Genomic DNA, 144,179 nt, shown 5'->3' with positions numbered 1-144,179 from the left:
AATTCTAGAAAAGTCAAAGTAATTCAGACATAAGCAAATTCTACCATGCTTGATTCATGAGACTCATTTGTCCCATTTAAAGGACACTCAGAAGAACAATTCATTACACCTGCCTCCCCTAAGTAACCCGTTATTTGCAATATTCTGTTGGGGAAGCATGCATAATGTTATCCTCTGTTTTAGAAAACTAAATCCTGTACCCTGAACACACTTGAAATATTTTTTTTATTGAAGTACAGTTGATTTACAATATTGTAATTGTTTCAGGTGTACAGCAAAGTATCCAGCAAAGTGAGTTCTTTTCAATTATAGGTGATAACAAGATAGTGAATATAGTTCCCTGTGCTATACAGTAAATCCTTGTTGTTTATCTATTTTATTTTTGGTAGTGTGTATTTGTTAATACCATACTCCTAATTTATCCCTTCCCCTTTGGTAACCATGAGTTTGTTTCCTATGTCTGTTAGCCTGTTTCTATTTTGTATATAAGTTCATTTGTACTATTTTTTAAATTCCACATATGAGTGATATCATGTAATATTTGTCTTTCTCTGTCTGATTTCACTTAGTATGATAATCTCTAGGTTCACCCATGTTGCTGCAAATGTCATTATTTCATTCTTTTTTAGGCTCAGTAATATTCCATTGTATCTATATCTAGATATCTAGATATCTAGATATCTAGATATCTAGATATTTACCACATCTTCTTTATCCAATCATCTGTTGATGGACATTTAGGTTGCTTCCATGTCTTTGCTATCATAAATAGTGCTGCTATGAACATTGGGGTGCATATATCTTCTCGAATTAGTTTTTGTCTTTTCTGGATATATGCCCAGGAGCGGGATTGCTGGATCACACAGAAACCCTCTTTTTAGTTTTTTAAGAAACCTCCATATTGTTCTCCATAAAGGCTGTACCGATTTACATTCCCACCAACAGTGTAGGAGGGTTCCCTTTTCTCTACACCCTCTCCAGCATTTATTATTTGTAGACCTTTGGATGATGGCCATTCTGACCAGTGTGATGTGATACCTCATTGTAGTTTTGACTTGCATTTTCTAATACTTAGCAACGTGGAACATTTTTCATGTGCCTGTCGGCCATATATATGTCTTCTTTGGAGAAATGACTATTTAGGTTTTCTGCCCACTTTTTGATTGGGTTGTTTATTTTTTCTGTGTTACTGAGCTGTATGAGCTGTTTGTATATTTTGCACATTAAGCCCTTGTTGGTTGCAACATTTGCAACTATTTTCTCCCAGTCTGTAGGTTGTCTTTTCATTTTGTTCACGGTTTCCTTTGAAAAACTTATAAGTTTGATTAGGCCCCATTTGTTTATTTTTGCTTTAATATCTTATGCCTTGGGAGACTAACCTAAGGAAACATTGCTACAATTTATATCAAAGAGTCTTTTGCCTATGTTCTCTTCTAGGAGCTTTATGGTGTCATGTCTTATATTTAAGTCATTAAGCCATTTTGAATTTATTTTTGTTTATGGTGTTAGGGAGTGTTCTAACTTCATTGATTTACATACAGCTGTCCCACACTTGAAATATTTTATCTCTGAACTTCGGGTCGTAAGTTTTTAGTATTCTGCACTATGTCTGTTATCCTATTCTTGTCACTCTTCCTCCAAGAAACTTGCCAATCCACTTCTACTCAGCAGCCTCTCTCTTCCTTTTCTCATGTCATATCAGTTTTTGCAGACCCAGCTCATGTACCTAACTACAGTCTCCTTCCTACTTCAAATCTCTGCAAATGGGTTTCTGCTCCCACCACCCAACCAATGATCTAGATGACTTTCTTGCTAAGGCCAATAGAAAATATGGCTCATTACTACCTAAAGCTGGCCAGAGGTGAGACTATTATACTCTGTCTCTCATTCATTACTCTTTTTCTTTATATGGCTTCCAAAAAATTACATTTTGGCTTCTCCATTTCTTTTCTTTCAGTGATCTTATTCCCCAGCCAATTTCTCAATAGAAGCTACAAATAATCTCTTTTCCACATGTCCTTGCTCCCTTTGAAATATTTACATAAAAACTATAGCCTGACACAATATTGTAAAGCAACTTAAACTCCAATTAAAAATAAAAAATAATTTTCTAATTAAAAAAATAAAATAAATTTTAAAAACCTATAGCCTGAAGACTGTAAAATTTATATATTTAAACAAATAAACATACACATACTTTTATTAGCACTTAATCATTATTGTATCATGTGCATATCAAACTCAATGCACTTAAAATTGAGTTAATATTCAAAAAGCACATATAATAGATATTGGCCCATAGTAAGCAAATACTTCTTAAAAAATAAAATTTGCCAACAACTATAAGGCAATAAAGTGGACAACCTAGAAGAAATGGACAAATTCTTAGAAACATACAATCTGCTAAGAGTGAACCAGGAAAAAAGAGAAAATATTAACAGACATATTACCAGTAATGAAATTGAATCAGCAATTTAAAAACTTCCATGAAACTAAAATCCAGGACAGGACCAGATGGCTTCACAGGTGAATTCTACCAAACCAAACATTTAGAGAAGTGTTAACATCTTACCTTCTCAAACTATTCCAAAAAATTGTAGAGGAAGGAATGCTTCCAAACTCATTCTATGAGGCCAGCATCACCCTGATACCAAACCAGACAAAGATTATCACACACACACACACAAATTTACAGGCTAGTATCACAGACGAACATAAATGCAAACATCCTGAACAAAATGTTAGTAAACCAATCCAATGATACATTTAAAAGATCATACACCATGATCAAGTGGGTTTTACCCCAGAGATGCAAGGATTTTTCAGTATCTACAAAAATCAATGTGATACACTGCATTATCAAATAGAAGAATAAAAATCATATGATCATCTCAGTAGATGCAGAAAAACCTTTTGACAAAATTCAACATCCAATTACGATAAAACCTATCCACAAAATGGGCATATAGAGAACATACCTCAACATGATAAAGGACATACATCGCAAAACCACAGCTAAAATCATACTCAATAGTGAAAAGTTGAAAGCATTTCCTCTAAGATCAGGAATAAGACAAGGATGCCTACTCTCACCACTTTTATTAAACACAGTATTGGAAGTCCTAGCCACAGTAATCAGAGGAAAAAAAGAAATAAAATAAATCCAAATTGGAAAGGAAGAAGTAAAACAGTCACTGTCTGCAGATGACATGATACTGTACATAGAAAATCCTAAAGACACCAACAGAGAACTACTAGAGTTCATTAATGAATTTGGTAAAGTTGCAGGATATGAAATTAATATACAGAAATCTGTTGCATTTCTATACACTAACAATGAAGTATCAGAAAGAGAAATTAAGGAAACACTCCCATTTACCATTGAATCAAGAAGAATACCTACGAATAAACCTAAGTAAAGACATAAAAGACCTGTACTCAGAAAACTATAAGACATTAATGAAAGAAATTAAAGATGAAACAAACAGATGGAAAGATATATTGTGTTCATGAACTGGAAGAATTTATATTGTTAAAATGACCAGACTATCCAGGACAATCTACATATTCAATGCAATCCCTAACAAATTACCTATGGCATTTTTCACACAACTAGAACAAAAAAATTTTTAATTTGTATGGAAACACAAAAGATCCTGAATAGCCAAAACAACATTGAGAAAGAGGAACAGGGCTGAAGAAATCATTCTCCCTGTTTTCAGACTATAGTACAAAACTAAGTAATCAAAACAGTATGGTACTGGCACAAAAACAGACACAGAGATCAATGGAACAGAATAGACAGCCCAGAATAAACCAACATACTTATATGGTCAATTAATCTATGACAAAGGAGGCAAGAATACACGACAGAGAAAAAACAGTCTCCTCAATATGTGGTGCTGCTGAAACTAAAGAGCTACATGTGAAAGAATGGAAGTAGAACATCTTAGACCATATTCAAAAATAAACACCAAATGGATTAAATACCTAAATGTAAGATGAGAAAACATAAAACTCCTAGAAGAAAACATAGGCAAAACACTCTTTGACATGAATTGTAGCAAAAAGGGGTTAACATCCAAAATACATAAAGGCTTATACAACTCAACATCAAAAAAACAAACAACCTGACTATAAAAGGGCAGAAGATCTGAATAGACATTTTTCCAATGAAGACATACAGATGGCCAACAGGCACATGGAAAAATGTTCAACTATGTTAATCATCAGAAAAATGCAAATTAAAACAACACTGAGATATCACCTCACCCCTGTCAGAATGGCTATCATCAAAAAGACCACAAATATCTAATGTTGGCAAGGTTGTGAAGAAAAGGGAACCCTCATACACTATCGTTGGGAATGCATATTGGTACAGCCACTGTGGAAAACAGAATGGTGGTTTCTCAAAAATCTAAAAGTAGAACTACCATGTGATCCAGCAACTCCACTCCCGAGTATATATCTGAATAAAACAAAAACACTAATTCTAAAAGATACATGCACACCAATGTTTATAACATTACTTACAATTGTCAAGAACCTAAGTGTCCAGTAACAGATTAATGGATAAAGATGTGGTATATTCCACTGAGTGTGTGTGTGCGTGTGTGTGTGTGTGCGTGTGTGTATATATATATATGGAATACTACTCAGCCATAAAGAAGAATGGAATTTTACCATTTATAACAACATGGATGGACTTCGAGGGTATTATGCTAAGTGAAGTAAGTCAGATAGAGAAAGAAAACTATCGTATGACATCACTTACATGTGGAATCTAAAAAATAAAAAAACTAGTGAACATAACAAAAAGAAAACAGACTACAGATAAAGAGAACAACCTTGTGGTTTCCAGTGGGATAGGGAAAGGAGGAGGGGCAAGATAGGGGTAGGGGGTTAAGAGGTACAAACTGTTATGAATACAGTCAATAAGCTACAAGGACATATTGTACAACACAGGGAATATAGTCAACACAGGGAATATAGTCAACATATCTTGCTTGTATTGCTGAAATATCCTTCTAATAAGACCCTCACCTTTCAAGTTCAGTTTTCAAAAATTCCAAGAAAATATTCTAAAAGAACAAAATTATTCATAGCAGTTTATGTAAATTTATTCAAGGTTTTGCATATCTTTACTGAATACTTTTAAACCCCTGTGTAAAGCATTCAAGATTTTCTTCTACTTCTCCAGAGCTACCTCTCATCAGTACTACTCTTACATTCTATGCTACAACCATACCCAATTACTTTTAGTACCCCAATGGATCATGTTCACTGTTATATTTGGGCCCTTTGACGTGAAATACTTTCTGTCCTGCCTCAAGTTTATCTTGGTTTGCATAGCACATTATTTTCTTTCAAAATTCAGACAAGGAAACCCCTCAGTCTTTTTCTGATGCTTCAATCTGATTTGCTTAACCCCTTTTCTATGGTTCCATAGTATTCTGAGTATTCCTCTATCATAGCACATAGTAGTCTACATTTTAATCTTCAGTTCGCTTGTCAAAAGTACAGGGAATATGATTGGTTGCATTCTTCCTGCCCAGTCCAGTGTCTGGTTTACCATCTGGCAGTAAGACTTATGACAGAAAATGAGTGAAGTGATAGAGAATTCAAGTATCATCAATTTTAAAATAAGGTAAAAAATAACCTTTTAGATTTCCATGTATTCTTTTTGGCATATTAGTCAACAATAATTTATTAAAATTTGCAACTTTGCTATTTTTGAATCATTTATTTTTTATTTGTTTTTTTCCCATGGCAATGAGGTCTAGCAGGTTGCAACAATGATATACACCAGTGATGGCATCACAGGCTTAGGAAGTGGATTCAGGGAGAAAGGTCAGTTCATTTCTCTGAAGAATGCTATAATAATGCCTTACAATATTTGTCTTACTATCACTGATTCTCCCACCCACAAACAGTACCACACTGGGCAGAACCAAAGAAAGTTGCTAAAAGGAATAATTCCTGCTTGGGAACTAAGAAATTGACCAATAAGAATATTCACACATATAAATACCACATAAATTTCAGTAAGTTCTTTAAAATGTTTATTCTGATATCCTATCTAATTGATACATATCAGGTTTTAATTCTGGCACCAACAAGACTTAAAGGTATTAAAGAAAATATCCAAGATATTCTAAAAAGTTTCAATAAATTTTGTAAGTGTGTTTACCCAACTTGTCAGGAATTACGTGTCAGAAATCTCCTAAACCTTATCTTTACATGCCAGGAAAATACAGTTGAAAGAGAACAAACAAGGAAGGAAGCAGATAGGACAGTTTTTAGCAGTAGCATCACACAGGATCTGTCAGAAAGAGCAAGAAACTGCACAAAAAAACTAATTTAAAATTGTCAAGTGGCCTTTGTTCTTTAAAGGAAGCAATTTCCTTGTAATTGTCCAAAGGTCTCACGTATGGAATTAATATAGCTCAAATATGACCCTTTTTTCCTGCTCTCAAAGAACCTAAAATTATTTTGAAGGACATTTTAAGATAATATGTCCCTATATGAATTTAAACTTCCAAAATATTTACTATCTAAAGGGGCCACAAAAGTTATTCTGTCTACCATAAATATTCAAGACATTCTCTAGATTAAGTACCAGCAAACTATGACCCACAGGCCAAATGTGGTCCATCAGTTGTTTTCTATAAATAAAGTCTACTGGACTACAGCCATTCCCATTCCTTTGTATTATTTGTGGCTGTTTTCTCACTATAACAGAGGAGTTGAGTAGTCACAGAGATGATACAACCCTCAAAGCCTAAAATATTTACTACATGAAACTTAGAAAAATAGTTTGCTGACTCCTGCTGAAACTCTTATAATAATTTATATCTCATCAAATCATAAGAAAGTCTCCCCAAAGCACAACATACAGCTAATACAGATGTCCCAATATTTTGACACGGATACATGTACACACACGTATGTGCACACACACATAGACATACATGTATTTACTGTATTTTTAAATAATCTGCCCACAAACAACAGTTTTTACCATGACAAAGCAAATCTTCAGCATCTTTTAATAACACTGAAGAAGATTGCCACGTGAGATATCATAGACTGATCCATCGTTGGATGGATGACACAGCAGGGCTGCCTTAGCTTTTAAAATTATGAGGGTCATATTTGGTCAATGCAAGAAAGAATTAGGTAATTTATCCTACCTAATAAGGATAGGATACAATTTTTATGTTTTCAAAATAGACAGGGGTCAGGTTAATCTAGGATGGTAGGAAAAGGAAAAATGAAATAAGGGGGAATATCAGACCAAGATGGAGTACCAGAGCCTAAAACCTGAACAGAAACAATGCCTTTCAGCATGAAAAACATTTTTTAAAAAATGGACACGGTATATGCATTAATGGTCTCAAGTTTTATATCAGACAAGAAAGGACTATAATCCTTGAGAGGTTAAAAAAAACGCACACAAAAGAGATTAATGCAATAATTTTCACATCTTGCCTATAGAATGTTTTCTGATTATCGTACAGAAGGACAAACACAGGCAAGCTCAGCAGTCTGCATGAGTTGTGAAATAGAGCTGGGCTTTTATGAAGGCTAAAGCAGCTAGAAGTGGAGTATTGGCAGGGAGAGAACTGCAGAGAGAGAGAGCTCTGGATAGCTTTGAAGGTTCCCTTTTTAGTATTTAGCTGAATACTTGATCAGCTCATATATATATGTCAGGCAACGACTCAAGGCTAGGAGGAAAACAAACAAACAAACAGATAATTAGAGGGAAAACTAAAACTCCTTGAGTTGACCAAAGGAAGTTATTGCGTGCTCTTCCCACTAGCCAGAGTAGAAACCCTCCTCACAGTTTGTTAACTTTGGGTAAAGTATTCAGAAGAGTTTAGTTAAATAGTGGAGAAAAATTAGCCCTAGACCAAACACTGCTCTGGTCTAACCTAAAACTGTTTAAAAGCAAGACGGTAAAGGATCAGGGCATTTTCCATTTACTCAAACATGTCCCAGAACAAATCTCCAAAATATTTAAACAAATGCAATAAAAATCACAATCTAACAAAGTAAAATTCACAACCCCTGACAGCTAAAAAAAAAAAACCTAGAAAAACAAACAAAACTTACCAGACACCATAAAAGCAGGACAACAAACTCATAAAACAAAGTGAAAAAAATCCATTATTTTAAAATGACTCAGATGTGAACATATGAGAATTAGTAGACACTGACACTAAAGTAGTTGTTAAAACTGTTTCCATGTTGAAAAGTTAGAGGAAAGATTGCACATGTTAAACAGAGACATGGTAATTATGGATTAAGACTCAAGCTTTTAGAGATTAAAATTATAATGTCTGAGATTAAAAAATGCTCTAATTGGGGTTAATGCTGGTTAAATATTTCATAAGAAAATATCAGTGACTTGAAGGCAGTGGAATAGAAACTACCCAAAATGAAGCACAGAGGAAAAAAAACTGAAAAAAAGAGAACTGAAAGTTGGGCAGATGCAGAAAAGTGTTTAAATAAATGATGAATGACTAATTTTTTTCCCAAATTTTATGAAAAGTAAAAAGCTACAGACTGAAAAACTAAATGAATCACAAGCACACACACATACAAAAAAACCCCTAAAAGGCACATCATAATTCAATTAGTTAAAATCAGTGATGAAGAGAAAATCTGATAGTTTTCAATATTCAGTACTTTAACATCCTTGGTTAAATGTATATTTAGGACTGCTTTCTTAATTTCTCTTCCAGAGAGTTCATTAGTAGCATATGAATTTTACACACTGATTTTGTATCCTACACCTTTACTGAATTTATTAGTTATAATAGCATTTTGTGGAGTCTAGGGTTTTCTTTTTTTTTTTTTTTTAATTAATTAATTTATTTATTTATGGCTGTGTTGGGTCTTCATTTCTGTGCGAGGGCTTTCTCTAGTTGTGGCAAGTGGGGGCCACTCTTCATCGTGGTGCGCGGGCCTCTCATTATCTCGGCCTCTCTTGTTGCGGAGCACAGGCTCCAGATGTGCAGGCTCAGTAATTGTGGCTCACGGGCCTAGTTGCTCCGCAGCATGTGGGATCTTCCCAGACCACGGCTCGAACCCGTGTCCCCTGCATTAGCAGGCAGATTCTCAACCACTGCGCCACCAGGGAAGCCCAAGTCTAGGGTTTTCTATATATAATATGTCATCTGCAAATATTGACAGTTATACGTTTTCCTTGGCAATTTGGATGCCTTTTATTTCTTTTTCTGGCCTAATTGCTCTAACTAGACCTTCCAATATTATGTTGAATAAAAGTGTCAGGAGTGGGCATCCTTGTTTTGTTCCTGATCTTTGATGAAAAGTCTCAGTTTTTCACCTTGAGAATGATGTTAGCTGTGAGCTTGTCATATTTAGCCTTTATTATGTTGAGGTTATGTTCCCTCTATACCCACTTTGTATCGAGTTTTTATCATAAATGAATGTTGAATTTTGTCAAATGATTTTTCTGCAGCTATTCAGGTGATCATATGGTTTTTAAATATGTTGTTATCCCGGTGTATCACACCGATATGTGGATATGTTGAACTATCTTTGCATCCCTGAAATAAATCCCACTTGATCATGGTATATGATCCTTTTAACGTTTTGTTGAATTTGGTTTACTAATATTTTGCTGATGATATTTGCATATATGTTCATCAGGTGTGTACTTTTCTTGTGGCATCCTTGTCTGGTGTTGGTATCAGGGAAATGTTGGCCTCATAAAGTGAGTTTGGAAGTGTTCCCTCCAGTTCTATTTTTGGAAAAGTTTAAGAAGGATTGATATTAATTCTATGAATGTTTGGTAGAATTAATCAGTGAAGTTGTCTGGTTCTGGACTTCTGTTTGTTGGGAGAGTTTGATTACTGACTCAGTTTCCTATACTAGTAATAAGTCTGTTTAGATTTTCTTTTTTTTAAACTTTCATATTTTTTAGTGAAGTATAGTTGATTTACAATGTTGAGTTAGTTCTGGGTACACAGCAAAGTGATTCAGTTATACATATATATACACACATACACACACACACACACACACACATATATATATATATTTCTTTTTCATATTCTTTTCCATTATAGACTATTATAAGATACTGAACATAATTCTCTGTGCTATACAGTAGGATCTTGCTGTTCATCTATTTTATATATAGTAGTTTATATCTGCTAATCCCAACTCCTAACTTATCCCTCCACCTCCCCTTTCTCCTTTGGTAACCATAAGTTTGTTTTCTATGTCTGTGAGTCTATTTCTGTTTTGTATATAAGTTAATTTGTATCATATTTTAGATTCCACATACAAGTGATATCATATGATGTTTGTCTTTCTGTGTCTGACTTATTTCACCCGGTATGACAATCTCTAGGTCCATCCAAGTTGCTGCAAATGGCATTATTTCATTCTTTTTTATGGCTCAGTAATAGTCCATTGTGTGTGTGTGTGTGTGTGTGTGTGTGTGTGTGTGTGTGTGTATAGACACACCAGGTCTTCTTTATCCATTCGTCTGTTGATGGACATTTAGGTTGCTTCCATGTCTTGCCTATTGTAAATAGTGTTGCTATGAATATTGAGGTGCATATATCCTTTCAAATTATGAGTTTTCTCTGGATAGATGACCAGGAGTGGGATTGTTGGATCATATGGAAACTCTATTTTTAGTTTTTTAAGGAACCTGTATACTGTTTTCCATAGTGGCTGAACCAGTTTACATTGCCACCAACAGTTTATGAGGGTTTCCTTTTCTCCACACCTTCTCCAGCATTTATTTGTAGACTTTTTAATGATGGCCATTCTGACCGGTGTGATGTGATACTTCTTTGTAGTTTTGATCAGCATTTCTCTAAATTATCAGTGATGTTGAGCATATTTTCATGTGCCTCTTGTCCATCTGTATGTCTTCTTTGGAGAAATGTCTACTTAGGTCTTCTGCCATTTTGTGATTGGGTTATTTGTTTTTTGATTATTGAGTTGGATGAGCTGTTTGTATATATTGGAAATTAAGTCCTTATTGGTCGCATCATTTGCAAGTATTTTCTTCCAGCCCATAAGTTGTTTTTTCGTTTTGTTTAGGGTTTCATTTGCTGTGCAAAAGCTTATAAGTTTGATTAGGTCCCATTTGTTTATTTTTTCATTTATTTCTATTGCCTTGGGAGACTGAGCTAAGAAAACATGGCTACAATTTATGTCAGAGAATAAATCATATTGCCTATGTTCTCTTCTAGGAGTTTTGTGGTATCATGTCTTATATTTAAGTCATTAAGCCATTTTGAGTTTATTTCTGTGTATGGTGTGAGGGAGTGTTCTAAGTTCATTGATTTACATGTGGCTGTCTAGCTTTCTCATCACCACTTGTAGAAGAGACTGTCTTTTCTCCACTGTATATTCTCTCCTCCTTTGTCCAAGATTAATTGACCATAGGTGTGTGATTTATTTCTGGGCTCTCTATTCTGTTCCATTAATCCATATGTCTGTTTTTGTGCCAATACTATTATATTTTTATTATTGTAGTTTTGTAGTATTGTCTGAAGTCTAGGAAGGTTATGCTTCCAGCTTTATTCTTTTTCCTCAGGATTGCTTTGGAAATTCTGGTTCTTTTATGGTTGCATATAAATTTTAGGATTATTTGTTCTAGTTCTGTGAAAAATCTCATGGGTAATTTGATAGGGATCTCATTAAATCTGTAGGTTACTTTGGGAAGTATGGCCATTTTAATAATATTAATTCTTCTAATCCAAGAGCATGGGCTATCTTTCCATTTCTTCAAATCATCTTCAGTTTCACTTATCAATGTTTTATTGTTCTCAGCATAGAAGTCTTTCAATTCCTTGTTCAGGTTTATTCCTAATTATTTTATTATTTTATTCTTTTTGATGTGATTTTTAAAGGGATTTTTTTTTTTACTCTCCCTTTCTGATATTTCCTTGTTAGTATAAAAGTATGCAACAGATTTCTGTATGTTACATGTATCCTGCTATCTTGCTGAATTCATTTATAAGTTCTAGTAGTTTTTGTGTGGAGTCTTTAGCATTTTCTATATAGAGTATCATGTCACCTGCATATGATGACTATTTTACCTGTTCCCTTCTAATTTGGACACCTTTTATTTCTTTTTCTTGTTTGACTGCTGTGGCTAGGACATCCAATACTATGTTGAATAGAATTGGTTAGAGTGGGCAATCCTTGTCTTATTCCAGATTTTAGCAGGAAGGCTTTCAGCTTTTCACCATTGGGTATCATGTTGGCTGTGGGTTTGTCATAAATGGCTTTTACTATGTTGAGATGTGTTCCCTCTATACCCACTTTGGTAAGAGCTTTTATCATGAATAGATGTTGAATTCTATCAAATGCTTTTTCTGCATCTATTGAGATAATCATGAGTTGTTTTTTTTTTCTCATTTTTTTGTTGACATGGTATATCACATTGATTTGCATATGTTGAACCATCTTTGTGACCCTGGGATAAATTTAACTTGATTATGGTGTATGACATTTTTTTATGTGTTGTTGGATTCAGTTTGATAATATTTTGTTAAGAATTTTTGATTGGATTGTTTGTTTTTTTGATATTGAGCTGCATGAGCTGTTCATATATTTTGGAGATTAATCATTTGTCAGTTGCTTCATTTGCAAATATTTTCTCCCATTCTGAGCATTGTCTTTTTGTCTTGTTTATGGTTTCCTTTGCTCTGCAAAAGCTTGTAAGCTTAATTAGGTCCCATTTGCAGGGCAGGAAGAGAGGCAGATGCAGAGAATGGACACGTGGACACAGGGTGGGAAGGGGAGGGTGGGACAAACTGGGAGATTAGGATTGACATATATATACTACCATGTGTAAAATAGATAGCTAGTGGGAACATGCTGTATAGCATAGGGAGCTCAGCTTTGTGCTCTGTGTTGACCTAAATGGGTGGGATGGAGGGGGAGAGTGGGAGAGGGGTTCAAGAGGGAGGGGATATATGTATACATACTTGATTTACTTTGTTGTACAGCAGAAACTAACACAACATTGTAAAGCAACTATACTCCAATAAAAAGAAAATAATTACAGAGAAAAAAAGAATTTTTGCGTCTATATTTTTGGTATTGTTTTGTCTGGTTTTGATATTTGGATTATGGTGGCTTCATAGAATGACTCTGGGAGTGTTCCCTCCTCCTCTTCAATCTTTTGAAAGAGTTTGAGAAGGATCGGTATAATATCTTCTATGTATGTTTGGTAGAATTCCCCAGTGAAGTCTTTTGCTCCTGAAATTTGTTTACAGTCTTTTTTTTTTTTTTTTTTAATACATTCTATTTCACTGCTTGTGTTCAGTCTGTTCAAATTATCTATTTCTTCTTGATTCAGTTTTGGTGAGTTAGTTATATGTTTCTAGAGACTTGTCCATTTCTTTTAGGTTGTCCAATTTGTTGGCATCTAATTGTATTCTTGTTTGTTTGGTTGGTTTTTTTTGTATTTCTGCAGTATTGGTTATTTCTCCTTCTTTTATTTTTTATTTTATTTATGTTATCCCTCTTTTCTTCTTGGTGAGCCAGGCCAGAGGTTTGTCAATTTTATTTACCCTTTCAAAAAATCAGCTCTTGGTTTTATTGATTCTTTTCTATTGCTTTTTATCTACATTTTATTTATTTCCTCTCTGATATTATTTCCTTCCTTCTGCAGGCTTTAGGTGATGTTTGTTCTTCTTTTTCTAATTCTTTTAGGTGGTAGGTTAGGTTGTTTGAAATTTTTCTTGCTTTTTTGAGGAAGGCCTGTATCGCTATGAATTTCCCTCTTAAAACTTCTTTTGCTGTGTCTCAGCTTTTCTATGGTTGTGTTTTCATTGTCATTTATCTCAAGGTATTTTTTAATTTCCTCTTTGATTTCATCATTGACCCATTGGATTTTTAGTAGCATGTGGTTTAGTCTCCATGTAACCTTTTTAAATCTCATTTCCCTTTCTTTCATTTCTTTTGGTTGGCCTTTAGTTTCATTCCATTTTGTCCAGAAAAGATAGTTGAAATAATTTCTATCCTCTTAAATTTGTTGGGGCTTGTTTTGTGTCCTCATACTTGGTCTATCCTAGAAAATGTTCTGTGTGCACTTAAAAAGAATGTATATTCCGGGTTCTTTTGGTTGTAATATCCTGAAACTATCAATTAACTTTCTATTGTGTCATTTAGGATCTCTGTTGCCATATTGATTTTCTATCTGGAATATCTGTCCATTGATGTGAGTGGGGTGTCTAAGTCTCCTATTATTACTGTATTCCCACCAATTTCTCCATTTATGTCCATTAGTATTTTATTGTATTTAGGTGCTTCTATATTGGGTGCATATATGTTAATGAATATAATATCCTCTTCTTGTATTGGTCCTTTTATCATTATATAATGTCCTTTATCTTTCTTTATGTCTTTGTTCTAAAGTCTATTTTGTCTGATCTGAGTATTGCTACCCCCACTTTCTTGTCATTTCTGTTTGCATGTAACATTTTTTTCCATCCCCTCCCTTTTAATCTTTGTGTGTCCGTTAAGCTAAAGTGTGTCTCTTGTAGGCAGCATATTCTAGGCTCTTATTTTAACCATCCAATATGCTATTATGTCTTTAGATCACAGAATATAGTCCATTGGCATTTAAGGCAATTATTGCTAGACATGAATTTATTGCCATTTGAAATCTTATTTTCCAGATGATTTTGTATTCCTTCTTTGTTCCTTTCTTCTTTCCTTTTGTGGTTTGATGATTTTCTTTTGTACTATGCTTGAGTTCTCTTCTTTTTGGTTTTTGTGAATCTATTGTATGTTTTTGATTTGTGGTTACACTGTTTTTCAAGGATGTTAACTCATTACTACATCTGCTTGCTCTAGACTGGTAGTCATATAGGCTCAAACACTTTTTTTTTTAAATCTATATTTTTACACCCTCCCATTTTATGATTTTGATGTCCTCTTTTACATCTTCATGTTTATTCTTTTACTGTTTGTTGTAGTTATTATTGCTTTCACAATTTTTTTTAATCTATGTACTGCTTATTTAAGTGATTTTCTTTTCAATTGTGATTTTCTCTTTCCTATACATTATTGCTTTTTTTCTATTTAGAGAAGACCTTTCAATATCTCTTTTATGATAAGTTTAGTATTGCTGTATTCTTTTAGTTTTTGCTTGTCTGAGGGATTCTTTATCTCTCCTTCTAATCTAAATGATAATCTTGCTGGGTAGAGTATCCTAGGTTGCATATTTTATCTTTTTAGGACTTTGAATGCATATTGCCACTCCCTTCTGGCCTGCAACATTTCCGTAGAGATATCAGCTGATAGCCTATGGGGATGCCCTTGTAACTAACTCTTTGCTTTTCTCTTGCTGCTATTAGAACCTTCTCTTTAACTTTTGCCATTTTAATTATAAAAATGTCTTGGTGTAGTTCTGTTTGGGTTCATCTTATTTGGGACCCTCTGTGCTTCCTGTACCTGGATTTGGGCAATTTAAAGTCATAATTTCTTCAGATGCATTTTTGTTCCCCTTTTCTCTTTCTTCTCCTTCTGGGATCCCTATTACGCATAGATTGGCTCAATTCATATTATCCCATAGATCTCTTATATTGCTTTCTTTTTTTTTTTTTTAATTTGTCTTTCTGTCTGCTGTTCTGATTGGGTGATTTCTTTATTCTATCTTCCAGATCACTTATTTGTTCTGCATTATTTGTTTATTGCCTTTAGCTCAGCTTTCATCTCGGCAAATGAGTTTTCTAATTTTAACTGGCTCTTCTTTATAGTTTCTACTTCCGTGTTACACTGATCTGCCTTTGTATTGATAGTCTTTCTTTATTCCTTCAGTATTTTTATTACCTTCTTTTTGAACTCAGGATTGGGTAGACTGGGGAGGTCTGTTTCATTGTTTGTTCTCTCAGTAGATTTCTCTTGTTCTTTTAATTAGGAGTGGTTTCTCCTTCATTTTATTTATATTTCTCTGATTCTATGAATTTAGGAGAAACAGTCATCTACTGTGGTCTTGAAGGAGTGTTTTTATGTGGGAGCATCCTTGTGTAGCCTACGTTGAGTCCAATATTTTTGACTCGAGGGCTGTTTTTAGTATAGATACCTGCCATGTCTTAGCTTAGTGTGTGCTGATTGCTATCCCCTTGATAGGGTTTGTGATTACTGTGGTGACCAGAGCCTGCACTGGATGTTGAGTGTGACCTCCTCTTTGCTCTGTGGTTGTCACATCCCTGTTGAGGTCAGGGTCTGCTCCCCAGTTGTTGGAGTAGAAACCCCCAGATCAGTTCCTGAGCTGCAGTGTGAGTTAGGTGGGACTGGAGCACTTCTGTTGGGAGAAGAGCCACTGAGTATTCCTCCACAGGAGCTTTCCACTGGGAAGTGCACTCTGTGTTGTTGCCCATCACCCATTGTGTGTGCTCACAAAGTACACTATTATTGGCACTGTCCTCAGTTCTGCCTCAGCTGTGGGAATGCATGCAATCATCCTGGATGTCCATCCGTCACTGTGCTCCCAAAGCCACCACACAGATCTGCTGCTGAAGTCAGACATTGGGACCACTGTAGTCGCACACCTGGACCCACCATGGAAGCTATGGAGTCAGCCCAGACCCCAGCCCCGCCTCCACATGCAAGGTCCAGAGCTACTAATGCTGGACCTGTCCCAGTCCCAGCCAAAGGAGCACCAGTAATCTGCTCAGACATCACACAGGCATTGGGCTTACAAGGTGCCTGTGGCGTAAATCCTTCAAAGCCACCAGGACATGGCTTAGATTTCAGTCCTGTTTCCAAAATCCCATGGTCCCTGGGGATTGGCTCAGATTTCGGCCCCTTCTCTGCATGTGGGCAACCTGAGCTTGTAAGAGGTAGAGTTGGGCCTACTGTGAGCACTTTGAGAATGAGGCTACTATTGCAGGACCCTACTCCTCCCTTCATGCTTGTGTTCACAATGGGGCTTCCATGGTTGACCTGGGTTCTTCCCTGTTTGCAGCTCAGACCACACTCCAGCCCCTTCAGGCTATGTTCATGCAGCCAGCCCCAGTCCTGCCCCCAGATCTGTCTGTTGAAGCACACACACATGTCTCGAGCTGGGGACTGCAGTGAGGTGGCCAGTAGCATCTGTGCTGGTCTCTTTCTGTTCTGCCTGCCACAAGCCAGATGTTGCATTCTCCTCTGAGCCTCTGGAGCTCCCTATCTGTCCCAGCTGATCTTTCAGCCATTGAAGGAGGTTCTCAGGGTTAGGGAACATTTCCTCTTTTACAGCTCCCTCCTAGGAGCACAGGTCCCATCAGATTCCTTTTTATTTTTCTTTCATCCTACCTGATTATGTGGTGGACTTTCTTGCAGCTTTGGTTGTATGAGATCTTCTGCCAGTGTTCAGTAGGTATAGTGTGAGAATTATTCCACATGTGGATGTATTTTTGATGTATTTGTAGGAGGAGGTGAGTTCCATGTCCTTGTATTCTGCCATCTTGATTCACAGAAGAGGAATCTTGGAAGGTTGTATGTTTCTAAGTATTTATCCATTTCTTTTAGGTTGTCCAACTAGTTGGTGTATAATTGTTCACAGTAGACCCTTATGATCCTTTGTATTTCTGTGGTATAATGTGTAATGTCTCCTCTTTCATTTCTGATTTTATTTATTTGAGTCCTCTCTCTGTTTTTCTTGGTAAGTCTAGCTGAAGGTTTGTCGATTCTGTTTATCTTTTCAAAAAACCAGCTCTTGGTTTCATTGATCTTTTCTATTGTCTTTTTGGTTTCAGTTTATTTCTGCTCTGATCTTTGTTATTTCCTTCTTTTTACTAACTTGGGCCTCATTTGTTTTTCTTTTTCTAGTTCCTTGAGGTGTAAAGTCAGGATGTTTATTTGAGATTTTTCTTGCTTCCTGAGGTAGGCATATACCTCTATGAACATTCCTCTTAGAACTGCTTTTGCTGCATCCTATAAGTTTCAGTATGTTGTATTTAAGACTATAAGATATTGTTGAAAGAAACTGAAGAAGACAAAAATAAATGGAAAGATATTCTTTGCTCATGGATTAGAAAATTAATATCGTTAAAATGTCCATACTACCCAACACAATTTACAGAGTCAATGAAATCCCTATCAAAATTCCAATGGCATTTTTACAGAAATAAAACAAACAATTCAAGAATTTACATAGGACCATAAAAGACCCAGAATAGCCAGAGCAAACTTTGAAGAAACAAAGCTAGAGGCATCATCCTCCCTGACTTAAAACTGTATCACAAGATACAGTAATTAAAACAGTATGGTATTGGCATAAAAACAGACAAATAGACCAATGGAACAGAATAGAGTTCAGAAACAAACCCACACTTACATGGTCAATTAATTTACAACAAAGGAGCCAAGAATATGCAATGGGCTAAGTACGGTCCCTTCAATAAATGGTTCTGGGAAAAGTGGACAGCCACATTAAAAAAAAAAAACCAAAACTGGACTGCTATCTTATACAAAATTAACAAAAAATGTACAAAATTAACAATGCACAAAAATTAATTCAAAATGGATTAAAGAGTTGAACACAAGACCTGAAACTATAAAACTTCTAGAAGAAAAACAGGCAATAAGCAAATTGACATCACTCTCGGCAATGATTTTTTTGGAACTCACATCAAAAGCAAAGGCAACAAACGTAAAAATAAACAAGTGGAACTACAACCTACTAAAAATCCTCACAGCAAAGGAAACCATCAACAAAAATGAAAAGACATCATACTGAATGGGAGAAAATATTTGTAAATCATATATCTGATAAGGGGTTAATATCCAAAATATGAAAAAACTCATACAACTCAATAGCAAAAACAAACAAAAAAATAAAGAACAAAAAATCTCTCCAATTAAAAATGAGCAAAATATCTGAATAGTTACTTTTCCAAAGAAGACATACAGATGACCAAAAGGTACATGAATAGGTGCTCAGTATCACTAATCATCAGGAAAATGCAAATCAAAACCACAATGAGATATCACCTCACACATGTCAGAATGGCTATTATCAAAAAGACAGGAGATAACTGTTGGTGGGGATGTGGAGAAAAGGGAACCCTAGTGCACTGTTGGTGGCGATGTATATTGGTGCAGCTACAATGGGAAACAGTATAGAGGTTCCCCAAAAGTTAAAAATAGAACTACCATATGATCTAGCAATTCCATTTTGGGGTAGTTATCTGAAGAAAATAAAAACACTAACTTGAAAACATATATGCACTCCCATGTTCATTGCAGCATTATTTACAATATACAAGATATGGAAAAAACCTAAGTTTCCATTGATAGATAAAGGAATAAAAAAAATGTGCTGTACAATGGATTATCTAGCCATAAAAAAGAATGAAATCTTGCCATTTTTGACAAAATGGATGGACCTTGAGGACATTATGCTGAGCGAAAGAAGTCAGGCAGAACAATAAATAACATATGATCTCATGTATATGTAATATCTAAAACAAACAAAATAAAATGAGCTCATAGCAAGAGAAAACAGATTGGTGGTTTCCAGAAACAGGAGGGTGGGGAGTGGGCCAAATGGGTGAAGAAGTCAAAAGGTACAAACTTCCACTTATAATCTAAATAAGTCATGGGAATGTAATGTACAACATGGTGACTATAGTAAATAAAAGTTAACAGTAATACTGTGTTGTATATTTTAAAAAGAGAGAAAATCTTAAAATAAGCCCATAAACAAAAAGACAATTTAAATCTTCTCTATGTTAATGTAAGAAATACAGTGGGTTTTTCATTAGAAGATAGCAAAGCAATGCATTTAAACCCTAAAAATATGTCAACCTAGAGATCTTTATTAAGCAAGAAATATCTTTCAAAAATAATGGAAGGAGAAATAATCTTTTTAGACACACAAAATCTGACAATGTCCATCCTCAGCCATACTGCACTAAAAGAAATGATAAAGCTAGTCATTAAGCCAAAGGAAAATGATACCAAATAGAAATGTGGGACAAGGAAAAGGAATGAAGAACATCAAAAATACTGAGAAAATGTGGAGTTTTCCCCCATATTATTGAAATTTCTTTAAAAGATAATCAAAGATTTAATGGGAAAAAAGATAATGAACTGTATGATTTATTATATATGTAGAAATGTAATGAATGACTATAATAGCAAAAAGCCAGCAAGAAGTTTATTGTCCTATGGATGAAGTATATCATATGAAGGCAGACTGTGGTAAGTTGAAGATATATGGCAAACCCTGAAGCAACCACCAAAGTATCACAATAAAATATTAGACATAAATGCTAGTAAGTCAAAAAGGAAAGGAAATGAAAATATAGAAATTAAGCAATTTATAGAAAAGAAGTCAGAAGGAGAGGGAAAAGGAAAGAAAGATTTGACAAGTGAAAACCAAATAGCAAGAACATAGATTTAAATCCAACTATTTCAATGATAATATTAAATATAAAGGTTTAAAACACCCCATTTAAAGGCAAAGACTTTGATAATAAATATAAAAGCAAGATCATCTCTATACTCATTAAGAGAAACTCACATTAAAGTCATTGATAGATTTTTTTTTAATGGAAGAGGGTTTGTCATGCTAACACTAAATTAAAATCTAAGGTGGCTATATTAACATCAGACAAAATAGGTTTTAGAGCAAATACTATTACCAAGGATAAAATTTACTCATTGACTAAGGCAACAATTTATATGTGGGGATATATAAGTCTACAATTATTATGTACATAATAACTGAGCTTCAAAATAAATGAAACAGAACTGATATATCTGCAAAGAAAAATAGGTAATTCTACAAGTATACTCAGGGATTAAAAAAAAAATCTCAATAGTTGATAGACTAGAAAAAATATCAGTAAGGGATATATAGAAGTCTTGAACAACACTTGAAACCAACTTGGTGCAACTGACATTTATTGCACACTCCACCTCAAACCCAACACCAGCAGAAAATACGTCTTTATATATAAAAGGATTAAAATTATGCACATCCTATTGTCCACAATAAAATTAAACCTTAAGTAATCAATATCAGAAAACTATTTGGGATATTTCTAAATATTTGAAACCATAATACAATTCTAAGTGACATATGGATCATAGAAGAAGTTTAAAACAATAAAATATTACTCAGCCATAAAAAGGAACGAAATTGAGTTACTTGTAGTGAGGTGGATGGACCTAAAATCTGTCATACAGAGTGCAGTAAGTCAGAAAGAGAAAAACAAATACCATATGCTAAAGCATATATATGGAATCTAGAAAAATGGTACTGAGGAACCTAGTGGTAGGGCAGTAATAAAGATGCAGACGTTGAGAATGGACTTGAGGACACAGTGGGGGAAGGGGAGCCTGGGACGTAGTGAGAGAGTAGCACTGACATATATACACTACCAAAGGTAAAATAGCTAGTGGGAAGCTGCTGCAAAGCACAGGAGGATCAGCTCTGTGCTTTGTGACCTAGAGGGGTGGGTTAAGGGGGGTGGGAGGGAGGCTCAAGAGGAAGTGGATATGGGGATACATGTATGCATATAGCTGATTCACTTTGTGGTACAGCAAAAACTAACACAACATTGTAAAGCAATTATACTCCAATAAAGATGTATAAAAAAAAAAAAAAGAAACTGGAAATTATTTTTAAGTAGAATGAAACTAAAAACAGTATGTTGAAATGTGTGAAATGTTACTAAGGTAGTTATTAGAAGATAATTTGTAACAATAAGACCTGTTTCAGAAAGGAACAGTGATCTCAGCCTCTACCTTGAGAATTTAAAAAATAAGCAAAACAATATAAGCAGGAAAAAATGAAAGATCAGAGCAGAAATTGAAGAAAAAGAAAACAAAAAATTGATAAATTATATTATATAAATGTTTTTTTTCAGGAGATCAATTAAATCCATAATTCAAAAAAGGATATAAAGACACCAATTAGAAAGTCATGAACGAGACAAGTGACATCACTACAAACTCTCTATATATTAAAAGTATATTAAGAGGGTATAATACAAACTATTCAAATAAGTTTGACAATCTAGATAGATTTCTTAAAAGACACAAAGCATCAAAGCTCATTCAAGAAGAAATAGGAATTGCTCAGTACTATTGAATACATCATATTTCTTATAAACAGAACAAAATAAAGCTTCCAACAAAATAGTTTGAGGCCTTGATGGCTTCACTGGAGAATTTTTCTAAACATGTAAGGGAGAAACACTAATAAATCTACAGAGAATCTCCCTGAATATTAGAGGTAAGGAAATACTTCCTAGTTCATTCTATGAAGTTCACCTCACTTTTGTACTGATATCAGAGAAAGACATTAAAATAAAACTACAGACCAATGTCCCAAATTAACATGAACATATAAGTAAAAATTCTAAACAAAGTTTTACCAAACTGAAATCAACAATACATCATGTCTAAGTTTTGTTTCTCCCAGAAATATAAGGTTGAATTGACTTTCCAAATTGTCTAATGCATTTCACCATATTAACAAACTAGAAAAGAAACACATACTAATTGATGAAAAGGCATTTGGTGAAATTCCATATCCATTCCTGATAAAAATCAGAGAAAACACAAAGTAGAAGGGAACCCCATCAATGTGATAAAAGTACATTTACAAATAACCCTACAGCTGGCATCATATCTGATGGAGAAATACCAAAGGAATTCCCCTGATATCAGGTACAAGACAAGAATGTCCATGTTCATCACTTCTCTTCAACAATGTCTTGTAGGTTCCATTCAATGAAATGGGGAAAATTAAAGAAATAAAAATGTCCAGATTTGAAAGGAAGACATAAATGTTATTCCTAGAACACAAGATCATCTATGTAGAAAACATAACAGATCCTACAAGACTGCTACTATAAACAATAAATTTAGCAAGGTTGCACAATAAAAGATCAATATATACACCAATTATTTTCTATATAAAATAATTACAAAGGGAAAACTTAAAATGTCATCAAAATCTGAAATACTTAAGTATAAACTAAAGATGTATAAAGACTTGTATACTGAAAGCTACAAAAAAATTGCTAAGAGAAATTTTCATCAATCAAAAAATTCACTATCATTTACATGCCAATTCTTCCTAAATTTGTCTACAGGTTTATCTACACATTCAATGCAATTCCAGTCAAAATCCCAGCAGGCTTGTTTTTTTAACCAAATGACTAGTTGATTCTAAAATATATATGTGAGTGTGTGTGTGTACGTGTGTGTGTGTGTGTACGTGTGTGTGCGTGGACCTTGAACACTTTTTTTTTCACATAACAAAAAACACATTTATTGCTCTTATCACAGAAAATCCCAAGGGCTTTAGGAGTTCTGTACCAGAAAAGATGAAGACCAATATTTATTTCTTATCAAACGTCACAATACCACACATGTATTGATGATTTTTGCCTGAATCAGTCATTACTATGATGACTGAAAACTGATATTAATACATTTATTTTCATTGTCCTCAAGACCTGCTGAACTCTGGAGCCAGGCTCAGTCAGTAGGGTTGTGTGGTGTCTTTAATCTGCCTCTGCCTCCTGAAGTCCTTTTTACCATCTCCAGAAGGCTCTGCCTCTGGAGAAGCTGAAGGTATGTTTAGCAGGGTATGTTCCCAGGAAGACTGAAAAATTTGGATCCCAGGCTGATGACATAAAATACACTGAATCTGTCTCCCTTTTCACCCTGTTCTGACTCCAGGGAAATAAGATAGTTGTCTCTAATGAGATTGGTGCCATTCTACATACTTTCTATACCTTCAAGGCTCTCATCGCAGAGATCTTGTCCCTGGTTTTGTCTTTGTTCTAAGCCCTCATTAGCTTCTTTTTTTCTTTGGATACAGCAACTAGATCTGTGATTTTGAAACCAAACTTTAACTCTTGACTCTGAGACCCCAATTTCTTTTGCAAGTTTCTCTATGGAATCTCTCCCAGGATAATTGTTGCCTATAAATGCCTTGTTGAGGGTGTGTAATTGGGAGCAAGTGTACTTGATGCGAGGCTGTCTGTCATTTCTACTTTGAATCTTCTCTTCAGCGTGATCTCGGTTTTGGCTTGATTCTAAATGCTCCTCAGGTTCTGATTTTTTCTGGAATCCATGCCTAGTTCTTCGATTCTGAAAGCAATACTGGATTGTAAACTCTTTGGTGTTGGTTTCTAAAGCAAGTCTTTGTCTGGAAGCATAACCTATGTAAGGGGTTTTGTTGAATGTGTCAGTGAGGATTTTCAGATGATCTTCTGTGAAGCTGGTGCGTCTGCCTCTATGCTTTGTTGCTATGGTCTTGTTTGAAGCGTTATCTTGGGCCATGTTAGAAGAGAGTCATGGAGTCTAAGGATTTGTATAGGAGCCCAAATCAACTTTTAAAAGAAGAACAAAATTATATGACTATACTAGCTCACTTCGCATCATATTATAAAGCTATAAATCAAGATAGTTTGGTGGTAGCATCAAGATAGGCAAATAAATCAGTAGAAAGGAATATGAAGTTCAGAAGTGGATCGACACATCCATTTTTGTCAATATTTGACATGGCATAAAGGCTATTCAATGGAGAAAACAAGAAGGTTTTTTTCTTTTTAATACCAAATGGAGATAGAAAAATTGTAAATCAATTCTGAAAAAGAAATCTAAGTTTCAATCTATACAGAAAATAGGAATGTAAGTTTCAATCCACACCTTGAGCCAAATACAAAATGTAAATCAAAATAGATTTCAGGAATACATGTGAAAACTTAACCATAGATGTTCTAGAAGAAAAAATAAGGAGAAATCTTTATGACTTTGGGTAGCTTACATAATCTATTATCTAATAAATATCTATTATTTACCAGATATTTAATTATCTATAGATTATCTAGTATTAGATTTCTTACATAAAACATTACAGTATAATCCATCAATAAAATAAAATTGGATAAATTTAACTTTGTTAATTTGTTTTGTTTTGCTTGAGAAAGACACTGTTAAGAGAATAGAAAAGACTAGCACAGACTAGACTGCATTATTTATTTTTCTTCTACACAAGTAGTTTTAGATTTCCCTGAGTTGTTACTACAAACACATTTTCACATTTTCATCATTTATGGTTAAGTGTGAACATTCCTGACATTTCTACTCTTTTAAAGTCATATTGATTAAAACTCTGAGGCACATAACCATAGGATTTTATGACATCTCTAGAGTTTAAGCCTTATCATTCTTTATTTACACTTACTCACTATAGTTCAGCAGATTCCCTTGCTGGAAGTCTGGGTCTAAGATGTCTTTGGCAGTAATTGATTCCAGAATCAAATGCCAGATTTATATTGATTATTACCATGAAACCTCTTATGATATTTCCTATAATATGTTGGTTAATTTTGTATGGCATATCATGCTAACCAAGAATAATGAGAAGTGACAGCCTGTCTGGCTCAAAGTGATTGTTTCATCTCCAATATAGTGAAAAATAACAGCTGTCACTGCTGTAGTGAATTAGGTAATATGGTAGAACCAAGGAGTTTGGATTAAACCAAGGCTATAGGTCAAGCTTAGAAATGGCTGTGAGAATGGTGTATCATATGTTATGACTTATTAAACTGTAGTTAAAAAAATTAGCAAATAACTGTTTATTATTAATTTCAAATAAATCAAATGCTTATTGATACTGTTTTCAATATTGTTTCATGACCATATCAGATGTTTTGCAGGTAGTTGGAATGGTGATTATCAAACTAAGTATTTGCATTTATGTTCAACAAGAATCATGTACTAATCTTTAAGTGTAGGATGATTAATCTTAATAAAGATTAAAAACATTAGGCATGAAATAAACCATTAACCATTATCCAAATAAGTATATCTTGTATTCTAGACAGTGATTGTAGTATAAATTTAAAAATTTAAAGCTTTGGAATTCTAACCCTTGAGAGATGCTAGCATAACTGAGTTCAGGCATCATCTCTTCAGTCTAGGGCTCCCTTATGTCCTCAAACAGAAATAGGGCTCCTTAGTCCATGCCACTCTTTTAACATATGTTAAATTGTTTTGAAACGGTCTATCTCCTATACTTATTTGAGACCCCCTTGAGAAAAAGGATTTTGTGCTATTTTGTTAAATGTTCATAGCATTTAACACAATTCCTGGGACATTTTCTTTAAAATAAATAAACATACATCCAGAACCTGCCAAAGGGGGGATAAAGTAAAGAATTCTAAAGGGACTTGAAAATGTAATACTAAAATAATTATTCTATGAGTAATTGAGGACTTCTAGAAGAGATATACTGAGGGTATTTTCTAATTAGTACAAACTGATTGTATAAGTTAATACAATACATTGATTTTGGATATGATTAGGTGCAGAAACAAGGAAAATAAAAACAAACAGAGGTCAAAATACAGAAAAGTGTATTATTTAAATATAAATTCAGGAACACCTGTTCTCTCAGGGATAAAAAGCTGCAAGACAATGTCTTCCATTCTAGTAATAAAATAAGCTAGTCTATTAAATCGTTGGTTTTGAGCCCAACAGATATCTGAGGTCACAAGGTAAGCATGCTAACTGAATTCCAAAGGTTGATAAACATCTATGTGGAGATTAGGCATACAAACAGATTCACCTTTGTCAGAACATGAATAGGAGTCCATCATGGAAGATAGTAAGAAGAAACAGATGAATTTTTTTTTTTTTTAATCTTAGAGAGAACTAGTATTACATTTTAATGTCACTGGAAACCTTGACTACAAAGTTAATCTGCACCTTATTATTATTTTTCCCCAAGGTCTCATGAGAAACAATAATGTAGGGCTGGAGACTTGATAGACTACTGCCCCCCCATGGTGCAAGTCTGCAGGGCTTGCCAAGATTTGAAGGGGAAAAGGAAAATCTGAAGACCCCTAGAAGCACTAGAAGACTCTAAGTTAGTATAAGTTAACTGGTGAGTACCAGGGAGGAAAGTCATCAGCATACTGACCTTTCTCTGCTACAAAGCAAAGATGATCATGGTAACAATTCAAGAAAGATTCCCTTATGGCTCTGATACAGGAAGGGGACTAATAGTACTTGTGAAATATACTCCAAGCACCTTCTTCATAACAAAGGTGTAATCTCCAGAGCCTTATTCCACCTGGGGACACGGCATTTCTCCCATTCTAGCTCAGTGTAGTCTTGTGAGTGGAAAACTAAGAAACACTTGTTAAGGTTACAGCCAAGGACACATAGACTCATTAAAATAATGAAATTTAATCAAAATATTTTAGAACGCTTCCCTGCCCCCACACCTTACCACCAAACCAGCAAGACTCCAGTGTAATAACAGTGGACTACAGGCCAAAGAGCTATGAAACACAGATCCACTTGGAGGATAAGTATTTAGGGAAGTCCAAAGTTAACAGGGGAGACAAAAACCAAAAAAAACTAGATGAATTTGAAGTCTCTGGCTCTCATAGCTAACATTACAAAATAGCCCAACTCCTAACTAGATTTACATAAAGACCTAATTATACCTCAGTCTCTGTTACTCAGTAATCATGTCCAGCTTTGAACAAAAACAATTATAAGCCATCCTAAAAGGCAAGATGAGGCAAAGCAAACATGAGAACCAGACTGAAATATGACATAAAACTATTATCACAAATCTAATTTAAATATCATTTATGTTAAAAAATGTACACTGTACAATAATATATAGGTAATCTAAAAAGATAGAAACTCAAAAAAATCTAAAACACTTTAATTTTTTAAAAAACATTGTAAAAAGTTTGAAAAATGCCTTTGATGGATTTATAAATAAAGTAGACATGTCCAAGGAAAGAATCAGTGAGCTTGAAGATAGGTTAACAGAAACTTCCCAAACTGAAATACAAAAAGAAAAACTGAAAGAAAGACAACAGATAGAACATCCAGAAACTAAGGGGCCATTTCAAAAGCTTAACATAAACATGACTGTCCAGAAGAGAGAATAGAGCAGAACAAATACTAGAACTAATAATTGTAAAGAGTTATCTAAGGTTAGCAGACATTTGGTCCTTTCCAAAATGTCCATAAGATATTTGTCCACGTGAAAATGTCCTTGAAGTTTGATCCTATCTAAAATGTCTATGAGCATTTTTGGTTCATTCCAAATGGTTTTGGACAACAGAACCAAATATCAAGGACTTTTCACATAGACCAAATGTCTTATGGACATTTGGACAGGTCTAAATATGATTAAATGTTAAGTGTATGTAATGGATGTTTTGGACAGGACCAAATGTCCTGCAAGTATTTTCCAAAGTTAACAACAAGTATCAAACTACAGTTCTACAAAGAACATCAGGCAGAATAAGTACCAAAAAATTCTGCATTAGGCATATCATGATCAAAATGCAGAAAACCGAAGACAAAGGGAAAGTCTTGAAAGAAGTTGAACAGGTAACAAAAACCACCCTACCTATACAGAAAAAAGGGAAAAGAATTGCAACCAACTTTATGTCAAAACCACACAATCAAGAAGAAAGTAGAGTAAAATATTTAAAGTGTTGAAAGAAAAACATCCACCAATTTAGAACTCTATGTCCAGAAAAATTATTTTTCAAAAATGAAAGATAAATAAATCCTTTCTCAGGAAAAAACAAACAAAAAAGGATATTCAAGGCTAGCAGACCTGTCCAGAAAGAAATGGTTTCTTTTTAAAATTCCCATGGAGAAAGAAAATGATATAGATCAGAAATTTGTATCTACATAAAGAAAGAAATAGCACTGGAAAATTAATAAATGAAGATAAATATTTTATTTCTCTATTCTTATATTTATCTAAAATAACTATCTGTTTAGGTAGTAATACAAATATATTGGGTATTCATAACATGTGACTAAATGAAATGAATGATGCAATGTTACAAGGGACATGTGAAGTAGTATTGTGTTATTTTAAGACAGACTTAAAAATAGTTAAAATATATATTGCAAAATCTAAATCAACAGCTAAAAATACTATATAATTGATATGCTCAAAAAAGAAATAAATGAAATCATAAAATATTCAATTAAAAACCAAAGAAAGTAGAAATAAAAGAAACTAGGAGTAAGTTAACAAAGATAAAGCAGTTACAAGCATAGCAGACATTAATCCAACTACAGCAATTATCACTTTAAGTGTGAATGATCTAGATAAACTGATTAAATACAGAGATTGTCAGAGAATATGAAAATCAAGACCCAACTATATCTGTTGTCTAAAGAAACCCACTTCAATTTTAAGGACTCTATAAAGACTCACATATTAAAAGAATTGAGAAAGATGTACAATGCTAATACTAATCAAAGAAAAGCTGAAGTAGCTGTACTACATTCAGACAAATCTGACTTCAGAACAAGGACAATTATGGGGATTAACATGAAAATTACATAATGATAAAGGGGTTAATGCTCCAAGAAGCCACAACAATCCTAAATGCATATGCACCTAACAAAAGAACTTCAAAGTTCATGAGGCAAAACTGCTAGAACTACAGCAAGAAATAGACACATCCACTATTATGGTTGGAAATTTTAATACTCCAATTTCAATAATTGATAAATCAAGCAGTTATAAACTTACTTAGGATGTATTTGGCTGGAACAGCATTTTAAAAATGATTCAATAGATATTTACAGAATACTCCAAAAGGCTTGCAGAACACACATTCTTCTAAAGCCCATGTAACATTCATCAAGAGAGACCATATTTGGGCCACACAACACACTGCAACAAATTTAAAAGAATAGAAATTCTTTTAAAGAAATATTAAAGAAGAGAAAAGATTATCAAATCTTTTCTCAGGTCACAGTTGAATTCAACTAGAATCAAGAACAGATAGTTGGAAAATCCTCAAATATGTGGAAATTAGGCAATATACTTGTTATGATGTATGGTTTAAAGAAGAAATTTTAAGAAAAATAAAAATATTTTGAAGTATAATGAATATACAACTTATAAAAATTTGTGCAATGTAGTAAAAGCAATGCTTAGAGGGAAATTTATAGCATTGAATGAATATATTTTAAAAATATCTATCATCAATAATTAAGATTCTACTTTAGGAAACTAGGGAAATAATAGCAATTTAAATCTAAACAAGTAGAAGGAAATAAAAATTGGAGCAGAAACCAACGAAATTAAAAGCAAAAAAAAATTGGCATAATGAACAAAATCAAAGCTGTTTCTTTAAAAAGATCAATAAAATTGATAAACTCAGCCAGGTTAATTAAGAAAGAAATACAGGAAATACAAATAACCATTATCAGAAATAAAAGAAGGGTTATCAATAGTGATCCCATGGGCACTAAAAGTATAATAAAAACTTACTATTAACAACTCCATGCCCACATATTTGGTAACTTAAATCAAATTAACTTAATTTGGATCTGTTCATTGAAAGACACAAACTACCAGCACTCAAATTAGGAGAAATGCACAATAAGACTAGACCTTTATCAATTACATAAAGTCAATTATTAATAACCTTCAAAAATAAAGCCATTATTATCTTCCAGAACACAGAAGCAGAGGTAATAGTTTCCACTTCCAAGCTCATTTTGTGAGTTTAACATTACTCCAAATACCAAAACTTGATAAAGACATTGAAAAAAAGCATACTACAGACCAGTATCTCTCATAAACTTATACTCAAAAATCCTCACAAAGTATTAACAAATCCAATCCAATAATATATTAAAAAATTATACATCTCAATCAAGTGAGATTTCTTCCAGGTATGTAAGGGTGGTTCAATATTTAAAAATCAGTATAATTCACCACATTATGGGATAAGGAAGAAAAATCATATGATCCTATCAATTCAGGCATAAAAAGCATTTAACAAATTCCAACACTCATTCTTCATTAAAATTCTCAGCAAACTAGAAATAAAGAACTTCCTCAACTTGATAAAGTATGTCAACAAAAACCTACAGCTAACAGTATACTTAATGGTAAGAAACTGGACATTTTTATCTTAAGGTCAGAAAGTAGGCAATTATCTCTATTGAATAATCCTATTCAATAACACACTGGATTTTCTATTTGTGCAATAAAACAAGAACAGAAAATATAGCACATATGGATATGAAAAAAGATAAGTCTGTCTTCATTTGCACATGACATGATTATCTATGTAGGAAATCATGAAAACATTATGGTACTGGTGAAAGAATAGACCCATAGGTCAATGGAACAGAATAGAGATGTCAGAAAAAGACACACAAACATAGTGAACAGATCTTTGACAAAGGAACAAAGACAATACAAAGTAGAAATGATAGACTTTTCAATAAATGGTGCTGGAACAAGGATGTGCATATGCAACGAAATAAAACAAACAAACCAAAAAAAAACAGACACAAACCCAAAGGTACAAAAGGAAAAATAAAATGACATAGACACTGACCCTACACTTTTTATAAAAGTTAACTCAAAATGGTTCATAGACTCTAATATACAACAAAAACAAAAAATTCTGGAAGAAAACATAGGAGACAATCTGTGTGATTTTGTATCTAAGATTTCATTATTTAACTCAACACCAAACTACAAAACAGGAAAGAAAAAATGACAATTTGAGCTTAATTAAAATTAAAAACTTCTGCTCTGTGAAAACAGTATCAAGAAACTTGAAAGAGAAACCACTTATGTAGAGACAACATTTGCAAAATACATACAACTATACAGAGAATTCAAAACTCAACAATAAAAACAATCCAATTAAAATATGGACAAAGAATCTAAAAAAATAAGAGTGGTTATATGTACATATATAACTGATTCACTTTGCTATACACCTAAAACTAACACAACATTGTAAATCAACTATACTCCAATAAACATTTTTAAATAATTGCACAATAAAAAATACGGACCAATTATCAGAACAGATATCTCACCATAATGTATACAACATTTACAGCATATGCCAGAAAGCATATAAAATGATACTCAACAACATATGGCATAAGGAAATTTTAAATTAAAGCAACAGTGAAATATCACTACACATCTATTAGAATGGCTAAAATCCAAAATACTAATAATACCAACAGCTGGTATGGATGAGAAGCAACAAAAATTCTCATTCATTTCTGCTGAGAATGTAAAATGGTACAGGCACTTTGGAAAACAGTTTGGCAGTTTCTTAATAGGTAAATATAGTCTCCCATATGATAAAACAGTATCACTCCTAGGTATTTACCCAACTTATATGAAAACTTATGTCCATACAAAAACCTGCAAACAAATGTTTACAGCAACTTTGGAATCACCAAAAAACTAGAAGCAACGGAAGCAACTAAGAGGACCTCCAATAGGTGAAATGGATAAACTAACAATGTTTTAATCTATCCAATGGAATACTATTCAGCAATAAAAAGGAATGCCATGGAAATATCAAGCCATGCAAAGCCACTGATGAGTTAAAAATGCATACTGATGAGCAAAATAAGCCAGTCTAAAAAATCTACCTACTGTATGATCCCAATTATATAACATTCTGGAAACGGCACAGCTACAGCAACAACAAATGATCAATAGTTTCCAGGTGTATTGGGAGTGGGATGAATAGGATTGAATATGTAAAACACAGGACAATTTTTAGGGTGGTAAAACTATTCTGTATGATACTGTAATGGTTGATACATTACACTATGAATTCATCAAAATCCATAGAATTTACAACACAAAGACTGAACTTTATGTATGAAATAAACAAAAATCATTTAGGATGTTGGGAGGTCCCATGAAGGAATGTGAACTATTACAAAAACAATTTAACTATATTATAAATGTATGAAACACTCTCACTGAGGTGGGTGGGGGAGAAAATTGCATGTTCCATTCACTTTCAAAGTTACTTAGGTTAGCAAGAATAAAGGCAAAAGAAACTGTTCATAAGAGTTGAATTCTAGTTGATTACTTTTCTTGCCTATGGGGACATAGGTTAAAATTTTTGATACCACTGTATCACTTTTAGAATGGGAGTTCACACACAAACAAGGGGGAGAGGCTAGAATGATCCACACAGTAGGGAATTAGAATTGGAGATACCAGTATGAATCATCTCTAGCTTAGTATAGATAGAGAAATATTTTTAGATATATGTATATTTATGGGTTAGTACACACACATATATTTCTTTGCTCTATCAGCCAAGATGCCCTAGAAACAATGATACTACAGAAATGACAAGCTCATCTAGCACCCAGATCTTGGTTTCAAATATCATCCTCCAATAAAATGAAACTGAGCTCCTGGAGAAGTGGCTGATTCTAGGCCTGAATAGGAAGTCGACCAGATGTTCCTGAATCATCCTGTAGCACCAGAAAGTAAGAGAGTGCTAAAAAAAACAAAACAGCTCCTCCCAAAACACACACAATAATGGGAAGGGGTAAGTAAATAGGATTACAGAAGCCAACTGAAAGAGTTTCCAATGGCAAAAAACTGGAATATTTTGAACCATAAAATCAATAAAATAGTACTGGATACTAACCAAAGTATAAAATAAGTATCCATGAATCCATACTGATACAATTAGATGATTAAATTAATAAACGGGGCAGGGGTAAGAGACTTATGTCCCATGAATAAAGATTCCAAATAATTTATGTAGATAATCCAGTACCACAGAGGTAAAGCCTAACTCCCCACTGTTTAGGTATGGACTGTAGATAGTGAACTCCTTTCAGATAGTACAGTACTGAAAAATGGTGATAAAGAACAACTTTAAAGTAGAGGAAGCTGACAAACACTAACTCAGGCAGGTGATTACGATCAACATCAGCAGTCATTACTTACCTTGGTATTGTGTTCTCTTGATATGATGTGTTGAAAATGACACTTTTACCTCAGTGGTCTTTCTTGTATAACACCAGTCTAAAAATGAGAAAAATATTCAGTTATAATTGAGAGACTTTCTACAAAATATTTGACCAGTATTCTGAGACTTTCAAGTTCACTGAAAACAAGAAATGTCTGGGCAACTGTTACAGCCTGGAGTTGCCTAAGGATACATGATGATTAAATTCAGTATGCTATTTTGGATGAGATCCTGGAACCGAGAAAGGACATTAAGTGCATGTTAAGTAAATCTGAATAATACATAGACTTTACTTAATAATCAATACTGGTTTTTAATTCTAACAAGTGTATCATACAAATGTTACGATTTTAAATATAAGGGAAACTGGGTGCAGAGTTTATGGAATCTGCTTCTACTCTCCACATTACTTCTGCAAATTTAATTTTGTAGTAAAAGTTCTCAACAGTAAAGTTGAAGTATAGGTTTTTCACATGTAAGCAGAGATAATTTGTCTCTAGTACACATAAACCTTGGAGATATTGCAGGTTCGGTTCCAGACAACACCAAATTAAAGTGAGTATCTCAAAAAAAGAGTCACACGAAGTTTTTGGTTTCCCAGTGCATATAAAAGTTATGTTTACACTACACTGTAGTCTATTATGTAGACTATTACATGTGCAATAGCATTATGTCTAAAAAATTAATATACAAACCTTCATTTAAAAATACTTTATTGCTAAAAAATGTTAATGATCATCTGCGCCTTCAACAAGTCTCAATAGTTAATGTTAAAGATCAATGATCGTAGATAACTATAACAAATATGGTAATAATGAAAAAAGTTTGAAATATTATGGGAACTTTCAAAATATGACAAAGAAACATGAAGTCAGCAAATGCTGCTGGAAAAATGGCACCGATAGACGTGTTATATGCAGGCTTGTAAAAAGCACAATTTGTGAAGTGCAATTAAACAAGATATGCCAGACCTGCACTACATGAGATTTTAAGGGAATCTGTGAGGCTTTATAACAAGTATGTCTGTAAAATATTTGATATCAAGAAAAGAACTTTTTATTTCAAATGATTGTTGTAAGATTCATACATTATAAATAAAGTGGTAAGTATCAATTCAAGCTAAAGACTGATAAATTAAGATGGCCTATTTTTTTTCCCTAAAGAAATCCCTAAAAATAACAAAAAGCAAGATAGTTGAAATGTCAACAGAGGAGAGAGAATGGCATAACAACAAAATTTCTTTGATTTTAAAGAAGACAGAAAAGAAAGGAGAAAAAATGGAAAGTATGTAACATAATGGCAAACATAAAACCAAACGTACCAAGAATTATGTTAAATATAAGTGAAGTAAAACCTCAAATTACAAGCAAAGATAACCTAGCAGGATTAAAAGAGCAAGGTGAAACTGTAAACTCTTTAAAGGAAATGAATTTTAAGTATAAAGACACTAGCACATTGAAAGTAAAACATTGGAAGAAAAAGTATAGAAAGTTGGTTTGGCTTTATTAATTACAAGTTAGAAGTCAAATTGAGAAGTATTAACAGACAGAAAGAAGGTAATTTTATAATAAAAAAAAGGGTCAGTAAAGAAAATTAAATATCCTCAAATGTAAGTGTATCTAATTAAAAGCAATTCAAAAATACATCTACTTAATACCCTCATCCAGCATTGTGATTCAGTTTTCTTTCTTTTTTTTTTTTTAATAGATTGAACTGCATTACAAGTTACTACAAAATAATGGCTATAATTTACTATTTTGTAAAATATATCCTTATTGCTTATATATTTACATATAGTAGTTTATATCCCAGCATAATCTCTTTTGTTTTTAACCATCTTTACTGGAGTATAATTGCTTTACAATGGTGTGTTAGTTTTTGCTGTATAACAAAGTGAATCAGACATACATATACATATATCCCATATCTCTTCCCTCTTGCTTCTCCCTCCCACCCTCCCTATCCCACACCTCTGGGTGGACACAAAGCACAAAACGCAAGTGGGGTTTATCCCAGGAATGCATGGATTCTTCAATATATGCAAATGAATCAATGTGATAAACCATATTAAGAAATTGAAGGAGAAAAACCATATGATCATCTCAATAGATGCAGGAAAAGCTTTCGACAAAATTCAACACCATTCATGATAAAAACTCTCCAGAAGGTAGGCATAGAGGGAACTTAACTCAACATAATAAAGGCCGTATATGAAAAACTGACAGCCAACATCGTTTCCAATGGCGAAAAGCTGAAACCATTTCCACTAAGATCAGGAACAAGACAAGGTTGCCCACTCTCAGCACCATTATTCAACATAGTTTTGGAAGTTTTAGCCACAGAAATCAGAGAAGAAAAAGAAATAAAAGGAATCCAAATCAGAAAAGAAGAAGTAAAGCTGTCACTGTTTGCAGACGACATGATACTATACATAGAGAATCCTAAAGTTGCTACCAGAAAACTACTAGAGCTAATCAATGAATTTGGTAAAGTAGCAGGATACAAAATTAATGCACTGAAATCTCTGGCATTCCTATATACTAATTAAGAAAAATCTGAAAGAGAAAGTAAGGAAACATTCCCATTTACCATTGCAACAAAAAGAATAAAATACCTAGGAATAAACCTTCCTAAGGAGACAAAAGACCTGTATGCAGAAAACTATAAGACACTGATGAAAGAAATTCAAGATGATACAAACATGATGGAGAGATATATCATGTTCTTGGATTAGAAGAATCAACATTGTGAACATGACTATAGTACCCAAAACAATCTACAGATTCAATGCAATTCCTATCAAACTATGAAAGGCATTTATCACAGAACTAGAACAAAAAAAATTCACAATTTGTATGGAAACACAAAAGACCCTGAATAGCCAAAGCAATCTTGAGAAAGAAAAACGGAGCTGGAGGAATCAGCTTCCCGGACTTCAGACTATACTACAAAGCTACAGTAATCAAGACAGTATGGTACTGTCACAAAAACAGAAATATAGGTCAATGGAACAGGATAGAAAGCCCAGAGAAAAACCCACACACATATGGTCACCTTATTTTTGATAAAGGAAGCAACAATATACAATGGAGAAACAAAAGCCTCTTCAATAAGTGGTGCTGGGAAAACTTGACACCTACAGGTAAAAGAATGAAATTAGGACACTCCCTAACACCATACACAAAAATAAACTCAAAACGGATTAAAGACCTAAATGTAGGGCCAGACACTATAAAACTCTTAGAGGAAAACATAGGCAGAACACTCTAGGACATAAATCACAGCAAGATCCTTTTTGACCCACCTCCTAGAGAAATGGAAATATAAATAAAATTAAACAAACGGGACCTATTGAAACTTAAAAGCTTTTGCAAGACAAAGGAAACCATAAACAAGATGAAAAGACAACCCTCAGAATGGGAGAAAATATTTGTATATGAATCAGCTGACAAAGGATTAATCTCCAAAATTTACAAGCAGCTCAGGCAGCTCAATATCAAAAAAGCAAACAATGCAATTCAAAAATGGGCAGAAGACCTAAATAGACATTTCTCTAAAGAAGATATACAGATTGCTAACAAACACATGAAAGAATGCTCAACATCACTAATCATTAGAGAAATGCAAATGAAAACTACAATGAGGTATCACCTCACACCAGTCAGAATGGCCATCATCAAAAAATCTACAAACAATAAATGCTGGAGAGGGTGTGGAGAAAAGGGAATCCTCTTGCACTGCTGGTGGGAATGTAAATTGATACAGCCACTATGGAGAACAGTATGGAGGTTCCTTAAAAAACTAAAAATAGAACTACCATACGACCCAGCAATCCCACTACTGGGCATATACCCTGAGAAAACCATAATTCAAAAAGAGTCATGTACCACAGTGTTCATTGCAGCTCTTTACAATAGCTAGGACATGGAAGCAACCTAAGTGTCCATCAACAGATGAATGGATAAAGAAGGTGTGGCACATATATACAATGGAATACTAGTCATCCATAGAAAGAAATGAAATTGAGTTATTTGTAGTGAGGTGGATGGACCTAGAGACTGTCATACAGAACGAAGTAAGTCAGAAAGAGAAAAATAAAAATCGTATACTAACACATACATATGGATCTTAAAAATAAAATGGTTCTGAAGAACGTAGGGTCAGGACAGGAATAAAGACACAGATGTTGCGAATGGACATGGGGACATGGGGAGGGGGAATGGTAAGCTGGGACGAAGTGAGAGAGTGTCATGGACATATATACACTACCAAATGTAAAATAGGTAGCTAGTGGGAAGCAGCCACATAGCACAGGGAGATCAGCTTGGTGCTTTGTGACCACCTAGATTGGTGGGATAGGGAGGGTGGGAGGGAGACACAAGAGGGTGGAGTTGTGGGGATATATGTATACATAAACCTGATTCACTTTGTTATAAAAACAGAAACTAACACACCATTGTAAAGCAATTATACTCCAATAAAGATGTTAAAAAAAAAATGGAGAGCAACCAAATCAATAAACAAATCTACCAGTGACAATAAGTTCTAAATACTAAACTAACATAAACCTAAAACCAGAAATAAATTAGATGCAGAGAGAAAACCCCAAGTCTACAGTTGCTCCCAGCGTCCACCGACTCAATTTTGGGATGATTTGTTGTCTGTTCAGGTATTCCACAGATGCAGGGTACATCAAATTGATTGTGGAGATTTAATCCACTGCTCCTGAGGCTGCTGGGAGAAATTTTCCTTTCTCTTCTTTGTTCACACAAGTCCTGGGGTTCAGCTTTGGATTTGGCCCCACCTCTGCATGTAGGTCACCTGAGGGCGTCTGTTCCTGCCCAGACAGGACAGGGTTAAAGTAGCAGCTGATTAGGGGGCTCTGGCTCACTCAGTCTGTGGGGAGAGAGGGGTACGGAATGCAGGGTGAGCCTGCGGTGGCATGAGATTGCAACAGCCTGAGGCACTCCGTGTGTTCTCCGGGGGTAAGTTGTCCCTGGATCATGGGGCCCTGGCAATGGTGGGCTGCACAGGCTCCTGGGAGGGGAGACGTGTATAGTGACCTGTGCTTGCACACAGGCTTCTTGGTGGCTGCAGCAGCAGCCATACCATTTCATGCCCGTTTCTGGTGTCTGTGCTGATAGCCGTGGCTCACACCCATCGCTGGAGCTCCTTTAGGTGGTGCTCTGAATCCCGTCTCCTCACGCACCCTGAAGCATTGGTCTCTTGCCTCTTAGGCAGTTTCAGACTTTTTCCCAGACTCCCTCCCAGCCAGCTGTGGTGCACCAGCGTCTGTCAGGCTGTGTTCACGCAGCCAACCCCAGTCCTCTCCCTGGGATCCGACCTCCGAAGCCTGAGCCTCAGCTCCCAGCCCCCACCCGCCCCTGCCGGTGAGCAGACAATCCTCTCGGGCTGGTGAGTGCTGGTCGGCAGTGATCCTCTGTGTGGGACTCTCTCTGCTTTGTGCTCTGCACCCCTGTGGCTGTGCTTTCCTCCATGGCTCCAAAGCTTGCCCCCCCCAACCCCCCACCCCCACCCCCGTCTCCACCAGTGAAGGGGCTTCCTAGTGTGTGGAAACCTTTCCTCCTTCGCAGCTCCCTCCCACTGGTGCAGGTCCTGTCCCTATTCTTTTGTCTCTGTTTTTTCTTTTTTCTTTTGCCTTACCCAGGTACGTGGGAAATTTCTTGCCTTTTGGGAAGTCTGAGTTCTTCTGCCAGCGTTCAGTACGTGTTCTGTAGGAGTTGTTCCACATGTAGATGTATTTTTGATGTATTTGTTGGGAGAAAGGTGATCTCCACTTCTTACTCCTCCATCATCTTGAAGCTATCCCCCAGCATTATCTCTTGAAAATTATTTAAAAGTCTCAGATATTTGATATCTTTTTAAGATGAATGATATTGTATTACATATATTTGGTTAGAAACTTGATTATATCATCTATTTTATATGCATACATACGTACATTTATATGCATGGATAGATACATATCTACTTTGCTTCTTAGCATTGAATATATGTAGTTTCATAAAGGATGACACTGAAACTCTTATTTATGTCTTTTTTATGCTCCCATAGCCTGGAAACTTATATTCCCCTGTCTCTGTCTGCAACAAAACTCGTTTCGGTTAGTTTTAATTTCTATATACCAAGGGAGCACAATATGCTTAATTATAAAATGATAAATTTTTTTGTATTTGTCTTTTTACTTTCTAAATTATTCTATTTTCTATAATCTTCTTTTCAGGGAATATTTTATTATTCTTTATATTCCCCAAACCTGGAACTGTTGGCAAAATAAACACTTTTTAAATGAATGTTAACTAACATGTAAGAATAAGTTCTATTTGCTATGAAAAGAGACTGAACCTCATAGTTGAGAGGTACTAAAAATACGAGATTTACCATTCTTTGATTTCTAAAAGTAAGTACCACAGAGATACTCTTCGTCTCAAATAAATTAAGGAAGAATTTCAAATTAATTAATTCATATCTCTATTCCACAAATACATTTATGGAGTACCTCCAAGGTTTTAAAACATGAAAAAATTATAGGAGACAAAGGGTCTAATTTAGGTGGTTGGGAAGTATTAGCATATCATGGAATAATATATTATACAGAAGTTAAATTTAAATTGAGAAAAAGATAATTATGGGTGTCAGGAAAGACCTGAGGTGTGAAAGAGCCACTAGAGGAAGAAAGTTGAGTGGAGTTTAAAAAGGAAGAAAGAAGTGACAAGGATATTTCAAAAGCTGCACAGTGGAAAGGGAGAAAGTATATTTGTAAAGATAACAATACTGGGTAATTGATGCATCACTAAGGACCATAGTCTATACAAAAATAATTTTGGATATCATGAGAAACATAGTATGTGGAAAGATTAAAAGTTGATTCTTGGAAGTAACACAGGAATTTTGATATGACACCAGAGAAAGCTTCTTATGTTTTGAAGGGTAAGTGATTTCACCAGAGTTAAACATACAAAAATAAATACTGAGCACTGGAGAAACTATTAACTCTTAGCCAGCTTCAAACACTGCAATATTTACTCATATTAAAATTACTCTTTGTTTCTGAGAAAGGTCCATTGCAAATAGAGATTTGTAAGATTTAATCCTGTGTACTGAAGCTTTGGTAAGAGAAAAACTCTATTTAATAGATTGAACAAGATCATTATTAGTCAATGTAGTTGCAACTGGGTGGAAAAGATGACCCATTTGTAGTGAGAGAAGCAAGAATTAAACTTGTAAACAATCTAGAGCTAAGCACCAAATGGATAGGAAAAAAAGATAAATCTTTTTAACATATTTCTCTTCTTCAGCTGCAGAAATTTAGAATGAGTTTACAGTAAATGCTCTAGTTATACTGACAAAAGCAAAGTATGAGACAAGAAGATCAATTTGACATAAAATTTGCTGAAAGCACAGATTTGCTTCCACCTTGTAGTTCTGCAGTTCATTAAATTTAAACACTGAACAAATCTCAGATTTTAATATAAACATTACTTCTGCACATGGTCTTTTAACGTTATATCATACATTTAAAATGCTTTCAATTTGGCTGTAATTGGCTTACTTAAACATAGCTGAGCATATGAAGCTCTAAGTTTTTTCTCAATTAGTTGATGAAACTTCTGTTCCCAGTTCTCTGTATTATATAGCTGTTTTTCAATTTGACTTAAAACTTACATGTACAGGACATAATTAAAACATGAATAAGAGAAAATCTGTAATAATATGAATATAACCAGTTGCTTAGGTTTTCTTAAAATTTAGTATCAGGAATATTTAGAATTAGGGATGTTCACCCTGATGGCAAAATACCATCAGCCTGTAAAATATATTGTACAACAAACACAACTCTTTGGACTCCAAGTCAAGTAACTTTTAAATGAGAATATCTTATACAAGAAGATACTGAATACATTCTCAAGGATTTGATGAGATTTTAAAAAACAGGTAATTTGAACTCTCTTCCAAATTTCCCATTTTCCTAAAAATATGTATTAGTTCACTTTAAACTAAATCTTAAATAAGAAGTTGTTTGTAAAAATGAGAGCAGCTGCTGCCTTTCCAATGCTTACTACTAGCTGATCCAGTTATATATTAATAAGAACTTTGCTGTTCCTAAAATACATATTCCATATTATAAGATGAAACAATTATATTAAATGGTTAGTAAAATTTGAGAAACAAAAGTAATATATATCAAAATACAATAATAACCAATGCTTGAAAATATTTGTTTTATATGAAGATAAATGAAAACCACATTTTTTCCTAATTATCAACTCTAAACTTTAACATTATTTATACTATATATTCATTGATTTTTTTCCCACTTTTTAAAATTGTTTTGTTCATTAATATTCAGGTGAAAGCATAGACAATTTTATTTGCAAAAGAGTTTTGCAAAAAAGCACCTTTTGCCAGTTAAGAAAATGAAAAGACATTATTTACATTACAGATACTTGGAAAATAAAAGGCTCCCAGAATGTTCTGTGCTTATGCTCTGATTTCTGAGTTTACTTCTTTCATATGTTAAAGTCAATACCAATTATACTGATACAAATTTTAGTACTCCCTTCCCAGTTCATCTACTTCAACGCTCAGAATGACTGAATTACCATTTTCCCCATCACAGGTAACTATGCATTACTGAATCAAACAATTTCCTGATGAGGCTTTAATTTTTTTTTTTTTTTCTATTTGGCAATTTTACCCTCAGTTGCAGAAAAAAAGAACGATCTTAAAATGTTGCTTGAGAATAAGCTGAGGCATTTATTAATTCATTTTAGTAAAATTATAATTCTGGAAATGAGTGTGCTGATATCCCATCTCTATCATCTGGATCACTGATATCTCAAATTCTTTGCTAAATGAGTAACTCTCCCACTTACACTAATTACCATAATTTTGCTCTTCAGCATATCAATTTATTAAATTTCTCCAATTCTAATATGCTTTGCATGCACAAATGTGAATGTGGGACACATGTTCACCAGCCTGTGACAAATGTCCAGCATTGTATAACAGCTTGCATTTTGATGGTCAGGTTTGTATCCAAGGTGAACCACTGTTGATCTCTTTGACCGTGGCTCCTCTTAGTGACAGGAGATCAAGAACTTAGATGTGAAAGTGGAGAATCTGTTAAAAGTGGTGCCCATTTTGTTTTTCATTCATATTGTGTTAGTAAAACATGGAGTGAGAAATGTTCACACACTTGTGCTCATAATCCATCGGATTTCTAAATTATAAATCTCAGGGTAGAAAAGGCTAAAAAAATATTGTTTCATACTTGTACAACAGAGGTTATATGATTTGCTAACTGTTTCTCTAAATTATAATCCAATTAATCCAATTATGTTTAGTCTATTATGAAATAATCTCAAAATAATAAGCATAAGAAAATTACAATATCATTCTTACTGTGGAAGGTTTCCTTTTGTTGAAAATATGTCATCAAAATGTTAAATATAAACTTGTAATGGAGATGACTTGATTTTATAGTGCACTGGTTTAAAAGGTTATGATGCGTTCATACAACATAATAAAGTGGTTTTTTTAAAGCATGAGGTAAATATAATTATTTTGATATAGAAAATAATATCAGTAAGTGACAATATTGACATAAGCATTAAAATATTGACATAAGCACTAAAATATTTTTAAAGAATGAATACAGGAAACTTAACAGGCTTATATATGAGGAGAGGATGTTGGAGGGAAGAAGATTTTTTTTCTTTTCATTCTAAGCATGTCTCTTCTGCTTTGAATTTTAAAAGATGTGTATATATTACTTTGTATATTAAGAAAATCAAAAGATTACATCTGAGCATTGGGATACCAGAAATTTTTAGTTTTACCTTTCAAATTTTCTGAATTTAAATATCAATACATGCCCTATAATATATAGTAAATTATAAATTCAAAAATGTGATCTCACACCTCTTTTTATTTTATCATGGAAAAACTAAAATTTTAAACTTAACACTGCCACTAGCAATGTTATTTCAGTTTACTAAAGTCTTTGTTTGTTTTAATGAGGAAGCCTGCTTCTGGAAAAAAAATATAATAATGAATCATTTACTGTAAAATCTTTTGTAGATATAGCAAGCAAAACAATAATGTCTTAGTGGATTGTAGGTTTTTTGCCCTCTTCATAGTTTCCTCTACATACAGGAAATGGAAGGAGATCTTTTATATAAAAAATTGTATTAGAAAATGACTAAAGCTATTATCATATAAGAATTTTAATGTAAAGGTTATTTAAATTAGGGTATTGATTTTACTAGTGACATTTATTTTTAAATATAATGTTGAAAGCAAAACTTTTCAAAATCTAAAATAAAATCTTTAATTGTAGAATTTCAGGTACTATGACATAATATGGTCAAAATCCTACATTCAAATTGATGCTTTACTATTATTTTTTATAAAAACTTATGTTAAATGCTCAAATTGGTGGAGCATATTGGTGTGTGAGGTAATATGTTTATAAACTGACTTTCCCTCACATTAATTTTTTACTAATTCAGGATAAATTGAGAGAATAAAAATTAAATACAATTTTCTTTAATTCAATAATTTAATAACAACAATAATAATAATGTCATCTAACACTAAGTACTTCAATATGCCAACATCTATTCTAAGCGTTGTGAGTCGATTAATCCATTAAACTTTCACAAACTCAAGGTGAGTCTAGGAGTTAGATAGCATTTTTTATCATCGACCCTCTTGAGATTAGTTTTCTTATATATTTTTACTTTTTATAGCAGATAAAGAAATTAAGTTCTGGGCTTCCCTGGTGGCACAGTGGTTGAGAATCTGCCTGCTAATGCGGGGGACACGGGTTCGAGCCCTGGTCTGGGAAGATCCCACATGCCACGGAGCAACTAGGCCCGTGAGCCACAACTACTGAGCCTGCGCATCTGGAGCGTGTGCTCCACAACAAGACAGGCCACGATAGTGAGAGGCCCGCGCACCGCGATGAAGAGTGGCCCCCTCTTGCCGCAACTAGAGAAAGCCCTAGCACAGAAACGAAGACCCAACATAGCAATCAATCAATCAATCAATAAAAAAAAAGAAAGAAATTAAGTTCTAAGTAGTTAAAGTGATTTCTATGGTAACATAAGTTACAATCATAACAAATAGAGGTAGTATGGTTCCAAAATCCATGTCCTTTAACCAAACTCTGCTCTGAAATGCAAAAAAATATAAATCATGGTTCTTTTTCAAAATAGAGTCTATAAAGAAGTATAACTTAAATGTTGTATATTTTCCTACCCCCCCATTTCTGTTCTATTGACATTTTATATATTCTTTATAGTAGCACTCCCTAAAATTATTTTTAATATAAAACACCTTATCACCTGTATTATACGAAGAGCACAAATAATTGTTGTTTCTTTTTAAAATATCACTACTATTCTAATATCCACTTTATTAGATTGGCATTTTAAAAGTTCACTTTAACTCCTGTTTCAGGAATGTTTGCATTGGTCAAAACAGGGGAAGAAAGACCACTATTAAGGCTGGTATGGTAATTAGAAAGAGTTAATGTGACAGGAACTAAGTTAGTGCCAGTGACAGCACAAGTGATGTAACTATAAAGGATGGCATAGATGACTGGATTTTGGTGTCATTCATGGGGTCAGAGCACAATAGTGTAGACACAGGTGACAGAGCTATAGGTAGATGATAAATATTATTTTGTGTATTTGTGTGAAACATCCATGAACAGGTGACCACTCTGGAGATGATACAAGCTTGAAGGCTTAGGAGTGAGATTATGGAAAGACTTAGGTCTCATAAAGAAATGGGTGGCAAGTAATGCTATTCAGGTGGATTCTATTTGGCAAGAAAATGGACTCAAGAAGAAAAAGATGGCTTAGGAAAGACATGAGTAACAACAATATTTAAAGACCATAATGTAGAATTCTGTACACTGTGAAATTATCCTTCAAAAGTGAAGGAGAAATAAATACTTTCTCAAACAAAAATTGAGGGACTGTGTTGCTAGTTGACCTGCCTTGCAAGGGATGTTAAAAAAATATTCTTTAAAGAGAAGGACTATATTAGAGGTTAAAAATTTGGATCTACATAAAAAAGGAAGAATATTGAAGAAGGAATATGTAAAAAATTTTAAAAACTTTAATTTTTATTCTTAATTGATCTCACAGATAATAGCTTGTTCAATAACAGAAATAATGCATATGCTTATGTATGCTTATGTATATATTATATATATATTTATGTATACTTATAATAAGATAAATGAATAAGAGCAATGACACAAGGGAAAAAAGGAAGGAATTAGGAAAGTTCGTTATTATAAGTTGCTCACACTACATTTGAGGGTACAGTGCTATTTTGAAGTGTTCTTGGTTTAGTTATAAATGTATATTGCAAACTTAGGGCAACCACTAAGAAAAGTATATAAAGAAGTATAATTGGTATGCTAAGAAAGGAGAGAAAATGGAATCATATATAATACTAATTTAAAAAAAACAAAATATGGAAAAATAGTGGAAGACAAAAATAGAAACAAGTAACAAGTGTTAACAAACAAACAAAAAAAACCCCAAATAACAAATAGGGTAAATATTACTCCAACTATATCAATATTCTTTGAATGTCAATTGTCTAAGTGCACCAATTTAAAGACTAAGATTGTCAGAGTACATCAAAAAATGACCCAACTATATGTTGTCTAAAAGAAACTCACTTTAAATATAACGACAGTAAAAGATTAAAGTAAAAGGATGGAGAAGATATACCCTACTAATTAAAAAAAACAGCAGTAGTAGATATATAATTTTCAGAGGCAAAGAGGGGCATTACATAATGAAAAAGGAGTCAATTCTCCAAGAAATGGCAACCCTTAATGTGTATGTGCATAAGAACAGCAAAAAACTATGTGAGGCAAAAACTGATAGAATTACAAGGAGAAATAGGCAAATCAACTCTAGTAGTTGGAGAATTTAAAAGCCCTCTCTCATAAATGGTCAGATCCAGCAGGCAGAAAATCAATAAGGATATTGTTGAACAGCACCACCATCAATCAAATAGATATAATGAATATCTATAGACTGCTTCCTCCAACAACAGTAGAATACACATTCCTCAAGTCACATGCAGCATTAATCAACATAGACACACCTTAACACATTTGGATGAATAGAAATAATACATTGGTTGCACCATAAAACACACCTTAACACATTTGAAAGAATAGAAATAATACATTGCCTGCTCTCAGATAACCATGGAATTAAAGTAGAAAGCAATAACAGAAAGATAACTGGAAAATCCCCAAATACATGGAGAGTAAACAACACACTTCTAAATAACATGTGTCAAAGAAGAAATCTTAAGAGAAATTTTAAAATATATTGAACTAAAAGAAAATAAATATACAATTTATCAAAATTTATAGAATTCAGCAAAAACAGTGCTTACAGGAAAATTTATAGCACTGAGTGAATATATCAGAAAAAAAGAAAGATACAACATTAGTAATCAAAATTTTCACCTTAGAACTAGAAAGAGAAAAATAAATTAAATCCAAAGTAAGCACAAGAAAATTCATAATAGAAGTAGAACAGAAAGCAATAAAATTGAAAATGGGGACTCAAAAGAGAAATATCAATGAAGCAAATGCTTGTTCTTTAAAGAGATAAGTTAAATGAATAACCCTATAGACAGAGTAACTAAAAAATAAAAAATAAAAGACTCAAATTATTGTACTAAAATGAGAAATGAAAAAGGGGAAATGATTATAGGTACCATAATGAATAAAATGATAATCTATGAACAACTCTATGCTCACCAATTTGATAACCTAAATGAAATGGACCAAGTCCTTGAAAAACACAATCTGCTAAAACTCACAGAATAGGCAATCTGAACTGCAGTCTACTATCTGCTGAAGAAATTGAATCAAAAACAACTTTCCAAAACAGAAAGCACCAGGCCCAGATGGGTTCACTGGTGAATTCTAACAAAATTTTAAGGAAGAAATTATACAAATTCTCTACAATCTCTTTCAGAAGATAGAAGCAGGTAGAATACTTCCTATTTCATTCAATGAGGCCAGGATTATTCTAATACAAACACACACACACACACACACACACAAATATTACAGAAAATGTAACTATAGACCATTATCTCTCATGAACATAGATGGCAACAAAATATTAGCAGTTCAAATCTAAAAAAAGATAAAAAGTATTATACACCAAAACCAACTGGGATTTATCCCAGGTATGCAAGGCTGGTTCAACATTTGAAAATAAATTAATGTAATCCATCACACAACAGAATAGAAAAGTCACATGATTAAATTAGTAAATGTAGAAAAAGCATTTGACAAAAATCAAATAATAAAATTCATAATAAAAACTATCAGAGAAATAAAAATAGCATGGAATATTCACAACCTGATAAAGACTGTCCTCAAAAAACCTATAGCTAACATTACTTAATGGTGAGAAACCCAAAGCTTATCCACTAAGATCAGTTACAAGACAAGGGTCCCTTCTCTCATCACTCCTTTTCAACATCATACTGGAAGTCCTTTACAATACAATATGGCAAGAAAAGAAGAACAAAAAGTACATAGATTGAGAAGGAAGACATAAAACTGTCTTGTTCGTAGGTGACTTGATTGTCTATACAAAAAGCATGAAAGAATTGACAAAGAAACTCTCAGAATTAATGAGTGACTATAACAAGGTTGCAGAGTAGAAGCTTAATATACAAAAGTCAACTGCTTTCCTATAAACCAACAGTGAACAAGTAGAATTTGAAACTGCAAACAAACAAATCTTTTTACATCAACAACCAAAAATAACATACTTAGGGATAAAACTAACAAAATATGTACAAGTTCTATATGAAGGAAACTGTAAAACTGTGATGAATGAAATCAAAGAACAAATTGATGGAGAGATATTCTATGTTTATAAATACGAAGACCCAATATTGTCAAGATGTCATTTCTTTCCAAACTGATGTATAGATCATTGCAATCCCAATCAAAATTACTGCATGTTACTACATGGACATCAACAAACTGTTTCTAAAGTTTATATGGAGAGGCAAAAGACCCAGAATAGCTAACACAATACTGAAGGAATAGAACAAAATTGGAAGAATGACACTACCCAATGTTAAGACTTAGTAAAAAGTTAATCAAGACTGTACAGTATTGACAAATGAAAAGACAAATAGATCAATAAATGGAATAGATAGCCCGCAAATAGACTCACAAAAATATAGTCAGGTGATCTTTGACAAGTGAGTAAAGGCAATCCATAGCAGAAAAGATAGTCTCTTCAACAAATGGAACAACTGAATATCCACATGTGAAAAGAAATGAAGAAGAATTTAGACATAGACCTTCCACCTTTCAAAAATTAACTCATAATAGAACATAAATTTAAAACGTGAAACTACAGACTTCTAGATGATAACATAAGAGAAAATTATATGACTGAGTATGAGGACAGCGTTTTAGATATACCACCAAAGACATAATCCATGGAGGAAATACTGATAAGCTCAACTTCATTATAATTAAAGGCTTCTTCTCTGCAAAAGACAAAAGAATGAGAAGAAAAGACACAGAATGGGAGAAAATATTTGCAAAGACATATCTGATAAAGGACTATTATCCAAAATATACAAAGAACTCTTAAAGCTCTCAATAATAAGAAAGCAACCTGGGGCTTCCCTGGTGGCGCAGTGGTTGAGAATCTGCCTGCCAATGCAGGGGACACGGGTTCGAGCCCTGGTCTGGGAAGATCCCACATGCCACGGAGCAACTAGGCCCGTGAGCCACAGCTACTGAGCCTGCGCGTCTGGAGCCTGTGCTCTGCAACAGGAGAGGCCGCGATAGTGAGAGGCCCACCACCGCGATGAAGAGTGGCCCCCGCTCGCCACAACTAGAGAAAGCCCTTGCACAGAAACGAAGACCCAACACAGCCAAAAATAAATAAAAAAATAAATAATAAAAATAAAGGAATTCCTTTAAAAAAAAAAAAAAGAAAGCAACCTGACTAAAAAATGGGCCAAAGACCTAACAAACTACTCACCCAAGAATATATGCACTTGTCAAATAAAACAGGATAAGATGCTGCACCTATGACACCTGGAAATATAAATTAAGACAACCATGAGACACCATTATATAACAATTAGAATGACCAAAATCTGGAACAATGGCAACACCAAAGGCTGGTGAGGATGTGAAATAATTGGAACATTCATTCATTGCTGATGGGAATGCAAAATGGTACAGCCACTTTGCGAGACAGTTTTGGTGGTTTCCCACAAAACCACAAAAAACGCGTAAGTAAACATACATTTACCATATGATATAGCAGTGGTTCCCTTTGGTATTTACACAAAGGAGTTATGTCCATGCCTGCACAAGGATGTTTATAAACAGCTTTTTTGATAATTGCCAAAACTGTGAAGCAGCCAAGATGTGCTTCTCTAGGTGTATGGATAAACTGCGGTACATCTATACAATGGAATCTTATTCAGTGCTAAAAAGTAAGGGGCTATCGAGCCGTGAAAAGACATGGAGGAACCATAAATGCTTATTAATAAGTGAAAGAAACAAATCTTAAAAGGTTACATGTTATATGATTTCAACTACGTAACATTCTGGAAAAGGCAAAACTATAAAATGACCAGTGGTTACCAGGGATGGGGGAAGAGGAATAAATGATTTGGCAAAGCAGAGAAGATTAGAGTAGTAAAAATCCTCTATATGATATATAATGATGGATATATGCCATTGCACTTTTGTCCAAACTCATTGAATGTACCACAACAGTACACTTTTAGGTAAACTACGGACTTAGGGTGATTGTGATGTGTTAATATCAATTCATCCTTGGTGAAAAATGTGTCATTCTGGTGAGTGATTTTGATAACTGGAGTGTCTCTGCCAATGTGGAGGTAGAGAGTATATGGGAAATCTCTGTATGTTCCCTTTGTTTTATGGTAAACCTAAAACTGTTCTATAAAATAAAGTTTCAAAAAAGCTGGTTAATATATTAGATAATTTTGCTTGATGTGAGTGTTAAGAAATAACAGATCCAAATTGGCCACCAGAGCAGCAAACACAAACTTAATTGCAGTTTTCAGCCCCTCTCAGGAATGTGATCTTTGTGTTTTTTTTTAAGTAACTTTTATTGTAGTTGATTTACAATGCTGTGTTAGTTTCTGCTGTACAGCACAAAGAATCAGTTATACATATACATATATCCACTCTTTTTTAGATTCTATTCCCATATAGGTCACTACAGAGTATTGAGTAGAGTTCCCTGTGCTGTACAGTAAGTTCTTATTAGTTACCTATTATATATATAGTAGTGTGTATATGTCAGTCCCAATCTCCCAATTTATCCCACCCCCCACTTTCCCCCTTGCTAACCATAAGTTTGTTTTGTACATCTGTGACTATTTCTGTTTTGTAAATAGGTTCATTTGTACCAGTTTTTTAGATTCCACATATAAACGATATATTATTTGTCTCTCTCTGATTCACTTCACTTGTCAGGAATGTGATCTTTAAACAATCTGAAATTTCCTGAGTTGGACTAGTAAGGTAATCTGCCTGATAAAACCCATGCCAGTTCCTTTCTCCCTCAGAAGAAGTTGTCCTGACACAAAATAACCCTTTATTTTTTTTTTGCTAATAACTTCTTGCCCCACTTCCTTGCTATAAAAATCTTTTATTTAGTAAAGCCCCTCAGAGCACCCTTCTAGTTGCTAGATGGGATACTGCTGGATTCATGAATTGTCTAATAAAGCAAATTAGCTCTTCAAATTTACTCACTTAAATTTTGCTTTTTGAACATGAGCTACATCTAAAACATAAGAGATAAAACTGTAAGAGATATAAGCTCTAAATTTAACTATAAAAATTATATATACAAGAAATACACCTAAACATAAAAAACCTAAAAAAATTAAAAGATAAATGGTGTATAAAGACATACCATCCCAAAAAGCAACTAATACAAATCAGATACAATTATATTACTATCAGTCAAATATGCTTTAAGGCAAAAACAAAAACAAAAACAAAACTTTGAAAAAGATGATTACCATGTAATAAAAAAGTTTCTGTGAAATCAAAAGATTTGACCATTTCGGAGACCTTCAAGATGGCGGAAGAGTAAGACATGGAGATCACCTTCCTCCCCACAAATACATCAGAAATACATCTACTGGTGGAACAACTCCTAAAGAACACCTATTAAACACTGGCAGAAGACCTCAGACTTCCCGAAAGGCAAGAAACTCCCCACGTACCTGGGTAGGGCAAAAGAAAAGAGGAAAAACAGAGATAAAAGAATAGGGATGGAACCTGCACCACTGGGAGGGAGCTGTGAAGGAGGAAAAGTTTCCACACACTAGGAAGCCCCTTCACTGGCAGAGACGGGGAAGCTTCGGAGCCACAGAGGAGAATGCAGCAACAGGGGTGCAAAGGGCAAAGCACTCACACACTGAGCCAGGTGGGGGCTGGGAGCTGAGACTTGGGCTTCGGAGGTCAGATCCCAGGGAGAGGACTGGGGTTGGCTATGTGAACACAGCCTGAAGGGGGCTAGCGAGCCACAGCTAGCCAGGAGGGAGTTCTGGATAAAGTCTGGACCTGTCTAAGAGGAAAGAGACCATTGTTTCGGGGTGCATGAGGAGAGGGGATTCAGAGAACCACCTAAACAAGCTCCAGAGACGGGCACGAGCTGCAGCTATCAGTGCAGACACCAGAGACAGGCATGAAACGCTAAGGCTGCTGCTGCAGCCACCAAGAAGCCTGTGTGCAAGCATAGGTCACCATCCACACCTCCCCTCCCAGGAACCTGTGCAGCCCGCCACTGCCAGGGTCCCATGATCCAGGGATAACTTCCCTGGGAGAACACATGGCACACCTCAGACTGTTGCAACATCACGCCAGCCTCTGCCACCACAGGCTCACCTGACATTCTGTACCCCTCCCTCCCCCCTGCCTGAGTGAGCCAGAGCCCCCTAATCAGCTGCTCCTTTAACCCGTCCTGTCTGAGCAAAGAACAAGACGCCCTCAGGCGACCTACAGGCAGAGGTGGGGCCAAAACCAAAGCTGAATCCCAGGAGCTGTGTGAACAAAGAAGAGAAAGGGAAAACTCTCCCAGCAGCTGCAGGAGCAGCAGATTAAATCTCCACAATCAACTTGATATACAATCGAGAAAGAAAAACGGAGCTAGAGGAATCAGGCTCCCTGACTTCAGGCTATACAACAAAGCTATAGTAATCAAGACAGTATGGTATTGTCACAAAAATAGAAAATATAGATCAATGGAACAGGATAGAAAGCCCAGAGATAAACCCATGCACATATGGTCACCTTACCTTTGATAAAGGAGGCCAAAATATTCAATGGAGAAAAGACAGTCTCTTCAATAAGTGGTGCTGGGAAAACTGGACAGCTATATGTAAAAGAATGAAATTAGAACACTCCCTAACACCATACACAAAAATAAACTCAAAATGGATTAAAGACATAAATGTAAGGCCAGACACTATAAAACTCTTAGAGGAAAACATAGGCAGAACATTCTATGACAGAAATCACAGCAAGATCCTTTTTGACCCACCTCCTAGAGACATGGAAATAAAAACAAACATAAACAAATGGGACCTAATGAAACTTAAAAGCTTTTGCACAGCAAAGGAAACCATAAATAAGATGAAAAGAAAACCCTCAGAATGGGAGAAAATATTTGCAAATGTAGCAACTGACAAAGGATTTATCTTCAATATTTACAAGCAGCTAATGCAGTTCAATAGCAAAAAAGCAAACAACCCAATCCAAAATTTCTCCAAAGAAAATATACAGATTGCCAACAAACACATGAAAGGATGCTCAATATCACTAATCATTAGAGGAATGCAAATCAAAACTACAATGAGGTATCACCTCACACCAGTCAGAATGCCCATCATCAAAAAATCTACAAACAATAAATGCTGGAGAGGGTGTGGAGAAAAGGGAATCCTCTTGCACTGTTGGTGGGAATGTAAATTGATACAGCCACTATGGAGAACAGTATGGAAGTTCCTTAAAAAAGTAAAAATAGAACTACCATATGACCAGCAATCCCACTACTGGGTATATACCCTGAGAAAACCATAATTCAAAAAGAGTCATGTACCACAATGTTCACTGCAGCACTGTTTACAATAGCCAGGACATGGAAGCAACCTAAGTGTCCATCGACAGATGAATGGATAAAAAAGGTGTGGCACATATATACAATGGAATATTACTCAGCCATAAAAAGAAAAGAAACTGAGTTATTCGTAGTGAGGTGGATGGACCTAGAGTCTGTCATACAGAATGAAGTAAGTCAGAAAGAGAAAAACAAATATCATATGCTAACGCATATATATGGAATACAAAAAAATGGTACTGATGAACCTAGTGGCAGGGCAGGAATAAAGACACAGACATAGAGAATGGACTTGAAGACACAGGGGAAGCTGGGGTGAAGTGAGAGTAGCATTGACAATATATACACTACCAAATGTAAAATAGATTGCTCGTGGGAAGAAGCAGCATGGCACAGGAAGTCAGCCCGGTGCTATGCGTCAACCTAGAGAGTGGGATAGGGAGGGTGGGAGGGAGATGCAAAAGGGTAGAGATTTGGGGATATATGTATATGTATAGCTGATTCACAGATATTCCTTTATCTGTGCAAAGAGGTATACCATATGGCTCAGTTGTGCATATTATGGTTTCATTCATAATTATTTTAACAGGATGGCCGTTGTATATATATGTTGAGTTTTAGTTAATAAAGAGAGTTTTATTTTCATCTTTAGCAGTGGCAAGTGCCTAGATAATGCCTAAATCTAAAATATAGAGTAGTAAAGTTATAAACATGTTATCTAGTGATAAAGAGATATATACCAAAAGAAGTGGTTAAAAGTCAACCTTTGGGATATAGGTGTATATAGGAGGGAAGCAAGAGCAATGGTAAAACTTAACATGTCTCTATAATTTTGGCACAATAAAAGTTAAATTGAAGTAATGTGAGGAAACATAAATCTACATCAATTATGAGATGTACATCTTTGTTGCTTTGTGATAGTCAAACATTATCAATATTTCCTCATTACAATTATAAACAAGACACCATAACTTGTGAAGATCTCATCTTCTGTTACCTCAGCTTACCTCCATGGATATCCTAAGTTGTTTGATTTTTTCACAAGTTTGTATGCTTCCCCTTTTTTTTATGGTCAAGATAGTTAACAATGCTGTATTATATATTTGAAAGTTGCTAAGAAAGTAGATCTTAAATATTTGCCATCAAAAAATGATAATTATGTGAAGTGATGGAAGTGTTAACTAACCTTAATGTGGTAATAATTTTGCAACATGCATGTCTGTCAAATCATCAAGTTGTATATGTTAAACTTACACAATGTCGTATGTCAATTATATCTCAGTAAAGCTTGGGAAAGAAAAAAGTCATTAGACTGGAAAAAAAATGTCAGCAGTTGTTCTTGTATGTACACTGATGCTGATCAGATCATGGGAGACTTGCTTTTGTTAGCTAAAAAAGAAATTTGGTGAATTACACAGTTGACCCTTGAACAACACAAGTTTAAACTGCACGGGTCCACGTATAAGCAGATTTTTTTTTTCACTATTGAATACTACTTTATTACACAATCTGTGGTTGGTTGAGTTTAGGATGCAGAACCTCAAATGCGGAGGAACTATGTAGTCAAAGGGCCAACTATAAATTATATACAGATTTTCAACTTTGTGGAGGGTCAGTGCCCTTAACCCCCACATTGTTCAAGGGTTAACTGTATTTTTAATAGAAGCCAGTCAAGACAGCAGACAAGGCCATTACATAATACAGATAATCTGCCCCATATATGAGGTCTACTCTTCTCAAGTAGGGAAAATCTGTGCAATGGAGCTATAGATCCTGCAGAACTAGGGTCTGATGTTCTGTTTCTCCCAAGTTCTTTCTCTGATAAATTTTCTTTCTCTTTGTTTCAGTGATTATGATCAGTTCGGGACTATTTAAAAGTTTCCCCTTCTTATAAGGTAGCTTTGCATCTCTTTTGCAGGTTAACACTCAGAAAGCAAAAACTTCAAACACTTTTTAAAATATGGGAGTTTCCTTCCTGCCTTATAGAATCATCAGTAAGTTATCGCCACTTATTTTTCTCACTTGGCTATCAGCATTGATTCAGCTTTCATCATTTAAGCACAAATCTCAAGTTTTTTTCAATTTAAGATACAATATTAAAAAAAAAAACTCATGCCTGGCTTTATTTCAGTGGTTTTATTCTCTGTGAATTTAATTGTGCCTATGCATTTTCTCTATTTTTGTGTGAATATTTCTTAATGGCATTTTAAGTAATTTACAACAAAACTCAAGACAATATTGTTAGCTCAGGCCTCTCTGGCTCAGTGAAAAATACTCATTAATTTTGGGGGGAAGAAAACATAGGAACAGTTATACCACACTTTTGATGTAGCACTTGTTCTTAATTAACTCTAATAGACACGATATATTCATTTTCTACCTCCTTCTCTCATATTTCATCTTTCCTGTAACTTGAAAACTTTAAAAAATTTCTTGGGTATCATATGACTATGTGTGGACTATTTTTTGAATTTCCTCATCTTAAGTTATTTTAGTTTGATAAAGTCTATTGTGTTCATCATTTTTAACAATAAAATTCATCAGGTATAAAGAAACTTGTGAATAATAATTTTCATGTCAGTGACATACTATCATGAATATTTAGAATGAGAAATAGTTTACATGATTTTTTGTGGGACTGTAATGGTGACTTTAAGACTAAAAGCATCTCTGTTCTTCAACTGTGCTCTGAGACCATTTGAACTGTGACATAAAAGGGAAATATCACTTCAGGAATTTAAAAGAACACGAAATATCTGGAGATATATCTGAAGGCATATTTGACATTTCTTATATGCATCCTATTTAAAGGCAATCAGAATAAAGTGGAGACATAGTGTGTATTAAGACAAATACTGATTAACAGGTGTGTAAAATTAAAATTCCACTAGAAATACCAAGAAACTTGTAAGCAAAAAGGAGGAAGAAATATAAAACTCAAACTTAAGCGTAATTTTTAAATTAAATTGCTAAAATTGTTCTATTTAAGCCATAAATATCAACTTTGCATTGAAAAACACATGGAATGATATGCCATATCCTCCATATTATATTTAGATAAAAATCTAATTAAAACTAACAACTGCAATAAATATATATTTGACTATTTTCTTAAAAGATTAAAGCAAATTTGATGTATCATTTTCTTAGAGTCCTCCCAACTATAAATATCAGGTGTTCTGAAAAGTCACCTCTGGACCACTCAAAATTTTTGCTAATGAAACATGTATAATTAGTCTGGATACAATTAACAACTTTATTAATTTAAAAACCATGCAACCTCAAATGAAGAGGCACTGCTGAAAGCTCAGCTGGATGAGGCAGATTAAGCCTTTTACTTTGCCTAAGTCCTCAACATAAATCTTGCCTTTGAATTATCAAATTTGCCACCCCTTGCCTCTGAAATATTGATTAATAAAGACAGAGGAAAGTTATTTCTAGTCCAGGAGCAGAGAGCAAGATAGAGAGAATATTATACTTGAGTTAAGGAGGTGGAAAAAAGATGTCCTGGATCCTTCTTTGAAACTAATTAGTAAAAGATGATCACATTTTACTAAAGATCAATCAGGTTGAGGTTACACACCCTTCTCCTTTGGATGTGTTAAGAAGATGGAGTCTTAATAGAAAATTTCCTCTCTTGTTGTTTAAGCTTGAATATGGGGAAATATCAGTAGTCCTTCCAACTCTGAACACATTCTTCTAGTATCTTTTTCCTATTAGCCTATTTGCATAAAAATCTTAGTTGGTTTTAGAAGAGGAAAGCATTTATTCAAAGTTCCCATTTCAGTGGTTCAATTCTCCTCTGTTGCTTACTCTGGTAATCTCCATTGGTCTTTAATAAGAGTATCAGTTACTTTTAATAAGGTAAAATGGGAACTTAAACTTCCCAAAAGGCTTTCTACTTTTTACTAAGATTTTGACAGTGTTTACATTTCTACAAAATTTGCCTTTTCTTACGTGTATGTGTGTAAGAGGCTCATTTTAATATATAAGTATTTCCCAGAAATTCTTAAACTTTCTATTTTGGATACTAGTATGTTACAGCTGAAACATGAAGGGAAATAAAACGTATGACTATGGTCCTGTACTACTTTGAAATTATTTCCTACCTCTCAAATTATATGCATTTCTCAAACATATTCAAAATGCTGAATAAGGAGATAAATCAGAATTCTGAGCTTTGGTCCTCTTTGGCCCCCATTGTTATTTATATGCATATTTTAATAAAATTTAATAATTTAAAAAGTTTATCAACCAGGCCTGTAAGAGGCTTAGAAGTTGCCAAGCTACCCTAACAACAAATAAGAAGCTGAACAAACAGAACATCAACAATTGTTCTTAGATTTATAAGAGATGTGAGGTCACAGGGCAAACAACTACCCACAAAATTGGAGAGACAGGTAAATACAGAGAATCACAACTTACCAGAGAAGAAACATGCCATAACCAGTGTGGGGTAGGGAAACCAGAACTGCAATTGACAAATTGCTGGAGGCTCAGAGTGGACTGCTCTAAGAGTTAAAAAATTCAGCAGAACCAAGTCACTGGGCACTCTCCACACTTTGGTGAGTTTTACTTTAGATAGCTCTAACCAGGTTCCCACAGTCAATATATGAGAAAAATCATCTCATGCTTCCAGTGTACAGAGGGGAAAGGGAACAGTTTGAAATACTCCAGAGCATTCTGTTCTTAATAAACTCAGCCTTCAGGAGAAACTAATTAACTGGTGCCTAACCCACTGAGGTATTATCAGATCCTAACTAATCCAGGGGAAGGGAGATATCCAACTACAGATGGGTAACCTTCCACATAGAAACAAGGAAATACTCAACTTCAGCCCCCTCTAACCATCCTGTCCTACTGAAGGAAAGACCTCATAAGCACATGTGAAGCTTACAGTCCATAGCACAGATTCACTAAAAGACTGAGACCTAATCACAGGATAATAGAGTATTTCCCACTCTGACAGCTCATCACCACATTACAGTAGTTACTTTTATGTGATACGTCATGTCTAGCTATCAAGAAATAATTACAAGCCATACCAAAAGGCAAAACCACAATTTGAGGAGACTGAGCAAGCATTAGGTCCCAGACATTGTGGGGATATAATTAATAGCAAAGGCCTCTAATGAGAGAGATGGTAATCCTAAGAAAGAACCAAAATGAAATGCTAGAGATTAAAAACACTGTAACCCTGTAACAAAAATGACAAATGCCTTTGCTGGGCTTATTATTAGACTGGACACAGCTGATGTAAGTATCTCTGACCTTGAGCATAACTCAATTGAAACCTTAAAAACTGAAAAAAACAAAAGCTATTGAAAAAGGAGAACAGCATATCCAAGAAAAATGGGACACTACAAATGGTGTAACATACAAATAAAAGGAATCCTAGGAGAAGAGAGAAAGAACAAAAAAAGAAATACTTAAGGGACTTCCTGGCTGTCTGGTGGCAGGACTCAGTGCTTTCACTGCTGGTTCGATCCCTGGTCGGGGAACTAAGATACTGCAAGCCGCATGGTGCAGCCAAACAAACAAACAAACAAAAAACAAAACAAACAGAAATATCCGAAACTATAATCACTTAAACTTCCCAAAATTAATGTCAGACACCAAATGCAGACACAGGAAGTTCAGAGAATGTCAAGCAAGAGACATGCAAAACAAACAGACAAATAAAAAAAAACCTAAACCCTACATCTAGTCATATAATTTTCAAAGTATAGAAAATCTAATATAAAGAAAAAACCCTGAAAAGATGCCAGGGGTGGAGGGAAACCTTATAAAGTCAGGAAGGTAAGAATTATGTCTGACTTCTCCTCAGAAACCATGCAAGCAATAAGAGAATTGAGCAAAATATTTAAAGAACTGAGAGAAAAAAAAAAAAAGTGTAGAATTCTGTACCCTACAAAATTATCCTTCAAAAACGAAGGAGAGGGACTTTGCTGGTGGCATACTCTTTAAGAATCTGCCTGCCATTGCAGGGGACGCGGGTTCAAGCCCTGGTCCGGGAAGATCCCACATGCCGCGGAGCAACTAAGCCCGTGTGCCACAACTACTGAGCGCCTGTGCTCTAGAGCCTGTGAGCCACAACTACTGAGGCTGCATGCTACAACTACTGAAGCCCACAAGCCTAGAGGCCATGCTCTGCAACAAGAGAAGCCACCACAATGAGAAGCCTGTGCACCACAACAAAGAGTAGCCTCTGCTCACTGCAACTAGAGAAAGCCTGCGTGCAGCAACAAAGACCCAGCGCAGCCAAAAATAAAAATTAAAAATAAAAAATAGTAAAGGAGAAATAAAGCCTTGTAAGAAATGTTAAAAGTTGTTCAGAAAGAAGAAGAACAATATAGGTCAGACAGAATATACATAAAGAAAGGAAGAGCATGAAAAAAATGAATAACTGAAGGTAAAATAAAAACTTTTATTTTTTATTCTTAACTGATCTGACAATAGTTTACTCAAAATAATAGTGATAATATATTCAATTATGTATGATTATGCATAATGTGTTTGTGTGTGCTTATGAATAAGTATGAATAAGTGAAATTAGTTATATCAATGACACAAGGGATGAGATGAAGAATTTGGATTATTCTGATACTATAAGGTACTTGTACTACTAGTGAAATGGTATACAGCTATATGAAATTGGAGTCAAAAAAGTTGTAAATGTATGCTGCTAACTCCAGGGCAACCACTAAAAAAGTAAATATATATATATATGTATATATGTATGTATACATGTATATATAAACATATATGCTAAGAAATGAAAAAAATGAAATGAGAGATAATGGAATCATACTAAATGCTCAATTATAACAACAAAAGCAGAAGAAAACTGGAAAACAAATATAGGAACAAAGATCAAAGGCAACAAAGAAACTAACAAATATTGTAGATATGCATCCAATTAAATCAATATTTACTTTGAACATCAATGATCTATATGCACGAGTTAAAAGATTGTTAGAGTGGATCTAAATACAAGACACAAATACATGTTGTCCACACACACACACAAAAAAAAACATTATAAAGACAAAGATTAAAATAAGTGGAAAGAGAAAGACTGTTTTAACACTAATCAAAAAAAAGTGGGAGTAGCTATATTAATCTCAGATAGAGCCAATTTCTAAGAAAGGAAATTTACCAGGGAAAAAATGGGGCACCCATTTTTTTATATGCTCCAAACAACAGTGTGTCAAAATATGTGAGGCAAAAACTTGGCATATAGAACTTAGGGGATAGATGAACCTACTATTACATTGGACACTTAACACCACTCTATTAGAAATGGACACATCCAGCAGGCAGAATATCAGTAAGGACATAGTTGAAATAAATAACACCATCAATCAACTGGATATAATGGACATCAACAGACTACTTTATCCAACAGTAGAATACACATTCTTCTCAAGTTCACATGGAACATTAGCCAAGACAGAGAAATTATGAGCCATAAAACACACCTTAACACATCTAAAAGAAATCATACAATGTCTGCTCTTAGACAACCATGAAAGTAAACTAGATCAGTAACAAAAAGATACATTGAAAATCTGAAAATACTTGAAGATTACACAACACACTTCTAAATAACACATGGGTTGAAGAAGAAATATCAAGAGAAATTAAAATTTTTTGAACTAAATAAAAATGAAAACACAACTTATCACAATTTGTAGAATACAGTGAAAGCAGTGCTTAGAGGGTTATTTACAACATTGAATGTGTATATGAGATAAGAGGAATGATCTAAAAATTGATCATCTAAGCTTCATCTTAGAACTAGAAAAAGAAGAGCAAATTAAATCCAAAGTAAGAACAAGAAATAAATTATAAGATTAGAGCAGAAATCAATGAAATTGAAAATAAAAAATCAATCGAGAAAAATCAATGAAGCAATAGGCTAAAGAAGGAAAAGCACATGATGATATCTATAGATACAGAAAAAGCATTTGACAAAATCCAACACTCGTACATAATACAAATTCTCAATAAACTAGGAACAGAGGAGAACTTTCTAAACTTGGATATTTAGAATATTTACAAAAATCCTTCAGCTAACATCATAGTTAATGATGATAAGCTCAAAATTTCCTACTAACTTTGGGAACAAGGCAAGGAAACTGCTTTTCATCATCATACTGGAGTCTTAGATAATGTAATAATAAGAAATGAAAGATACAGATATTGTGAAGGAAGAAATAAAACGCTTTTTGTTGATAGATAACATGTTCACTTATGCAGAATATCTGTAAGAATCAACAAAGAAACTACTGGGACTAATACATGATTATAGCACGTTTGAAGGATACAAACTTAAGACACATAATTCATTCACTTTTCTTCATACTATCAATGATCAACTGGAATTTGAAATTAAAAATGCAATGTCATTTAAATTGGCACCCCCTACAAAAAAAGTACTTAGGCATAAATCAATATGTACAAGATCTATATGAGAAGAACTACAAAATCTGTTGAAATAAATAAGAGCTAAATAAATAGAGACATATTCTATGTTCATGGATAGGAAGACTCATTATTATCAAGATGTCAGTTCCTCCCAGCTTTATCAATGGATTCAATCCAACCAAATTCCCAGCAAGTTACTTCATGGAAAGCAACAAACTGAGTCTAACATTTATATGGAGAGGTTAAAAAGTCTTAATAATCAACACAATACTGAAACAGGAGAATAAAATTGGAGGACTGAGACTGCTCAACTTCAAAACTTACTATAAAACTGCAGTGATCAAGACAGTTTGCTATTGTTGAAAGAACAAAGAAATGAATGAAGCAGAATAAAGAGCAGAAATAGATCCACCTAAGTACTGTCTACTCATTTTTTAAGGGTTTTTTTTCTTCCAGTTTTATTGCGATATAATTGACATATAACACTGTGTAAGTTTAAGGCGTACAACATAATGGTAGTCAACTCATCTGTGACAAAGAAACAAAAGCAATAAAATGGAGCAAATATAGTCTTTTCAACAAATGGTGCTAGAAAAACTGGACAACCACAAAGTAAAGAATGATTCTAGACACAGAGTTTATACCTTTCCCAAGTGTTAACAAAAATGAATTGAGTCCATTCCATGAAAGAACTGAAAGTTGGGATTCATTAAAATAAAAATTTCTGCTCTGCATAAAACACTGTCCAAAGAATCAAAAGACAAGCCACAGACTTGGGGAAAATATTAGCAAGATACACATCTGATAAACATCTGTTATTCAAAGTATACCAAAATAATGTTTAAAGCTCAGTGATTAGAAAACAAACACCCCAATTAAAGGATGAGCCAAACACCTGGACAGACACCTCACCAAAGACATACAGATGGCAAACAAGCATATGAAAAGATGTTCCACAGCGTATGTCATCAGGGAAAGGCAAATTAAAACAACAATGAGATACCACTATACACAACTATGACAATGGCCAAAATCCAGAATACTAACACCATCAAATGCTGACAAGGATATGGAGCAATGAAAACTCTAACTCACTGCTCGTGGGCATGCAGAATGCTACAGTCACTTTGGAAGAGAGTTTGGCAGCTTTTTAAAAAAACAAAACATTCTCTTGAGATCCCACAATTGCACTCCTTTGTATTTACACCAAGGGGTTGAAAGTATATGTCCATACAAAAACCTGCACATGAATGTCTATTGCAGCTTTATACAAAATTGCCAAAACTTGGAAGTCACCAAGATGTCTTTCGGTAGGTAATAAACAGCTTATCATTTTAACCACTGAATAATATTCTATCAAGCCATGAAAAGACATGGAAGAACCTTAAGTGCATATTAGGTAGTGAAAGAAACCAGTCTGAAATGGCTATATACCATATGATTCCAACTATATGCCGTTCTGGAAAAGGCAAAACTATGAAGATAATAAAAAGATCAGTGGTTCCTAGGGTTTGGGAGTAGGGAAGGATGAATAAGCTAATACAGATAATTTTTAGGTCAGTTAAACTCTCTGTAAAGTATTGTAATGGTGGATATATGTCATTATACATTTGTCCAAACCCATGGAATATATAACACCAAGAATGAATCCTAATGTCAACCAAGGCTCTGGGTGATAATGATGTGCAATGTAGTTTCAATATCGACAAATATACCACTGATAAGGGATGTTGATAATGGTGGAGGTTATGCATGTGTGGAGGCAGAGGGTATATGGGAAATCTACCTGCCAGTCAATTTTGCTGTGAACCTAAAAAAGCTCTAAAAAATAGTCCTTTTTAAAAATAAGTTTATGGTGATTGTTTGCATATATGAATAGGCTATTTTGTGCAATTGAAGGTACTAGAGTAGCAATAACATGCAGAATTCTGTCTCAAGAACTATAAAAAAATTTTTTTGCTTGAATCTTCTCATGATTGTCAATCTATGCAGAAGACAAACACCAGGATTTATTGCCCATCTATTACATTTAGAAATGCATGTCTCATTTAACAGTGTTTGAAAATGTCTTACTTTTCTCAGAATTTCTTTTAAAACAGAAAGTATTTCATTAACTAGTTTGCAAGTATTTCATTAACTATAAATTAGTTGAAGCACGACTGTGATAGAGATGAATTATGAAAATGTCCTAGAATTATTTCTGATATATACTCAATCTATCATCCTAATTTTTTTGTAACTATCATGATTTTTTTTCAGAGCATTGTGTCTGGCTTCTCTCTCTATTGCCCTACTCAGTCCCTGACCTCAAGAATGGGAGGTATCTATGGGTAAGATTAGTTTAAAAATGACATGGAGCAAGGAATATTATGGGGATTGCTTAATTCATATTTGTTTATTTAGTGTACATGTAGATGTTAGTTGACTGCTATTAGCCTTACCAATAAGAAGGCATTGTAATTGTGAGAAACCATAAATGAGAACTTTTTTTTTTTAAAGGTAAAGATGGTCTACATTCAAAGAATTATGTACATAGGGGAATGATCACTTTTCCCATGCTTAAAGCAGTATAATACTGTAAGGTAATATTGTTACATGCTTTCCTTTCAAGTCTACTTAATAAATAAAAATGAGGCAATAAAAATGGAGAAATTGTAAAAGAAATTTATCAGACTATGATTAATAACAGTTGCAGAAATAAGAATTAGAATTTTTCTTAGATTCTCAATTCCCAGTTTTTGTTTTGTATGTTTTTTTTGATTTTTAACATTTGCATAGAGAGAAACAGACATTTTTAAAAACTTTGAAAACAGAATTTTTTTTGTCTTGTTAGAATGTATGTATTCTTTGCCAAGAAATTCATTGATTTAGAACTGAAAACAAATGAGATTTTATTGCAGTTCAACCTCCAATATCTCATTACCTTAGATATGTCATTCAATCACTTTGCAATTTTCTTTATTTCTTTTTTCTTTTTATTTTTTTCTTTGTTTCTAATATTAAAATATAACCCCAGTTACCTCCAAGAGTTGCTGATAGAATGAGAATGATTGTCAAAGCACTTTTTAAAGTAAATAACATATACAGATGCATGATCCTATGCATATTGTTAATAAGTTATTTTTATGGTAGCTTTACGTCCATAATTGGTCTTATTCAAGTTCATAGTGTTAGTGAGGTAGCAAAAAATCCTCTAGAAAACACCAGCAAAAAATAGAAATAGCTCATGCTCTAATGAGTTTTAGCCTTGAACCAAGCCATTTCTAATTGATCTTACTATTTACGAGAAATCCCTTTCTCAGTGGTCCCTTTAAGCATCTTATAAATATGAGAAAATTCACCTCATGTAGGCTTTTCAAGTGTGAGCATTATGCAGTCCTAATGAGCACATTTCTTCTACGTTTCCGTTCTGATTTTACAGGAGACTTAACACTCCTTTAAGGTTAATGAAATGTCTGACAACGTGTAACCTGCAGCTTTGTTTAGCATCATTTAATTGGTAGCTTTCCTATATTATCGATCTTTGCATGAGGACGTTCAAGATAATATAGCCATTTCAATTAAGAAAAAAATTTTTGTAAAAGCGTCTCATATCAAACAACAAATATGATTTACTTATGTTCTATTTTTCCCTTATTGGATTAGGATTTGGATGTTTTACAAAACACACATGCACACAGAGGTAAAAAAATTAGTTATAATCCACATGCTTAGAATATAAGGAGGTGAATAATAAAATGCACAGACTCATATCCTAAAACCATTGATTGAATGAGGAGTAAAAAGCAAAATCTAAATTAAAAAAATTGGGGTTTGGGGATGGTAAAAGCAGAATACTATGTCTACTCACAAATTTAGACTTTGAATGCAGTGTCTACATGTTCATTTTTGTGTTAATTTTAGCTTTTCTTAATGCGTGGATCTTGATGTATGATCTATATTTGTTGGAGAAATGATGATAAGGGAACTTTAAGTAAGTATGAAATTTAGATCTGGTTTTCCTGATAGGCAGGGAAAAATGGAAGCATGATGGATATATGTGCTACATTTACACTACAGAAGGGAAAAATATAACCTGCTTTTACTTCACATAATTAGAGTGGACTGATTGTTAAAGAAGTCCGTGTTGTGGGCCAGTCTTACTGAAGTCATTTTGTATCTTGTTTTCGCTTCTAGGGCAACTGACTAGATTTCCCTTGTGGCTAAAGTAACTGGATCAAGAAAATAATGGTTTTGAGTATTTTACTTGAACACATAGAGGGTCAAAATGTGTCTGAATACACTCAACAGGTGTTGAGAAAAAGATCATCAGATTAAGTGACTGGGTGGTAGAGGAAAATTAGAATTTGCACCATCCATCATTTGACTTATATTTCCCAAAAGAAAAATAAAAGCCTCTTCAAGAATGAAGTTTGTCCTAAGGCAATTCTGCTACCTAATTTGAACTTGTTATTTCCTAACATCATAGTAAATGGTCACTGCAACCTCTGATGACTAGTGCATAATCTGGAAAGATACATTTCCACTTCATTAAATTCCTATCTTGTGGTAAACTAATTTAACTGAATGTAATTCACACACTTGCTGGATCTAATTACTTTACCAATGCAATCTGTAGACGTAAACACCTGCAGTGCTATAATTAGAAAAAATATCAACTAATTCAATACAAGTAATTTCCCCCTTCATTACACAGTAACTGTCTCTGTTAACTAATCATAGTATGACTTAAAGCACTTTTAAAAATATTAATACACTACATTTTTCCTGCTCCTGTGATTTGAACATGGACCTTCTGGGCCCTGAATCTTATGTTATTTAGGAGTGTAAGTTGTCTATGTTAGCTCAGGAATACGTGGAAGCAGCAGGTAGCTAACACTGCACCCATTAACTTTTAAATGGTTGCACCAATCGTAAAAGGAGCACATATGAATGGGCAGAAAGTGAGGTGATTAGGGAAGCGTAACTTTATTTTCCTAATAAAAACATGATTTGATAATATTTTGTTTATTTATTCTGACTTCAACAATTACATCAGCTGCCTTTGTTATGACATGACTTAGTTAAGCTTAGCCAACATTTCAGAAAAGCAATTATCAGAAACCTTAGATAAAGTAGTCTTTTTAGCATTGTTGAATGAAGGCATTTTCCTATTGGATTTTCTCTTCTTAGTGTTTGGTTTTGATCCAGATGCCCACTCTTTAGATGAGACTGTAAATTGGAGTCTGGTTTGACTTATCTGTAAGAGCAGCTCACCTACTGTGCCAGAGGCTGCTTGGTATGTTCTATGAGGGGCAAAGAATAGGAGCGAGAAGCTGGATCTTTTGTATTTACTGGCATGATATCTTAATATAAAACTTTCATTCTTTAGACTGCCTTTTGGGAAACTGTGAAATGCTTCATTCTGGGTTATAAAAAACAAAAAACCTTTTGCTTTATTTTGAACAGAAATACTATTTTACCTGATTACGAAAATTTGTTGCAACTTCATTGTAATGAAGTTCTGGGAATGTCACGTACAATTCTAAATGGCTTTATTTTCCCATCTGGAAAATGAGAATTGTTCTTGCAAATAGTTTACTTACAAACAGCCTGCAAGGAAAAACTATGATAACGGGAGTGAAAATATTAATAAAACATTCTTTCTATGTATGTATGTATCTACCCACCTACCTATCATCTATTTACCTACCTCAATCGATGGCTTCCACTCAAACCATTAACTTGCTATTTCTTCAGATATCAGCAATGATTTATAAGATAAGCCCTCATAATAAAATTTTAGAAACATTCTGTCATCATGCCAGCAAGGATATAAGAAAATGTTTACTCTTATTGCATGTCAATTCTTTCTAGCTGAAATCCTTCTCATTTAAAACACTGGTATAACAAACTCCCTGGACACCAACTGCCACTAACTCCTTTTGCCTGCTGGCTAGAGAATAACTTCGCTATATATATATAGAATAAATAGCTGTGCTGGCCTTCTACCCTGAAAAATTGCAAAGTCAGGAAATGGGTTAAAGAGCATAATGAGAGGAAAACAAAACTAAATGTTATAAATATTTTCCAGCATCAGAAACTTTGATATAAAAATATCTTATTTTATACATAATGCAATTTGCATATAATATTTCATTTGATCTTCAAAGCAATACTCTAAAGATATGACTTAGTGGTGTATTAAGTATTATAACTTGCTAGTAATTTATTAGTGGTAAATTATGGAATTATGATTTTTCAATTTAAATTTAAGTAATCTAATTCCAAAAATCTATGTTTTGCCCCATGCATCTCCTATCATACATTTGCAAATTTTTATAAAACCTAATGGCATGTGTATGTATATTTATCTCCTCACAGGCACTATATGTGTTGACACATATAGGTAGAAAAGTAAGTACATATACAGACACACCCAAACTCCTGTTCACACAAATATAGTAAATTCCAAACAGCCTGAGATTCAAAGTTATATTTAAATTAATCAGTCTGTAATGATATATGTGGTACATAAGAAAGTAAGACAGGTGTTTTTGCTAGCTGATAAATAATTTACATATTCATAGAGCTGGACAATATTTTAAGTATAAAATGATACTTTCCTTTTATATTAAATATTATATCACAGTTGCACACATCAAAACTACTTTTTAAATAAGGGCTATATACTTTTTTAGCAAGTTGTACAATCTGCAATTACATGGAATTTTTAAAATAATGTAATTCAGTGTAATAATGTTCTGCCTTTACCCATAAAATTGTCGATGCTTGGTTTAAATAGAGGAAAAGAAGAAAAGGAAAACTAAAAATATACAGAGCACTGGGGTAATACTTCCAACCAATTGTGGATATCAATGAAAACAGTCCTTGTGACTTAGGACTTTTTATTTCAGTTGACAGAGATGGCTAATGCTGTTCATTGTACTACCCCCCCCCCCCCCCACATATGAAGAGATACACACTGCTATCTAAAGACAGCATAATATACTGAACACACTGAGATAATATTTTCTCCAATATTTTCTCCAATTGTCATTTTTTCTTTAGTCTCAGGTTATTAAATAGCCTAAGAAGAAACCAAGTATTAGATTCAGATAGACTTACATCTAAATCAAAATCCTACCACATCAAACACAAGAAAAAATTTTTTGAGATAGTTAAACACTCTTATCTTTACTTCCCTACTTTTACTGAGTGGATAGTAGTGGTCTGCATGACAAGACACATTTTCTCAGTTTGGGAACACAGGAGAAGTGAGAGCAGTTTAGTAATACTGAAACAATTTTAACTTTAAAACAAAGTAAAACCTTGCAACACTTTCATTTATGGGTTATAGTGTGGGTTCTTCTTTTGATGTTGGTGTGGGTTGGCATGGATTTGATAACACATTCAGTTATCTTATTAGAATTAATTAACCATTTACTATGGACCAGAAGACAAATTAGCCTTTTTTTTTTTTCTTTTGTAATTGCATGAAGATCTTATAGCAGGAAGTCTAGTGCTAAAGTACAAGAAGGAAAGATTTTGGCTCAAGACAAACCTCATGCACAACTGCATGTATCATTTAAGTCTTTCCCAATTGCAGGGATATTGTTGGTTATATTTAACAAGATGAGACACTATTGCTTGTAGAAGTTCTGTGAAATTAGATGAAAACTAATTCACTCTGTCATTTATCAAAACTTTTGCATACACATTTTGTAAGATCATAAAAAAACTAATTTTTAATATTTGATATTTTAAGAACGACACTTCATCTTTCCTAATCGCCTAATTTACTTGCCCCAAAATAAAAGCATCCTTCATTTCCCCTTCCTTTTACATAACAATATAAGAAAAGGAAATGTGAGAATTCTGAGATTAGTTATAAACTAATTTATTCTTAGAAGACCTACTATTTACTTCTGATAATTCTTTTACTAGGTTTGGATTAGAAGTCTGTCTACCTTATTCTTTCTATTATCTGTAATCCAAAGTGATGTTCAAGATTTCCAGGTACTAAAAACACAAGTATAATCTATTATATTCCTTTTAGTTGCAAAATCATCAAATGTTTGAATTTCTACTTAAAGAACACCGTATAAAACCTGCTAACACTTGATGGTTTTCTATGATATTATCAACTAGTGGTTAAAATGCTTATAGTTGGATAACTACAAATGTGGACAAATCAACTTCCAAGGTCAGATTCCTTTCAATGAACTCCCCCAACATATCCTTTGTTATTAAATAAAAAAAGGATGGACATAATCTGAGGAATTTCAGTGTTTTTCCTCCCTAGAATGATGCTTATTTAATTGCATTATTTTTAAAGTTTAATTCAAAATTTTATTTTTGCCTTGTCATGAAATGATGTTTCTGGTCATACAAACGTCCCGTTCCTCACAAATTTTACAGCTGTCTTCTAAAATTCTTTACATTCCATCATATTTAGGGAGTATCAATTGTTTTTGCCTATTTGGGTGGGACACTAATACAATAAACTGTGAGGTTTGCTGGGGAATTCCAGTTCTGGTCATGGGGTAGCTTATATTTTGAATTAAGCTTTCTACCAAAAGCAAAAATAAAAGCTAAAAATTAAAAAAACAGAAAAGTATATGAAGGCACTAGGGAGCAAAAAAAATAGGCAGCAACTGAAGGATATAAGATTTTTGAAAGAATAGACACCCTTTTTTTGGAGGCATGATTGAGTCAGTTCATAGGAACATCAGAGAACAAAGCTCAAACAGAAAACACAGACCCACTGGAATGAGGAGTAAGAGGAGAAAGTTGATGTAAAATGTGGAGGGTGAGGCTTTGAATGAGGAGCCGCCTTGTGGGAGCCTCAAAGTATGCATAAGTCATTTAATACATCTGAAAATGTCCAAACTCCTACAGGTGTTCAGAGGGCAATGCCAAGGAGCCTCCTGTAGAAAAGGAGGTGGGCAGCTAAAATGCCATGCATGTATTTAAAGAGCTGTCTGGTCCTAGAGACATAGTATTCTAATTCAGGTTCCAGATACTTAGTGTAATTAAAAAGTAAGGTTTTCCTACACCCTAAAAATAAAGGGGGAAATCCATAATTAATAACAGATTAAAAAAAAAAAAAACACCCCTCAAAAAGGAGAAAGAAACCTAGTTTTACTTTATTAGCCAGCCATGAAAAAGAAAATCTCTTAGGAGAAAATTAAGATCTACCAGAGCACCTAAATTTATGCATTCACAATGTCAGAAATCCACTTAAAATGACTTAGGCATGCTAAATATCAGAATCAAACAAACTAAGGGAAACAACAATTAAGAGAAGTAGAATGGTAACTGTTTCATGTTTGAGAAATAGGAAGAAAATTTAAAAATAACTATAAAATATAGGAAAAATAAATTGTTAAAAATGAAGAATTTTAGTAAAGAATTAGAATAAAAACTAAAGTTGGTATTCTTGAATTGCAAAACAGTATCTAAAATTACCATTTTATTGAGTGGTTTTAATTAAATCTTAGATATTGCAAAAATAGGATTAAAACAGATTAATACATAATAATTGAAATTTAAGCACAAAGAGTTAAGACTGAAAAACTCAGCAAAGATTGAAAGGCATGTGGCATATTGTCAAAGTTTGTAATGTGCATAATTTGTGTGCTGGAAAGAAAAAATATACAGAATGAGGAAAAACATTTGTTTTAAAAAGAGTACCTGAGAATTTTATAAAATTTATAGAAGACAGAAACCCACAGAGTGCACTCTGAGCAAATTAATCACACACACACACACCCAACAATTAAAGTGTGGAAAATGGCAAAAGCATTAGAGAAATTAATTAATATACAATGTTAGCATAACATAATGTGAAGTATTATATATCTGAAGTAATTATTTATAGAAGGTAATATATTTTATGCATATAGAGAAATACACATTAATGTTTGGCATAATTAAATAGCATGTGCTCCAGTGTTTATAGTACTAACATGATGGCATTGTATTATAATTATACACTAAAAGTGTCCTAAAAAATCTTCTAAGTTATCAGGGAATATGGCGGGGGGGAGACATATGCTTTTCATATAAGCAATAATAAAACTGATGGTTGAGTTTTCAACAAAAATATAGAAACCAAAAAGACCAGAAAAGTTCAAGATGCAATTCTGCAGGTCCTAAAATTTTGCTTGGGGAGTAATAAAGTGATTAAATTGACAAAATTAAAAAAAAAATAGAAATTAGAAAAAAGCGCAATCACATTTTAAGTTCTAAAATTTTAAAACACGCAAACACTTTTATATGAAACATTTTTTTTTTCCAGAAATGAAAACATTCACAAATAAAGTCATATGGGGAAAGATTTTTTTTTTCTATTGAATACATTTAATACTATCACCACTGGCCAAAGACTTTATAAACTAGTAGTACATAAACGTAGTTAAGAGTTTTAACTATATTAAAGATGGGGAAAGATTTTTTAAAATAAATTTTTTGGTAGATATCAATAAATGAAATTGCTAAAAAACACAACAAAACTAATAAAGAAAAATAAAAGGTGATATTTAAGATATTTCAGACATTAAAAGACATTAAAGCTTTATGGCCATGAATTTGGCCACTTAGATTTTAAAAATACTTGAAAAATAAAACACATCAGAAATAAAGAAGAAATAAAATATTTAAGTAGTCCTGGATCAGCTAAAGTAGTATTTGAAATTTTTAATTTCCTCCAAAAAATCTCCAGTTATTATACCTACTTTGTAAAAGCATATCAAGAGATTTTTCACACCTTATTTTTGTATTAATAGGCACAATTTCACCATTAAGAGAAAGGATTTTTTAAATCCATCTATCAGCATGATTTAGTAAAGCTTACTAAATATAAAGAAAAGTAACTTTAAAATGCACAACATAGGGGATTTAGTCAATGAAGATTACCTTTCATGCAACCCTATTTGTGAGCACCATATAATTTAAAAGGATCTGGCCTACTCATCAGGAAACCCGTATTCCAGTATTAGAATTACACTGTCTAGCTGTGTTACAGAGGAAGGCCCATAACTTCTCTGGGTTTCAGCTCACTGACATTTAAAGTGTAGTGATTTGACTAAATTGCCTTTACAGTCATTTATTGGTAAATATTTTAGGTTACCATGGTGTTTGAACAATTTTAAAAACAGTTTGAACATCTGTATCCATAACACAATATACCGTAATAGAGTTAAATGTAAAAGGATCAATTATATATAAAGAATACTCGTGAATTTTAAGAACCCACCTTAAGAATCTCTAGTTATCAAAATATGCTTACATTTTTGGATGCTGTTAGGAATTCATGTTTTATTACATATAGATGGAAGGTAGTGAAGTTAAAGTATTTACAAGACTATCATATTTATTACCCATTGACTGTTCACATTAAAATAATATTTTATTAGCTATGTTGGATATATTACACTATCTACTTAAAATACCGTAAATTTATTTTTAAGAAAAAATTACAGTTGTGAAGTGCATGAGCTCATGACGTTAATTTTGGTGGTTATATATAATACAGGTTAAGCAAGAGAATTTATCTTGTTTATGGAATGAGTTCTGGCTCATTATATCATGTTAAGTTTTCTCAGGAAACCTAAATAACAGAGATGTCAGATCATCTAAAGGCACAGATGCATAAAATATTTGTTTCTATGAGCATCCCATTTAACTTTGAAATCTGGGATTCAGATATTAAAACAGAAACCACTTTTTAAAAAATATACCACATGTTGCTTATCTACTTTGAAAACTATTCCATATTTTCCCAAACTTTAAAGGATTATAATCTCAACAAACTTATAATTATTACCAAACTGATAGATGAAATATTATGTACAGTGGCTCTCATACAGTATTTTCCTTCCTTTAGGGGCAACCTATCTAGTTTTAAGACAAAAAGTTGGCTGGTTGAACTAGTACCTTGAACTACATCCCCTTTCTATCTCTCCTTTTAATTTTTATTTATAATATTTAGCAGTTTTGTTGGTGACATTCTGAGCTATGTCACTAGTCTCTCTGTGGATTTGCAACAAATGTCCTATAAGACAGATTCAGTCCTGGCTATAGTTATTATATATTCTCATACAACTTTCCCTAATAGTTGTAGAGTGGTATCTACAGTGATAACAGTGGCATCACTTAGTTATACAGATAGGAAAGAATAGGATTCCCCAAATATAGATGTGTAAGAATAGAATGCATTCAAATTTTTGGTATAACATTCAATAATCATTTGGACATATACTGAGCACACCTATTTCCTGCTGTGAAATATAAGTACTAAATAATGAGTGCAATAATAACAATTTTGTAGAAATGCACAGCATTTTCACAGGATGTCTAATGCTGACAAAAAATTCATTAGCATGTTTTGCATGTATTTGTATTCAACGTTGTATTTTTTGTATGTACTTGTATATGATGTTGTATTACTGTATTCTATGAAACATTCATTTAAAAATCACTAAATTATACAAATTATGTTTAATTTCTTCATCTTTATTTGATAAATTTTGAAATTTTTGAATTGATGCTTCCAAAAATAAGTTGGTAATTGGGACAAGTAAATTTTAGGTTTGGAGTGTTAAAGTGGATAAATGTCAATCAGTTTACGTTCTAATAAATTTGTTAAGACATTTTTTGTGACCTAACATGTGATCTAGCCTGGAGAATGTTCCATGAATGATCTAAAAGAATGGCTGTTATTCTGTTGTTAGGTAGAAAGTTCTGTTTGTGCTTGTTAGGTCTATTTAGTGCTATTCAAGTCTGCTGTTTCTCTATGGATTTTCTGTCTGGATGTTCCATTCACTTTTGAAAGTAGGGTATTTAGTTTTCTACTATTATTGTATTGCTGTCAATTTATTCTTTTAGATTTGTTAATATGTGCTTTATATATTTGGGTGATCTGATGTTGGGTACATATATTAATTATAAATAAATGATTTTTTTACTTCTTTAGTTCCTTAAGATTTGCATAAAAGTATAGATGTGTTCTTCAACTAAAGATACCTAAGGTGCAGATCATAAAGATTTGTTTCCACACGTATCCAAATTAATTTTAAAATATAAGCTTGAGACATGAAACAAACAGAAAACACTTTTATACACTAAACATTATTTTGCTTTTATAGTTTTAAAACTTTTCCAATATTTTTCCAGTTTTGAAGAACTATGAACTTAGCAGCAGTAACAAGAAAACTTGTGAAACCTCTAAAGGCTTGTAATTCAATAGGTTAGGCTGAAACATTAAGTGGATTCAAGAAGTAAATGATTCTGGTGAATTATGAGGCCAGAAATATCTTTTGATTCATTTTATACACCACTGCTCCAACATGTTTTAGATTCCTGAATGCTCCTCTTTAAGAAGTGAACCTTGCTATTTTCATTTTTTGTAAAGTACTTAGATATAATGAAAGAATATTTAAAAGGGAGTAAATACAAGCTACATCTTACTAACACACTTAAAACCTCAGCACCAACATTTTCCAGTAATACCAACTGAGGTCATAGTAATGTGACATGGGGGAGATAATTTTAGATGTCAATAATTCATTCCTATAGTAAATGGCATTAAGATGGACAGCTTTTTATTTTACTTTACCCCATCACAATATGACACTTTCTATTGCAGACTAATTGTAAACAAATCTTTTAAATAATTCCAAAATCTCCAAATGACATTATATTCTTAAATTCCTTCAAATTTTCAAAAGTAAATAGATTACGCTTATCTTTGCATTTTAGAGAATTGTATCACAAAGATAATATACTGACATAAATTTCACAGGCAGAGCAAATTCTCTGGCTACTGAATGAAAACATCCTTTATGTTTTTGTTACCATTACATGAGTCCTTGGTAAATGTTTCTTCTCTTCTTCTCCCTCCCCCCTTTTTGACTCCCTCAACAACTATATTATTACTATATTCTAGTCATATTTCCACTAAAAACATTAAGAAACATAGAAGCAGCAAGATTTGGAAATATCAAATAATTTTTGAAATGTTTTCTTTCTTCTTTACCACCCTCTCCATAGATATTATACTTCATTTATTAAGGATATACATTTCTTAATAACATATTTAAACTGTGTAATGGGATGTTCAGTTTAATGCATAAATATACTCTCAGAAAACCTTGTCAATTAGAATGGTGGGAAATGGTGCTTCCCTAAGGCTACTGAGAGCATGATTTTAAATACTGAGAGCATGATTTTAAACAGCTCAAAAACGTGGTACTGAAAGCTCTCAATAAAAACATAATTTAAAGATGAATATGTCATAGAAGAATAGTGTTATTTGAATAGGGGTATTTCATTAGAAAACAAAGGCTTAGGCAACAAGCCGAAGAATTAATTTCCAAGAGCAGTATTTTTGTGGGGTTTTTTCTCCAATGCAATTGCTGGATACGATCATATAGGTTTTAATGTTAACGTTTAAAGATTTTATTGGATGATAAAATTTTGCTGGAAACTCTACTGCAGATTTTAAGTTTAAAGTAGAATTTATTTGGTAGCATATGTAGGAGTGTGATCTGAGATAGGAACACCACCATTACGAGTTATATATGCTGTCCAGGGAGGTGGGAGTAAGTACTGCATGGCTTTTAAATATAATTTACTGGTGTCCAAGTTCCCAGCTGAACTGTGGTCAGGTATAGCAAACTGGTGAAGCTAGAAGAAAGGTTAAGACAAAAATGTAAAATCATCTATATCCAAAATCGGTAGTTACGGATACACACAACAAAAAGATGTAAAATACGATGTAAAAACAGTAACATGGGGGGGGGGTAAAAATGGCAGGGTTGATAAAAAGTGTTTGAACGTAAGAGGTCAACATTCTAAAATAATCATATATATATATATTGTTATATATAAACCTCATGGTAACCACAAACCAAAATTCATAATAGTTACACACACAAGAGAGAAAGGAATCTGAACATAACACCAAAGATAGTTATCAGATAAGGGAAAAGAGCAAAAGAAAACAAAGGAGCAAAAGCAACTACAAAAACAACCCCAAAACAATTAACAAAATGGCAATAAGTACATACCTATCAATAATTACTTTAAAAGTAAATGGACAAAGTGCTCCAATCAAAAGACATACAGTGGCTGAATGGATACAAAAACAAGACCCACATGTATATTTCCTACAAGATACTAACTTCAGATCTAAAGACACACAGAGACTGATAGTGAGAGGATGAAAAAAGGAAATGAAAATAAAGTCAAGGTAGCAATACTTGTATTGGACAAAAAAGACTTTAAAACAAAAACTGTAACAAGATACAATGAAGCACATTACATAATGATGAAGGAATCAATCCAAGAAATATAGCCATTCTAAATATATATGCACCCAATATAGGAGCAACTAAATACATAAAACAACTAACAGACATTAAGGGGAAAATCGGCAGTAACCCAACATTAGGAGAATTTAGCACCCCACTTACATCAGTGGGTAGGTCATCCAGAAAAAAATCAATAAGGAAACACTGGCCTTACATGACACATTAGACCAAATAGAACTAATAAATATATATAGGACATTCCATCGAAAGACATAGTCTTTTCAAGTGCACATCAAATATTCTCCAGGATAGATCACATGCTGGGCCACAAAACAAATCTCAGTATATTTAACAAAATTGAAATCACATCAAACATCTTTTCTGACCACAAAACAATGAGACTAGAAATCAACTACAATTTAAAAAAAAAAAAAAACTGCAAAAATACAAACATGTAGAGGCTAAGTAATATGCTACTTAACACGAAGAAATCTAAGAAGAAATTTATAAAGCCTGGAGACAAATAAAATGAAAACAAACTGATCCAAAAATCTATGGGACACAGCAAAAGCAGTTCTAAGAGGGAAGCTTATAGTGATATGTCTACCTCAAGAAGAAAAAACAACCCCTCAAATAAACAACTTAACCTTACACCTAAAGGAATTAGAAAAAGAACAGCGACAATAACATGCAAAGTTTAAAAGAATCATAAAGATCAGAGCAGAAATAAATGAAATAGAGACTTTAAAATCATAGAAAAAAAAAATCAATCCAACTAAGAGTTGATTCTTTGAAAAAACAAAATTGATAAACCTTTAGCCAAAATCAAGACAAAGAGACAAAATCAATAAAAGGAGAAGTTACAACTGACACCGTAGAAATACACAGGCTCATAAGTGATTACTATGAAAAATAATATGCCAATAAAGTGGATAAGTTAGAAGAAAGAGACAAATTCATAGAATGTACAATCTCCCAAGACTGAACCAAGGCAAAATAGAAAATATGAATAGCAATGACCAACAATGAAATTGAATTGGTAATAAAAAATCTCCCAAAGAAAAATGTTCAGGAACAGATGGTTTCACACGTTAATTCTACCAATCATTTAGATAAGAATTAACATGTATCCTTCTCAAACTATTCCAAAATATTGCAAAGGAAGGAAATCTTCTGAGCTCATTCTACCAGGCCAGCATCACCCTGATACCAAAGCCAAAGCCACCACAAGAAAAAATTACAGGCCAATATCACAGATGAACATAGATGCAAAAGCCCTCAATGAAATATTAGCAAACCAAATTCAACAATACATTAAAAGGATCATACACCATAATCAAGTGGGATTTATCCCAAGGATGCAAGGATTTTTCAATATCCGCAAATTCAGTGTGATATGCTACATCAACAAATTGAAAAATAAATAGCATATGTTTGTCTCAATAGATGCAAAAAAAAAAAGACTGATAAAATTCAACATCCATTTATGATAAAAGCTATCAAAACTTATATAGAAGGACATACTTTAATGTAATAAAGGCCATACATGACAAACCCACAGCTAATGTCATACTCAACAGTGAAAAGCTGAAAGCATTTCCTCTAAGATCAGGAACAAGTCAAGACTGCCTCTTTCACCACCTATATTCAACGTAGTATTGAAGTCCTAGCCACAGCAAGCAGAAGAAAAAGAAATAAAAGGAATCCAAATTTGAAAGGAAGAAGTAAAACTGTCAGCATTTATAGATGACATGATACTATATGTGGAAAATCCTAAAGTTGCCACCAAAAAAAATGACTAGACCTCATAGATGAATTCAGTAGAGTTGCAAGATGGAAAAATTAATTAATTCACAGAAACCTGTTGCATTTCTACACACTAACAACAAACTAGCAGAAAGAGAAACTGAGAAAACAATCCCATTTACAATTGCATCAAAAAGAATAAAATATCTAGGAATAAATCTAAGGAGCTAAAAGACCTGTACTTAGGAAACTGTAAGACACTGATGCAAGAAATTGAAAAAGACACAAACAGATGGAAAGATATAATGTGTTCATGGATTGGAAGAATTTATATTGTTAAAATGACAATACTACCTATGGCAATCTACAGATTTAATGCAATCCTTATCAAAATAACAATGGTATTCTTCACAGAACTAGAACTAATAATTCTAAAGTTTATGTGGAACATGAAAGATGCCAAATTGCCAAAACAATCCTCAGAAAAAAAACAAAGCTGGAGGTACAATGCTCCCTGATTTCAAAATATAATACAAAGCTACAGTAATCAAAACAGTATGGTACTGGCACAAAACAGACACATAGATCAATGCAACAGAAGAGAGAGCCCAAAAAATGAACTCACATTTATATGGCCAATTAATATATGACAAAGGAGGTAAGAATATACAATGGGGAAAAGACAGCACCTTTAAGAAATGTGGACACACACACACACAAAGTGGACTATTACTCATCCATAAAAGTAAAAAACACCACACACACACAAAATTCTGCCATTTCCAACAACATAGATGGACCTGGAGGGTACTATGCTTAATGAAGAAAGTCAAACAGAGAAAGTCAAATACTATATGTTTTCACTTAGATGTGCACTCTAAAAAAAGAAAAAATGACTATAACAAAACAGAATCAGACTCACAGATATATACAGTGAACAAACTAGTAGTTGCCAGAGGGGAGAGGGATCAAGGGAGGAGCAAGATTGAGAAAGGTAATCTAGGAATAAAATAACTAAGATTCAAGGATATAATGTACATCACAAGGAATATAACCAATATTTTATAGTAACTTTAAATGGAGTGTAATATATAAAATATTGAATCACTATGTTGTATATCTTAAACTAATATAACACTGTAAATCAACTATACTTCAATTTAAATAAAAGCAAACAAATACAAAACTAAAACCAGAAAATACCTCGTAAAAATATGCCAGGACCTGTATGCTAAACCTAAACAGGTTGACTTGACTGTTGGAACAGAAGACTTAAATAAGATCCAGAGTCTCCTAACATAACTGATAAAATACACAGGAAAAATTTTTTTAAATACCTGTCATTCCAAGAGACAGAAAAATCACAACTGGAATGAGAAAAGACAGCTGATATCAACATTAAGAATAATCAGATGGTGGAATTATCCAACAAGGGCTTTAAAGCAGCAACGATAACAAAATTTCAACAAGAAATTGCCAATTTCTTGAAACAAATAAAGAAAATTTTTAAATCTCAGCAAAGACACAGAAGTAACAAAAATAAAAAGGAAATTATAAAACTGAAATACACTATAACTGGGAAAAAAAAAAAACCCTCACTGGGTCTGCTCAATAGTAGTACAGAGATGACATGATATAGTTAGGACAGATAAATAGAATATACCCAAATGAAACATCAGAGAGAATGTAGAATTTTTAAAAACTACATCCTCTAGAACTTATAGGACAGTAAAAATCAACATTCATACCATCAGCATCTCGGAAAGGAAATACAGAGCTGCTGAAATAATGGCTGAACTTCTCACAGTAGGTGAAATATATAAATCTACAGATTCCAGAAACTGAGAAATACCACAAATAGCATAAATCCAAATAAATCCATACTGAGATACAGCAAAATTAAACTTCTGAAAACTAAAAATAATCTTGAAAGCAGCCAGAAAAATAAGACATTACCTATAGGAGAATCCCTAGTTCAAATTACAAAAAAATTTCTTATCTGAAATCATGGAGTAAGTAGCACAATATTTTTCAATTACTGAAATAAAAAAAAAAAAGAGAACTGCCAATTGTGTCTTTCAGGAATGGAGATGTTTAAATAAATGAAGACCATCCAAATGAGAATGAGCAAAGCTGTTTGTTCAGAGCTTGCTGCAGCAAGCGAGTCAGACACCATCAGTTACCTTTGGCAGAGACTCCAAGACAAGCAGAGGAAATGAAAAACTTCATAATGATAAAAAGGGAAGCCTTCAGGTATGCCCTGATTGGAAGCTGTTGACATGGAGAAACTGGAAGTAAGCTAACTAGTAACAGGGTATCCTAAGGGATTAGTTAGAGGAACATATTTGGCTTTCACCACTTGGTCCTACATTGGAAGCAGGGACAAAAAAATAAGCTGTCAGTTACTGATCAAGTCCTGACTGGGGCTGTCTGCTACAGAGGTTGTGGTTTGGCTTCCTGGACTCGTTACTGCAGGTTGCAGGTAGGGTACTATTTTAAAATATGGTGTGACTGTTGTTTGGATATTCAATCTCTAAAAAAAATAATAAAGTCATTCTCAGATGAAGGAAGCTAAAAAACCTACTGTTGAAGAATGGCTAAAGAAGTTCTTCAAACAGAAACAAAATGATAAAAGATGAACTCTTAAAGGATCAGAAAGAATGAATAATGGAAATAGCATAAATATGAGTAAATGTAATAGACTACATTTCCATCAAGTATCTAAATACTTAATAATACAAAATTAAAATTAAAATAATAACTGACACTCAAAGCAATGATCTTTAAAAGGTGACAAATATAAAGGAACCAAAATAAGATTTTTACAATTCACTGGAAGTGGTAAACTTATAGCAGTAGACTGTCATAAGTGTGTGTGTGTGTGTATGTATATCCCCACTAGGAAAACTCTACAGAGCAATATAATAATTTTAAAATACCACAAATCAATCATCATGAATCCTAAAACATGTTTGTGTAATTCATAAGAAAGAGAACCAGAAGAATGAGAAACACAGGAAACAAATAGAAAATGAATAATAAAATAATTGAGAAAATAAGCAAAGGTCATTTACCAATATTTCCTGCAAGTGTATACACATGGCAAATAAACACATGAAAAAACAGTTCAATATAATTAGCCATTAGAGATATGAAAAATAAAAGCACAATGAGGCATCAGTTTACACCTATCAGATGGCTAAAATAAAAAATAGTGACAATCCCAAATGCTGGCAGGTATATGAAGAAACTGCATCACTCAAACATTGCTGGTGGAAAGGTAAAAATGTCACAGACACTCTGGAAGACAGTTAGGCAGTTTCTCATAAAACCAAGCACACAATTAACATACAGCCCAGCAATTCAGTCTTGGCCATATACCTCACAGAAATGAAAACTCATGTTCACACAAAAACCTGTGCACAAATGTTCGTAGAAGCTTTACTCAGAATAGCCACAAACACCATATACATCATTCAATAAGGGAGTGGTTAAACAAATTGTAGTAATCTGTATTACTCAGCAATAGAAGGAACAACCTATTGATGTACTCAACAACTTAGATGAATTTCAAAGGAATTATGCTGAATGAAAAAAACCTCAAAATATTACATATTTATGATTTCATTTGTGACATTCTTGAAGTGACAAAATTATAGAGCTTGAGAACAGATTAGCGGTTGTCAAGATTTTTGAAGGATTGGGGATGGGAGGAAGGTGGGAAGGAAGGTGCTTATAAAGGAAACAAAGATTGACATTACTAAGACAGTGGAGTAGTAGACCCCAGCCTCCATCCCCACACAGAGATCAACAATTGACAGCCAACCATGAACATAAAACAGTTCTTTGAGAGCTCTGGAATCTACTTAGCAAACTTCAGCAATGCTGTGGAACAAAACAACTTGAGAATAACCACCTAAAAAAGTGAAGAATACCTTTAATTTGCCTGCATCATCCCATCCCATGCCAGAATTACTTAGAGCCAAAAGGAGACTAGCTAGGAAAAGCTCCCCTCACCTTACTTGAATTTTACCCTACCCACAGACCAGCAAAACTGAGACATACAGAGACGGCTAGGAGTAAGGAAGAAAAGTGGGGGCTACCAGTATCAGCCAAGCAGCAGGAATGACCACAGTTCTCAGGCATCTACTCTGCAGACAACTCCAGCAGCTTCTGGCACTGAAGGCACCGACAGCCAGCACTGGCATCCCAGACTCCCTGCAGATTTCACCATTTTTCACCCCACAGGTATTTGTGTTTACTTTTGCCAGCCACCTGAGTCTCTCCCTTCTCCCCTTCCATCTCCCTTGCTGGAAACTAGGACCCACAGAGGCAGCCATCCCAGGCCTCTGCACCTTTGAGTATAAGATGCTTATCTAGAACCCCACAGCTGATTGCAATCTGCAGCTAGAACAAACCACTAAAAAAGAAAAAGGTGTAATAAAGATGTTTTCAGACATACACAAGCTAGAATTTATCACCAGCAGAACTTCAGAAATTCTAAAAAACAAGAAATTTTAAAGGAATTCCTTCAGGTATAAGTACTATAACACCAGATTAAAAAGCTCAATCTACACAAGGAATGCAGAGCACCAGAAATGATAAGTATGTGTGTAACTCATGAAACTTAAATTCCTGGAACATATTCACATTTTCTCTACCTCTCTTCTTTGGCCTATCTGAAGTTTAAGTTATCTTCATGGTACAAGGTTATAAATTTGGAGTCTGAAGGAAAAACCTGAATGAAAATCATGGCTCTACCACTCACTAGCCACGTGATCTTCAGCAAGTATTAACTCTCAAATCTTATTTTTCCATCTAGAATTAGTGTGTCAATACTGTTCTGACATTATTAGGTATGGGGACGAGGTAATGTATGTTGAAACAGCTAGCACATTATCAGATTAATAATAGTTAATCATAAAATATTGCCACATTTTCTTTCTTGGTCCAAGATTTTGTCTTTCTAGTCTTGCCCCAAAATAACCTTGTTATTACTGAGATGTCATCTAATTTTCTAGCATTAACATTTAGATTCTCCATCTTATCTCTCATAGTTTTAAATAAAATTTCTTTCTGAGTTTACAGAATACGTTTAACAACAACATATTATTTTCTTGAAGTATCTCTGAAGTGTTTTTGTTGACTTGTGTGTTCATTTCTTTGCTATCACCATTTTAGGACAACTCATTGTTGCACTGAGAGACTAGGCATGTTACTAGGAAAATTTTTTTACATTTTTTCAATACTGTCTTTAAATTTTCAGCAATTCTTTAATTTCTTTAAAGTCATATAAGTATACTGATTATGATAGATCTTATCTATCTTCAAAGATTACAAAGGACAGTTTGCTGTTACTGATGGTTGTATCAGTCAGAGCACTAAAGAATTTTTCAGTTAGGCAGAAAATATACTACCAAGACTGTAGATTCATTATCTTTTGGTGACAATGTTTTTGTTCAGGTCAGATTATGGTATACACAAATGTTAATTTCACACTCCTGTTCCCTGAACTCTTAAAATTCAATTATATAAATATTTATTAAACATTGACTGTATCTCAGGTACCATGACTGATATAAGTTACCATGTAACTATGTAAGATATTTATGTTTTCAGCCCTCAAGAAGCCCAAGGTCTCAGGCTGTTTTCATCCTTGCTTGCTTCATCTAGGAAATATATTTCCATTTAAGACTCTATTAAATTTAAATAATTTTAATTAAGCTGTTTGAGTACTGGGAATCTTCCCCCTTCAACCTCCCGCCTCCAAAAAAAAAAAAGAAATCAACAGTGAAAGAGAATTGGCTGGTACAATTAATAGTGAAAAGGAAAAATATAGTTTCCAGTATTATATATTCATGCAGTTCTCATAAGAATTAAATTATAAGCAATGCTATACTGTTTATGGAAGCATTTCTATATCTGTCAAAATAAAACATGCTAATATGAATTCACCAGAATTCAAACAGTTAAACACATTTAGTTTGTGCTCAGTTTTACACTTTTTTCCTGACAGCTATTACTCTTCAGTTAATCAGCAAGAGTATGAGAACATATAAGTTAAACAAAAAATAATATCATGATTTACTTAATAGTATTCCTTTTGCTCAACTTGCAGTTATTAAAATTAAAACTCAGACTTCATTCAAATGAACAGTGGAATTTTACACCATTTTCAGATCTACTTTTAGCTTCAGCCCAGCAATAGCAAAAGCATTCACTCCTTTGCAAAAATCAGTAGGACAAGAGACTCAGTCCTGTTACATGTTTTTTTTTTTTTTTTAAGAGAACATTTTTACTCCAGTAAGTTAATTAAAACTCAGCAAACATTTTATCAGCATTATGAAAAATAATTTAAGTAATAGTAAATAAGATTGTTCTTCTGGTTTATATTATATTTTTGTGGGGTTTTTTAGAATCTTATTTGTAAAGCATTTTCATAACTCAGTGGTAATGTCTAGATTGCTTTTCCTTTTGAATCATACGGCTTTTCCCTATGAATTTTGAATGAAATCTATATTTATATCCTATATAATCTCCTCTGTAAGCAACACATAATTACTAACAACGTATAAACAAGTATAATGTCAATAATGCAGAAAAACACATTCAATATATTTAGTTGTTATGACGCTGTAGTTCTGCATACGATTTTTCTTCACTGACATATAACAGAGCCCAAATATATGGGAAAGGAGATTGCGTAAACATGAATGGTAGCCATTAGATTGATACAAATGTTTATCAATCTAACCATTCATCTATTTATTAAAGAATTTTATGGACTACATTAAAAATATCCTATTGGATATTTTAAGCAATGTGCAAAGTTATATAAGATGGGAAATAATTTAAAATTATGCACAATCTCCTTATGGTGATATCCAGATACTATATGAAAATTCTCAATACATGAAATGTTTTTGGATTTCTGATGACAATAATGTTTATCTACACCAGTTTGAAAAGAAAGGTAAAATAATAACCTCCTGAATGTTTTCCTTTTCCTTCTCATCTCAAAGATACAATAAACTGTTTACCATGTCAAAGTTATACAACACTATTAGAAATATTGAACACAAAATACTATTTTCCAAATGTATCAAATAAAGAGAATTTTAGATCAAATGCAGTTAAGGATTTTATTTTTTAAAAATTTTAACTTTAATCTACTTATGAATTCAGAAGAATTTAGACTAGTATTATTAATTTATGGTCACTCTATAGTTCATTTAGTTTTTAAGTCCTGAAAACACTCACTAGAAACAGTATTATGGTTCTCTACTTCTTGCCTTATAATTTTAGATGGTAGGCAAGATATGCACAAAAGTGTATTTGGTTTTTACTTACGGTTTAGAAAACAGTAAGATGGTGAAATGTTTTGATGTAAGTCTCTAAATACAGACTAAGCTCTCAATAATTGAAGTTCCATATTTTTGTTGATTTAAAATATACAAGACTCACTTTGGTCTAAGAAACTTCTTTGTCCAAGGAATTAAGTACAAGAAAAGTACTGGTCATATATGAAAAAAGAAAGGAGAATGTATTGTGAAATATATGTGAAATATTTTGGTAACTTGAAGGTAGTTAATTAGAATCTAAGTAATGAGCCTCAGCATGTGTCCTATTATTATCACATTAGAACATTAATTCTTGAGGAGATCTATGTCCTCACATATATATTTTGCACTCTCAGCAGAAAATTATGCACTGTACTCACATATATACAGTGACTTTCATTTGAAATAGAACAATTTATTGTTTTATTAATTAACAAATAGTTATTTATTAACAATTGTTAATTAACAATTGTGTGCATGTATGTACACGTGCATATGAATGTATATACGTATGTGTTGTATATACTTACACGTATACATATACACACATAAGTAGGTAGTTTATTTCTTTTCTTCAGAATTTGTAGTGAGAACTGTGTCCTGAGGAAACAAAATAAGTAAGATTCCTATCTAAACCATCTAGAGTGGCTTTATACATTCTCCTCATCTAAACAGCGATATAAGACTTGGAAAGCTAAAATATCAGGGCATCTTTCCCTACTAGCAATCACTAAAATAATAAAAGTTAAAATGATACTAAAATATAGGCATTAATTATTTTGCATAGATGTCTCATAAAAAGTTGAAGAGAGTCATCCTGGAACAATATCTCTACATAGCATAAATTGATATTTCCCCTTTTTCCTAGATAAGTCCTCTATAAATTACTTTTTATAATCATAGGATTACATCAAATTTACATAGAGTTTTTTTTCTTCAAAAAGAAATATATTCAACTGAACTTCAAAGGTCAAGATACAAATTCTATTTATACATACTTGTATACATACAGTTGCATGTTAAAAAACACATTATAAAATTGCATAGAACAAAATGCATGCATGTATGCACAAGCACATGCACGCACGCACAGACACACACACAAGTGCAAGTGATACTGGTGAAATCTGAATAAGGTGAGTGGGTTGTATTGATGTCAATTTCCTAATTGTGCTATTGTACTATAGCTATGTAATAGATTACAATTGAGAAAAACTGGGTAAAAAGTATAGCAGCTCTATTATTTTATAAAACTGCATGTTAAACTATAATTATCTCTAAATAAAAAGTTAAAAGTCATATTTATATATAAAAGATATGTATCAAAATTAACGTTAAAAAATTCTTTATCTAAGATACTATATGTAAGATATGACATAGACAGCAAATAATGCAAAAAATCCTCTACATTGACCATCAAAACTTTATCCCATCCATCTGGTAAACATATCCCTCCCATAATTCTAAAATTAGCTACATTAGGTTTTGAAATAAGAATACATTCATTTGCTTTAAAATGTAATTCATTCATATTTTCACTGAAATTTGAAGAAGAAACAACAGTGATTCTAGTTCTTTCTGAATTCCCTAAGACCTGAATCCATTTGTTCTAAAGATACTGGGAAAAGATTCAAAATGAGTTTGTCAGGGTTGTAGTCATACATAATTTTAAGAATGTTTATTTCAAGCAACAATATAAACCATTTCATATTAATATTAATCCTCTTTTTTTGTTGTTGTTGCTTTTCTTACCTATTCATATTAAGATCTTCTGGACTCATTCTAGACCCAAGTCACTGAAAGGCACTACACTAATCCTCTATTTATGTGATCATTCTACCTTTTAAACTTATGTTCTTTCAAATGAAACCTTACTCCCCTCTGAGGTAAATATAGCATTTCTTTCTTTTATTTTTCTGTTCCTAAATTTCCATGAACCCCAAATTAAAGTTCCCACCCACATAATTCAAGAACAAAAATAGTATCAAGGAAATGGAGATCTAATATTCAAATGAAAAATCTGAATTCAAGTAGAATAATTTTAAACTTCTCTCTTGGAATCTCCCTCTTGCTCTCCTTTGCAAAATGTCCTCCTTGATTTGTTGGGATTCCCTGAGTCCTAGTGTTAGACCCTTTCTTTCTCAGAGTATACTCCTTCCCAAAATAGTTGTAACCAGGTCATAGCTTTACTGATCATATGTACACAGATAATTCATTTACACTGACCTCCAGCACAGATCCTCCTCCTGATATTCCAAATATAAATAGCCAGTTGTCGTGTCCCACTCGGCTTAGCTGTTGGAAACGGCACGATAATCTTCTGCCAGATACCTCGTCAGGAAGGAGAGACTTATTTATCTAGCTCCCAGGAAGCCTAGCGGCAAACAACCCTCAGCTGTCAGTCCTTTCAAGAATTGATTCAGCTGAAACGAGTCGTCACTCCCAAGACCATTCCCTCCACCCAGGGTAGCTCACATGAAATAACTTGTTGAATGAGGGCATAAAGGCCCAGCACTCTCACCCTATATGGGGATAACTGTGAAAGTCTATCCAGCATCAGAGGAGTTGGTTGAGATTTTCTGCTGAGACTACATCCCAAGGCAACTTTTCTCTCTGCCCAATTCTGCTTCTTTCGTTTATCTTCCAGTGATGGTCCTACAACACAGAGCTTGCTTCCAGTGAAGCACGATCTGTGGCAGCTGGTACCAGGTGTGGCCCAACAAAACAGATACTAAGATCAGATGCTGAAGCTACATCCCACCTTACCCAGCTGGCAGTGAAGATACAGTTACTGGCTTGAGCAAGCTTAGTCTCTGGCACAAAATGTGAGCAATTTCTAAAACATTCCCTACTGACGAACTAGGATGATGTTCTGTTGGAGGAGAAGCCACTAGCTGCTTGATGTAGCAAGTGTTTGCAAAATATCAAAGCAATAATACTTAAGAGGGAGAAGAATTTGGTGTTTGTTACTTAGTTTGACTGATATCTGAGGCTTTGGAAAAAGATAAAGGGTGAGAGTGATTAATCAGCAATTAAAAACCAAGTGTGAAAGCAGAAGGCCTCCTTGGTAGCTTGTGAAGAGGCTATCATCTCTTGCAGCCTGAAGGTAAAGAAAGCTGAAAACAAAGTTTGGGACTTAATCATAACCAAAAATACAGAGAAATTCAACGAAAGTTAAACTTGTAACTAATGCTAGGTTGCTATGCCATAATTAGGGCCCTAGAACGGAAAAACTGTGAGCCTGACATATGGGATGAGAATATCTAGGTTGATGCATCTGAAAATCCTGAATTCCCAAATTCCCCTGAACCCTCTGATCCAGAGGAAGATGTCCCCTCTTCCCTCTTAAAGACTAGCAGTACACCCACCCCTTGCTTGAATATGATGCAGTGACTTCCAATAACTAAGACCATGTGGGTGTCATAAACCATCCAAGGGCATACTAAACCCAAAAGAGAAGAAAGAGGACTATATACCAAAAGAGTTACAGTACCTAAACAACATGTACCAGGAAGGGCCCAGTGAGTACCCGTGGGACTAGAGTCTGAGGATGTGAGATCAAATGAGAACAGGACAGAAGGTTGTTAGGGAAGGATTTATTAATGTGGGAGCACTCCCTAGGATTCAAGATTTAATGCGGGGCTTCCCTGGTGGTGCAGTGGTTGAGAATCTGCCTGCCAATGCAGGGGACACGGGTTCGAGCCCTGGTCTGGGAAGGTCCCACATGCCGCGGAGCAACTATGCCCGTGAGCCACAACTACTGAGCCTGCGCGTCTGGAGCTTGTGCTCTGCAACAAGAGAGGCCGCGACAGTGAGAGGCCCGCGCACCGCGATGAAGAGTGGCCCCCACTCACTGCAACTGGAGAAAGCCCTCGCACAGAAACGAAGACCCAACACAGCCAAAATAAATAAACAAATAAATAGCGTTCCCTTAAAAAAAAAAAAAAGATTTAATGCGATGGCAAGAATCTTGGGAGGTGGTGCAAACATGCTACACAAGATGGCCTGTAGAAACAGAGGAAAAAATGGCCAACTGTAACTGAGGTAAAATGACAGAGTGCCATGGAAGACTGTGGAAATGATATAAAGGCCTTTCACTGCCCCACATCACAGGGAAACTCTGAAGATTTATCCCAGCTTCAAGTTCCCTATCGTGTGTTCTGAGGCCTTCATTAAGATTGCACTGCCATGGGCCAATTTTCCTTTGTATCTAATCCTGCCTTCTACCTTTCTAAAGGTTATGATTCCAAGTGCATCCCAGGCATAAATCTATATGCTAATCACCATCTCATTGTTTGCTCCCTGGAACTAAATTTGAAACTCTGTCTCAGAGGTCTCAGATATGTCTAAATACAAACCCATGATACTTTAAACATACTCCCAAATCAGATCATGGCCTTATCATTCTGTTATCTTAGGCAGAAACCTAAGACTCACCCTCAACACTGCCTTCTTGTTTTCTGCATAATCCATGAACTTGTCCTATCAATAATACCTTCTATACGTATTTTAAATACACATAGCCTTTTCCATGTTCACTGCTTTAATTCAAACCTCACAAAATGATTTTACCTCTAAAGAGTTAAGAAGCATCCCATCCCATCACGTCCACCATGAATTTCTCCAAACTATTTGCCAGAGTAGTGTTTTAAAAACAAAAGTATATTAATACGATCTTAATCCCTTAAATCACTTCCTTTGCTTCTAAGAGCAAATCTTTACCATGGCTTCAAGGCCCTGAACAATCTAGCTTATTTCTTTTCCCGCAAGTGCATACACTTATGTTCATTCTCAGTGTTTCTGGCTCAGAGAATTGATCCTTAATAGAGCCATGCTTCCTCCTTGCATGGGGCCTTTGAACACACTTTTTTTTTTTTGTCTGAAGACTTCCTTTCCTCCACCATGGTCCTCCCTTATTAGTTACCTTTTCTCTTTATTCTGGGAATCCTTTCCACCTAGTCTAGATTAAATCTCTCTGTTCATGGCACATATTGTTTATTAATAGACAAGACTAGAATATGCAGCAATTTTCTTGCAAAAGTAGCAGAAATTTATAGATGCTAGTAGAGTACAACAGAACAATTTGTTGCCTCTGAATTTTTTTTTCATTACCAGTAAATGCAAAACATAATGACAGGTTTACTATTCTTTTCCATTGCAAAAATAATACTTATAAAACAATATTTGGAAATATAGAAAGTTAGTGGAACTATATCCATATTTTTGACATTTAATAGCAACCGGGTTTAACGTTTTGTACTGTTTCTTTCTTGCCTTCTCTTTGTAAAAAAAAGAAAAAAAAATGGTTTCTGAAAATGTTTTTGATCAGAATGTGTGGGCTGATGGCCTCAGAGATGTGGGTTGAGGACCAAGAAATGAGGTAATTGGCTCCTCCATAATAAGATAGCATTGTTCTTCACTTTTAATTTCTTGTTTAGTATCTAACATCCCACACACTTTAAATTCTGGACTATGGTTCTCTGTTGCACTGCAGTGCTTTGTACATACTAGATTCTTATCTGTTGAATGAATTAAAATGTCTTTTACCAGTTTCCCTCCTCAAAAACAACTCACACAGTTGATATCTGCTTAACATGAATTTGAAAGAGTATCTTGAAAAGGCAAATATGATGTAACAAGCATCTCAGAGATATATGCAAAAGGTAAGATGGAGAAAACTTTGGCAGCCTTCTAGTGGCACAGTTCCTTGGTGATAGGAGTGTTTGGCAGTAGAAGAAAAGAGTTAACTAAATAAAAGTATTCACAACACCCTCTTTCCAATTTGCTCTTTTGCTTATATCCTCCTCCTAATTCCCAGTTGCTTACTTTATTTACAGCCATTTGAGCCCATCCCAAAATGTGGTATCCATGTGATAGCAAGGGTTTGAAAGTCAAACAATGCCAAAATTCTCATTAGTGTTTTGAGTGGCATAGTAGAAAATGTCAAAGACCTTTGAGTCAGATTAGATTTAGGTTCAACTACTGGCTCTGCAATTTACCAGATGTGTATTGGGTAGTCTTGGTCAAACTTCTTAACTTCTCTGAGATTTAGGATGCTATTATCTACTGACTTTGCATGCATAACAAATATCCACATGCCAAACAACAGAAACGGAGTAAAATTGTTCTATATCTATATACAATGTGTATACATGTGTGTATACACAGATACACATACATACTATATATATATGTGTGTGTGTATGTATATATATATATATATATATGTGCATTCACAAACATTGCAAGCCAGCATTTTTTCTGCTACCTGTCAAATCAAATTAATTTTTTTTACCACAATCCCCTTTTAACTGCTCATTTTTAACAGCGTGTTAACTGATGCTGTCACAGTGTACTTATGATCTACCTTTGACTCTGTGCAAGTGTTTGATATCTAAGATGTGTGAAATCCTCTTCTGAAGCATTATTTTTACTTGCAAAATTTTGTACATGTCAATATAGTAGTCATGGAAAGCTATAGTTATTTTTATTATATTATTTTACCCTAAATTATTCAATATTATAATATTTTATTTTAATTACTATGTTTATGAGGAAATGATATTTAGAGAGCATAAATAACAAACTTTCCTTGGGTTTGGTCACAATTATTTCACTGACACCTATTATAGGTTTATGATCTATAGCAGGTGGTTGGGAAATATTTGTTGAGTTAATTGAAAACTAAGTGACATGGCACAGCCAGCATTCAATCTCAGGCTTGTCTGTGTCCAAAGCCTGGACATAATCCAAAATATTACCTTTCCTCTCAAATATTGGGTGTAGCTCTTATATATGGGAGATTATATTAAAAATATTAAGCAGCTTTAAACTTTCTCATTTTGTACATTATTCATTTCCTAACAAATATCAGTCTAGGGTGTGTTCAAATTTGTGTTAACAGCTTCATTCTACATTAGCAGTGTTATCACAGTTAAATAATAGAGGGTATTTTCATTTTGCCTTTCTTTTAAAATTAACCTTTGGATTTTATTGAATATTTCACTATTCTAATACCACTGGTGCTGTTTTCCCTTTGATATTGATTACAAATTTGTAGTTCTCCTTTTTAAAAGTGGACTGCACTTGGGTAGGATGGCATATATTATTAAATTCTCTACAAAATACATTTCAAATACCATGATCCTTTTAGGTAAATTTATGGTAATGTTGCATACTATAATAATATATACAGAAATAATTTATTTAACAAATTAAACAAGTTAGACTACAGCCAGTTAAAAAAGGTAGTTACTCCAACATATGCTTTCTTAAATTTTATTATAATGAGGGGAAACAGCTAGATTGAGGCACTATGTAACTTTTACCAGACATATATGTAATAGAAAATTTATATTATATTATATTATATAATTGTATGGCACATATATAACATACCCATATTAGAGGGTATTAGGAATATAAGCAATTTTGGAATATTTGCAAATATCTCATGTTGGAGAGGTTATTGACCAAAAAAGACATATGAAATTCTGTTTTTATTAGCTAATAGTATCAAATAATTTCATCATTATAGTCTCAGATTAAGCTCTGATAATATGATTAAAGCCAAAGTAGTAATTTTCTCATAATGCTTTTTACACAAGTCAGTAGTTAACATTAATAATTGTTGTTATATCTCTCATTTCTTTTTTAGCTAATCAACATAACTATTTAATAAGTTGTCTCAATAAATCTTGAGTTTTTGAATATTGAGTTTGGGTTTAGGGCAAATCACATAGATTATATTATATATATAAAAAAGTGAGCCTCAGTATAGGAAGAGAAAGCACTTGTTTCTTTTTCAATTTTATTTCAATTCACACTCTAGATATTGTTCCAATTCTTAGATAGAAAAATCAGAAATTGGAAAGAAGTGAGGAGTTGCTGAACAAATTTCTCATTCTATATGATACATGAGATGAAAGATCTATTTTTAATGCTTTAACTTCTTTAGATTTGGGGTGTGGTTGTCTCCAAGGAAAGAAGGGAAAAGAGCTACCTTCTTTTATAAACTGAATCTGTCACGCTAATTATTTTTTAAAACATTTATTCTTCACTATCATATGCACAAAATTGCTAGGGACTAGAATTAACACAGTATAATCTATTACATAGATTAATCATATAATAATTAACATAGTATAATCTATGTTATAATCTATTACAACAAAACATTGCAAATAATAGTTGTTACTAGAGATTCTATTAATATGGAGAGGAGCTTTACCCGCAAGAATGAGAATTACAATTCAGCCACATTGTTCCCTCAGTCTAGTAGGCCATGTCCAATGTATCAGCCCAGCATTAAGAAGAGACTTTTTCTACAAACAAATTTTGAGTTTCTTAGATGAAAGATGTTAAGCAACTAGAAATGTATTATAAAATTAACTCAATATCATTTGGAAATGGGGAGAACTTTAGAATCAGATCAAAGTAGAAAGCCCCTCCCCAATTATAAATTAATAATTTAAAACTCTGGTTTTGTATTTATAATATTGTGGGGGGGGCAGGGAAGTTTGAGGATGATAATTAATCATAAATGGCACCTCACCATTTCTAATCAAAATGAAAAAACATACTCTCAAATTAGCTATATTACACTTAAAGCTAGATAGGAGAAGATTGCTTGAATCCAAAGAAAAATAAGTTTTCTATTCTTTCTTCTTAATGCCCCCAGGATAAGCAGCAGGGTATTTTAGAATTTCTTCCTGAAACTTTTCCAGTGCTTACTTCATGGAGAATAAGGGCAGAAAGAAAACCATATCACTTGCAGAGAGATTTCTCAGAGTATTGAAACATGGTTGAGTTAAGCAAGCTGAACCTTGTGTCAGCTTTGACAGTTACGTGGCAATCTTCTGTAGCAAAGAGCAAGCCATGAGCAGAGAGGGCCAGACTGGAGGCATTCTTCCAATACTATTCTATTCTTCCAGTAGTATTCCAGTAGAATACTACACTATTCTTCCAATACTGCTTTCTGGAGGAAGGGTGCAATCAATACCCCTCTCCCCTGTGAAAATGGGAAGAAGGGAATATAAGCTTCCCACATAAGCCATGTGTATATTTTTCTTTGTATGTGTAGTTCTATCTCTACCTACCTTTAAGTCTACTGTGTTTATATTTGAATTCTTCTTTTATCTATGATATTAGCTTTCCTTAGAAGGCTGTTATTTTGAATCTGAGTGAAGCTTTATGAGTTTCAAGTAGGCACCACACTCAAATTCAACTACCCAGGAGTCTAATGGGAAAGACAAGTTAACAAGTCCAACTCAAATGAAGTCATGACCCGTGTAGATAAGTTGCAGAGGGGTTTCCCTTCCAAAGGAACATAATATTAACATAAATTCTGATATTTACTTCCCTTCCTACCTTTGAAGAAACCTCCAAGAACACGGGTAACAACAATCTCTTCTTTTCTAACACCAGAATCTCTTTACGGTTTCTCATGCCTCATTCATTTGGTTCACAATTGCCATCTCTCCACTATATCCTCCCTACCTTTCCAAATTTGTTGTTATCATTACATGGCACATCTTTTATCTATCATCTACTAGTATTTGGGTAATGAAATTATGTTTCTTTCTCTCTGATACTCTTGAGAGAATCTGCCTAACTGGCACATTTTCAATTTCTGATTTTATTCTCAAAAGTCTGTAGACCCATTCTTGGTTGGTGAAATTCTAAAGAAGAGAAAGGGAAAGTAAGTGAAGACATAAACCCAGAATCTTCTTTAGTGGACAGGAGGAAGAGAGAGCTGGGGTACACTCTAAAAGTAATTACTTCTGTCTCATTACACAGGAAGTTGTGTGATACAGTGTAAACATAAACTGTATGGGAGCACATAGGAAGGGCATTTTTGCTATATTAAATTTAATTTATATTAAATTTAATTTATATTAAATATAGCATTTTTGCTATATTTTTGCACTTTTGATATATTAAATGATTCTAAATTACTATATGAAGAACAAATAGGAGCTTTAGTTAGTAGAGATAAAGGGTAAAGGCACTTCAGACAGAACTAATAGTATATGCAAGAGGCCAGATTTGAGGATGTAGACTGCAAATTTGTGGATTAATCAGTCAGTTTAGTATGCCTGGAGTTTGGTGTGCAGAGGAAATGAGGTTAAAGAACTTAGAAGATTCTTGACCTTAAAGGGATTCCTATATAATGTTATTGAGTTTAGACTTTATGTGGAAGACAATGAAATGACAGTAAAGATTCTAAGTTTAGAGAGTTACATGTGCGGATTTGCATTTTTACAATGCTCATTCTGACTGTAGGGTGAATAATTGATTGAAATAGAATTATCATGTGATGTACACTGGCAGGCTATTCATCAAACCAATTTTCCCTTCTTTCTGGGAACACAGTTGAACTATACTTCCCAGCTTGTTTGCAGTTAGATATTTTCATATGACTGAAATCTGGCCAGTAGACTATGAGTCTGTGCTATTTCCAGGACTGAGTATAAAAGCTTTTCACATGTAGTAATTTATAATTCTTTTTTCCTTCTCCTGGCTTAGTGTCAAAAAAGAGAGAGCTCCAAGAAAGAAAGAGTCTGGCTCCCTGAATCATTCTTTGGAGTGTTTCAGGAACATACATTTTAGAATTTATATGTGTGAAAACTTCTATCATATTTGAGTCATATTAGATTTTTGAGTTTGTTTGTTACAACAACTAGCATTATCTTAACATGTAATTTACATGTAATTTAAAATTTACTACCTGATATAACAAATAACTAAAAATAAAAAAATCAAGCTAGAATCCAACTGAATTATGTGCTAGCAACCTGAAAGGAGTTAAAGATTTTTCAGTCTTTGTGTGGGAGTTAAACAGTAGGTCTCTGGTGTATAAAAAACTGGATGTGACTTAGTGTATAATTACAGCTGTGATATAGTAAACTATAGACTTTTACTACACTTTTATAGACTAGTTATCAGAGATTTTTGTAGAGCCATTTGGTGAGGTTAAGGAATTCTGCTTGTGTGAACATTCAGATCTACTCTTTTATGTCTTTCTGAATTACTTTTTGTTTTACACAGCTCTAACATTAGTTTTTCTTAGGGTGTTTTAAATATGTACTGTATTGTTTGAATCTCTTAGTTGTTAGCAAAAGGAGTGACTGGTTAACTGGACTGGGTTCCACTGCTGAGGAGGAACCAAAGGAGGATATGTAGCAAAAAAAGTTTGGACAGGACCTCACCATTATTATTTGGTGATAATACCATCAATGAGAATCTAATATCACCATCACCACCATGTTTTAAAAATCATTTTGCTTCACTTGCTTAACAGAATCCCAGTTGGGGATCCACTTAGCCAAGTCTAAATAATGTTCCCATGCTCCAACACCCACAGAAGTTGCAGTGAAAAGATCCATACCTTGCCTACTTTTCTTCAATTTTCCAAGGTATACGATTTTTAATATTCATTTTTAATGAAATGGAACATTCCCCAAAACAAAGAAAGAAATTTGGATACAGGCAGCAATGAGAAAAATTAATAAGTGACCATTATATTACCAATCTATCAATATATTGCACTGGAGACATATCTTCTCAGCAGTGTCTCTATTCAGGTTACCAGAGTAGTTGGGAATACCTTTAAATCTCTTTATATGTAGCACTTCCTATGAAGGCTATAGTTAGTCTTTAATACCCCAGAATTCTCTTACATACACATGCAATTTAATTTTTTAATTAAAATTATACCCTCCAAGAATATAGGAGGGTATAATTTTATTGGGTAAGTAGGGAGAAATGAAAAAAATGGTGTGCTGTATTTTAGAACTTACGAAGCTTTACTAAGCATGATGGCTTTGTGAAACTAATCGCAGCGAGGTAATACTTGATTTTTGAAAGTAACATATCTAACCATGCAGATGGGTTTGAATGTAACTACACCTTCTTCTCTGTAATTCTACTTTTTCTGTTATGATCTATGGCTCAATATTTCCTTCATGCATGCCTATGAATTTCAATAAAGAGATGTGTAGCTTTTAACTTGGGGGAAAATTTTTTAAAACAGTAGTTGTGCTAGGTGATAGCACTCTGACTTTTGGTTCTAAATATATGTTTATTTGAAACTGTTTCTGTAGCTCAAAATATGACATACATTCTGTAATTCATTGCATTTTCCTTACCTCGAAAGCAAAACATTAAAAAAATGGAATGATATGAGAAATTTCAAAGTAATTTTAAGCTCATTGATGAGAATCTCCTTTCCTTTTTGTTGTTACATTTCTTAAGAATAAACTTGATAACTATAGGTGTCACTAGTTGTAAAGACCCTGGTTTTATTCAAACATTTTTGTCATTTAAAATAATATATTATCCTGTGTTTGAAAGAATGTTCCATTGGGCTACTCTGCTAGAAACATAATCTGGCAAAAAGAATAAAAAATTAAAAAAAGAAACATAATCTGGCCATATTTGCTAATTTTTTTCTTGTTATATCATGTTTAGATCCATGTGAGCTAAATTATGCTGTTGTAATGAACAACCTTCCAAACTCCCTAGCTTAGACTAGAAAGGGTTCATTTCTCATCTATGCTACCTTTCCATTTTTGCCTACCATTTCCTTAAAAGTTCTCCCATAATCACTTATTTTGTTAAAATATACCCTTTTGAGGGATTTTCCTGTTAAGCCACTGGATTTCTCTATGTACTAAGAAATTTATTGGGTTTTTTTCTTGGTTTTTACACAGAATTTTAAACACTTTCAAATAAACAGATCTTGGTTTAATGAAGATGATCATTTTTGTAGCATCTTCCAGAATGTTTTCTTTTTATCTCTAAGAATTTATGCAGCAACACTTCTCTGTGAAGAAAACAGTTTGTTCTGAATGCATCAGAATTTCCTAATTTTTTTTTTTTTTTTTTACAATAGAGGCAACATCTGTCATGGAAACAACCATTGATGGGCAACATCACTATAAATGTCAACATAGTTCCTCTTAGAACACTTCTTTTCTGATATAAAGAGAAAACTTTAAATATATCTTGGTCTTTGCTTATTTCAGTCAGCTCTTTATAACAGAAAACACTTTCTTTAATTTCACAATCATTTACAGATTCCATTAATGTTACAGCATAGAATATATTGGTGAAATTTGTTGACTAATCAGCCCAGATAAAGGACCTATTATTTTCCAGTTTAATATACAAAACCTCTTCAGCATATGTGACATATTATTCACACATTGATTCATTTTATTGTTTCAAAAAGGAAACCTTTTATCTTACTGTACTTTTTCTACTATTTCACTCTTCCTAATTTTACACACTAGTAAGTTTTAATTCTTCATTATGTACCTATCATTCTCCTCACTAGAATTGTTCAAATTCTAGGATTAGAATTCTCCTCTTCCATCTCATAAATTTGCTTCAGAAATTTTCACATTGAATTGTTGGATACTTTATAAAACACAAACTTCAATATCATATAATATATAATAGAAATGAAAAATAAGTTCATGAAAAAATTACAAAAAACATAACAACATTACAATATAACTTCTAACCTATCCAATCCAGGGTTTGCCACATCTGTAAAAAAGCACTGTTACAGTGGAGGAGCTGACTTGAAATGCATAAATATTCCTTCTTTAAAATAAAAGTTTCCTCCAGTTTTCTATTACACTAGTAGAGATTGCTTGCTGCAGTATGTCTCTCAGGAGGGTGTAAGAGGCTGGTGAAGGAAGCAATTTATGAGGGAGAATCTATGTCATCAGCCTACCATTTTCCCCTTTGTGCAATTCAGCACTCACCCATTATTTGTGGTCTCCCCTTTTTCATGTCAAAGATGAAAACAGATTCAAATACAAGAACATGGTCTTACTGTGCGCTACCATATGAGGAGGAAACATAATAAAATTGTAAGCAGGGCTGCATGGTTACTATACTAGCATCATGTAGCACATGAAGTCCAGATATCAGTTTTTTTTCACATCAGAATCACCTATGACAGCTAAGGATATCTCCTAGAAACCTAACATTCAGAAGAACTCTCCTTGAAAAATTCTTTTTTAGAACAAATGAAGAAATTGCAGAATGAAGTTTGTTTACTTTCCTGTTGTTTAAATTTGTAAATTTTATGGGACTATAAGAAATATGGCTATTTCCAAAAGAAAGCTTTTTATCATGGTGCAGATGCATTTGATAATTATTGGTGTAATTGACTATGCACCAACCATAATTTTGGTTAAGCCAGAGCTATCCAAAGAGTTGATTGGTTACTCTTAATAGTTTCTGTATCATCACTTTTCTCTTAAGATTGATGCTACAAGTCAAGTTAAATAGATTCAGTGCCCATTAATTCTTCTGCATAAGTTCTGAAGTGTTCCTTGACATCTTTTTCATTATTTAAATTTTATCTTCCATCTCATATTTCTCAGATTCTTTTCTTCAGTTATTCTGTATAGTTGTCAAAGAAAAAATATGCCAGACAACTTAAACAGTCAAAGAAGACTTTATTCAAGATGATTGCAGTAGGGGAGAGAGATTAACCTCAACTCTGATGAAACAAAAGCCAGGAGAGATTTTAAGCACTGTCTTGAGCTAGTGAAAAAGTTCTGGAGGATGTTAGCGGGGAAATTTGTCCATGTGATTAGGCCTTCTGTGTTTGCTAATTGGTCCTTACCAAAGTGAGGCTCCTCTTGTCCCACAAATACGGGAGATGGGGCCATATAGTTCTTTCTTTTTTGCCAACTTTGAGGTATAATTAACAAATCAAAATTGTATATCACTTAAGAGGATGAATACATTTCAAAGGGATGGCTCCAGGTTCTTTAAGAAAGACATTCCTGGGTTTTAAAACTGGGAAGATGCTGAGAAAAGATATACATCTCAAAGAAGCAGAGAATTAATTTTTAATTGCAAGTTTTCTAAAGTAAGAGCTCTTAAAAAAAAGAATAAACCTGTCTATAGTTTAGTCAAGGTGAAGAGACTATTAAGGCCATCTTGGTCATATTTGTTCATGCATAGTCCCCCTTAGTATATGCTGAGATTTCAACAATATAAGTGACTGTTATCTCCTCTATTTGATGTCTGTCAAAGGTTTTACAAGTTGGAAGCTGTTCTGTCTTCCCAATTTGAAACATCCCATAATGTCTAGATTTCTTCTATTTCCTCTACACTTCTTAAATTGAAACTTCTTTTCTTCATTGAGTTCTGGAGAACTCGTCTAAAGCTTGCAATTTTTTTTCAGGTGCAGTCTATAGGAATCAATACATAAAATTAACTTTCTGTTTTCCAATCTCTGCCCTTGAAGGTAGAAGTTCACTGGCTGTATTAAATGGCTTCCATGTTATCATGTGTAATTTGGCATTTTGACCCAGTATTTTTTACAACTGCGTAACACAGATAATTATCTTTCTGTTTTCCAACCAAAATATCCTTTACTGCTCATTGTCAACCTCTAAGCCAATGCTATATATTGTAGAGTGTGTTTGTTATGGCAGTGCAACAATTCTACTATTAATCAGCTGAGATAGGCTAGGTTATGTTGAGATAATAAACAATACCAAAATCTTATTGGTGTAAAGCAGAGTTTGCTTTCTTGGTTATATTACATGTCGTTTTGTGTCTTCTGGGTACTCTGATACACACTTCCTTAATAGAGAAAGTCTAGTGGCAAAAAGAAAAAAAGTTTTGGACTGTCTCACACTGACAATTACAGTATCCAGCCTGAAAATTACATGTGCCACTCTGTGCTCACAAACCATGGGCCAAAACAAATCTTTTAACTACATCCAAATACAAGGGAGCTGATGAAACAATTCTACACTAGGCCTGGGAGTAAGGAGATAATAAAAATACCTGGAAAACAATATTTATGATTACCAACATAACTATTTATTCTTGTCTCCTGCCACTTTCTTCCCAAAATGAGTTAAATATGATAAATGCATTGTTATCAAAATCTAAATGTCACCCAATATTTAAAAAAATAATAAAATAGAAAAATTTCATTAATGCCAAAATCAGCATTACTTGAAATGAAAACTACAGCCATTATAACTTGATCTCTAACAATCTAAATAACAACCATTACAATAGATAGCAGTTATTAAAATACTTGTGTGCTTGTTTCTCATACATAAGACTGTAAGTCGGTTTTAAACTACAGAGGCGTGGTGCTGGACCATAATGCATGATGAGATTGTTTTGGATAAAAGAAATAGAGAAAATTCTAGTACAATGCATTAGTGCTTCTGTTGACCCAGGAGTAATAATGAAACTTCTGAATCTCAATGTAGAGGCATTTTCATTTAAGAGTGAAACTGTTAGGAAGATGGATTTGAGTCTTTTGCTTCCATTCTGAAAGCCATACCTGAAAAATGTGATTCTATGTATCTGTCATCAGGCTGAAAGCCAGAGGAGAATGGGCTTCTAAAATCAGTTGCAGGTACTGAAACATGATCTCCATGTTGCTAGCTCAGGATAAATTTTATGAGAGATTTCAGGGCTATGACAAGTCATATCTGGTATAGTTGATTGACTGAAGTTTCCATAATTTTCATTTTTTGAGCATGTGTATGAGATAATACAAGTACAATTTTATTGTCCCTTTAAGAAAAACATTAAAAAGATAACCTCAATAACTAAAGCATAACTAAAATAAAATATTATGAGGAGTGTTCTATCTCTTTTAAAAAGATTTATATGTATGTGGGTAGGGGATTAGATTTTAGTTTAAACATTGTCTGTATTCATTTCAGTCAGAGAACATCTTGTGATTGAGAATTATTGAGGTTAATATAAAAATAAAAATAGAAAATCTTCTGATTTTTCAAATTATACTTTTTTGTATGCAACTCTGCCTAACACAGTGCTAAGATGTTAACTTTCCAATATTTGACTCTTTTGGAGTTCAAATTCATAAACACATGCAAAATACATGCACTACCTCTTATGTCATCCAACAAGACCCCTGATAGGTAATGCATGATTTTTTTTCAAAATTAGTTAAAATTCTGTCTCCATCTCTGGTATGCATTATGGCTCAAGTCAAAAAGTGGCTGTGTCAGTAACATAGAAAAACATTAAGTTCACACTTCATGTATGACTGGAAGTACATCATCTTTATTCTAATTAATATGCTACACTTATCTAATTTTCTAATATACTTCTACTTCATTTCATTGCCATGAAAATTCTGTAAGTTTCAGGAATGACTTTGTCAATATTAAAGAAACAGAAGCTCCAAGACGTTAAAAGACTTTTGCAAATTTGGAAGTCTTGTGTCACAAAATGAATTCCATTTTTCTGACTCTAGATTCAGAATTCTTTCAATTATACACCATAAGCATATTGCATTCATTAGGGCATCCACTTATAAATGATTGGTTTGAGTTATGTGGTCAAACATTAATTCAGAGAATTCAAACCAGGGCTTAGGGACTCAGAAATACAAGAGTATTTAATTATATCAACTTTTTAAGTAACCGTTTTTCAGTTGTTCATAATTAGGATGTAAGAATGACTAATACTTCTGGGCAAAGATGGTGAAATAAATTATAATCATAAAATCACTCTCCCAAAATACATATACTTCTTGCTATTGAAATTCTCAATATCAAAATAGTTTCTATAATGTTTTCTAAAACTCAATGTCTGAATAAAAACTGCTGTAATCAGCCTGCATGCATGCTAGGAGGGAAACGTTTGCTTAAGTCCACAAAAAGAGCATGTAGAATGCACTGCGGTTACATATCAGCTTTTCTCTCAGTAGGCATCTCTTTGCTGTTCATGCCATTTAAATATATTTTACACTGTTATTATCATCTTCTCCATCTTTTCCCTGAGGCTTAGCTTTTCATAGATTTCAGAGTGTACTCCTGCTAGACACTGAGGATATCATCAATCTGTACCCAGTGAAAACAGTATTTTTAATATCATTAAATTTTTTTTCATTTTTATGACAATATATGATCACTGATGTGCACAGAGAGATCACAATTTGTATTTGATAATGTATATGATCATCGTATACTACAAACAAGCATAGTCACTAATGATTCATTAAAATTTAAACAATTGGGTTATTGCTGTTCTAAATGTTTAATATTATGATGACATAGAGCAACTTTAACCTTTAAATCTTTAAATGTTCTGTCCTATTAGGCTACCCCTTTCTTCATCTTTAGCTAGAGAGCACACATTTGTTGGGGCTTTTTTGCCTGCAGGTAGTGTTTCTAGGTTGCCATTTTCTTCATTTTCAACTCTGGGATATACTAGACAGAAAGAAATACCAGGGAACTCACCACTTATTGTTCCTTGGATCCTGAGATCATTAACCTGTCTTCCTCTCTTCACCTTTCAGAGTTCAGAGTCTTCTTATATTTGTCTCATATATAATGTCCAGGGATTTTAGTTGTACTTACTAGGAAACATAGGGAAAAGTATGTCTTCTTCATCTGTCCAGAATTGGAAATCCTATAGCAGCATTTTATTTTGTTCTTGTTCTAGCGTCAAACTGAAAATAACCTAAATGACTATTAAAATTAACAGCGGAAAACTGTTACTGTTATGGAAACTATACTGTTATGGAAACTAAACTGTTATGGAAACTAAACTGTTATGGAAAACTATACTAAGATGGAAGAGGATAAAATGTGAGTTATGCATCAACATGGGTGACTCAGATATAATATTATACTTGATCTTAGCCAAAAGGCCGAGAAGCGATCAGACAGATATAATATTAAGAAAACCAGCCAAAATAAAAGAATATTTAGCGGATGATTCTGTGTATATACATGTCAGTATAACACAAAATAAATACTTCATGATAAAACTCAAAAAATTTGTTCCATTTAGGGAGGTGTAAAGATTGAAAAAGTAGCATGAAGGAAGTTTTAGGGAATCTAGAAATATTCTATACCTTGAATTATTAGGTTGCTATACAAATGTGTTCGCTTTGTAAAAATTTATAATGTATACCTAATCTTTGTATGCTCTACCATGTGTATCTTATATTTACATTTGGTTACAATAAAACATTTCCAAAAAATCTACCAGAAACATTATACTTAATTTTGACTAATTGAATCTTTTCCCCTAGAGACTTGAAACAAGAGAATGGAACCTGCCACTTATACTTCTATTAATCATTACAGCAGAGGTCCTAACCAATGTAAAACAGCAAGAGGGAAAAATAAAAGATAAAATAAATGGAGAGAAAGAAATTAAAGGGTAATTATTAGAAGATGATATAGTTGTTTGCAAGTAGATGCATACTCTAAAAATTAGTTTGTTCCAAAATAGAGAAATCATTTTTATATACAATTAACAAAATATTAGAAATATTAAATAATATAATTATAATATAATATAAATATAGTATAATTTAATATAAGTATTAAATAATATAAATATAAAATAATTAGAAATATTAAATAATTATTCAATATTCTAAAACTACTAAGTAGTACTTACAGAAATTAATGAAGACATAAGAGGAAAAATATACTATGTTCATCTACTGAATATCTCAATACTAATATATAGAGTCAATAAAATTTAAATAAACCCAAGCAGGAGATTTTTGGACATTAAAAAGCTGATTCCTAAGTTTATACTAGCAGACACAAGGTGAAGACTAGCCAAGCCAACCTTGAAAAAATGAACAACTTTGACGACCTATACTATCTGTTAAAAACCACGTGCTCTGCCAATTCCATGAGAAGAACATGACCAGACTAGTACGCTGGTTCAAGGAATAGGGATGAGAGACATGTGGAGCAGAGGCCCCCTTAGCTGAGCCCAGCTAGGTCTGGTGACCTCCAGTCTTGCACAAAAGTGAAAATAGACCAAGCATAAATTAGCTGATTAGTAAACTGAGCCAACTATAAACTCATCTACAAGTACATGATTTAATATTAATATGTTGCATATTGGTGAGATTTTATGATTGTTTGATACATAATCATATTGTGGCTAGTTTTATATGTGTGTATATATATATATATATATATATATATATATATATATACACACATGCACAGACACCCATATACTTCACATATATTTATGATAAAGCATAAAGTATTTTATTCTATAAATTCACCATATAGTCACACTCTCATATTTAAGGTGAGTGAACCAAATATGAATTTGTGAAAAAAGTCACCAATTGTTAATTATTCATTTCAAAACATAAAATTATAACTTGCAAAACCAGTTGCAGAATGGTCAGATCACCAGTTTACTCTTCTTTAAGTCTGCTGATCACCTCCAACCTTCCAACTTGTTCTTATTATTTCACTGAAATAAGACTTAACTCCCTAGTCTTACATCCCATGAGATCTAGAATAGCAGTCCCCAAACTTTTTGGCATCAGGGACCAGTTTTGTGGAAGACAATTTTTCCACAGACCGGGGGTGGGGGTGGGGTGGTTCAGGCAGTAATTTGAGCAATGGTTCAGTTGGTAATGTGAGTGGCAGAGGAAGCTTTGCTTGCTTGACCACCACTCCCCTCCTGCTGTGCGGCCTGGTTCCCAACAGGCGGCGGACTGGCACCGGTCCATGGCCTGGAGGTTGGGGACCCCTGATCTAGAACATCTACAGCAGTAGCATTCCCAGTCTCTTGCACAAATGGAAAGACATTGCCAATAACACTTGCAGATGATCTGGTGGCTAGGTCACATGGTCAAGCGTGAATGTTACTTTGAACTTAGACTCCTTTTCCTATCCTCTGTCGTTCAACCTCTGGGTTTTCCCACTGTTCTCCTTCATATCATAAGCAGAATCCCTTGAATTTAGAGCTAAAATGAGTACCTTCTAAGATGAACTTCATTGTACAGTTGTGGAAATAGATCCAAAGTGACTTCTCTAAAGACATTATGTTGGCTAGACACAGAGCTAATGCTAATAATCAAGATATTCTTATTCATATCTGTAGGTCTTTTAGGATTCCCTAATATCTTGCTCTACTATAGACTACTCCTGACATTTATTCTGGGTTCCTGGCCAGAAATTTGGAAACTAGTGCTGACATCTTTGGTGCCTAGCAATAGACAAAGAGGAAAATTCTAAGATCATTGCTAATTTAGCTAATCCATAAACATATGCTCAAAAGTCAACTGTACCCAGGTTTCATGTATAAATTTAAGTATATTAAAACTTATAGAACTTAACCAAATGCTAGACTCTGTAACAGTTTAATTTACTTTATATTAATTCCTATCAGGCAGTTAAAGTGAGATTTCATTTAAGTTCCAAACAGATTGTTCTTTAACATGTGATTTACCAGAGTCATCAGTAATTTATAAAGAGAATTTGCTTTTTCTGGGATAAAGAATTGCACTTATATATTAAATCAAAACTGTAATGTTTAATGACAAGAGTGCTACATTTTCTATCTTGCTCTTTAAAAGTGGACTAAGCCCCTATATTTTTCAAAAGAGTATTCTCATTTTTGTCCTGGTAAAGAAAAGCTGGGGATAAAAAGGTATTGAAAGCAAAGTTGAAATAAGTAAAGGACCAGAAATTGCAGAAGCTGTTCTTTTGAAGATGCTTGCTTAAAAAGAAGGCCAAAAAAGCACAAGTATCAAAGATATTAAGATTTAAATGATTCTGTGGCGTATATGAAATGTCACAGAGCTATTTTTTAAGTTATACTGAGAAACATATATATCAATACTTAGATATTATATTGCATTTTAAAATGGACAGTGCTTTACAAAAATTAATAAATTTTGATTACATCCCTTTGAGGTGGATGAGTGTTATTAAACACTGTAGGTCAGAAATGCATTAGCTCTAGTGATAATAGTTATTGCCTTAGTAACATGGACACCACAGGCCCAATACCAAAATCTTTACTTGTGCAAAATGTTCAGTGGCTTTAATGAGCATTCTCTGTGAATCCAGATCCAAATTGTACCCCATGTGCTCACTTCTTTGAAAAATGTTTGAACTCAATATTGCTTTATTCTTGTTAACTGTGTATAGTACAGCACATGCGAGTCACCCACAACAGCGTGGGGTAATTTAGGCTGATACTGCAATTACATTTAGACTTCATCATTTGGGTCAAGCAAATGAATTACATACAAATAAGCCCGGTCCCTTATGAGGGGTGGCTTTGTTTAACAAAGAATAAAGGCAATGAAAGTCATTTTTGAACATATGCTTTTGATGGTCACAATTCAGTGAGTACGCCACTGGTGTCTGTGCAATATTAGAAAACACTATCCTTTCATAGCTGGATGAGTGCTTTAAATTTCAGTTAGAACCTCCACTAGGGCAACCTTGGACAACCTCATAGGAGTATATGCAAGTCATCTTCCCAACTAAATTCAAATACAGAGCAACCGAATTTAGAAATTTTTCAATAATGATCATGAGGAATGCAACACTGATAATCTGTGTAACAATATATGATATTATATATCTTAAATTTTGCACAATTTTTGTTATTATACATTATCTAATTGCTAAACCAAACTGTGAGGTAGATAGGGCAGAAATTGTTTTCAGCATCAATCCTGAACGTACAATTCAAGTCTGATGCCTGGGAAGTAAAACAAACAAACAAAGCAAAGACACACACACACACACACACACAGAGGAAAAAAATATGTGCTTTAAAATTGGGACAAATTTGACCTCAAACCCTAACTCTGTCAGGCCATGGAAACTCTTTCAACCTCAGTGTCTTTATCTGTAAAATATGGATGATAACAGCTATTTCTATTATTCTGTGTATTTTGTGATGAAAGGTAGTTAAAGTTATATTAATTAATTTTAATTAAAGTTAAGTGTTTTTAGGTTAATTTTTTGAAGATAACAACTCACAGAATATTTAATTTTCAAATCAGTAACAATATAGAATGAAAATGAAAAAAATATTTTAATCAATACAAAAGATGAGGTGAGATTAAAAAGAAGTATAGCAAAAGTATGGCAAAGACAACACAAAAGAGAATGACAGAAATAATCCAAATATATAAAATAAATATAAGTAGACTAATTTGATTAATTTGGATAAAAAGTCATCTATATACCACTTATGAGACACATTGTGATGGTTAATTTTATGTGTTAACATGACTGGGCCACAGGGTACCCAGATATTTGGTCAAACATTATTCTGGGTTTATCTGTTAGGGACATAGTTTGGGTGAGATTAACATTTAAATTGGTGGACTGATTAAAGAAAATTGCCCTCCTTAATGTGGGACTGCTCAGCCTTCATAATTGTGTGAGCCAATTCCTTACAAGTGATAGATAGATAGATAGATAGATAGATAGATAGATAGATAGATAGAGACATAAACATCCTGTTGAATCTGCTTTTCTGGGAAACCTTGACTAATACACATATGAAGACATAAGGACCCAGACAAAAGAGTTCGAGAGTATATATATGGAAAATACATAAAATCAAAAGACTCTATTAATCTCAGATTAAACAACCTTTATGGTAAAAATTATTATTAAGGTTAAAGAGAATAAAATGTTCAATTAAATCCAAACCTGTATAAAGCTTATAACTTCAAACTATATGAAGCAAAAAGTGACAGATTTACAAAAATTACTGACAAAGCAACAAATACAATTGAATAATTTAACACCTATCTCTATTTAACATAATAGACTTCAAAGATAAAATATTGCTAAAGGTATATAAAATGTAAATAATATAATTAATGATCATGACCAAATTAACATATACAGTCTCCTTCAACAGTTAGGTAGGAAATGCATACTTACTTTTTTCAAGTACACATGGACATTTACAAAAATTTACCACATTATAGGCCATAAAGCAAACATTAACACATTTCCAACAGTGGATAAAATATAGGATACTCTGACTACCATGTAAACAGCAAAAATTTTTGAAAAAATTATTCAATGAACACAGCCAGAAAACTAGAACTTAAGAACATATGGGCCAAAGAAGAAGTCATAATGGATATTAGAGAATAATTTGAACTTTAAAATAAGGTAAACACTTCATATCAATATTTGTGGGACACAGGTAAAACAGTCTGTTAAGAAAATACATATCCAAAAATGCTTATATTAGAAAAGAAGTAAAAATAAACACTAATGAACTATTTTATTCAACATTAAATTTCCCAATTTTAATAATTGTACCGTATTTAGGAGAATATCTTTGTTTTTAGGACAATATAGAAACATATGTAGAAATATTTCCAACTGGTTAATCACATCATTGAGAAAATAAACTCTCAGTTGGAGAGGATAATGGTGTAGACATTTGTGATCTTAGTACAAGGACTTTGGGTGAGTGTTATGTTCAAGGAAAATGATTGAACTAGGGAACTTATGCTAATGTTTAATTGCATCATTTTGTCCATCCCTTTCTTAAAGAGACTTCCTGTATAGATTTTTCATGGAAGGGATTTATATACCTGCACTACACAACTTGAACATTGTTTCTTGTGCTTCTGAAGAAGGAAATACCATTCTTGAGTGATAACAGCAGCCCTGGGAAGGAGGACTCAAACTATTGAGCCATGGCTAGGATAAACAATGCATTCTTTTTTGACTGCTATCCACATCAAATGCTAAAGCCTTTAGGAACAAACACAGAATAAGTTCCAAAAACAAGGATTTATGTGAGAATTAAACACACAAAGGAAATTTTAAAAAATGGAACATGTCAGAAATTAGAAAAATATATAGAATTTCAAAGCTGTGTCTCATTACACTATAGGATATATATTTCTATTTTTACATGTACCCATGTTATTTCCTTACTCCTGTTAATAATCAGCTTTTGCAGTTTTGTGACCACATTGTTCAAATAGTGTTATAAACAGCAAATATTTGATATGTATTCATCAAATTATGCACATCAAAGGGAATAGAGCTAAACACCATATTGAAATAACTTCTATTGTATTTTTTGTTAGCTTTTTACTTTTGTGAGTTATTTTCAACTAACTTTTTTCAATGCACATTAAGAACATACTATGCTTCCACCAGTTACAGTAACCAAGACATAGAGGCAACCTAAATGGATAAAGAAGATGTGGTATATATATACACACACACAAACACACACACACACACACAATGGAATACTACTCAGCCATAAATAATGAAATAATGCCAATTGCAGCAATATGGATGGACCTAGAGATTATCATACTAAGTAAGTCAGACAGAGAAAGACAAATACCATATGATACCACTTATATGTGGAATCTAAAATATGATACAAATGGACTTATTTACAAAACAGAGACCCACAGACATAGAAAACAAACTTATGGTTACCAAAGGGGAAAGAGGGGGAATAAATTAGGAGTTTGAGATTAGCAGATACAAAATATTATATGTAAAATAAACAACAAGGTCCTACTGTGTAGCAGCATAGGGAACTATATTCAATATTCTATAATAACTTATAATGAAAAATAATATGGAAAATATATATAAGTATATATATAAAACTGAATCACTCTGCTGTACACCAGAATCTAACACAACATTGTAAATCAACTATACTTGAATAAAAAAAGAACACACTATGCTTCCTTTGCTATCTTTATGGTATCAGTCCTTTTATAGTTAATATTTATGGTATTAACCCATTATAACACCTTACATAAAATACTTAAAATATCTCTATGCCTGCATAGTTTTCTATTGCTGCCAGAACATGTTGCCACAAACTTAGAGGCTTAAAAAAATACCCATCTATTATCTTACAGTGTACGCTGGCCAAAAGTCCTAGCACAGGGGGACTCAGCTGTTTCCTTTTGTCTGGTTCTCATAAGACCAAAATTAAGGTGTTGGCTAGGCTGCATTCCTTTCTTCAAGATCTGGAGAAGAACATGCTTGCAATGTTTTCAGATTGTTGACAGCACTCAATTCCTTGAGGTCAAAGGACGGATTCTTACTTCCTTTCTGGCTATCAGCCGGGGGCTGATTTTAGCTCCAGAGGACTCCCCAGTCCATGCATGCAGACCTCACCATCTCAGTACCAGCAATGACATTTGCAACCCATCTCCATGTGGAATCTCCTTGACCTCCCTGCCTACTGTATCTCACCAGACTACTCTTCTGCTGCATTTCACTGATTTCCTCCTTCCCCAGCTGCTTTTAAGGGCTCATATGATTAGATTGGGCCCACCTGAATAATCCAGGCCACTCTCCTTACTGTAAGGTCCTTAACCTTTCTTTATTACATCTGCAAATTTCCTTTGCCTTGTAAAGTATTATATTCATAGCTTTCTGGAATCAAGCCATGGACATCTTTGGCAGTTCACTAGTCATCTATTCTTTTTTTTTTTTTTTAATTAATTTATTTATTTATTTATTTTTGGCTGTGTTGGGTCTTCGTTTCTGTGCAAGGGCTTTCTCTAGTTGCGGCAAGCGGGGGCCACTCTTCATCGCGATGCGCGGGCCTCTCACTATCGTGGCCTCTCTTGTTGCGGAGCACAGGCTCCAGACGCGCAGTCTCAGTAGTTGTGGCTCACGGGCCTAGTTGCTCCGCGGCATGTGGGATCTTCCCAGACCAGGGCTCGAACCCTTGTCCCCTGCATTAGCAGTCAGATTCTCAACCACTGTGCCACCAGGGAAGCCCTAGTCATCTATTCTTAAGTATTCAAATCCACAAACATCTTTAAGCTAGTTACTTGAAACAAGATTTCTGAAAGACTTTTAGGCAACTAGGTGTTTTATTGTTGTTGTTGTTTTCCTGAGACAAAAATCCTATAAAATAGTAGATATTATACTACTAAAGTTGCTTAGCAAAATGTCATTGGCAAATCCAAGCATATACAAAAATGTACTAATTTTTTGGTCATTCATTATGTGGATTTCATGAGTGGAAACTCAGTATTGTTTCCCGGAGAAGAAATGCATGAAAGATGTGTTGTTCCTGCTGTCCACTATTTCCTGCTTAGTCAGAAATTCCAAACCCATGAAAATTCTAAATCCACACATTATCTTGTCCCAAGGCCTGCAGATTTTGATATTTAGCTATACTACTTCAAGGCATTAATTTAAAGTAAGTTATTTAGCAATTTGCCCATGTTCAAATTCTTAGTACTTGGTTGTTTTGTAGGTAGTCCTAGTAAAGCTATTTTCTGTAGCAGTTTCTAAATTCTTGCAATTCATAGGGCATAGAGCGAAACAAAATTGCAAAACACTTTATAAAAGATCATATATTTTAATATCAATAATAATAATACTTCTTAGTGAAATAATAATCAGACAATAAATATTGTTTTGATGATATGTAATAAAGAGAAAGAACCATGGGGATTTTGCTTTGCTTTGCTGTTTTTTTGTTGCTTCGTTATTGTGGCTGTTTTTAATGAGTGTGAGAAGATGCAGAAGATTCAGTAACATGAAACTCCTTATGGAAGTAAATTGAGCCAGTCTAAGAGAAATAGCCCATATATTATGACTGAGGAAAAGATTAACTTTACATTAAAGGAAAGCTGGAATGCACAGACATACTGACAGGCAAAAAAGACCATTAACAAGGGACCATTTCTGAGAGAGTGTAAAGTTTACCACAGATTTAAAATATTTGCTTTACTCATAAATTCTCAGAATTCTGAGTAAGTTGTTGAGGCCCAAGGAAAATCTTGAAGGTGCTTAAGCTTTAGCATTTATCACCATGACACTCCTTAAGAGGGTTCCCACTGCGGAATTTGCAATACTCTTTTCCTAATCAACTTCACCCACTGGCCTCAGTGGAGTTTGCTACACTACAGCCTATTTCAATCACTGGCCAGTAAGAAAACTAATATTAAGGCTTAGTTAAGAGGAAAGAAAATAATTATTCCCCAGATATTTTGACTTTCTTAATGGGAGTAATTCCAACTTTTTTATTTTAGAATTTTAGAGGGCCAAAAGTGCAACATTTAAATTTATCTGATTATGTATCAGGACTATTAAATAATAATTATAAGTATTATATTACTTTTGTATGATATGTTCATCTTTATACTATGAGAAATACGTATAATTTCCTAAGTATATTATTTCTGTTATAGCACTGGAGCCTTAATGCAGGAGAGAAGAGAATGAATGAAGAAATATAGGGAGTAAATGCTTCCCTGAACCAGACTAGGTTATTTTATTATATGATTCAGTTTCTATTGCCCTCTAATCCCAATTCCTAATCAATTTATTGTGTTACAACCAAGGCCTAAATGATGATTTATTATGTATCTACTTAAGAGAAGCTTTTTAAAAATAATGGCAACAATCAATACAAAATTCATTTTTATGTAGTTTGAATAGTTTTATCATTGTAATTGAGTGTCTTATAGAAAGGATGCCCCACTAAGAATTTAACTTTTATTTTTTAAACAACTTTTTGTTAGAAGATCAAATTAAGCTTTCCCTTGAAAATAGGAATGGGAATAGGAAATCTTGAAATTGTTTTGAATATTCAATTTATCTTGGAAAGATCACCTTGGAATGACAGAGCACAATATTCCTTAGGAAAGCAATTGATGTTGGAATTAACCCAGGTTGTTCTCTTATATAATCAGATCTCGTGTTTTGAGGAGGATGAGGAAAACCAAGCTAAAGTGAACGCCCCCCCCAACCCAAAAAAAAACCCCACCCAAAAAAAGCCAAAGAACAAAAAAGCGCAAACAAATTAAAACAATAATAAACAAACCTCATGCTAGAATATTATTTGATGGAGAGGAGGGAGAGACTATAATACTGGTATACGAGTGGTTAATTGTCTAAGAAGGACTTATTCTATATCCTGGGCTCAGATTTCACCTCAAGATGTAGTTTGTAGATATAAAAAGAAAGAGATGATTTCAAAAAAAAACTTTGAGCAAGATATGGAGAAGAAAGCTGTCCCCAGAGAACCATGATAATAAGTTTCTGTTTCACCTTCTATGGGTAAAGCCTTGATAGAAACTATGCTTCTGCTTTCAACTACTTTGGTACTAACATTTCAACATAAGCAATAATCTTCCTGTAGTCTGCATCTTTAGCAAGAACAAATCAAAACTGAGCCATTTACTGAGAATTCTCTTACAGTCTGTTGGAAGGATGCAATAGTCATATATTCCATTTGTATGTTTTTGTCAATCCTCATTAATCATGGATCCCAAATTTGCAACTTCACCTACTTGCTAAAATATATTTGTAACCCCCAAATTAATAATTACAGGCACTTTTGCAGTCATTCATGGAGATGCACAGAGTGGTAAAAAATATGAGTTGCCCAGTCTGTGTGTTCCAGCTGAGGACGAACAGGAAACTTGTTGTTTCAGCTCTCATGATCTAAACAAGTGTCCTTTTCATGGTCTATTTAGTGCCATGTTTTCCACATTTTTGTGCTTTTGGTTGGTGATTTCGCTATTTAAAATCCCCCCCACACACACTGTGCTGAGGTGCTGGCTAGTGTCCTAGGTGCAAGTCAGAATGAATCAACAACATATATTAAATAAATTATCTTTAACAGGAACACATATAAAATGAGGTTGTGTATTGATCAGTTGACAGAAAGGTTGTGACCAAAATTCACAGGAACTTGGCCTTTCATTCCCTTAAGATCAATAGTTCAGTATTTGCTAATTCAAAGTTCAAGGCAACTTAATAGAATGTAACTACCGCAAACGAGATTTGACTGTGTGTGTGTGTGTGTGTGTGTGTGTGTGTGTGTGTGTGTGTGTGTATAGATAGATATATAGGTAGATTGAAACAGGGTTTTTGTACTGTATTTGAGGTATAATTTTCAGAGTGAAATGACCTGATTGTAAATATTTAGTTCAGTAAGTTTTGACAATTATATACTATTTGTCCACTATATAAAAACTATACATATTAGTATAGTCACCATAGAAGATCCTCTTGTGTTTCTCTTCAGTAAATTTTTTGCAAGATAATTCTGTCACTGAAAACTACTTTTGCCTCTTCTTGGATCTCAGAAATGAAAGCATACATTTTGTATTTCTGTATATCTGGCTTTTTTCACAAACTGTGATTTTTGTGACTCATCCATGTTGTTGTATCTATTGTATAAATAGTTTAGTCCTTTTTAATAAGCAGTAGTCTATTACATTAATATGCCACAATATCTTTACCCATTGTTCTATTAGTGAATTTTAGTTTTGTACCCAATTATTTACTATTTTAGTTCACCATTCTTGTAGACTATGTTGAACAATTTTCATGAATCTATTACTCAATTTATGTTTTCTTTTGTGAAGTGTCAATTCAAGTATTTTTGCACATATTTTATTTTTTGTTATTGATTCATAGTTCTTTACATACTAATATGTCCTCTAAGAGATATATGTATTGTGAATATCTTGCCCCAAGTTGTTACATGCATCATCATCTTCTTTATGGAGTTCTTTGATAAGAAATTGCCAATGTTCATTAACTTCAGTTTAGCAATATTTTTTATGATTAATTCTTTCCATGTTCTAAATAAGAACTCTTTCCCTACTCCAAGAGTCTTAAGGCAATTCATATTTCCTTTTTCAGTCTTTATGACTCTGCCTGTTATGATTAGGCCTACAATACATATTAAATTCATTTTTGTGTGTGGAGTGAGTGATGAGTAATTTGTTTTCCCATAGGGTATCCATTTTTGAGCACCATTTATTAAAAAAAATAGAAATTTTGCTTTCTTTAAAAGAACTGAACTATCTCTTTTTAAAAATACTAATAGATTATTTGTCTATTTCTAGCCATTTTTTTGTTCTATTGATCTGATTGCTTATGCTCTGTTTCCCCAGAAAGACTCATTATGTAATTAATAAATATTTAAACTGATATGTTAATCTATGCCACATGCATGCGATCATAAGTCTCAACATCCAAACAAACAAAATTTTGGATGGGGTATTAATCTTGTCCTGTGTGAGGCAACAATAAGACATATAATCTAATACTGATAGTTTCATTTCTTTCTCAGACATTATGTTTATTATTTCATTTCTTTGCTCTAATGTATGGGCTAGGACTTCAGTATAATGTTGACTAGAAAGGATTATAGTGGAATCTTTCTAAATATGATGTTATCTGAGTCTTTTTTAAAAAATAGATGCCCTTTATAAAACTGATAAAATGCCACTCTATTCCCAAATTGCTGAGGTGTTTTATCTTAAATAGATGTTCAATTTGGCCAAATACATTTTTGACATTTATTGTAATAACTCTTTTTTAAATTTCTGATTCCACTTTATGAATGACTTTTTACCATTTATTCTTTGTGTTATTTATAGTAATTGCTCTAGAGATTATACCATGTAACTTAATTTCCACAGTTTATACTCAAATGATAATATATTATCTTACAAAAGAAGCAAGAACCTTATATTAGTAGATACTATATAATCTCTATATATCTGCAATGATTCTATTTCCAAATAAGTGTACATTCTGAGGTCCTAGGGGTGACAACTTTAACATATGAATTTGGTAAGACATGACACTCAGATTTCCTGCCACACACCAATTCTTCAGAGAATTGATACAAGATGCTCATTGCGGTCTTGTAGAGATTTGGAGGACTGCATTTCTTTCAGCACTCTTGCTCTGTCCCATCTTTTAGCTGCTTATCACCTTTTAATTAGAGGATGACCTCTATAACTATTGGAGAGATATTTCTGACATCTCACTTACCCTTCTCCAGCATTTAATGGGCAGTTGCCTTGTACTCAAAAAAGGCTCTCTGCCTTCAGTTTGGGGGAATAGTCATGTACCTAGGAGGAGTGCTATCCTGTCCCGTCCCTCCCCCCAACCCCCATGCCTGCCCACCAAAGAAGATGGTTGCCTTCCACTTGTTTAGAATCTTGTCAGCCACTAGGGTATGGGAACTATATATAGTGAGCTTTTCCTCGTTTTTAAACTCTACTAGGAATAAAATCAGCCATGGTCATCGCTTTTCTCCTAGGAAGGGCATGCCATTTTCTGGAATTAAGTTCACTTAGATTTTTTTTTTTTTTTGCATCTTCACCTCTCTGATTTTTGTAAAACTGATTTTTTGCTCATATGTCTTGTTATACGGTTGGTAGAAATATTCTATTGTGGTTTTTAAATTCTAATCAGTATGGAGTCCCTCCATCATGTCTTTCTTGACAGGCGTCACATAGAAAATGCGAGACTGTTGCATTAAACAACTCCAGTGATGTCATTCCCATCATAGTCTATGTAAATATTGTCCCCTGGAGCCATACAGTTCTCAAAATACATGGCTGGACATACTGTTCCAGCCAGCAAGTGCTTCAGTGTTAACAGGTCTCATTCAAGAAAGCCTGAGTCAGTTCTGTGTAGTGACTATGAGCTGGGAGAGAATTGAAATAATTTATTTGAATGATTCAAGCCTTGCGTATTCTCACTGGAAACTTTTCTTCCCTGAGGGAAGAAATTAAAAAGTATTTTAATCTGATGGGCTCTAGTGTATTTTCCTGGGAGAACTTGACATGATATAACACAGAGTGATAAGAAGCCCGCCACCTAATGCTTAGCTTCTGAAGTGAGCAACACATTTCTAATAACCCAAGGCAATTAAGATAGTCAACAACTTTACCTCAACTTCCACAGAATCAAAAACCAAAGTTCGTTTCTGCACAATCACTAGCTTTCCTCAGTTTGACAGAGATAAAACCAAATAGATGTGAATTCTCTTTTAAGATTCTTTTAAACAGTAAAGTAGTTTTCTGTAGGGTTTATCAGATGGTAGATTAAAGACATGAAAAAGAGTAATTTGAAATTCTGTAATTCTATGCTTTTCAATATTTTAGGATCTAAGCACTTTCCTTCCTTAGTTGGACCAGGATATATTATTTGCAGTGCCAAACTTTGTGTAAGAATGCCCTCGGTCTATAAATAATTTAGAAACATTTTTTAAATTTAAAAAATCATGTAACTCTTGTTTTGTCACTTTAATATCCAATGAAAGTATGTTTTGTATTTTTTTCCTTTAAAAAATTTAATTTTCCAAAAGAAAAATAATTATCCTTCTATATTTCATACTGATTTAATGATGAAAACATCATTTTAAAAGAGTGAAATTATTAGTATGGTAATGTTTTATTCTAATCTCTGGAAATAAATCCTTTTTCTTTCTTTTTACATAAGACACTTAAAAACAACTAAAATTCAAATAGTTATTTTGATATCTAGTTTCAAGAAGTGTATTATTAGAAAATTCAAAGTGATCATATGAAATTATATAGCCTAACTATCATTTTAACTTGTCCACATTGGTACAGTTCTAAAGATTCTGCCAACACAATATCTTATAAAACTTCAGAAAAAATGAAAGAGGTGTATTAACAAATAGATACATAGATAAATAAATATTATTACCCTAAAATATGTTGAGAAAAAACACCCAAAAAAAGATAAGTATAATTTTATATAATAATCTTTATACACTCTGTTACATATCTCTAAAGAACAGCTTATACATTTTTAAAAGCCAAAGGTTAAATATATTTGTCCTTTTTCAGTAGATCTACAGGCAGATCTATGAAATCAAGTGCAAGTTATTGCTCTAATGTCTGAATACTATAGGAAGAAAACAACATAACTTCATATTTTTACATTTTTCAACATCCAGGACACACACACGCAGACACACGCACTTGCACACTTAAGCACACAAAGTCCTATACCAGAATCTATGGCCAATTAATTGAAACTAAAAATAAGACAAAGGACATAAGCTAGAGTGACAATCTATTTCAACTGCGTTGTTATGAAATTTTTTTCAATAACATGGTCATTATTTTTGACACTTTCGGGCTTCAGCTAAATGAATTTGTTTGTATTCTAAAGATTCTGCCTTTTGGTAGAGATGATTCATTAATAATAGTGAAATACACAATATATATTACATGGAAAAATCAAACCACTTACAAATTATTTAAAACAGACAAAGTTTCCCTTTGTTTTTGAATGCGATATGGTTTACCACTTTTTCTTTCTTTGCATGGTGCTGAACTGTATTTTTTGTTTTTTTCACATCTTAAAAAAGGATTAGTTAATACATAATACATAACAAAGTACTCTCATAATGGCATTAGACACCAACTGAGTATTATTACAAATAAATGATAAATTTGTAGGATAGTACATTATACAGCACATCAATTAGTATGTGAAACTGTGTTCTAATTCAATCAACAGAACACAGACCGCACTTAACTTTTTTATAGTCTATCTTTACTTTTAAGCATAAATAAAACATATTACCTTTCAAATTGTTGAAGTAATGTAAATCACCTTAAAACATGCCATAAACATTACTGTGGGACAGTCCGTCTCTAAATTGTTTTCCAACAGTGTAGAAGTTTTTGTTTATTTTGCAATGTGAATGTATATCTTGATATTGATCTTGAATCTACTTTTAGGAGTACACCAAGGCTCTAATTTTCTTAAGTATCATGAGTGTATTACTCCTATCCATGAGGTCTGTGATTTTTATTTATTGCAATGTGCAGTCTTTCCACTGGCCATGGAGAATAAATCATTACACTGCTTGCATTTAAATTCTAAGTAATCCATTTGTTCACTCTATTCAACTTTAATATACTTTACTGAACACTTATGAGTTTTGATTTTGCAAACAACAAAATGCAATAAAGAAAATTTGACTGGAATGTATCCCTTTTTAAAACAATGAGTAGATTTCTCTCCATTTTCAAAAGAAAATTTGATTACGCTTTTATTTAACTTCATCACATGCATGTTGAGAGCCGCTCTTTCACTACACACATTCTAACAGGTTATTTGGTGAAAGTTTGTTTAATTGAAGTTAACATAATTATATCAAAGCTTCTTTCTGTCTACTTTGTTTCCTCCTTTTCTGAAGCCCAAAGGTCAGAATGATTTTAATTAATTTGCGATCATTGTCATCAGCTAAGAGCTATACAGTAAGAGATAAGAATACCTAAGGGCCATTGACTGATGAAATTGTGACTAAAATTCATTTTCCAAAGAGGTCAAAATACTTCAAAATCTGGTCTAGCTGAGGCTGTCTCTTATTTTCTTTCAGAAAATAAGTAAAATCTGTGCATTCTTTTTTCATTCTTGTTATTCCTAAAGTCTCTTGCAAATATCCATCTTTGTTTTCATATTTAAGGTCTCTTTTCTAATTTTGTGACATCCTTCTTCAATACAACACAAAGCTTATCCATAACATATTTTTTCAGCAACCAAGAATTCATTTACTTCCACCACTGGTTTTTAAGTCTTATTATATACATGGAAGTAGAAAACATCCTGAATGTAATGATGTACTTTGAAGATCATAAGAAAAGACTGTGATGAATACCTTTGGTTTTGACTGGTTACAACTACTTAAATTCCATCCCAAGAAATTCACTGTCTAGGTTAACGTGTGTTTTCTTACAAACTGCAAATATTTTGTGATTGGCAATATTTTGATTAGTCAACCTGCTAACGTTAATGCAAAAGTTTTTAAAGAGTTTTAAACACAAAGCTGAGGTTACCATTTTTAACACAGCACTGAAATGATCAAAATTAGAGAAATAAATTATACTATAAATAGAAAGTCCATGGAAAACTCAGAATTGAGTAACAAAGAGTTAACATGTCATAAGGCTTTCTTATGTTTTTAAACACTGATAATTCCATTCCAAACATATTGCTTAGTTTTTATTCACTGACTTGTTAAACAGGCTTTAATGAATTCTTACACAAGTAAACCAGGCCAAGCACCCTGTTTGAAACTTCAGAGACAAAGGTAATAAAGTTATGCTACCATATCATTGTACCCTCATTTAATCCTCACAAAAATCCTGTTAGTCGTGTGTGCATTATTATGTATTAGTATGCTATGACTGCTGTAACAAACTACCACAACCTGGGTGTTTAAACAACAGACATTTTTTTTTTTTTGCCTCACAATTCTAGAGGCTAGAAATCTGACATCAAGGGGTCAGCAGGGTGGGTTATTTCTGAGGGCTGTAAGGAAGACTTGGTTCTGTGTCTCTCCTGTAGCTTCTGCTAGTTTTCTGGGATAATGAGGAGTTCTTAGGTCATCTGTGTTTGCTAATTGCCTTTACACAAAGGAAAAGTGAACATTCTAGTATCTTCATGACAGAACATAGGTTGACAACTTGGACAAGAGGTGGCCAAAGAAGTTAGGCTCCTACCCTCTCAGAGACTAGGAGATAGGGGGTGCTAATTTCCTTGATTACATTTCAAAGGGGTGGTTCCCAGGTCCTTGAGAAAGACCGTTCTGGGTTATAAAACCAGCAGGAGACTCCTTTAAAGATTTTACATCTCAAAAGGTCAGGCGAAGGATTTACAGTTGTATGTTTTCTAAAGTAAATGGTCTAAAGAAAGGGATCTGGGCCTTAAGGCAGGAAGAAGGCTGCCCAAAATTTGACCAAGCTCAGAGGCTGTCTCGGTCACTTGTTTGGTATCATTAGTAGTGTAACCTCCAAGATAAAAAAAGTAAGTTCCTTGAAGGAAAGAATTTATCTGTCCTGTACAAGATTTCATCCAGAAGATATAGCACAGTATCTGGCTCAAAAAAAAAAAAAAACAAAAAAAAAAACACTGTTGGTGGGATGAATGGAATGTATTTAATAATGCTTTCCTGGAATAAGCTTTCAGTTCATGTTTACAAAGGAGTCAATGAAATTGTCTAGAGTAAGAGAGCAGTCATGACTGTTGTTTTTTGGATTTCTCTGATTTCAGTACTATTGAGGTTCTACTATACCTCCATTAAGTCTTTTCTGCAATGATGTTTACTTACCACAAAAGACTTAACCTCTATATTTAAATAGAGGGATTTTAAGTGCTCTTTGAAAATTGGTCCTCTTTTTCATGTGTTGCAGAGTATCTTACACTAAATTGTTGCCTGAGGACGTTCGCTTGTTTGTTTCATTTATTCTCTGTTTGCTGAATACCACAACTAATGTCTATAAATTAAGCATTTTGTGCCCTTTATGGTCATTGTTTTGCTCACTTTGCATTCTTCTTGATATGCAGTGAAAAAGGGAGTTTTTTCCTATTTCTTTGAAGTCTAAGCAGAAAATGGATTTTTCCCACTTGGAAGAAAATACACAATCAAAACTTGCTATTTTGGCATCAGCATATGCTCCCAGTAGTGTTGTCTCTATGGTCACTTTGTATTCATGTCACATCCTTGCAAATTATATAATTTGTCCAAATTGAGATCTCTTCAGATGTGTAGCACGTAAGAGAAGTTAGGATTTTTCCTCCTATGAAGTGACTGTGATACTATATGCATTATTTATAAAATACCATGTTCTTTAAAAAGAAATCTTCCAAATAAATTAAATCAGTTGTTTTCAGTCACTTTTTTCCCTTCAGTAATTGTGCCATGTTATGCAACCTGACTTCTTTCACCCATCACATTCCCCACCCAGGGACAGACAATGCCCAAGTAATAAGTGCCAGCTATGTGTCTAGAAACTGAATTTGCAAGACAGGAAATAAGAATTTAATTTTCCTGATTGACAAGAGTGTTTGTTGGCTTCTTTTTTTAAAATTTGTGTTTTGCATCCTTTTGATCTCAATATTTGGTTAACATTTGAAACTAAGTCTTAGTATTACTCTCTTTGCTATGCTGTCAGACATATGGTTGTAGTGTCTAAAATCAGGGGAGATGAGTGTGAGGACAGGGAAAGCAATGATTCCATTTTGGTAAAACAGCAGTTATGGGCAAACTACAAAAAGGGAAAAAGAAGATAGCTGCTTGCAATTCCAATCTCTGCTGCTCAACCAAGCAGACTGAAGGTATCTGCTGGCTGTGAAAGCAACCACTAGCTATATCACGTTGAGCCACCAAGAGGGAATCATCCTTTTGAAAAAAATAGGAAATAAGAAAAATTGCTTTGAGGGCTTGGAAAAGAGAAATAACACAAGTATCAGTTGCTATGTAAAAAAAGAATTGTTGTACAATAAAAGTTACTTTTAAAGAGACTATGGCTGAATTGTTGTACAATAAAAGTTACTTTTAAAGAGACTATGGCTGGTCATAATGCTTTTTGAAATTCACTTTGTTTCTGTTAAATGAAAATACAGTACTAAAATAATATAAGTCAAATATTTCAAAAATATCGAATACCATTTCTACATAATTATACAGGACTTAAATGAGAGAGCATATAAAATAATAAAAGCTCTAATAAATACAACTATTTCTCTCTCTTTTTCTGCCTCTCTGCATGAGCTCTAGCAAATCCTTTGCTACGCATTTTTCATTTCTAATATTATTCATTACCTTTTCTATGTTGGCTTTTCTAACCCTAAAAGGCAAATTTCCAATAGACCTTGATATATTTTTACTTTCACTTAAGAGGGATAAATGTTCCAGCATGCATAAATGATGGAAATTAATTTCATCTAAATGCTCTTTGGCTAGCTATCTGGAAATGTAAATATTCCTACTGTAAATTTTGTTGTCAAAGGTTTTTCATTACTAGCCGGAGCTCTGACCAGATTGTAAGAAAGCAACAAAGTCCTACTGAAAAAAAAGCAATCTGCTTTCTTTACCTAATCATTCATGAATATCAGATGCATCACTGCATTAACAGGGAAATCTATCCACCTTCCACAAAGGTTTCCTTTGTAGCTTCGCACTAATGTCAAGTGATGGAAAGATGATCACATTTGATGAGTAAGATTAAGCCCTAGAATGAGGTCTATGAATGATGATGAGTATTGTGCATCCAGCAGGGAATTTACTACTGCAAAGTTAAACTTGAGGCACCCTTTTGGTCCCACAGACAAAACAAAAGCTACAGATTTTTTAATAGGTGAACTTTCATTACTGATTCCATATGACTTACATATTTTGATTTCTAGTCTATTTCATGATATATAACACTGATCTTTTTCTTTTCCTATTTATTTTATTGATACATAAGTTATATAAAACAAAGTACACTTTTCCCTCTGCATTTCGATGAGTCTGGGCAAGTATCAACACTCACATAGACACCCCCTCAATCTCTTTATACAAGATGTCCATAAACCCAAAAAGTTTCACTGTGCCACTGATACCGAGTAGGGCCCTGTGGGCTCCTGGGCACAATGCCTTTCTGTGTCCCCCATTTCTTTGATTACAGGAAATAGCCTTCATTCAGCTTCCATGACTTTACCTGAGTTCCAACCGGCAGATTCAAGCAGTTGTTAATTACAGAAGGGAGGGGATACGAGACAAGGGAGAAACAAAGTTGGGAGAAAAAATAGTTCAGACTTGGGACAAGATCCTGGTTCCCCATCAATGAACACACACAACAATATCTTTGAGTTGTTTTGCAGATACTGAAACCCCCTCCAGCTAGGAAAAGTTAACAATTAATGATGGTATGCCGCCCATAAGCACGTAGACCCCAGACCAGTTGAAACAAGAACGTTGATGCTGACTCCCACTTACCTCACCACCAACCAATCAGAAAAATGTCCACGAGCTGATCATGCATTCTTTGAACCATTACTGTAAAAACTTCTCACTACTCTCTCCAAGGGGGACACAGTTTTTAGAGGTGCTAGACTGCTGTGTTCCCTCTTTTCCTGGCAAAGAAATAAAGCTACTCTTTCTCTTTCCTCCTAAATTCTGTCTCTGTATTTCTATTCGGCACCAGCGTATAGAAACCGAGATTTGGCAACACCACAATGTAGTCAATTCCACCCCCACCAGACCAACGCTAATCTGTGTTCTACCATTATTGATTTGTTTTCCCTTTTTTAGCATTTTATATAAAGAGAAGCATATTATAAAAGCTCTTGGGGCTTCCCTGGTGGCGCAGTGGTTAAGAACCCGCCTGGCAATGCAGGGGACACGTGTTCGAGCCCTGGTCCGGGAAGATCCCACATGCCGCGGAGCAACTAAGCCTGGGCACCACAACTACTGAGGCTGCGGTCTAGAGCCTGTGAGCCACAACTACTGAGCCTGCATGGCACACCTACCGAAGCCCGTGCGCCTAGAGCCCGTGCTCCTCAGTGAGAAGCCACCACAATGAGAAGCCCGCGCACTGCAATGAAGAGTAGCCCCTGCTCGCCACAACTAGAGAAAGCCTGCACGCAGCAACGAAGACACAACGAAGCCAAAGATAAATAAATAAATTAAAAAAGAAAAAGCTCTTTCATTCCTGGATTCTTATATGCAGCACAGTATTTTGGAGATCCATCAAAAATAATTCTGCAAAATGAATAACACACTTCTTTTTATTACTAACTCATATTTCATCATATTAATACACCAAGATGTGTTTATTTACTCACCTGACATGAACATTTGTACTCTTTTCAATTTGGGTTAATATGGATAAAGCTGTTATGAACATTTGTGTATGAGTTCTAGAGTGAATGTAAGTTTTCATTATCCTTCGGTAAATACTTAAGAATAAAGTCATTGGGTCAGATAGCAAATGTAAGTTAAACTTTATAGGACACTGTACAATTATTTTCCAAAGTGGAAACCAGCAGTGCATGAGAGTAACAGTTGCTTCACACCCACCTGAATATCTAGAATTGTCAAACATTTAAGAAATGTTAGCCATTAGTGGGTGTAGACATTGTCTAGTGGTATTTCCTTGATGACTAATGGTACTGAGCACCTTTTCATGTGGTTATTTGGTTTTTAAATACTTTTATTGTGAAGTGTCTGCTACAATCTTTTTGAAGTTTTTAAAACTGGATTGTTTGTCACCTTATTTTGGATTTGTAATACTTCTTTAGGTATTCTTAATATAAATCCTCTCACAGATAAATATAATTTCATAGTCTGTGGCTTGCCTTTTGATTACATTTTTGAAAGGTAATAAATAAATTTAATTGTTTAAGCAGTCTCAAACGTACAGCAAAATTGCAAGTAGAATTATAAACACTTTCTTTTCCAGAATCAATTTAGTGCAATTTGCTGACCTGATGCACCACCACCCCTGAACCTGTTAGTGTGTATTTCATAAAAACAAGAACATACTCCTAAATAACCAAAATAGGACCATCAAAATAAGGATATGAATACTCATATATTACTAATATATATATAATCCTATGACCCCATTCAAGTTTCTTCAATTATCCCCAAAAGTTCTTTATAGCAAAATAATCCAGAAAAGAACCATCACTGCATTCAGTTGTCTTTTATCCTTAATCTACTTCCATTTGGACATGTTCCTCAGTCTTGACTTGACTTTTATGACCTTGATATTTTTTGAAGATTATATGCTGGTGATTTATAGAATGTCACTTTTTAAATGTTTCTTCATGATTAGATTCAGGTTATTTATGAATTTTTGAATGAGGTTTCAGAGAAGTAATACTGTGTTCTTCTCATTGCATCCTATCAGGTGGAGCATGATTTCAATTTGTCATAATACAGGTGGCATTCACTCTGATCATTTAAGTTAGTGTCTGCCAGGATCTCCATTGCAAAGCTACTCTTTTACTTTCTGTAAATAATATGTATTTTGGGAGAGAGGTATTTGAAAAATATGCATATATTCCATGCCTCATCAAACTTTCAATTTACTTATTGGTTGAGTTATATAAGTATGGACTAATTATTTCCTATTTTATTCACTGGGTAATAATACAATACCAACAGTATTTCTTATGATGCTGAAATTGTCCTAGATTTGTCCTGTAGGGGCCTCGTTTTGAAGATTGTATCTGTGTGATTTTGACATGCTCCAATCATCTTTTAAATACATCCCTTTTCCGGACACAACAATATATTATGAGTTCATCTTGTATTTCCTCATGCCAACCCTTGAATCAGCCAGTTGTGCAAGGAACCCTTGTTCCTTATAGCATATAATGGTATTTAGAAACCAAACAAACCGTCCACCAAGATGCCTTGGGGAAGAGACACTCTAATAGCAGTAGGCAACTGTGCTAGTCTTCTCTTTCTAGGCAACATATTACCAAAAAAAATGTGTGCCCTAAACTCACACAAATTTATTATCTCATGGTTTCCGTAGGTCATATGTCTGAGTGTGGGTTAGCTGGGTCCTCTGCTCAGGGACTCATCAGGCTGAAATCAAGATGTCAGCTGGGGCTCTGATTCTCAGCTGAGGTTCAGGGACCTCTTCCAAGCTCACCAATTGTTAGCTAGAATTCATTTCCTCGTAGCTATAATGATGAGTCTCTGGATTCAGGCTAGCTTTCAGCCACAGATTACTCTTAGCTCCAGAAGCTGTCTGCAGTGGCCCCATAGGCAGTTCACAATATGGCATTTTGCTTTCTTTCAGGCCAGCAGGAGTTTTTTTCTCTCTAACTCTTCACCTTCTTTTAAGGCTTTGCTGATTAGTCCAGGTCCACTCAAGATAATCTCCCTTTTGATTAACTCAAACTCAACCAGTTAGTAACCTAATATCAACAGTGATGTCCCATTATACCTATCGTTCCCACCACAATCAAGGGGAGGATATTGTACATGGTGTGTGTACTAGGGGCCAGGAATCTTGGGGGCCACCTTAGAACTCTGCCTGTCACTGAACCTAATGCCCAGATCTTAGGTTTTTTTACTTTCATTTTTGTCTCCTTATTACATTCATATTTTCTTTTTTTTAATTATAGGGACAGGAGATGGATCAGCAGGGGTGAGTGGAGGGTGTTTAAATTTATTTATTTATTTATTTATTTTTGGCTGTGTTGGGTCTTCGTTTCTGTGCGAGGGCTTCCTCTAGTTGCGGCAAGCGGGGGCCACTCTTCATCGCGGTGTGCGGGCCTCTCACTATCGCGGCCTCTCTTGTTACGGAGCACAGGCTCCAGACGCTCAGGCTCAGTAATTGTGGCTTGCGGGCCCAGTTGCTCCACGGCGTGTGGGATCTTCCCAGACCAGGGCTCGAACCTGTGTCCCCTGCATTGGCAGGAGGATTCTCAACCACTGCACCACCAGGGAAGCCCTATATTTTCTTTTAATCCTTGTGCATACTCATCATATCTGCTATTTCAACTTTTTATTATGAAAAGTTTCAAATATAGAGCACAGTTGAAAGAATTGTACCATAAATATCCTTATATCCACCATTTACTATTAACATTTTTACTATTCTTGATATATAACATATATCTCTATCTTACTATCTACTTACTCATCCAAAAATCCATCTTAATTTTTGATGCATCTCAATGGAATTTTCAGATTTCAGTATACTCCAGTCTAAAACCATTAGTAGGCACAGCACTAACTAGAGCTCAATATTTATTTGCAATTATTACTTTTGATATAAAATCACTACATAATTCTATTCATGAGTCCTAAGTATGAACTCACTTGAGTTCTGACAAATGCAAACACCTGTGTAACCCAAAAGGACAGTCTAGGTGTATGGGATCTCAGTAATTATTATTTCTGGAGCACCTTTCTATATAAACAAATTGAATCACCTTAAATTACTATGTCACAAACATTCCAACTGCCCAATATTGTACAATTCTATTAAAGAAATATCTCTCTGGCTAGGCCAGTACAATAATTCGCTCATCATGTTACTGGTCCACAGGGCCTCAAGACAACCACATTATACAAGTTTAGGAGATCCTTGGGTTATCTATTCAATCTCATACATAGGTAAAAGGTTGTAAAGCCCCCCTGTCCCCCCAAAAATAAAAAAAGAAATAGGGATCAGGGTCCACACAGATGTAGATTGGGGTTTGAGTCACCTTACCCAGATGGTTGTGCTGTACCCATGGGACTTAGATCCCAAACTTTATCTAGAAAAATTTTAAAAAGGCATTCCCAAGTGTGGGTCTACTGAGGCATAGAGTCTGAGGCAGGTCCCTACTTGCTCAGTATAAAGACAGTACTGACAACCCTAATCCCTATAAAAATATGAAACTTTATTGTCCCTAAGAAATTTCCTTTTAGCCCTTCTCAATGGTTGCCCACTCCACCCCAGAGAAGCAATTGCTATTCTGATGTTTTTTTGACCAAGATTTAATTTTGTCTGTTCCCTACTTAATATAAATGGAATCATATGTTATCTATTTTTTTGTATAAGTCTTCTTACATACAGCATAATATTTTAGAAATTAATTCAAGTTGTTACTTGCATGAACATATGAATATATCACATTTTTAATACATTCTTTTAATGGGCACCTGGAATGTTTACAGTTTCTTGAAATTATAAATAAAGCTGCTATGAGCATTCTTGTACAAGCTTTTTGTAACTGTTTTTATTTTTCTTGAGTAAATGCTGAGTAGAATTACTGGGTAACAGGGTACTATATACTTGGTATTTAAAAAAATGGCCTAAACTCTCTCCAAAGTTCTTGAACAAGTTTATAGTCTCACCAAGAGTGTTTCACTATTCTAGTTGTTCCACATTCTCCCCAACATTTGGTAATGTCATTCCTTTGAATTTTAGCCACCCTGAAACTTCTTGGGAAGTTGCATTTGGTTCTTCTTTACAGGGTTTTGCCGTTGTTCCTTTCAATGTTATTTCATAGGCTTTATTTCTCTTTTCATTATGTCTATTCTTTCTTTAAATTCTTGAACATATTGTTAATAGCTCTTTTGAATTCTTACGTACAATGTTATTATTTCTGCCATTTCTGTCTGTTTCTGTTGACTAATTTTTCTCCTGGTTATGAGACATAACTAGTATTTACATATCTAGTAATATTTGACTGGATGATGATCATTAGACAGTGTATACTTTTTGGTATCTGGATTTTGTTACTTTCCTTTAAAGAGTCATGGCATTTTCTTCAGCAGGCAGTTAAATTACTTGCAGATCATCTTGATTTATCCGAGACTTGTTTTATATGTTTCATTAAGGCAGGGCTAGAGTAACCTTTACCCAAGTACTAATACTAAGATATTACTCTTCTGTCATCCCCACTGAATGTCTGAGATGTTCAATAAGGTCTCTCAACTTTGGCTGGTTGGAAATTGAACTCTCTTGGTTCACTGTAAGCATTAAGAATAATATGGTTTATTCTCAGTCATTGTTCCTTGCCAGACTCATGAAATTTTTCACAAAGTGTGTACAGCTTGATATTGAGCAAAAGACTCAAGGTAACATATACAGACTTCAGGAGGTATTTTCCTGTGCAGCTTCCTCTGTTCTCCTACTCTGCCCTGTGAATTTCAGATGCCTCAACTTCCTTTAACTTCTACTTTCATTTCTCTAACTCAGGAAGATCCATCTTCTCTGCTTGGGTTAACCTCTCAGCATCATAATCTGGAAAGTATCTCCAGAGAGAAAATCAAGGCAATCATAGAACTCACCCAGTTCTCCCAGGGATCGAAGTTCTTTGCTGTCTGTTGTTCGTAGTCTAAAACCCATTGTTTCATACATTTTCATCACTTTTCTAGTTTTTGACAGCAGGAGGGCAATTCCAGTGACAGAAGCTCTGTCATGGCTAGAAGTGAAAAAGAACAGTATTTTTCTTAAGTAAGAAAGTTCTAAATAATTCGTTTTATTAAATAATTATGTACAAATGATGAATGAAATATGCAGCCCTGATTTGATTCAGCTCTTTATTTGCATAATATAACATTTTGTCCTTATTTATATCACTGTTGAATTTCATTTGTCAGTTTTATTCCAATTATAATTTTGATGACAAAATTTTATAATTATTTATTTATCTAGTATGTGAAGTGACATTGTTAGTTCGAACTCTTTTTGTTACCAGTAGCAGATACCAAGTTTTCCAGCTTAAAACTAGAGAGAATCTTTATTATAAATATAAATGTCTCACAGAACAGCACAGCAATTTTTCTGTCAGATCTCAGGTATGAGCTGAATATAGTCCCAGAAGTTGCTTCTCTCATTTTCAGCTTGGTTTTATTTTTCTCATACTGGCTTTCTATGTACTCCTAGTTCATATAGCATAATAAGTCCAGAGGTGATCAATTTCAGATTTCTGGGGAATTATCCATGATTGGCCCTTCTCAAGGTTGGAGGCTTCTATTAAATCAAAATCCTCAGGCCAGATATATATTTTTTTATATCTTTATTGGAGTATAATTGCTTTACAATGTCATGTTAGTTTCTGCTTTATAACAAAGTGAATCAGCTGTATGTATACATATATCCCCATATCCCCTCCCTCTTGAGCCTCCCTCCCACCCTCCCTATCCCACCCGTCTAGGTCGTCAAAAAGCACCGAGCTGATCTCCCTATGCTTTGCAGCAGCTTCCCACTAGCCATCCATTTTACATTTGGTAGTGTATATATGTCAATGCCACTCTCTCACTACGTCCCCGCCTCCCCTTCTCCGCATGTCCTCAAGTCCATTCTCTACATCTGTGTCTTTATTCCTGCCCTGCCACTAGGTTCATCAGTACCATTTTTTTAGATTCCATATATTTGTGTTAGCATATGGATTTGTTTTTCTCTTTCTGACTTACTTCACACTGTATGACAGACTCTAGGTCCATCCACCTCATTACAAATAACTCAAATTCGTTCCTTTTTATGGCTGAGTAATATCCCATTGTATATATGTGCCTCAACTTCTTTACGCATTCATCTGTCAATGACATTTAAGTTGCTTCCGTGTCGTAGCTATTGCAAATAGTGTTGCAGTGAACATTGGGGTGCATGTATCTTTTTGAATTATGGTTTTCTCAGGGTATATGCCCAGGAGTGGGATTGCTGGGTCATATGGTAGTTCTATTTTTAGATTTTAAGGAGCCTCCATACTGTTCTCCATAATGGCTGTGTCAATTTACATTCCCACCAACAGTGCAGGAGGGTTCCCTTTTCTCCCTTTCCACATTTTCTCCCTTTCCACACCCTTTCCAGCATTTATTGTTTGTAGATATTTTGATGATTGCCATTCTGACCAGTGTGAGGTGATACCTCATTGTGGTTTTGATTTGCTTTTCTCTAATGATTAGTGATGTTGAGCATCTTTTCATGTGTTTGTTGGCAATCTGTATGTCTTCTTTAGAGAAATGTCTATTTAGTTCTTCTGCCCATTTTTGGATTGGGTTGTTTGTTTCTTTGATATTGAGCTGCATGAGCTGCTTGTATATTCTGGATATTAATCCTTTGTCAGTTCCTTCATTGGTAAATATTTTCTCCCATTCTGAGGGTTGTCTTTTCATCTTATTTATGGTTTCCTTTGCTGGGCAAAAGCTTTTAAGTTTCATTAGGTCCCATTTGTTTTTTCTTTGTTTTTATTTCCATTACTCTAGGAGGTGGGTCAAAAAGGATCTTGCTGTGATTTATGTCATAGAGTATTCTGCCTATGTTCTCCTCTAAGAGTTTTATAGTGTCCAGTCTTACATTTAGGTCTTTAATCCATTTTGAGTTTATTTTTGTGTAGGGTATTAGAAAGTGTTCTAATTTCATTCTTTTACATGGAGCTGTGCAGTTTTCCCAGCACCACTTATTGAAGAGACTGTCTTTTCTCCATTGTATACCCTTGCCTCCTTTGTCCTAGATTAGTTGAATAAGGCCACTTATGTTGGGTAACATTTGTAAGTCTGGCTGCTTCCATTATAATCACATGTATATTTGGAGTGTTTGTATGAGAGAGTGTTCTGGAAAACTGTAGAACAAAACAATAGGCATCAAATTTATAGGATGAACTGGAATGCTAAGAAAGTGTTATAACAATTGTAAAATTTGTTACCTGTCACATGTTCTGGTCTTGATTGTGCATTTTTAGTATTTTTCTTTTAAAAATTTTAACTAGTAAATTCAAATGTTTACAGAATGATGATGTTGAGGCTAATGCAATAGGGAATCCCCAAAGAGACCACTTAGCATTAGTGTGTTCTTTGGAAATACTGGAGAATAGTATCTGAAAGTCATCACATGCATGCATGCTCTGAGATCCCAGGGACACATGAATATAGATGATAGAGTTAAATTCATTGCCTTTGCTAGGAAAAAAAAAAAAGTAAACAACTTTGAGTGATTTTTGTCATGATGGTAGATGAAGAAAGTCACCTCTCTATATTAAGGACTTCCATAATACATATCTTATTTTTATTTCTTCTTAAATAAAAATATTGACTGAACCTGGGTTTCTGCTCTTAAAAATACAATCTTCCTACAACCTGCTGTTACTTCTGCCATTCAACTAAGACATGCAGTTTTTAAAGATCATATTGCCTACCAGAAGTTTTTTTTCATGCTTCTATTTTGATAGTTTCTATAATTGAGCAGCTTATGGAATGTTAAACCAGAGGTTAATTTTAAAAGTTTAAAAATCCTGCTCATGTTAAACGTTATTAATATTTAGAATTCTGAACCATTAGGAATTGTAAAATGGTATCAAATGTTACAATCATCATATTCCAAAGTAAGCTATTTGTTTATTTATTTTCATGTTAGAAACTTGAGACATATAAAATAAAAGCATTTTTGAGCAAAGAACTGGGGTAGATTTTCAATGCTTGCATGTGCCCTGATGTTTACATGAAATAAAGGATGCAACCACTTTCTTATCAAGTTGCAGGTGAGAGGAATGCCTTCAAGTACCACAGTATATTTTTTTTGCATTAGCTCTCAAGATATAAATGAGAAACTCATTTTCCCAAACCTCCTTCTATTTTAAATATGCAGGATTATCTGATTCTCTGAATCTCTGAGCAAGAAAGTAGAAAACGACCAATGAAAATAACTGATCAGCATAAGATGAACCAAGGACACAGCTTTTAATCCTAGAGAGGAAAGTTATGGTATAACTGAAAGACTCTCCTCACTACAAAGCCTAATAAAGTAAACAAGTATTTGATTTTCAGCTTAGTAAATAGCATCTGCTGGCTCCTCAATTGTTAAATGAGGTGTTATCTAACTTATAATGTTGGGACCATCTGAGAAATATTCCCAAATTTTATATTTCATGTTGATTTCTACAATGTAACATTTTATATATATAATAAAATTATATATATAACCTTATATAACTTACATTTTCTATATATTTATGTGTATTATATACAGCCATATATGTGTACGTGTGTGTGTGTGTGTGTGTGTGTATATATATATATATATATATATATATATATATATATATATATATATATATATATATATATATTTCTCCCCCCCGAGTGTCCCAAACAACATATACTGATTGTTATTCTGTTTATATAATGGACCCAAATTACAAGTTTTCTTTTTTAAGAAAAACACAAATAAACAATTTGAAATGTAGCTCAGCCTTCTGGGTTTCCATTCACTGTTGAAGTATAGTTTTTGCTTCAGGGAGATTGTTTAATGTATTTTGGAAAATAATAAGTTTTTCAATGTATTTCTGTCCTAACACGCACTAAGTCTCTGTGCTACTTCTATTTCAAGTTGAAATAAATTTAAATATTACATTATCATTCTAGTCCAAAGCCACATAGTACTTTACCTTGAAAATATTGAGCATTAAATAAATATTTACTGATTTGATATTTACAGCCCTTGGATTGCATGGATTATTTATTTTAGCATTCTATATCTTTCACATTTTACTTCTTGACATGTTAATACCATCTTTAGGAGGAAACAACCACTCCCTCCCCCCACCATACCACACAGTCATTTGATGACTGTTATAACAAAAGAATGTAGTCCATCCTAATTCATTTTTTTATTACATAAATTTCTCAGAAAAACAAACTTTTGCAAAAGTTTGTAGGTAGAGTTCATTGACATATTGATATTTAAATTTTAAAGTAAAAAATTAATCTGACTCTATTAACTGTTTGCTATTTTAGCTAATTTGGAAAAAATGTATTTTGTTTCTTTAATATATTTCTCCAGATTCATACTGCAACATATAGAGGTCCTCAGGATATTTACTTTTCAAATATGTTTGCTTCCTCAAACTATGAAGTAATTGCTCTGAAAGAGTGTACATTGTAGCCATATTTACTGCATTAAAATTTAGTATGAGATGAAATTATTCTTCTTTAGGCCTGGGGAGGTCTAATTTTATGAAACAATAACATCAGCACTGTTTACAGTGCATTATGTAATAGAACAAAATGTGGAAATGGCATTTAAAATCTTTAGGATATGCCACATAGGAAATTGCTTGCCTATGTGATCTGTTTCTAAATAAGGAAGTTCATGTTTAAAATACAAGTAGTGTGATTTTTCTACCTCTGTATGGCTCTTTTGAAACATGGAGCCAGTTTAGTTTTTTGTTTTATTTTGTTTTGTGTGTGTGTGCCCGTGTGTGTGTGTGTTTAACACGTAAGGTTGACAATATATTTATGATATAATATTTTTCAGGTTTTGGCAAGATTATGGCTGAATCCAAAAGTAGTTTGACTAAGGGATATATACTTCATTATTTTATTGAGGGAAATAAATTTTATTCTGCTGGATTTTCCAATGTAAATTTTACAGAAGATAGGTATGTTTATAAATATTTGCAAAATATGCATCTTTTAAGATTGTGAAAATCAGATGTAATCTTTAAGTACAAGAACTGGTAATGTAAAAAATGTACACCTTACTCTACCAGAGAAGAAATTATAGGTCCTTTAGAAGGTTATCACCAAAAGGATTATAACTACCTTATCACAAAGGAGGTAACAAAATTTTACAAATTTCAATTAGATAAATATCACTTACTTACCAATTATTCTTTAAGAGAAAATCATCCTAACTCTGAAATTTGTTCATCTTCTTTTTTAGTCTTAGTTAGATTTATTCAACTACTTATTTCTTAGCAAAAATAAAATCCCATTGCATATCATTATATTTGACATACACACAGACATACATGTAAGTTTAGATGTGGAAATGTATTACATTTATATAGACTTGTGTGTGTATACACACACACACACACACACACACATATATATATAGTTGTTGTTGCCTTGTTTGTTTGTTTGTTTTTGATGACCTTGACAGTTTTGTGGAGTATTGTTCAAGTATTTCATACAATATTCCTGTATTGGACTTGGTTTTGGGGTAGCCCACACATGAGGAGTGGGGAATTATGTTCCACCTCTTTGAGGTCTGAGTATATACATAAATTATATAGAAACCTTCTTTATGGGAGATTTCTATTCTCCTCTATTTATTTATTTATTTACTCATTTACTTATCTATTTATATATGTATATTTGTAGTTCTCTCATTATATCAGCATTGACTCATAAATATTTATTATACTTTGGATTATAATCTGATACTACTTTGTTTATTTTGTTTCTCATATTTTTCCAGGATTGGCCATTGGGAGTTTTCTCATTGGTTCCTGTGTCCCTTTGACATACTCCATCATTTTGTGTGTGTGTGTATATGTGTGTCTTTTTTCTTTTTCTTTTTTTGAAGTGTTTCCTTATATTTCCTTATGATATCCTTCAAGTTTATCTTGTGTATTTACTGCTCAATCCTAAAATCAGCCAAGGATCCCTAGTTCCTTTTTTTGGTAAATGGCATTAGAAAGTAATATCTAGGTATTAGGTATGCTCATTGCTACTGGAGTACTTGCTTCTACTCCTAGATGACAGAGCAAGAAAATACACATAGGTATGCTAAACTGTATATATACATGTATCTATGAATATTTATATATGCAATCATCAGTACCTATATTAGTCTAAACTTCATTACCACATGGGTCATTCTGGTCTCCTCCCCATGTTTATCTATAATCTCCTACTCCAACAGTGAGAAACCTACCTCCTAAAATTAAACATCCATTTACTTAACTGTTTAATTTCAGTATATGTATATAGTAGTTTAAGAATTGTTAACTTGGCTTCCCTGGTGGTGCAGTGGTTGAGAATCTGCCTGCCAATGCAGGAGACACGGGTTCGAGCCCTGGTCTGGGAAGATCCCACATGCTGCGGAGCAATTGGGCCCGTGAGCCACAGCTACTGAGCCTGCGCGTCTGGAGGTTGTGCTCCGCAACAAGAGAGGCCGCGATAGTGACAGGCCCGCGCACCGCGATGAAGAGTGGCCCCCGCTTGCCGCAACTAGAGAAAGCCCTCACACAGAAACGAAGACCCAACACAGCCTAAATAAATAAATAAATAAATAGCGTTTCCCTTAAAAAAAAAAAAAAAAAGTTATAAAAAAAAAAAAGAATTGTTAACTTATATACACTTGGGAAACAACTTTGTCAACTAGAGTATTCTGCTTATGAACAGTTATTTTTACCTTTAATCTTATAGACTCTACTAATTTCTGAAATTATTTAGAACTGCACATTTTCTGCCCACTTCATTAAAGTTGTTTCATACATTTGTAATACAGTTGGATGCTTTTGGCATATTCTGCATTCCATCCCGGATCCCTTGACCAATTAAAAGATTTTTTAAGCCGGCAAATGTTAAAGTCCACTCTTTGTGCTGTCAAATTCTATGGGTTTTAACAAATGCATAGTGCCATATATACTCCGTTACACTATCATACAGAATAGTTTCTCCACCTATAAAAGTCCTCTTATATAACAACACCCCACAGACCTCTAGCAACCACTGATCTGTTTGCCATCTCTACAGTTCTGACATTTTCAGAGTTCATATAAATGGAATCATACAGTATTACATATCCTTTCAGACTGGTTTCTTCCACTTATCAATATGTATTTAAGATGTATCTATGTCTTTGCTAGCACATTTCTTTTTACTGAGAAAAACAGTATTCCATTGAATGGATGTACCACAATTTGTTTATCCATTCACCTATCAAAGAACATCTTATTTGCTTCTAGTCATTGGTGATTAAAAAGCTATTATAAACAGTTTTGTAATGATTTTTGTGTGAGTATAATTTTTCAAATTAATTGGATAAATATCTAATAGTAAAATTATTTAACTATATAGTAAAACTTTGTTTACCTTTGTAAGACACTGCCAAACTTCCAATGTCTATGTATTAGTTTATATTTCCACCAGCAATTAATGAGAGCTCCTGTTGTTTTACATTTTGTCAGCAATTTGTATTGTCAGGCTTTGGATTTTAACCAGTTTAACATATGTGTAGGGGTATAATATTTTAATTTGCAATTCTAAATGACAAATGATGTTGAACATCTTTTCACAGTTTCTGCATTTAATACCATATGATGAAGTGTCTGTTTATATCTTTTGCCCATTATTTTACTGGGTTGTATATTTTAATCACTGAGTGTTATGACTTCTTTACATATTTTGGATATTGTATCTTTATTAGATATGTTTTGCAAACATTTTCTTCTAGTCTATGACATATCTATTCATCTTCTTCATAATGATTTTTGCAGATTATAAATTTTAAATTTTAATATATTCCAACATATCAATTTTTTTCCTTCATGGGCTATGCTTTCAATGTTGTATCTAAAATCTTGTCACCAAACCCTAGTTTTCTCCTAGAGGTTTTATATTTTAGCAATTTACATTTAGACCTATGATCCCAAATTTGGGTACCCAAATTTTCTCGGACATTTGTTGAATAAATAAAATGTTACTTTTGTACAACTGCCCTCCCCATTAATAACATTTGTGTCATTTCCACATCAACCACATTTTCAGAGAAATAAAACTACCCATCTATCTACCACATCTCAACCCACTGTAATTTGTCCTGGGCTCCACTATTCCAATAAGTTTACTCTAATCAGTGATATTAAATTAGCAAGTACTTTGAGAAATTCTAACTTACAACTTTACAAAGAGGGTCAATAATTTCAAAGTTACTAAAATTATTTTCCAAATAAGAGCTTAATAAAGCTAACTATATATGCTCATATATAATAAATAATAAATTACTTTCACATGAGTAGTAATACAAATATCTATCTACTTTCTTTTAAGGGACTTCTGAATATTATTTCATCTTTCGTCATACTTGGTTATTTTGTTCTTGGCTTGCCTATCTGGCTGAATCTCAGTTATATATATTGCAGTGTTTGCCTTATAAATTTGTAGTATGTCTATTATTTTAGATGGAAAGCTTCAGTAGAAGGACAGCGATTTCCACTTATTTGAGTTCTCTAGATTGGGTAGCACAGAGCATTGAAAATCATTTAATTGATTTGCTGGGGGGGAGGACAATAAGTAGTATAGTTATATAATTTGTGAGCCTCTGTATCAGTCATGATACTTAGTTGCAGGTAAACTCTATAGATAGTTTAAGATAAAAATAGTTTATTACACTATTGATTAATTTACAGTATCTCTAGAAGGGTCAGAAAAGTGGGCTTGAATGAAACGTGTTAAGGAAAAGCAGTCGGGGCAACATCCAGGCAGAGGACATGGCTAATCAAGCATGCAATCGTCACTGCTGCCAACTGGTTGCTGGAATCTCTGCCCCAACACTTCCAAAATTGAATGCCTCTGTTTAAGAAATATTTTATGTATACATGTGGTATGTATTCATGTGTAATATTTTTAAAGAAGTAGTAGCACATTATACATACTTGAGTGTTATTTTATCAGTATATACACATATGTTTTATCCTTTTATATGGATGCATAACATCACATTTTATTTGTTCTTATTAACAATCCAGAAATACAAAATCATTCTCAGATCTCCTTGTGAAAATTTGATATTCTTAGTAGTGTTATTGTTAGGTAACTATTTAAAAAATTAATTTTTAATTTATATTTAATTTACCTCTAATTGTACTTTTAATTATAAAATTTTAAATTTTACTTTTAATTTTTAATTTACCTTTGAACAATTATAAATGACTCTATTTTTATTTACATTATGTGATTCCTCTTCACATTATTTGTTCATTTTCGTTGTGTGATTTTTATATGACTGTGTCTATATTTATTTTTGATATTTTTACAAGTCTATATTTATTGATTTGTTAGATTTCTTTTGTATCTTGGATAACAATACTTTGTCATATCATTGTCTACATACTCATATTCTTTATTGTTTAAGTTTTATAGTGGTAAAGAAATATTTCAAATTTGATGAGATCAAAAGTACACATATATATCCCTTATTATTTGCATTTGGTACTTATCATTAGGATAACCTTTTCTCATTGGAAATATCCCTCCTTTATATTCTTCTAATAGTTCGCAGCTCTCACTTACACTCCTAGGTATTTAATCTGTCTGAGATTACACAGAACCTAGAATTCATTCTTGACACACTTAATGATCCATGATCCATAGGTAATGATCCATGATTTAATCTCAAGTCTTATTGGATGGCTTGTTCATAAACCTTCTGTAAGTTTTGCTCTTGGAATGACTGGCTTAGAAATGAAGGAGATCTTGAGCTTGTAGATAGGGCACAGATATCTTCAAGAGGCTGCAGGTAATAAAAAATGGGGGGGCTAGCTATTGCCTTATTTTTGCCTTCATTTTCTGATCTAAGTTAATCAATGTTTAATAAGGCCCTAATTATTTGCTTAGTCTGACCATAATACATCTTTAAATTTTACAAAATCTTTTATTTAAAAGGAGGAGAGAACTGAGGCAAGCTAATTTAAAATAAATGTTTTATATTTCCATTTAAAGATATCTATGTCCATTTCAGATGTTAAAGAAGAAGAAGGAAAAAAGACCTTTGTTTTTATACTATTAGCATATGGAAGTATTTTTCAATCTCTTTTTTTAAAAGGTTAATTGTTTCTTTTTTAAAAGAGTATACATTCAAATTTGCATTCTACCATTATCTGCTTAGTATTATGGAATAAATATTTACTATTATGTTACATTGTCTTTATGAATATAATTTTAATGATATCCTAATTGTGCTGCATAAAAATAAGATTGCAATGGGTTGACAGATTCCAGGACAAAGATTCTTTAATGATAAAAGTACAGAACTTGAATATTTGGTTACATAATGAGAGAGCTAAAACAGCATATTTCAAGAGATTGCAGTGGCTTCCAAGTTCACACAGGGCATCCCATGGAAATTGTAAACTGTATATGATGCTAGTCAGAGTAAAGATTCTGTCAGGCATGAGATGCTCCCTTTGATGTTTCCATGGGGGTTGTCTCTTAACTCCCATTCCCTCCTGACTGGTGTGAAGTCTGTGTAATGCTGCTAGTCACGTGTGGCAAACATCTCATGCCAAAATACCAAGGCACCCTCATGAGTGTTTAATGTGAGACAAGGTGATGCTGAGGATTATGTCTAAGGAAGTTCCTCCTGCAGGCCCAAGTCTGGGGTGTCGGGGCCATCTCTGAAATGACAGTACAATGAATGGATGTAACATTGTATACCTAACAATTCCTCTAGTATTTGCTATTCAGGTTATTTCCAATTTTTCTCTACTACGGTGCAAGAAACAAACTGTGCTAAAGCCTTTATCTCTATTTTGAAAACATCTTTCGTCTAAAATAGGAAACAGGTTCTTGACTTAATTGATCATGAACGAGTAATGTTAGTAAAAAGAGTGACGTTAATTAATCACCGTTTGGGGGCTCAAAAATATTGAGATTGAGAGTTGACATGATCTTAGTGTGCCCACGTCTGGCTCCACAATTTTTATCTATTGTAGTCAGGTACTCTGACCACAGAACAGAAGGAGAGAGGTCTTAAGTCATGGGCCAAATACAATGTATTCCTTAGTTTGAACAACTTTTCTAAGATAAATTCTTTCTCCATAGTCAAGGATTTCTGATTATGACTCTAATAACCCTGTGTATCATAAATTGAATAATTGGATTTAATTTGGGGGTAAGAATTCTTTCTTACATAGGTCTTGATGGAGAATATTTTATTTCATTAGACTGGCTGATACCAGAGGAAATCTGTCCTATACATGTAGTTAAACTTGGATATTACTTATCTAGCTGTTCTTTGACTAACAGTTTACTATATGCATGAAATGTTTATTTATATTATTGATATTGCATCATCCTTACAAATTTACCAAACTGTTTTTGGCCTAGACTACTGTATTTTAAAATAAACTATTCTCCCTCTTCTCTGACTCCAATATTTAAAATAAATAAAATTTTGAACTAAGACTGTCAACCATAAATATATTTTTTTCACAAGTTATTTTGAACATAGAAATGAGTTTCTCATTATTTTAACTTATGATACATGTTCATTACTAGTCTTTTTTTGGAGTGTCCTGCCTGGATAATGCATCAAGTCCGAAAAACTCAGTCTGAGAAGATGTCATCTTAGTTAACCAGAAGACAAAATCAGCCTCACTCTCTTCATGGATTTTGAACTCTCTCTTCACACTTCTGACACAACTGCTTTATGTTTATGCATAAATATTCTACTCCTGCTCAAGAAAAATTGTCAAATGAGATGTGTTTAAATAATTCAAATAAAATTTAAAATTAATACAAGTGATTATATTTATAATGAATGCTCATATTGATATTTCATTTTCTTAATTTCTTTCATTTTAATTTCTTGAAAAGGAAAATTATTTCAATAAAATTTAGAAGTTCATAATCCTACACTTGTACTCAGTTTTCACTTTTGAAATATAGCTATATAGAATAGCTATATTCTATTGAGTAGAAATTGGA

At 33.6% G+C, this 144,179-nt stretch overlaps 1 protein-coding gene across 1 annotated transcript; it reads right to left on the bottom strand.

The window, feature by feature from the left end:
* Nucleotides 1-23,736: 23,736 nt before the first annotated feature.
* On the bottom strand, nt 23,737-24,303 carry LOC137770949 (double homeobox protein A-like). The gene has a single exon (XM_068553988.1). The coding sequence runs from the start codon at nt 24,301-24,303 to the stop codon at nt 23,737-23,739; it is 567 nt and encodes a 188-aa protein (XP_068410089.1).
* Between the last annotated feature and the right edge of the window lie 119,876 nt (nt 24,304-144,179).

Source organism: Eschrichtius robustus, chromosome 10, assembly GCF_028021215.1.
Source record: "Eschrichtius robustus isolate mEscRob2 chromosome 10, mEscRob2.pri, whole genome shotgun sequence".
NCBI lineage: Eukaryota > Metazoa > Chordata > Mammalia > Artiodactyla > Eschrichtiidae > Eschrichtius > Eschrichtius robustus.
Note: the sequence above shows the minus strand (reverse complement) of the source record. Positions and strands in the feature narration are given on the sequence as shown.

Excerpts from the sequence above, each read along its gene's own strand:
- LOC137770949 (XM_068553988.1), bottom strand. The coding sequence starts at position 24,303 with ATGGCCCAAGATAACGCTTCAAACAAGACCATAGCAACAAAGCATAGA.